Source organism: Oncorhynchus keta, chromosome 23, assembly GCF_023373465.1.
Source record: "Oncorhynchus keta strain PuntledgeMale-10-30-2019 chromosome 23, Oket_V2, whole genome shotgun sequence".
NCBI classification, from domain to species: Eukaryota; Metazoa; Chordata; class Actinopteri; order Salmoniformes; family Salmonidae; genus Oncorhynchus; species Oncorhynchus keta.
This window is the reverse complement of record NC_068443.1, coordinates 48,506,169-48,650,347: the sequence shown is the minus strand read 5'-3', so window position 1 is coordinate 48,650,347 and position 144,179 is coordinate 48,506,169. Positions and strand designations below refer to the sequence as shown.

The following is a 144,179-nucleotide window of genomic DNA, read 5'->3' as shown; positions in this document are numbered from 1 at the left end:
GGTCAAATTCATCCCAAAACATCTCAATTGGGTTGAGGTCAGGTGATTGTGGAGGCCAGGTCATCTGACGCAGCACTCCATCACTCTCCTCCTTGGTCAAAATAGCCCGTACACAGCCTGGGCCATTGTCCTGTTGAAAAACAAATCATAGCCCTCTAAGCGCAGATGGGATGGCGTATCGCTGCAGAATGCTGTGGTAGCCATGCTGGGTAAGTGTGCTTTGAAATCTAAATAAAATCACTTACAGTATCGCTAGCAAAGAACCATCACACCTCCTCCTCCATGCTTCACGCTGGGAACCACAGATACAGAGATCATCTGTTCACCTACTCTGCGTCTCACAAAGACATGGCAGTTGGACTGCAGACCAAAGGACAGATTTCACGCGTCTAATTTACATTTGCTCATTTTTCTTGGCCCTTCTTATTGGTGTCCTTTAATACTGGTTTCTTTGCAGCAATTCGACCACAAAAGCCTGATTCACGCAGTCTCCCCTGAACAGTTGATGTTGAGATGTCTGTTACTTGAACTCTGTGAAGCATTTATTTTGGCTGCAATTTCTGAGGCTGGTAACGCTAATGAACTTATCCTCTGCAGCAGAGGTAACTGTCTTCCTTTCCTGTGGCGGTCTTCATGAGAGCCAGTTTCTTCATAGCGCATGAACTTTCAAAGTTCTTGACAATTTCTGATTTGACTGACCATCATGTCTCAAACTTCTCCTTGCTTATTTGAGCTGTTCTTGCCATAATATGGACCTTGTCACAACACAACTGATTGGCTCAAAAGCATTAAAAAGGAAAGAAATTCCACAAATAAACTTTTAACAAGGCACACCTGTTAATTGAAATGCATTCCAGGTGACTACCTCTAAAGCTTATAAACAGCGTTTCAAAACTGTTTTATAATATCTAGAAAAAATATAAACGCAACATGCAACAATTAAAATGATTTTACTGAGTTACAGTTCTTATGAGGAAATCAGTCAATTGAAATAAATTCATTAAGCCCTACTCTATCGATTTCACTTGAATAAGCCAGAGCATAGCCATGGATGGGCCTTGGAGGGCATAGGCCCACCCACTGGGGAGCAAGGCCCAGCCACTGGGGAGCCAGGCCCAGCCACTGGGGAGCCAGGCCCAGCCACTGGGGAGCCAGGCCCAGCCACTGTGGAGCCTGGCCCAGCCACTGTGGAGCCTGGCCCAGCCACTGGGGAGCCAGGCCCACCCACTGGGGAGCCAGGCCCAGCCACTGGGGAGCCAGGCCCAGCCACTGGGGAGCCAGGCCCACCCACTGGGGAGCCAGGCCCAGCCAATCAGAATGAGTTTTTCCCAACAAAATGGCTTTATTACAGACAGAAATTCTCCTCAGTTGTCTGGGTGGCTGGTCTCAGACAATCCTGCAGGTGAAGAAGCCCGGCTGTGGAGGTCCTGGGCTGGCGTGGTTACACGTGGTCTGCGGTTGTGAGGCCGGTTGGATGTAATACCAAATTCTCTAAAACGACATTGGAGGTAGCTTATGGTAGAGAAATGAACAATCTGGTGTACATCCCTGCAGTCAGAATGCCAGCCTTCCAAGAGAAAATACGCCTTTTGTGTGTATGGAACATTTCTGGGATCTTTTATTTCTGCCCTTGAAAAATCAATTATCTAAAATATTTGAGTTATTTTCACATACAGTTGCGGACAAATATATTGGAAACCTTGCATTTTTCTTAAATAAATTGAAATTTATAAAAACTTGCCCCCACACAGTATTAGATCTTCAACATTACAGAATTATTTAAAAATAAATTGTACTTAAGTTACCAAATGTTTAATTTGGAAAAGAAACAAAAATGGCATGCTCATAATTATTAACATGGACGTTAAAAGGTACATTTTTTTGTAATGTTTTTCAAAATTAACGAGAAAATATCAAATAGTTTGACAACCCTATGCAATCGTGCGGCATTACATGAAGGCCAATCATGGCTCAGCCTCTACCAAGAAATTCTGGGAAATGTAGAAAGTTTCTTTCCTCCAGAGGTGGCAATATGGTGAGGAAATTGTTAAGAGAGGCACTTTTGGATCGAATGCTTAGATTACATGGAGCCAAAATGTCTCCTTTCTTGGATCGAATGCTTAGATTTACATGGAGCCAAAATGTCTCCTTTCTTGGATCGAATGCTTAGATTACATGGAGCCAAAATGTCTGAATGAACCTTTTTTGTAAACACATTTTTCTTTGTTAGTTTATTTCTCTGTCTTTTGTTATTCAAGTTTAATGTATGTGTAGGAATTTTCAATCTTGAATAACCTTTGAGCACCTATCTCCTGAATGTTTTGTTATTCAGGTTCAAAAAGTCAATTACTGACTACTTTCTACCATGGACAAACATTTAATGGAAAGTTTCATTGAAAATCAAAAGGGGTGCAGTCAAAGTGATTGAATGAATATCAAACAACCCTAAATTATTTATATATAATTAATAATAATAATAATAATTAGAAAGACATTCTCACCTGCGTTGACTGTTCATGCTAGCAATACATGTCCAAGTATCCGTTTCTGGGTTATAGACCTCCACTGTGCTTAGCCGTGATTGTCCATCATATCCACCGATTGCGTAAAGTAACCCATTGACAACTGCCACACCCACTCGACTTCGAGCTGTACTCATTGGCTGACAGCGTTCCCAGCAATTTCCAATTGGGTCAAATACTTCAACTACAGTCAATGAGTCACCTGGATGATTAAAACAAAAAAAAAACATGCACAACATTTAAACAAAAATAAACAAGTTAGGGTGTAACGATTAACTTAGTCCATGATTTGATTTGAACCTCAGTTTTCGGGTCACGGTTTCAATAACTTCCAATGGCTTGTGTACTGATATTTGGGTCATTCCACAAAGAGTGCCTTTTGAGTCCCTTTGATATTTTAAGTAGAAATTGTGCACCAACATTACATTTTAAAAGACTTTCAAAGTTCACCAGTAAACAAAGTTTTTGTAACTTAAGGATTTTATGTTATTTATAAGAAGACATCTAGTAGCCCTTTTGAATACCTTAGATTATCAGAGATGTCTGTAATTATCTAATCTAGTAGCCCTTAGATTATCACAGATGTCTTATCTCTGGCCCTCTGTGTGGCCTTAACACATGTAAAATATATATATTTTTAAATAAAAAATAGAATGACAGCTGTAAAACATGATCCTAAATATAAACCAACTTAGCGAATACCACAGATGTTTAATATGAGGGTTTCAGCTTGAAATATCTTTTATACACACATGTTTTTACTATGTATTTCTTGTACATTTTTTGGAACCAAACTGGTGGTAGTTGTGAAAAAAGTCTATAGTCGGAAGAGTTTATTGAAAAAGAATGCCAATGTTGATTTTCTCTCTCCATTAACTTAGCCTATTTTCTCTTTAACCATACAGTCAATCCACTAGAAAGTCATGGACAATATAACACACATACATAGAGTCGGAAGTTTACATACACTTAGGTCGGAGTCATTAAACCTCGTTTTTCAACCACTCCACAAATGTATTGTTAAACTATAGTTTTGGCAAGTCGGTTATGACATCTACTTTGTGCATGACAAGTCATTTTTCAAACAATTATATCACAATTCCAGTGGGTCAGAAGTTTACATACACTAAGTTCACTGACTTTAAACAGCTTGGAAAATCCAGAAAATTATGTCACGGCTTTAGAAGCTTCTGATAGGCTAATTGACATAATTTGAGTCAATTGGAGGTGTACCTGTGGATGCATTTCAAGGCCTACCTTCAAACTCAGTGCCTCTTTGCTTGGCATCATGGGAAAATCAAAAGAAATCAGCCAAGACATCAAAAAAAAAAATTGGAGAACTCCACAAGTCTGGTTCATCCTTGGGAGCAATGAAGGTACCACGTTCATCCGTACAAACAATAGTACGTAAGTATAAACACCATGGGACCACGCAGCCATCATACCGCTCAGGAAGGAGACACGTTCTGTCTCCTAGAGATGAGCGTACTTTAGTGCGAAAAGTGCAAATTATTCCCAGAACAACAGCAAAGGACCTTGTGAAGATGCTGGAGGAAACAGGTACAAAAGTATCTATATCTACAGTAAAACGAGACCTATATCGACATAACCTGAAAGGCCGCTCAGCAAGGAAGACGCCACTGCTCCAAAACCGCCATCAAAAAGCCAGACTACAGTTTGCAACTGCACATGGGGACAAAGATTGTACTGTTCGGAGAAATGTCCTCTGATGAAACAAAAATAGAACTGTTTGGCCATAATGAACATCGTTATGTTTGGAAGAAAAAGGGGAAGCTTGCAAGCTGAAGAACACCATCGCAACCGTGAATCACAGGGGTAGAATGTATGCACACATGACTGTAAGTCGCTTTGGATAAAAGCGTCTGCTAAATGGCATATATTATTATTATTATATTATCATGTTGTGGGGGTGCTTTGCTGCAGGAGGGACTGGTGCACTTCACAAAATAGATGGCATCATGAGGAAGGGAAATTATGTGGATATATTGTAGTAACATCTCAAGACATCAGTCAGGAAGTTAAAGCTTGGTTGCAAATGGGTCTTCAAAATGGACAATGACCCCAAGCATACTTCCAAAGTTGTGCCAAAATTGCTTAAGGACACCAAAGTCAAGGTATTGGAGTGGGCATCACAAGGCCCTGACCTCAATCCTATAGAAAATGTGTGGGCAGAACTGAAAAAGCGTGTGCGAGCAAGGAGGCCTATAAACCTGACTCAGTTACACCGGCTCTGTCAGGAGGAATGGGCCAAAACTCACCCAACTTATTGTGGGAAGCTTGTGGAAGGCTACCCGAAACATTTGACCCAAGTTAAACAGTTTAAAAGGCAATGCTACCAAATATTAATTGAGTGTATGTAAACCTCTGTCCCACTGGGAATGTAATGAAAGAAATAAAAGCTGAAATAAATAAGAAGTTTACATAACCTTAAGGTTATATATATATATCTATCTATCCTAACCCTAAGGATATATATATTAATATATATATATATATTAATATATATATTAATATTAATATATATATATTAATATTAATATATACATATATATACTTAGGGTTAGGATAGAGATATATATCTAAGGATAGATAGATAGATATATATCCTTAGGATAGAGATATCTATATATCTATATCTCTATCCTATCTATCTATCCTTAGGATAGAGATATATCTATCCATCTAAGGATATAGATATAGATATCTCTATCCTAAGGAGATATATATCTATCTATCTATCTATCCATCTAAGAATAGAGATATAGATATATATCCTTAGGATAGAGATATCTATATCTATATATATCTATCTATATCTATATATATATATCTATCTATCTATCTATCTATATATCTATATCTATGTATATCTATATCTATATATCTATATATATATCTATATCTATGTTTGTTTTCCTCAGACATTGCACAGGCGTTAGAACAGCAGAATATGGCAGTGGCAGTGTTTCCGCGGATTAGATCTTTACATCTCATTAAGGTATTTAAGGACATCTCACAGACCCTCTGGCAATTTCATTGTAAAAGAGTAAATTCACAATTTTTTTTAACCTCATTATCTCCAGCACCACACCATAAAAGGCACATTTATACTTTCCGTAATTAAATAGATTAAAAGAAAAAGGTCCTTTGAAAGTGCCAGCTGATGTCATCAAAAAACACAGTCACCTTCAACATCTGCAATGAGTTTCCGGCAAAACTGCAAATTTCGTTGTCGGAGAAAATCACTGTTGAAAAAAAAAAAGGGTGGCACTTCCTTAGGACCTTTTTAAGTAGAGAATGGAGAAACGATTGTGTTCGCATATGTTGACACTGATATTGTGCTGGAGATACTGGATATGAGGTGGAAAAAGTTGTGGATGTGTACCAACATTTTTTAAACTATTGGGACAAATAGAGGCGATGTTAAAAGGGTACCTGCACTATTTAGTCCACCGACCGCATATATTAGCCCTGCGATTGAAGTACAGCATCTTTGTCGAGTCTTAAAAGCGGGCAGGTGAGGACGGCGCTCTGGCATGAGGTGGAAATCCTTCGCTTCATCAACAAGATCCCTGTTGGAAGGAACACACAACTCAAAAGGTTGGCAACGTATGACAGTAATATTACATGATAGCTACTTGGCCTCCAAAAGTAGCAGATATATACACATTTATCCAAACATAGATGAACTATTTCGCAATAACCATTTTAGATACAGATGCCAGATATACAGTTGTGGCCAAATATATTGGCACCCTTGCACTTACCTTAAATATTTCACAATTTCTTCTAAAAAACTGTCTCCACACCTAGTTATTGGATGTTCAAAAGTTTATAATTTTAGTATATGGTTGCACAGCTTTTAGCCAAGATAACTACCGACAAATGCTTCTTGTAGCCAATTACGATGTGGGCCCTATTACTGGCAATAAGGGGGCCCATGTCGTTTGACCTTCTCAAGTTGGTTGTGTTGGTGGACTGTGAGACCTGGGTGCCAGACCAGAGCGCTGTACTCGAGCACGGGTTGGAGAAAGTCTCGAGCCTTCGGTAATGTCAGAGATGTGCAAGTCCCATTTTAGGTTGGCTTGGAATGTCACGCCAAGTGCTTTGGAGCTGGACACCACCTGAAGTGTGTGGCCGGAGAACCAATCAGAAGGAAGAGGGGTCATGCTGTGGCAGTACATACAGTAGGCCTATGCTATGCTTATTGGAAAAATGACTTAAAAGACATACCATGACCTCTCTGCTTTTGAGTATCCTTTTTGCTTTTGGTAATGTTCTGTCGCATGCAGTGAGTGGGCTTCTCAGGTTTAGAATCGGGGGTTCAGTCTCATGAGCCGTCTGTCGAAGCATGACTTGTTGCAGAAAGTAACATTTAAAACAGGCTAGAGTCTACTTTCATTTAATTACATTTTTTGTATCGGGTGTATTTATAGACGGCCTGTATGAGTCCGGAAAAATATATCCGTTAATTTTGTATTTTTACTCCGCCTATAAATTGCACGTGGCACACTCGTCTACAGTGTGCAGTTGGTACTAACATCTCTATTTACTTCACAACTTTGGAAGTCACTTTTACTGAAGCTTTACTGGACTTTCTAACTTTAAGAAAGGCTAGCATGCCTTGTTTTTAGCCAAATGGCTAATGGCAATTGCCAAATGGCTACCAACAGCCAACCATTGAATCTCCACTGCAGCCTCTGTGAAATGTTACCTGAACTATAGGATGAGGTGGAAAACCGAAATCACCTGGGGCAGGGATTTGTCTGTAAAAAAGTGCTTTGTGTGACCGGATGATCAAAATCAAAATCCATTTTTTTTTAATATATATAGCCCTTCGTACATCAGCTGATATCTCAAAGTGCTGTACAGAAACCCAGCCTAAAACCCCAAACAGCAAGCAATGCAGGTGTAGAAGCACAGTGGCTAGGAAAAACTCCCTAGAAAGGCCAAAATCTAGGAAGAAACCTAGAGAGGAACCAGGCTGTGGGGTGACCAGTCCTCGTCTGGCTGTGCCGGGTAGAGATTATAACAGAACATGGCCAAGATGTTCAAATGTTCATAAATTACCAGCATGGTCCAATAATAATAAGGCAGAACAGTTGAAACTGGAGCAGCAGCACAGCCAGGTGGACTGGGGACATGATGGATGACATCGTGGAGCTAAAGCAAAAGGAGAGCCTCGTCACCAAGTTCACTGATGTTGCCACAGCCCACCAAGTTCACAGCACATCTTGGTGCTAAATCTCTCTATCGGCCATAGGAGAGGCAAGCTGGGAGATACCGACCGGTTCCACTCCTTGGTGCTTTCCTGGAGTGAAAATCCATGACATTCTAGTGATGCTTCCCACAATCAAGCAGCAGCTACCTAAGGCTGACTCTCTGGTAATACATGTGGGTTCGATTGACATTAACCTCTTGGCACACAGATCTCTTTCGCGGGATCATTTTCGTCAACATCCGGTGCTGCACTTTATATTGATCAGTCGAAAGCATTTGATATGGTTGATCATGCACTCCTGCTGTGGAGGCAATCTGAAATTGGTCTAAACCAGGCAGCCTTTCGGCTGGTTGAAAAACTACCTGCACAACAGAAGTCAAAGTATGGCTGCTGATGGAGCTCAGTCTAATGTTATTAACATAACAAAAAGGAGCCTGCCTTGCACTGCTTGTATAAACTGCTAAAACCAAAGCCAACCTATTCTGTTGGCTTTCACTACACAGCAGCAGAAATTGGTTTGGCCTGACGAGGCAGCTTGTACACAACCCAAAGCCCGTTTGGTCTCATGAGACTAATCTATCACCAGAAAGACAAAAGGCCAGGGGAAAGGACTAACAAATCAACTCCTAAATCTCCAGAAACAAAAAATGGTGGATGGTTGGCCATGGGACTAGCAACCCCATCCCGTAAAAACTTTGTGCTACAAGAACAGCGACAAATGTCAATTCTACAGGTGGATGCGAGGATCTCCCAGAGTCCCAGACTTGTATGACCACCATCAGTGAAAGCCTACGGGAATCTGGTGACATGAAGACAGGAGCTGAAGACACTTTACACCAAAAACAAACTGCCTGTTGGCTCATTGAATGTTCAAACAATGTTTGAGTGTAAAATCAGGTTACCAACAAAATGAGGAGATCCCAAGCTACAGATCCTGGGGGTGAGGGAAGCCAGTTGGGACTAGCTCTGGAGCCATGAGAACCAGCGCTGGAGAAACGGTACTACACTCTGGACGGCAGGACAGACAACATCGTCAAGGTCTCACCCTCATCCAACAGAATGGTGTTGAGAAAACCCTGATGGAATGGAAACCAATCAGCAGCAGAATGATAAAAGCCAGCCGCGACGGACAACATATGAAATAATAATAATAATAATAATAATAATAATCCAATGTTATGCTCTCACAAATGATGAAGATGAAGATGAAGAAAAATACCTGTTCTATAACACCCTCCAATCTGACAGAGACCTGAATTCTTCTCTGGAACATCATTGAGCAATGTAAACTGGCAACAAAAACTCTACATCAACTGTATTGACTGCCAGAAGACTTTTGACAGCATCCTATGGAAGATCTTAGGAATTTATGGAATCCCCACATGTTATCATAAAACAGTTCTACAGCAACTTTTCATGCACTGTGGGAACGAGCAACATGAGCTTTGCTGTGATGTCTGGAGTTTGACACGGTTGTGTGATGTCAGCCGTACTTCTTCAACCTGGCAATAGACTGGGTCATGCAGCGAACAACAGAAGACCAGGTAAGAGTGACAACTGTGATTTAAAATAAAATAAAATAAATTTTAAAAAAATGATCTAGGCAAGTCAGTTAAGAACAAATTCTTATTTACAATGACGGCCTACCCCGGCCAAACCACTTTGAGCCAGGATAGATTGACATGTATATCATTAATATTATCTTTCTGTGTACATCCAAGGACCCGCCGTGCTGCCCTGTTCTGAGACAATTGCAATTTTCCTAAGTCCTTTTTTGTGGCACCTGACCACACGACTGAACAGAAGTCAAGGTTGGACAAAACTAGGGCCTGCAGGACCTGCCTTGTTGATAGTGTTGTTAAGAAAGCAGAGCAGTGCTTTATTATAGACACACTTCTTCCCATTTTAGCTACTGGATCAACATGTTTTGACCATGACAGTTTACAATATAGGGTTACTCCAAGCAGTTTAGTCACCTCAACTTGCTCAATTTCCACATTATTCATTACGAGATATAGTTGAGGTTTAGGGCTTAGTGAGTGTTTAGTTCCAAATACAATGCTTTTAGTTTTAGAAATATTTAGGGCTAACTTATTCCTTGCCACCCACTAACTGCAGCTCTTTGTTGAGTGTTGCAGTCATTTCAGTCGCTGTAGTAGCTGATGCGTATAGTGTTGAGTCATCCACATACATAGAAACTCTGGCTTTACTCAGTCAGTGGCATGTCGTTAGTAAAAACTGAAAAAAGCAAGGGGCCTAAACAGCTACCCCAGGGAATTCTTGATTCTAAATGGATTATACTTGAGAGGCTTCTTGGAACTCTGGGGGCGGTATTTCATTATTGGATACAAAAACGTTCCCGTTTTAAGCGCAATATTTTGTCACGAAAAGATGTTCGACTATGCATATAATTGACAGCTTTGGAAATAAAACACTCTGACGTTTCCAAAACTGCAAAGATATTGTCTGTGAGTGCCACAGAACTGATGCTACAGGCGAAACCAAGATGGAATTTCAAACAGGAAGTGCCCCAGATTTTGAAGGCGCTGTGTTTCAATGACTCCTTATATGGCTGTGAATGGGCCACGAATGAGCTTACACTTTCCGTCGTATCCCCAAGGTGTCTGCAGCATTGTGACGTATTTGTAGGCATACTCTTACACAAATGCTTGTGTAGCTATGGTTGAAAAGCATATTTTGAAAATCGGAGATGACAGTGTTTTTAACAAAAGGCTAAGCTTGTGAGTGAATATATTTTTCATTTAATTTGCGATTTTCATGAATAGTTAACGTTGCGTTATGGTAATGAGCTTGAGGCTATGATTACACTCCCGGATACGGGATTGCTCGTCGCAAGAAGTTAAAGAACTCCCTATGTGCATCTGTTGTAGGTCGGAAGTCTTCCAGCAGGACAACGACCCCAAACATCAAAAGCAACCTGGAATGGTTCGAGAAGAAAACTCTGGAATGGCCAGTGAAGAGTCGAGATCTGAATCACATCCATAACTATGGCAAGAGCTGGAAACAGCCGTTGGTGGAAGGCACCCCGCAAACATTGAAGTATTAGAGCATTGTGCTACTAAAGAGTGGGCCAAATTGCCAGTTAGAAAGTGTTGCAAATTATTTTGTCTGCAGTTATCTTGGCCAAAGGCTGTGCAAACAAGTACTAGCTCCGGGGTGCCAATCATTTTGTCCATTTGTTTTTATTAAAGTAGACCTAAAAAAAATTGGTTCTGCTAGTACAGTGCCTTCAGAAGGTATTCATACCCCTCGACTTATTTCACATTTTGTGCTACAGCCTGAATAAAAAGTTTGAAATATATTTTTGTCTCACCCATCTACACACAATACCCCATAACGACAAAGTGAAAACATGTTTTTAGAAATTGTTGCAAATGTATTTAAAATGAAACACAGAAATATCTCATTTAAATAAGTATTTGAACCCCTGAGTCAATACACCCGGCACAGCCAGAAGAGGACTGGCCACCCCACATAGCCTGGTTCCTATCTAGGTTTCTTCCTAAGTTTTGGCCTTTCTTGGGAGTTTTTCCTAGCCACCGTGCTTCTACACCTGCATTGCTTGCCGTTTGGGGTTTTAGGCTGGGTTTCTGTACAGCACTTTGAGATATAAGCTGATGTACGAAGGGCCTGTATAAATACATTTACCTGTGAGTCTAAGAGCTTTGCACACCTGGATTGTACAATATCTATTATACATTTTGTTTTAATTCTTCAAGCTCTGTCAAGGTGGTTGTTGATCATTGCGAGACAACCCTTTTCAAGTCTTGCCATACATTTTCAAGTAAATTTAAGTCAAAACTGTAACTTGGCCACTCAGGAACATTCATGTCTTCTTGGTAAGCAACTCCAGTGAAGATTTGGCCTTGTGTCTTCGGTTATTGTCCTGCTAAAAGGTGAATTCATCTCCTAGTGTCTGGTGGAAAGCAGACAACCAGGTTTCCTCTAGGATTTTGCCTTTGCTTAGCTCCATTCCATTTCTTTTCTAGTCTTACTCCCCAGTCCTTAACGATTACAAGCATACCCATAACATGATGAGATATGCCACTATGCTTGAAAATATGGAGAGTGGTACTCAGTTATGTGTTGTATCAGATTTGCTCCAGACACAAGACTTTGGACAAAAAGTTAATTGTTTTGCCACATTTATTTGCATTATTACTTTAGTGCCTTGTTGCAAACAAGCATGTTTTCGAATATTTGTATTCTGTACAGGCTTCCTTCTTTTCACTCTGTCATTTAGGTTAGTAATTGTGGAGTAACTACAATGTTGTTGATCCATCTTCAGTTTTCTCCTATCACAGCCATTCAACTCTAACTGTTTGAAAGTCACCTTTGGCCTCATGTTGAAATCACTGAGCAGTTTCCTTCCTCTCCGGCAACTGAGTTAGGAAGGACGCCTGTATCTTTGTAGTGACTGGGTGTATTGATACTCCATCCAAAGTACTTACCATGCTCAAAGGGATGTTCAATGTCTGCTTTTTCTTTTTTTCTTTTTACATTTACCTATCAACCTATCGATGGCCCTTTTTCGAGGGACTGGAAACCTCCCTTGTCTTTGTGGTTGAATCTGTGTCTGAAATTCACTACTCGACTGATGGACATTACAGATAATTGTTTGTGTGGGGTACAGAGATTAAGTAGTCATTCAGAAAGTATATTAAACACTATTATTGCACACAGAGTGAGTCCATGCAACATATTACGTGACTTGTTAAGCAAATGTTTACTCCTGAACTTATTTAAGCTTACCATAAGAAAGGGTTTGAATACTTAATGACTCAAGACATTTCAACTTTTCATTTTATAATAATTTGTAAACATTTCGAAAAACAATTCCACTTTGACATTATGGGGTATTGTTTATAGGCCAGGGACATTTTTTCTCTCCCAATTGAATCCATTTCAAAATGTGGAAATGTCAAGAGGTGTGAATACTTTCTGAAGCAACCATACATTAAAACATGAAAGATAATGAAAATAGATGCAACAAACAAGAGTCAGTCACCTGCATTTGTGGCAAAAGCGCACCAGTTCATCCTGTTGAACGCGGTCTGCCAAGAACTGGGGTCGACAAAGGGGCAGACGGGTCTTGGAGAGTAACTCAGGGAGCCGAGGTTCCCGCTCCTCACGTTCATGCCGCACCCACGCCAGAACTGCTTCAAACACCTAGAATGAGGGGACACAGAATGTCAGAGGGATTAGGAGAAAGCTTAGGAATTCAAATCCAGCCATGTTAGACGTTGTTTACCACAGCACAGTTTTATCACAGGCGAACGATTTTGAATTCATCACTGCATTCTCTATCAGAAAGTGGGCTGGCCCTCATTGATATCGCGTAGGTCAAAACATTGGTCTGATCATTTATAAAGCTCTTGCGCAAAAACTCCTGCATTACCTTAAATCATTACTAACCTATACAAGTACGAGATACCATACCCGCTCACAGGGATGGCTTTTTGTTTCTTTGCATATCACTTTTGGAACAATCTTCAGAATACCCTACAGTTCGATGCATTGGTGCCTTTCGGGCAGTTCAGAGACTTAGTCGAAATCCTCTTTTGAGAGGAATGTGCATGTTTTTTCACAAGGTTTTTGCATTTTGGAGTTTCCTGTGCTCCCGCCTTGAAGGATCTAACTTTAAATTAGTAATTGTTGCTGGTCTTGTGATGCAGGGCTCCATTGCAAAAGAGACCTTTGTCTCAATGGGACTCCCTTAAATAAAAGGTTACAGTGGGGCAAAAAAGTATTTTGCCACTGCCGAGAAGCATTCATCCCACTAAACCCAAACCAGATGGGATGGCGTATCACCGCAGAATGCTGTGGAAGCCATGCTGGTAAAGTGGGTCTTGGAACTCTAAATAAATCACTGACCGTGTCACCAGCAAAGCACCCCAACACCACTTCCTCCATGCTTAACGTGGGGAACCACACATTCGGATCTCATCCGTCCACCTACTCTGCGTCTCACAAAGACACGGCAGTTGGAACAAAAAATCTCAAAAGGACATATTTCCATGAAGGCCTGAGACACACAGTCTCCTCTGAACAGTTGATGTTGAGATGTGTCCGTCACAAACTCTGAAGCATTTATTTGGGCTACAATTTCTGAGGCTGGTAACTCGATTGAACTTACCCTCTGCAGCAAAGGTAACTCTGGGTCTTCCTTTCCTGTGGCGGTGCTCATGAGAGACATCATAGCGCTTGATCAAAACGCTTGATCGTTTTTGCAACTGCACTTGAAACTTTCAAAGACCTTGACATTTTACAGATTGACTGGCCTTCATGTCTTAAAATAATGGACTGTCATTTAATTTTGCTTATTTGAGCTGGCCTTCTACCAAAAGGGGCTATATTCTGTTTCTTGTCACAACACAACTTATTGGCTCAAACACATTAAACAGTAAAGAAATTCCACAAATTAACTTTTAACAAGGCACACCTGTTAATTTAAATGCAGTCCAGATGACTACCTTATGAAGCTGCTTGAGAGAATGCCAAGAGTGTGCAAAGCTGTCAAAGGCAAATGGTGGCTACTTTGAAGAACCTCAAATAAAAAAATATTGATATTTGACACTTTTTTTTGGTTACTACATGATTATTTCATAGTTTTGATGTCTTCACTATTATTCTACAATGTAGAAAATAGTCCAAATAAAGAAAAATCCTTGAATGAGTAGGTGTGTCCAAACTTTTGACTGGTACTGTAGGTGTGGGAGACGTAGAATACCCGGGATCGAGTTTGGAGGCAGCGCGTCTGATCAGTTTGAAGAAGGGGAGATCAGCCATTGACTCCTGCCCTCCCTTCTCAGTTTGGCTGGGCAGCATAAGCCGAGCAGAGGAGATGAACTCTTCCTCAGGGGTATAATACCTCCCATGGTCAGAGAGGGCGCTGCCTGATGCAGCAAGAGACATGCCGTCATCCTCACTTCGTGATTCATCTTTAAGGTCCGCCCCCCCGGGACAGATAGGCGTCCTCCGAATATGCTGGGAGCTAGAGGTGAAGATGGCTGTCCCTCTTCTGAGATTTTGTTTGCAACGTCTTCCTCGAGCAAGAACGAGTCCTACCATGCTCTACACCGGGTCCCAGCTGAACGCAATGTGAATCAGACTGGGACACGAAATGGCCGCAACTGCAGGGGAAAGCCTTGCTAGGCTTCCGCTGCTTTCCCTCCCCCTGCCATGACGGCTAGCTACTCCACACTGCTACTCAACGGGGAGGCAGGGCGAGATACGGGGTGACGCTAGCTGGAAGCCAGGTAATCAGACATAGGTCAGGTAAGCAGAAATAGCTTAAGCTACATTATTTCTCTCATTACCGCGTCCCCTATTTGAAGAATGGTCGAATGACCGCAGCAGCAGGGTTTGTGACGTTATGGGAATATTTTGGGAAAAGTGAGAGAAAACCGCTCCGACTTTGTTTGAATGGATTTGTGCATCGCAATAGAAACTGTTTTTTTTTTTTTTTTAAATGCAGAAAAGTCAACAGACAAGGTAGACACTGACTCCATTAATGTGCCAATCCAAAAAATGTGACAGATCCTCTCCGATCTGGCATTTCATAATTTGTTGATTAATATTTAAGTAATAACCTGAATAATAATAATGAAATGCTATGATAAAGAAGTGTAATGGTTTCAAATAGTTTTTATTAAGAAGCATATCCATGTAAACACGTGTACAAACAGAATTGTGATCGCCCCCGGTTATATATCAAGTTATCGCATTGGGACAAGTAGACTAGAGGATATTCTAGGTTTCCTTTCCTCTCCCCCGGTTATATATCAAGTTATCGCATTGGGACAAGTAGACCACAGGATATTCTAGGTTTCCTTTCCTCTCCCCCGGTTATATATCAAGTTATCGCATTGGGACAAGTAGACTACAGGATATTCTAGGTTTCCTTTTCTCTCCCCCGGTTATATATCAAGTTATCGCATTGGGACAAGTAGACCACAGGATATTCTAGGTTTCCTTTCCTCTCCCCCGGTTATATATCAAGTTATCGCATTGGGACAAGTAGACCACAGGATATCCTAGGTTTCCTTTCCTCTCCCCTGGTTATATATCAAGTTATCGCATTGGGACAAGTAGACTACAGGATATTCTAGGTTTCCTTTACTAGGATGTTGGGGCTTGCCAGACAGTGATGATAAATTGAGTGACTTGTCTTGTCAGTCAGTCAGTGCAGCCTGCCGAATCGCATCGCTGAGAAAGCCATTCATTTGGCTCCCTAATTTACAGAGGCTACTGGTAGGCCTAGGCTTATTGATGCTTATCTGCAGATAAACTATACAAAAAATCTATGAAGATGGCGAATCATCACTGCAAGAACAATAGGTTATGAGAGCCTCATTCTGGTCCAAAAATGATCATTAGGGCCATCACAGAATCCAGGCATTAACATCGCATTCAACAATATTCAAAAAATGTATTGATCTTAGCAGGGAATCAACTAAATGTGTGTGTGCCTCCTCCACTTATTGGGTAATGCTGTAATGAATTAGTTGTACTCTTGGATTGAGCAGACCTTCCCGTACAATTCTGATAACTCCATGAAGGACATAACTCTACCATTCTAATGTACAATATAATTTAGGAATAAAATACATTTTCAAACACCTTTCCCATAAATACAGATTGAGATTGAGATTTACCCGGACATTATTTCCAGACGTACCCCTATAGAATACACATCGCCTCGTGATCAATTTGAACGCTTATTAACATTTACTAATACCTAAAGTTGCATTACAAAAGTATTTCGAAGTGTTTTGTGAAAGTTTATCGTCGACTTTTTTAATTTAAAAAAATGACGTTACAAGACGCAATTTTTTTCCGTTTATCACACAGTCTTCATAGATCGATATCTAGGCTATATATGGACCGATTTAATCGAAAAAAAAGACCCAATAGTGATTATGGGACATCTAGGAGTGCCAACAAAGAAGATGGTCAAAGGTAATGAATGTTTTATATTTTATTTGTGCGGTTTGTGTAGTGCCGACTATGCTAATTATTTTGTTTACGTCCCCTGCGGGTCTTTTGGGGTGTTACATGCTATCAGATAATAGCTTCTCATGCTTTCGCCGAAAAGCATTTTAAAAATCTGACTTGTTGCCTGGATTCACAACGAGTGTAGCTTTAATTCAATACCCTGCATGTGTATTTTAATGAACGTTTGAGTTTTAACTAGTACTATTAGCATTTAGCGTAGCGCATTTGCATTTCCAGATGTCACGCCTGCGTGTCAGGTAGGAGCAAGAGGTTAAGTGTTCCCTTTATTTTTTTGAGCAGTAGATAGATAGATAGATAGATAGATAGATAGATAGATAGATAGATAGATAGATAGATAGATAGATAGATATTTTTTGCCAAAAATTTGCCAAAAAAATCTAAAAACGTGTTTTTGCTTAGTCATTATGGGGTATGGTGTTTAGATTGCTGAGAAAAAAAAGTATATTTAATCAGTTTTAGAATAAGGCTGTAAAGTAACAATGTGGAAAAAGTCAAGGGGTCTGAATACGTTCTGAAGGCACTGTATACAGATTTCGAGTGATAAAAATGTTCAAGTGTTGCTCACAAAAGTCAAAATGAAGGAAAATTCATCATGGCAAATATTCTTGAGAAGTTGGAGAAATTATTTTTCAAATGTGTGACCATCTCAAAACAGGGTGCGGGGTTTGAGCTTTCCAAATTTGAAAACAAAGACCCTTGGTATAGCGTAACCATGTTTCACTGCTTGAACCCCTAACGACAATAAAAGCCACAGACCTGCTCCTCCGCTTTGATGTTGAGTTCGTCACAACCCACCAGCTCCAGTACTTCCTCTGGCCTGAGACTGAGGAACTCCTCAGACACGGACACCTCCACAAAGTGCTGGTGGACAAAACTGTTGGCCGCGTCGTACAGTGTTGTGCACATCATGGTCTCTGCAAACTGTCGCACGCCCAGACAGTTCTTAGGGTGAAGTCTGGGGTGAAATAGAGGTGGTGTGGGGGGGAGAAAAAAATAAATAAATAAAAGAGAAAGAGAGAGCAAAAGTTAAAATTAGTTATTCACAACTTCCAGTTACTTTTAAATTACATGGTTATTTTGCTCACGCAAAATGTCACCCTACGTGTGCAATGTTATAAAATAATTTGGCTTTAGCTCCAAGGACTTTAGGGAGTTTTATAAATGCTCCAGTGTTGAGAATATTATTGGCATATAAAGAGACAAAAGATTAACAAAAAAAAACTTTTTGATTTGCAGAAATGAGCAATCAAATGATTAAATTGTCAATGATTGACCACCCACAAGGTTTGGTGCTGCTAGTAATAGGGTTCTCCCCAGGGATGTTAAACAAGGTGGTGCTGCTAGTAATAGGGTTCTCCCCAGGAATGTTAAACAAGGTGGTGCTGCTAGTAATAGGGTTCTCCCCAGGAATGTTAAACAAGGGTTGGTGCTGCTAGTAATAGGGTTCTCCCCAGGAATGTTAAACAAGGTGGTGCTGCTAGTAATAGGGTTCTCCCCAGGAATGTTAAACAAGGTGGTGCTGCTCGTAATAGGGTTCTCCCCAGGAATGTTAAACAAGGGTTGGTGCTGCTAGTAATAGGGTTCTCCCCAGGAATGTTAAACAAGGTGGTGCTGCTAGTAATAGGGTTCTCCCCAGGGATGTTAAACAAGGTGGTGCTGCTAGTAATAGGGTTCTCCCCAGGAATGTTAAACAAGGTGGTGCTGCTAGTAATAGGGTTCTCCCCAGGGATGTTAAACAAGGTGGTGCTGCTAGTAATAGGGTTCTCCCCAGGAATGTTAAACAAGGGTTGGTGCTGCTAGTAATAGGGTTCTCCCCAGGAATGTTAAACAAGGGTTGGTGCTGCTAGTAATAGGGTTCTCCCCAGGAATGTTAAACAAGGTGGTGCTGCTAGTAATAGGGTTCTCCCCAGGAATGTTAAACAAGGTGGTGCTGCTAGTAATAGGGTTCTCCCCAGGAATGTTAAACAAGGTGGTGCTGCTAGTAATAGGGTTCTCCCCAGGAATGTTAAACAAGGTGGTGCTGCTAGTAATAGGGTTCTCCCCAGGAATGTTAAACAAGGTGGTGCTGCTAGTAATAGGGTTCTCCCCAGGAATGTTAAACAAGGTGGTGCTGCTAGTAATAGGGTTCTCCCCAGGAATGTTAAACAAGGTGGTGCTGCTAGTAATAGGGTTCTCCCCAGGAATGTTAAACAAGGTGGTGCTGCTAGTAATAGGGTTCTCCCCAGGAATGTTAAACAAGGTGGTGCTGCTAGTAATAGGGTTCTCCCCAGGAATGTTAAACAAGGTGGTGCTGCTAGTAATAGGGTTCTCCCCAGGAATGTTAAACAAGCTGGTGCTGCTAGTAATAGGGTTCTCCCCAGGAATGTTAAACAAGGTGGTGCTGCTAGTAATATGGTTCTCCCCAGGAATGTTAAACAAGGTGGTGCTGCTAGTAATAGGGTTCTCCCCAGGGATGTTAAACAAGGTGGTGCTGCTAGTAATAGGGTTCTCCCCAGGAATGTTAAACAAGCTGGTGCTGCTAGTAATAGGGTTCTCCCCAGGAATGTTAAACAAGGTGGTGCTGCTAGTAATAGGGTTCTCCCCAGGAATGTTAAACACGGTGGTGCTGCTAGTAATAGGGTTCTCCCCAGGAATGTTAAACAAGGTGGTGCTGCTAGTAATAGGGTTCTCCCCAGGAATGTTAAACAAGGTGGTGCTGCTAGTAATAGGGTTCTCCCCAGGAATGTTAAACAAGGTGGTGCTGCTAGTAATAGGGTTCTCCCTAGGAATGTTAAGCAAGGTGGTGCTGCTAGTAATAGGGTTCTCCCCAGGGATGTTAAACAAGGTGGTGCTGCTAGTAATAGGGTTCTCCCTAGGAATGTTAAACAAGCTGGTGCTGCTAGTAATAGGGTTCTCCCCAGGAATGTTAAACAAGGTGGTGCTGCTCGTAATAGGGTTCTCCCCAGGAATGTTAAACAAGGGTTGGTGCTGCTAGTAATAGGGTTCTCCCCAGGAATGTTAAACAAGGTGGTGCTGCTAGTAATAGGGTTCTCCCCAGGGATGTTAAACAAGGTGGTGCTGCTAGTAATAGGGTTCTCCCCAGGAATGTTAAACAAGGTGGTGCTGCTAGTAATAGGGTTCTCCCCAGGGATGTTAAACAAGGTGGTGCTGCTAGTAATAGGGTTCTCCCCAGGAATGTTAAACAAGGGTTGGTGCTGCTAGTAATAGGGTTCTCCCCAGGAATGTTAAACAAGGGTTGGTGCTGCTAGTAATAGGGTTCTCCCCAGGAATGTTAAACAAGGTGGTGCTGCTAGTAATAGGGTTCTCCCCAGGAATGTTAAACAAGGTGGTGCTGCTAGTAATAGGGTTCTCCCCAGGAATGTTAAACAAGGTGGTGCTGCTAGTAATAGGGTTCTCCCCAGGAATGTTAAACAAGGTGGTGCTGCTAGTAATAGGGTTCTCCCCAGGAATGTTAAACAAGGTGGTGCTGCTAGTAATAGGGTTCTCCCCAGGAATGTTAAACAAGGTGGTGCTGCTAGTAATAGGGTTCTCCCCAGGAATGTTAAACAAGGTGGTGCTGCTAGTAATAGGGTTCTCCCCAGGAATGTTAAACAAGGTGGTGCTGCTAGTAATAGGGTTCTCCCCAGGAATGTTAAACAAGGTGGTGCTGCTAGTAATAGGGTTCTCCCCAGGAATGTTAAACAAGGTGGTGCTGCTAGTAATAGGGTTCTCCCCAGGAATGTTAAACAAGGTGGTGCTGCTAGTAATAGGGTTCTCCCCAGGAATGTTAAACAAGCTGGTGCTGCTAGTAATAGGGTTCTCCCCAGGAATGTTAAACAAGGTGGTGCTGCTAGTAATAGGGTTCTCCCCAGGAATGTTAAACAAGGTGGTGCTGCTAGTAATATGGTTCTCCCCAGGAATGTTAAACAAGGTGGTGCTGCTAGTAATAGGGTTCTCCCCAGGGATGTTAAACAAGGTGGTGCTGCTAGTAATAGGGTTCTCCCCAGGAATGTTAAACAAGCTGGTGCTGCTAGTAATAGGGTTCTCCCCAGGAATGTTAAACAAGGTGGTGCTGCTAGTAATAGGGTTCTCCCCAGGAATGTTAAACACGGTGGTGCTGCTAGTAATAGGGTTCTCCCCAGGAATGTTAAACAAGGTGGTGCTGCTAGTAATAGGGTTCTCCCCAGGAATGTTAAACAAGGTGGTGCTGCTAGTAATAGGGTTCTCCCCAGGAATGTTAAACAAGGTGGTGCTGCTAGTAATAGGGTTCTCCCTAGGAATGTTAAGCAAGGTGGTGCTGCTAGTAATAGGGTTCTCCCCAGGGATGTTAAACAAGGTGGTGCTGCTAGTAATAGGGTTCTCCCTAGGAATGTTAAACAAGCTGGTGCTGCTAGTAATAGGGTTCTCCCCAGGGATGTTAAACAAGGTGGTGCTGCTAGTAATAGGGTTCTCCCTAGGAATGTTAAACAAGGTGGTGCTGCTAGTAATAGGGTTCTCCCCAGGGATGTTAAACAAGGTGGTGCTGCTAGTAATAGGGTTCTCCCCGGGGATGTTAAACAAGGTGGTGCTGCTAGTAATAGGGTTCTCCCCAGGAATGTTAAACAAGGTGGTGCTGCTAGTAATAGGGTTCTCCCCAGGGATGTTAAACAAGGTGGTGCTGCTAGTAATAGGGTTCTCCCCGGGGATGTTAAACAAGGTGGTGCTGCTAGTAATAGGGTTCTCCCTAGGAATGTTAAACAAGGTGGTGCTGCCGAGTACAGCACTGCCCCTCTTTGGACATAATTATTTATTACATTTGAAAATGTTTATTACAAAAATGATCTCAAAGTACATCAAAATGAGAAAAGTAACTGTCAGTGTCTGGCGTGGCCTCCAGCTGCATTAAGTACTGCAGTGCATCTCCTCCGCATGGACTTGCACCAGATTTTCCAGTTCTTGCTGTGAGATGTTACCCCCCTCTTCCACCAAAGCACCTGCTAGTTCCCGGACATTTCTGGGGCGGGGGGGAGACAGCCCCGATCAAACAGGCCCAGATGTGCTCAATGGGATTGAGTTCCGGGCTCTTCGCTGGCCATGGAAGAACACTGACATTCCTGTCTTGCAGGAAATCGTGCACGGAACAAGCAGGCTGGTGGCATTGTCATGCTGGAGGGTCATGTCAGGATGAGCCTGCAGGAAGGGTACCACACGAGGAAGGAGGATGTCTTCCCTGTAACGCACTGAGTTGAGATTGCCTGCAGTGACAACAAGCTCAGTCCGATGATGCTGTGACACCGCCCCAGACAACAACGGACCCTCCACCTCGATCCCGCTCCAGAGTACAGGCCTCGGTGTAACGCTCACTCCTTCAACGATCATCACCCCTGGTGAGACAAAACCGCGACTCGTCCGTGAACAGCACTTTCTGCCAGTCCTGTCTGGTCCAGCGAAGGTGAGTTTGTGCCCATAGGCGACGTTGTTGCCAGTGATGTCTGGTGAGGACCTGCCTTACAACAGGCCTACAAGCCCTATTGCGGACAGTCTGAGCACTGATGGAAGGGACTGTGCATTCCTGGTGTAACTCGGTAGTTGTTGTTGCCATCCTGTACCTGTCCCGTAGGTGTGATGTTCGGATGGACCGGTCCTGTGCAGGTGTTATACATGGTCTGCCATGGTGAGGACGATCAGCTGTCCGTCCTGTCTCCCTGTAGCGCTGTCTTAGGCGACTCACAATACGGACACTGCAATTTATCGCCCTGGCCACATCTGCAGTCCTCATGCCTCCTTGCAGCATGCCTATGGCACATTCACGTAGATGAGCAGGGACCCGTGGCATCTTTCTTTTGGTGTTTTTCCAGAGTCAGTAGAAAGGACTCTTTAATGTCCTAAGTTTTCATAACTGTGACCTTAATTGCACATACATACATACATACATACATACATACATACATACATACATACATACATACTGCTCAAAAAAATAAAGGGAACACTTAAACAACACAATGTAACTCCAAGTCAATCACACTTCTGTGAAATCAAACTGTCCACTTAGGAAGCAACACTGATTGACAATAATTTTCACATGCTGTTGTGCAAATGGAATAGACAACAGGTGGAAATTATAGGCAATTAGCAAGACACCCCCAATAAAGGAGTGGTTCTGCAGATGGTGACCACAGACCACTTCTCAGTTCCTATGCTTCCTGGCTGATGTTTTGGTCACTTTAGAATGCTGGTGGTACTTTCACTCTAGTGGTAGCATGAGACGGAGTTTACAACCCACACAAGTGGCTCAGGTTGTGCAGCTCATCCAGGATGGCACATCAATGCGAGCTGTGGCAAGGTTTGCTGTGTCTATCAGCGTAGTGTCCAGAGCATGGAGGCGCTACCAGGAGACAGGCCAGTACATCAGGAGACGTGGAGGAGGCCGTAGGAGGGCAACAACCCAGCAGCAGGACCGCTACCTCCGCCTTTGTGCAAGGAGGAGCAGGAGTAGAATGCCAGAGCCCTGCAAAATGACCTCCAGCACGCCACAAATGTACATGTGTCTGCTCAAACGGTCAGAAACAGACTCCATGAGGGTGGTATGAGGGCCCGACGTCATCAGGTGGGGGTTGTGCTTATAGTCCAACACCGTGCAGGACATTTGGCATTTGCCAGAGAACACCAAGATTGGCGAATTTGCCACTGGCGCCATGTGCTCTTCACAGATGAAAGCAGGTTCACACTGAGCACATGTGACAGTCTGGATACGCCGTGGAGAACGTTCTGCTGCCTGCAACATCCTCCAGCATCACCGGTTTGGCGGTGGGTCAGTCATGGTGTGGGGTGGCATTTCTTTGGGGGGCCGCACAGCCCTCCATGTGCTCGCCAGAGGTAGCCTGACTGCCATTAGGAACCGAGATGAGATCCTCAGACCCCTTGTGAGACCATATGCTGGTGCGGTTGGCCCTGGGTTCCTCCTAATGCAAGACAATGCTAGACCTCATGTGGCTGGAGTGTGTCAGCAGTTCCTGCAAGAGGAAGGCATTGATGCTATGGACTGGCCCGCCCGTTCCCCAGACCTAAATCCAATTGAGCACATCTGGGACATCATGTCTCGCTCCATCCACCAACGCCACGTTGCACCACAGACTGTCCAGGAATTGGCGGATGCTTTAGTCCAGGTCTGGGAGGAGATCCCTCAGGAGACCATCCGCCACCTCATCAGGAGCATGCCCAGGCGTTGTAGGGAGGTCATACAGGCACGTGGAGGACACACACACTACTGAGCCTCATTTTGACTTGTTTTAAGGACATTACATCGAAGTTGGATCAGCCTGTAGTGTGGTTTTCCACTTTAATTTTGAGTATGACTCCAAATCCAGACCTCCATGGGTTGATAAATTTGATTTCAATTGATCATTTGTGTGATTTTGTTGTCAGCACATTCAACTATGTAAAGAAAAAAGTATTGAAGAATATTTCATTCATTCAGATCTAGGATGTGTTATTTTAGTGTTCCCTTTATTTTTTGAGCAGTGCACACACACACACGAGTTGAATTTAGACACAAATACAATATTTTTTGTATTACAATTTGTAATAAGTATTGGAAGAAAATATGCAAATGACATGTGCCTTTACTGCCAATCCACTTTTCTGGACACTGGATGAAGTCAGTGGTGGGCTTTCAATTGGAAAAGACACTTCAGGACTATTCAGAGATTGATGATAAGCACGCTTTTCATCTTTCCATCTAAAAATAAAATACTGCATTTCAGCATATTTTTTCCCAAGAGTATCTTAGCTTGAACACATACTGAAGCAATTGTTGATATCTTGAAGAAGAAAGTCTGAAGAACAAGCACAACATGTGGTGAATGCACAAGCTTCTGAAGCTAAGATACTATGGATGTTATAATGCTGAAAAAGGATACTGACAATGAAAAGAGAGAAACCAATTATATAGTCCATATAAAACGTTGACAAAGGTTAGCGTTCCAGATTCAGTTTCAATGTATGGTGTATGTTTAAATAAAATATATATATTGTATTATTATTTTAAAAATGTAAACGTGTGGGAGACTAATCCGGACTGTTATAAGAAATCCCGCTATGCCCTTCGACGAACCATCAAACAAGCAAAGAGTCAATACAGGACTAAGATCAAATCCTACTACACTGGCTCCGACGCTCGTGGCAGAGTTTGCAAATTATCACGGATTACAAAGGTAATCACAGCCGCAACCTGCCCAGTGACGTGAGCCTACCAGATGAGCTGGCAAGTGTCTTCACTGACATTTTCAAACTCTCTTTGACCCAGTCTGTAATACCTACATGTTTCAAGCAGAACACCAAGGGAACAGATACTCCCTTTCCCACCTGGACAAGAGGAACACCTATGTGAGAATGCTGTTCATTGACTACAGCTCAGCATTCAACACCATAGTGCCCCCAAGCTCATAACTAAGCTAAGGACTCTGGGACTGAACACCTCTCTCTGTAACTGGTTCCTGGACTTCCTGATGGGCCGCCCCCTGGTGGTGAGTGTAGGTAACACATCCACCACGCTGACCAAGACGTGGGCCCCTCAGGATTGCATGCTGAGTCCCCCTCCTGTACTCCCTGTTCACCCATAAATCCTACACTACATTTACATAAATCCTACATGCATTACATTTGCAGATGACAAGACAGTGGTAGGCCTGATCACCGACGACAATGAGACAGCCTATAGGGAGGATGTCAGAGACCTGGTAGTGTGGTGCCAGGACAACATCCTCTCCCTCAGTGATAAAGACAAAGGAGCTGATCGTGGACTACAGGAATCTGAGGGCCGAGCACGCCTCCATTCCCATCGGCGTGGCTGTAGTGGAACAGGTTGAGAGTTTCAAGTTCCTCTATGTCCACATCACTAAGGATCTATCATGGGGTTCACACAAACCAACACAGTAGTGAAGAGGGCATGACAACATCTCTTCCCCCTCAAGAGGCTGAAAAGATTAAGGGATTCTTTACCTGTTACACAAAAAAATGTGACATATCTGATCAAGTGTATTTGTGGTCTATGCTATGTAGGAAAAACTAAACGAGCTCTGAAAAGAAGAATAGCAGAACACAGGAGTAATATCAGGATTCTTGACCAGAGAAACCCTGTGGCTGCGCATTTCATGGAGGCTCGTCAAAACATCAGCTCTCTAAGATACAAGATCCAGATAATATTTTATTAAGAGAACTTCATTGGATTCACCGTTTATGTACCATGTCTCCTAAAGATCTGAACCAAGAGTTTTATATCAGACCATTTCGTACATGAATGTTATTTTCCCTGCCTTCCAGGTCTCCTACTTGGTTATTTTGTTCATATACACTACTGTTCAAAAGTATGGGGTCACTTAGAAATGTCATTGTTTTTGAAAGAAAAGCACATTTTTTGTCCATTTTATCCATTAAAATAAACATTTCTAATTGACTTACAGTCACGGCATCACAAGTCCCTCTAATTACAAGCGCCATGCTTCAATTAACATCAAATTGATCAGACGGCTCACAAAATTGGCAGCTTCCTAGTCAGTCTCAACGTCAACAGTGAAAATGCGACTCCGGGATGCTGGCCTTCTAGGCAGAGTTCCTCTGTCCAGTGTCTGTTCTTTTGACCATCCTCATCTTTTATTGGCCAGTCTGAGATATGGCTTTTTCTTTGCAACTCTGCCTAGAAGGCCAGCATCCCGGAGGCGCCTTTTCACTGTTGACGTTGAGACTAGGGTTTTGCGGGGGGGTTCTCAAGCTGGACACTAATGTACTTGTCGTCTTGCTCAGTTGTGCACCAGGGCCTCCCCACTCCTCTTTCTATTCTGGCTAGAGCCAGTCTGCGCTGTTCTGTGAAGGGAGTAGTAGACGGTTTCTTGGCAATTTCTCGCATGGAATAGCCTTCATTTCCCAGAACAAGAATAGACTGACGAGTTTCAGAAGAAAGTACTTTGTTTCTGGCCATTTTGAGCCTGTAATCGAACCCAAATGCTGATGCTCCAGGTACTCAACAAAGTCTAAAGGCAGACAGTGTTATTGCTTCTTTAAATCAGCATAACAGTTTTCAGCTATGCTAAAATTAGTTGCAAAAGGGTTTTCTAATGATCAATTAACCTTGGATTAGCTAACACAAAGTACCACTGGCACACAGGAGTGATGGTTGCTGATAATGGGCCTCTGTACGCCCAGGTAGATATTCCAATAAAAATTATTATTTTTAAAATCAGCCGTTTCCAGCTACAATAGTCATTTACAATATTAACGTCTAGACTGAATTTCTGGCCCTAAAAATTGTCAAAGACTCCAGCCACCGTAGTCATAGACTGTTCTCTCTGCTACCGCACGAGAAGCGGTACCGGAGTGCCAAGTCTAGGTCCTAGAGGTTTCTAAACAGCTAATACCCCAAATCAAATTTATTTATATAGCCCTTCGTACATCAGCTGATATCTCAAAGTGCTGTACAGAAACCCAGCCTAAAACCCCAAACAGCAAGCAATGCAGGTGTAGAAGCACAGTGGCTAGGAAAAACTCCCTAGAAAGGCCAAAACCTCAGAAGAAACCTAGAGAGGAACCAGGCCATAAGACTCGCTATTGTTATTTAACTGCTGCTCTTTAATTACTGCGTTGTTGGTTAGGGGATCGTAAGAAAGCATTTCACTGTAAGGTCTACTACACCTGTTGTATTCGATGCATGTAATTAATAACATTTGAAAAATGTAATGTTATTTTAATGGACCAAAAAATTAGCTTTCTTTAAAAAACAAGGCCATTTCTAAGTGACAAACTTTTGAACGGTAGCATACAGTTGAAGTCGGAAGTTTACATACACCTTATCCAAATACATTTAAACTCAAATTTTCACAACTCCTGATATTTAATCCTAGTAAAAATACCCAGTTTTAGGTCAGTTAGGATCACCATTTTATTTTAAGAATGTCAAATGTCAGAATAATAGTTGAGTCAATGATTTATTTCAGCTTTTATTTCTTTCATCACATTCCCAGTGGGTCAGAAGTTAACATACACTTAATTAGTATTTGGTAGCATTGCCTTTAAATTGTTTAACTTGGGTGAAACGTTCTGGTTAGCCTTCCACAAGCTTCCCACAATAAGTTGGGTGAATTTTGGCCCATTCCTCCTGACAGAGCTGGTGTAACTGAGTCAGGTTTATAGGCCTCCTTGCTCGCACACGCTTTTTCAGTTCTGCCCACACATTTTCTATGGGATTGAGGTCAGGGCTTTGTGATGGCCACTACAATACCTGGACTTTGTTGTCCATAAGCCAATTTGCCACAACTTTGGGAGTATGCTTGGGGTCATTGTCCATTTGGAAGACCCAATTGCAACCAAGCTTTAACTTCCTGACCGATTTCTTGAGATGTTGCTTCAATATATCCACATACTTATCCTACCTCATGATGCCATCTATTTTGTGAAGTGCACCAGTCCCTACTGCAGCAAAGCACCCCACAACATGATGCTGCCACCCCTGTGCTTCACGGTTGGGATGGTGTTCTTCGGCTTGCAAGCCTCCCCCTTTTTCCTCCAAACATAACAATGGTCATTATGGCCAAACAGTTCTATTTTTGTTTCATCAGACCAGAGGAAATGTCTCCAAAAAGTATGATCTTTGTCCCCATGTGCAGTTGCAAACCGTAACACAACTTCAAAATTTGCTACCTAAGACTGAATCAAGGCGGTCGGTCGGTCACATGTGGGAACTCCTTCAAGACAGTTGGAAAAGCATTCCTCATCAAGATGTATATCAAATATATATCTGTAGGCTAAATAAAGCCAAATTATTTTGTCCGGGAACATTGGGTGCAGTAAACAAAAAGACAAAACACAGCAGATTATGAAGTGGCCAGCCGACGTAAGAGGACGACGCACTTCTTTTGAGCCCAAAAACTGGCGCAAAAATTGTAGGAGGGAGCAAATCCCTCCACAGCTTAGAATGTTTAGTGTTATATATATATATATATAAAAACACAACAATCAAATATAAGAGGAAGGGCAGGCCAGCTGATAGAGTCTTAAGGCCTGCTTTTACCTCTTGGTGACTGGGGGGCAGTATTGAGTAGCTTGGATGAATAAGGTGCCTAGAGTAAACTGCCTGCTATTATGGATATAATTGGTATATTTGGATAGAAAACACTGAAGTTTATAAAACTGTTTGAATGATGTCTGAGTATATCAGAACTCATATGGCAGGCGAAAACCTGAGAAAAATCCAACCAGGAAGTGGGAAATCTGAGGTTTGTAGTTTTTCAACTCATTGCCATTCCAATTTTCAATGTCTGTGGAGTCATTTTGCACTTCCTAAGGCTTCCACTAGAATGAGAGGGGATGGGCTTGTGTTCATGTGAGAGTTACCTCGTGTTCCATTGCTTTTCTACAGACAAAGAAATTCTCCGGTTGAAACATTACTGAAGATTTATAATAAAAACATCCTAAAGATTGATTCTATACTTCGTTTGTTTCTACGGACTGTAACGGAACTTTTTGGACTTTTCGTCCGACCTTTCCGCTGGACGCACGCGCGTCGTGAGTTTGGACGCACTAACAAAAGGTGTTTGGACATAAATTATGAACTTTATGGAACAAATCAAACATTTATTGTCGAACGGGGATTCCTGGGAGTGCATTCTGATGAAGATTATCAAAGGCAAGTGAATATTTATGATGCTATTTCTGACTAATGTTGACTACACATGGCGGATATCTTTATGGCTTGTTTGGGCTCTGAGCGCTGTACTCAGATTATTGCATGGTATGCTTTTTCCGTAAAGTTGTTTTTAAATCTGACACAGTGGTTGCATTAAGGAGAAGTTTATCTAAAGTTATATAATTGTTGTATCTCTTATCAATGTTTATTTTGAGTATTTCTTCAAATTGATGTGGCTCTCTGAAAAATCCCTGCATGTTTTGGAACTACTGAACATAACACGCCAATGTAAAATGAGATTTTTGGATATAAATATGCACTTTATCGAAGAAAACATACATGTATTGTGTAAGATGAAGTCCTATGAGTGTCATCTGATGAAGATCAAAGGTTAGTGATTCATTTTATCTATATTTCTGCTTTTTGTGACTCCTCTCTTTGGCTGGGAAAATGGCTGTGTTTTTCTGTGACTTGGTGGTGACCTAACAGAATCGTATGTGGTGCTTTTGCTGTAAAGGATTTTTTAAATCAGATACTGTGGCTGGGTTAACGAGAATTTAATCTTTAAAATGGTGTAAAATACTTGCATGCTTGAGAAATTTTAATTGTGTGATTTTTGTTGTTTTGAATTTGGCGCCCTGCACTTTTGGCGGGGTGGGACGCTACCATCCCACATTTCCCAGAGAGATTAAATGCCTCAGTGGTTTGAACAGCCCAAACGTGAAGTGAGGGAGAAAAAAGTTAAACAAGGTTCTCTCTTGATCAATCAATATAAAATCAGCCAACACATGGCACATGCATTTACATTTTTCAAGGACCAATTAAATATGTGTGTGCGTGTATAATGCGTATGTGAGAACACACCTTTCCTGGAGGAAGGAGCAGCAGGCATCCTTGACATTCTGCAGCTGCAAAAAGCTGGCTCCAATCAGCAGGGACTGGACGTTCTGCTGGTCGATGGCCACATGGCCATTATACGCAAAATTGATCAAAGCTTCAAGTGCACTGCCAAGGGGGAAAAAGAAACAACACCTGACGTAAGGGAGCAGCACTGTGGCCCAGTACAGAAACACCCCCCGAATAGTTACTTTGGTAACACTTTACTTGACACCGTGTCATAACTGGCATAACCATGTCATAACAGCTGACATTACATGTCATTAGCTGTTATATGGTCATAACATTGTCTTGACATATTTAGACTTGTGACATATATTGCGTTAATTTATGGCTGGTTATGATACCTATATTAGAATGCCGAAACCTACCACACAAGGCAACACATTCCATTACACCATTGCTTGCGTGTCAACAGTATGTTTATATTATACACTGCTCAAAAAAATTAAGGGAACACTAAAATAACACATCCTAGATCTGAATGAAATATTCTTATTAAATAAATACAAATCTTTACATAGTTGAATGTGCTGACAACAAAATCTGTGTGGCCCCCCCAAAGAAATGCCACCCCACACCATGACTGACCCACCGCCAAACCGGTCAAGCTGGAGGATGTTGCAGGCAGCAGAACGTTCTCCACGGCATCTCCAGACTGTCACATCTATCACATGTGCTCAGTGTGAACCTGCTTTCATCTGCGAAGAGCACAAGGCGCCAGTGGCGAATTTGCCAATCTTGGTGTTCTCTGGCAAATGCCAAACGTCCTGCACGGTGTTGGGCTGTAAGCACAACCCCCAGCTGTGGACGTCGGGCCCTCATACCACCCCCATGGAGTCTGTTTCTGACCGTTTGAGCAGACACATGCACATTTTTGGCCTGCTGGAGGTCATTTTGCAGGGCTCTGGCAGTGCTTCTCCTGCTCCTCCTTGCACAAAGGAGGAGGTAGCGGTCCAGCTGCTGGGTTGTTGCCCTCCTACGGCCTCCTCCACGTCTCCTGATGTACTGGCCTGTCTCCTGGTAGCGCCTCCATGCTCTGGACACTACGCTGACAGACACAGCAAACCTTCTTGCCACAGCTCGCATTGATGTACCATCCTGGATGAGCTGCACTACCTGAGCCACTTGTGAGGGTTGTAGACTCCGTCTCATGCTACCACTAGAGTGAAAGCACCGCCAGCATTCAAAAGTGACCAAAACATCAGCCAGGAAGCATGGGAACTGAGAAGTGGTCTGTGGTCACCACCTGCAGAACCACTCCTTTATTGGGGGTGTCTTGCTAATTGCCTATAATTTCCACCTGTTGTCTATTCCATTTGAACAACAGCATGTGAAATTTATTGTCAATCAGTGTTGCTTCCTAAGTGGACAGTTTGATTTCACAGAAGTGTGATGGACTTGGAGTTACATTGTGTTGTTTAAGTGTTCCCTTTATTTTTTTGAGCAGTGTATATAATCTTCATATGTCATTATAATTGCACACACATTGATGTCAGACATGCCCCGACCCCAATGTTCTGTTGCTGATGACTGGGCTGAACGCAGCAGCAGATTTCAGGAGCAGGACAAGACACCCTCTTTTTGATTGATATAAGGTTTGTATGTTCTAGGCCTATCTGGCTTACATGGTCATAATACTTCTTGACAGTGTCATAAAGTGTATTTTCTTAGTCCAGGTAAAGTGACAGGATGGTGACAGTGCTTTATGAAAGTGTCAAAGTGTATTTAACAAGTTATTTCAAATATTGATGAAAAATAACATGAAATCATTACAACAATAAAAAAGGATTTAAGAAACAAACTTTCAAAACGAAAGGACATTTCTTGGCAAGGAAAAAACGAATTTGAATAAATGTGGGTTGACACTTATGTAGGTGTCACAAGCAGCCATAGAATAACGAAGTGATAATGCCAAAAGCCGGTGTTTGGAGGATATATTGGCAAGAGTGTTATGCTCGAGACGATGTCAAGGGCCGACGTACTGTGCCAAAATATCCTCCAAACACCAGCTTTGAAGGCATTATCAATTTTATACAACAGGTTACTAATACAATTTCTTCCTTCCAGAAGAAACAGTCCCGACACAAATCAAGGGTTGCTTCCAAAGTCGGCTAGTCGTTCGTTCTATTGGTTCGGTTGCCGAAGATGCAACCAGGTTGTTCAGTCTTTTTGATCTGTATCTATGGACGCAACCAAGTCGTTTGTTCTAAATATTCCATTGCCATACTGGCTGGCAACATTCTTATCCCTCGATTGCTAGCGAGCCAACTACAGCTAACTGACAATTACGTCAAACAGTGCAGTCAGAATAACAACAAAGTAGCTGCATTGGCATTTGTTTTCTAATGATATTTGGATACATCCATAACAATGAGCTAATGAGGCGTGATTTCACCTGGTGTAGAAAATGTGCTCTCGTCAGGACACTGCTGTTCGAGAGCTAGCCAACAAAACAACTTCAAACTGAAGCTGGAAAGACACTAGCTGCACTGTTTTGTTTTACCTGTTGTTTTCTATTGATCATTTTGCACAATAATTTATATATACAGTTGAAGTCGGAAGTTTACATACAACTTCGCAAAATCTATTTAAACTCAGTTTTTCACAACTCCTGATATTTAATCCTAGTACAAATTCCCTGTCTTAGGTCAGTTCGGATCACCACGTTATTTTAAGAATGTGAAATGTCAGAATAATAGTAGAGAGAATGATTTATTTTCATCACGTTCCCACTGGGTCAGAAGTTAACATACAACCACTTAGTATTTGGTAGCACTGCCTTTAAATTGTTTAACTCGGGTTAAACGTTTTGGGTAGCCTTCCACAAGCTTCCCACAATAAGTTGGGTGAATTTTGGCCTATTCCTCCTGGCAGAGCTGGTGTAAGTCAGGTTTGTGGGCCTCCTTGCTCAGACCAGCTTTTTCAGTTCTGCCAACAAATTTTCCATGGGATTGAGGTCAGGGCTTTGTGATGGCCACTCCAATACCGTGACTCGGTTGTCCTTAAGCCATTTTGCCACAACTTTGGAAGTATACTTGGGGTCATTGTCCAATTGGAAGAACCATTTGCGACCAAGCTTTAACTTCCTGACTGATGGTCTTGAGAATTTGCGTCAATATATCCACATACTTACCTCATGATGCCATCTATTTTGTGAAGTACACCAGTCCCACCTGCAGCAAAGCACCCCCACAACATGATGCTGCCACCCCTGTGCTTCACGGCTTGCAAGCCTCCCCCATTTTATTCCAAACATAATGATGGTCATTATGGACAAACAGTTCTATTTTTGTTTCATCAGACCAGAGGACATTTCTCCAAAAAGTACCATCTTTGTCCCCATGTGCAGTTGCAAACCGTAGTCTGGCTTTTTTATGCCGGTTTTGGAGCAGTGGCCTCTTCCTTGCTGAGCGGTCAGGTTGTGTCGATATAGGACTCGTTTTACTGTGGATACAGATACTTTTGTACCGGTTTCCTCCAGCATCTTCACAAGGGTCCTTTGCTGTTGTTCAGGGATTGCGTTGCACTTTTTGCACAAAGGTACGTTCATCTCTAGGAGACAGTACGAGTCTCCTTCCAGAGCGATATGACGGCTGCATGCTCCTATGGTGTTTATACTTGTGTACTATTGTTTGTACAGATGAACGTGGTACCTTCAGGCGTTTGGAAATTGCTCCCAAGGATGAACCAGACTTGTGGAGGTCTACAATAGTTTTTATGAAGTCTTGGCTGATTTTTTAAACATTTTCCCATGATGTCAAGCACTGAGTTTGAAGGTAGGCCTTGAAATACATTCACAGGTACACCTCCAATTGACTCCAATGATGTCAATTAGTCTATCAGAACTTCTAATGCCATGACATCATTTTCTGGAATTTTCCAAGCTGTTTCAAGGCACAGTCAACTTAGTGTATGTAAACTTCTGACCCACTGGAATTATGATACAGTGAATTCTAAGTGAAATAATCTGTCTGTAAACAATTGTTGGAAAAATGACTTGTGCCATGCACAAAGTAGATGTCCTACCCGACTTGCCAAAACTATAGTTTGTTAACAAGAAATGTGTGCAGTGGTTGAAAATCGAATTTTAATGACTCCAACCTAAGTGTATGTCAACTTCCGACTTCAACCATGTATAACCATAAAAATTTGACTGATTCATGATTTTGATGGGCTGAGAAAAGCTGCCTTCCTGTCAGTCTCATCCCAACTCCCAGGGCACGTTCATTACTATGGAATGGAATTTGAATATTGAAACAATGTTTCAATTGTCGGAGAGACAGACAGCAGGGTTTATACATATCTCCGCTGTTGAAAACTAAATATTAGTTTAAAAGAAATGTGAGATAATGTCTGCTTTTTATAGTGGAGATCAAGTTTCTAAATTGCCTAGCTGGGCTTATTAGACAGTGGATTGAGCAGTCAGATGAAAGAGTAAATAAGCATGTTTTTGTTGTTGTTGTCTTTTACCCGCCTTTTCTCTCGTCGCTGCAACTTCCCTCCGGGCTCCGGAGAGGTGAAGGTGGAGTCATGCGTCCTCTGAAACATGAACCTTCAAACCTCCTTTAACACCCACCAGCTTAACCAGGAAGCCAGCGGCACCAATGTGTCAGAGGAAACACTTTTCAACTCGTGACGGGAGCTAGATGAGCCAAGTAAAGCCCCACCGGCCAAACCCCTAATTTACAGCTGCACTGCTGTAAATAAAGTAAATACCTAATATCTATAAAATGGTCATTTTTGAAGTTCATTCCCTCTTCGATGCACCTGCAAAGCTATCTGGAAGCCCAATGACTACAATTGTGTGAAACAGAGCTGGGCGATATGGCCAAAATATATCACGGTATTTTCCAAATTTGTTACAGTACGGGCGGTATTTGACAATATTTTATGTTTTTGATTAAAAGTACACAATTAGATTTATGAGTAGTGCGTGACCCTAGCGAGGCAACACATATATTGTAAGTGATTTCAATGAGTCTTTCTCCATTCTGATTGTTTTATACTGTTCAATTCAACTTCAAACAAAAATCATTTCCTGCATTTCTGCACTCATTTGAGAATATCTACACTGCTACGTAGGGTTGCACAATATGGGTAAAAAAAAAGGCCTTATTTTTAACCAAATGTTGAACTTGCAATTTGACTTGCGATTTATATCAAAACACTTGGGTGAACTGTTGGAATCATGGAAATGGAATGTTATTCTAATTCTATAGTACATCATGGAATCATGGAAATGGAATGTTATTCTAATTCTATAGTACACTCGTAAATACGTAAATGATATAATACGTAAAAGAATATAAATAATAGTGGGTAAGTGTAGACCATACCATAAAATGCTTACTTTCAAGCACTTAACCACCAGCGCAGTTCAAGAAGAGTAAGGGTGCAAAGGGTCGGAAACCTGCCGGTAAATTTCCTCAAATTTACCTCAAATTTTCCATGGGAAGTTAAGCCCGGGAATTTTGCTTAAATTCATCAAAAAGTTAGCTTATAACAGTGAACCTTTTTTTGTGGGATACACAAGGCAATTCTAGGTCTTGTGGCATATTTTAGTTAAACAATCCCCAATTCAATGGAATTGCAACCCTCTGCATGCACAGTACATTCTTCCATCACACGCACAGCTGATTCTCAAGATCTTGCACACTAATGAGATGCTATTGAGCCCACACTACTACACTGTCTGAGCCAAGGACTACATGCTTTCTGGTAAGTTTTGGTTACAATACAGGGTGGGGTGAATATATTTGATATGACATACATGATTTTTTGTTAACCTCTTGGTGATAGGGGGCAGTATTTTCATTTTTGGAGAAAAAACGTTCCCGTTTTAAATGGGATATTTTGTCAGGAAAAGATGCTAGAATATGCATATAATTGACAGATTTGGATAGAAAACACACTAACATTTCCAAAACTGTAAAGATATTGTTTGTGAGTATAACAAAACTGATGTTGCAGACGAAAGCCTGAGAAAAATCCAATAAATACAGAGGTAGCCATTACTCCAATCGGTCAGAGTGAAAAATGAATTGTCCCGACTGATATATTATCGAATAGATATTAGAAAAACACCTTGAGGATGGATTCTAAACAACGTTTGCCATGTTTGTCGATATTATGGAGCTAATTTGGAATATTTTTCGGCGTTGTGGTGACCACAATTTCCAGGCGATTTCTCAGCCAAACGTGAAAAACAAACGGAGCTATTTCACCTACAAAAATAATATTTTTGGGAAAAATGAAATTTGGCTGTCTACCTGGGAGTCTCGTGAGTGAAAACATCCGAAGTTCAAAGGTAAACGATTTAATTTGAATGGTCCCGTTCGCGGGCTGGGCGTCACTACAGGTTAACTAGTAAATAGTAGCCTACAGTAAAGTGTGTTTAAATCATTTCTAACTTGTTACCAATTTCTGCTAGTTGTTTTTTGCAACCATGTGGGTTTTAGCTTGCTTGAGCCTGCAAACTGAGGAGTGTTAATTCACCTGTTTCCATACATGTTTCATTTTTTAAAATGTATCTTACAAAGTAGTTGTTTAATCTAACTGCTTAACTATATATCTGTACATGGAATTTATATTTTTTTCTTCTAATCTTTACAGGAAAATGCCACAGGCACCATCTGATGTGTGGAGACATTGCACTGCAGCTAATGTAGAAGGAAAAGCTGTGTACATTTGCAAATATTGTGCCAAATCATATGTGAAGAATGCAACAAAGATGCAGAATCATCTAGCCAAGTGCATAAAGTTTCCTCAGCGCTCACGTAGTCAGAGAAATGCTGATGGTCTTGCTCGAGCTGTGTATGCAACTGGTTCAACTCTGATGCTCACAGACAATGTGTATTGGAAGAGATTTCTGAATGTTCTTCGCCTAGCATACACCCCTCCAACCAGACATGCTTTATTTACTAATTTGCTGGATGAAGAGTTCAACAATCAATCAAATGTATTTATAAAGCCCTTCTTACATCAGCTGATGTCACAAAATGCTGTACAGAAACCCAGCCTAAAACCCCAAACAGCAAGCAAAGAAAAGCAAAGAAAGAAGCACAGTGGCTAGGAGAAACTCCCTAGAAAGGCCGGATCCTAGGAAGAAACCAAGAGAGGAAGCAGGCTATGAGGGGTGGCCAGTCCTGTTCTAGCTGTGCGGGGTAGAGATTATAACAGAACATTAACAAGATGTTCAAATGTTCATAGATGACCAGCATGGTCAAACAATAATGATCACAGTGGTTGTAGAGGGTGCAACAGGTCACCCGTTGGAGTGGTGTTGTCATCATGTTTGACAGTCTCCTGGAGGGGGAGGAGTCATGGCCATATCACAGTCTGCCGATATGGACAGCCCCATCAAGAGGATCCTCCTGGAAGATGTATTTTGGGAGAGAGTGGTAAGCAGCTTAAAACTTCTGAAATCCACAGCAGTAGCCATTGCACGGATTGAGGGAGACAATGCCATCCTGTATTAAGTTCAGACTCTGCTTGCAGATGTAAGAGAATAAATCCATACTGCCCTGCCCACTTCACTGTTACTCCAAGCAGAGGAAACAGCAGTTCTGAAATACATCAAAAAGTGTGAAGACTTCTGCCTGAAGCCCATACATGCCACAGCGTACATGTTGGACCCCAAGTATGCTGGCAAGAGCATCATGTCTGGTGCAGAGATCAACAAGGCCTATGGTGTCATCAATACCGTGTCTCACCACCTTGGTCTCGATGAGGGCAAGGTTCTTGGCAGTCTGGCGATGTACACTTCCAAGCAAGGGATTTGGAGATGCAATATAGCAGTAATGCCAACATATCTCATCAGCCACCTGGTGGAAGGGACTTTGTGGAGCTGAGGTTCTTTCCCCTGTTGCCTCCATCATCCTCCAAATCACACCAACATGAGCCGCCTCAGAGTGCAACCGGTCCTTGTTTGGGAACACACACACCAAAGCGCGCAACAGGCTGACCAATAAAGGTTGAAAGATTGGTGGCCATCCAGGCAAATTTGAGCCTGACAACAAGCCATCCAGGTTGGAAAGTGACAGTAAAGATGAGGCCTCAGAGTCTGATGTTCAAGAAGTGAACATTGAGGAGGTCCAGGGAGAAGACACGGAAGCCTGAAGACAAACAAAGCTATAGTTTCTCGACTATTATTTTACAGATGTATGTTGAAAATGTTTTTGGGAGATGCGATGAATCAATGGGGATCATTCAATATTCCTTTTCTTTTGTTGTTCAGTGAAATCATCTCAGGTGAAAGTCAATTCATGTAATTCAAGTTAAATTCATAACTAAATCTTTTTTTTTATTTCTATTGGAAGGATTTAATCACTTGTAATTATGTCTACTCATGATAAGGTAAAAGGTTTATGTTTGTCTCCATATGATATTGTAAATCTATCCAATGCAAAAAACATCGACATTTAAATGGTATTAATAGTTTCCACCTCGGAATATTCCCCAAAATGTGCAACCCTAAAGAAGAGTTAAGAAAATATTAACCAAATAAACTATATATACAGGGAGTACTGGTACCGAGTCAGTGTGCGGGGGTATGAATCCAGAGACTTAATAAATGGATTGTAATAATTATAAATGGTGCTGTTTTACAGGCCCTTGACCAACTCTGCTATTTTGTTTGTTTTTTCGCAATTTTTAAAACTAATTTGTACATAATGTTGCTGCTACCATCTCTTATGACCGAAAAGAGCTTGTGGACATCAAAGCAGCGATTACTCGCATCGAACTGGTAAAGATATTTTATTTAATGAGTCCGAAGGATATACTGCTTCCTGGAGACAAGGCCCAAATCACCGTCATTCACGTGAAGAAAATATGGAAATACAGGGGGCGGGGGTCTGGGTGCCTTGTGAGAAATAGTCAGCGAGTGAGTAAACCACCACTACCCTCTGTATTATTGGCCAACGTGCAGTCATTGGAAAACAAACTGGACGATGTACAACCAAGTCTATCCTACCAACGGGATATTAACGGTAATATCTTATGTTCCACCGAGACTTGGCTGAATAACGACACAGATAATATAGAGTTGGCTGGCTTCTCCATTTTTTGGCACGACAGAGCAGCTACGTCTGGTAAGACGAGGGGTGGGGGTGTGTGTCTATTTGTCAATAACTGCTGGTGCGCAAGGCCTAATATTAATGAAGTCTCGAGGTATTGACCGCCTGAGATAGAATAACTCATGATAAGCTGTAGACCAATCTACCATGAGAGTTCACATAGGTATTATTCATAGCTGTCTATTTACCACCACAGTCCACAATAGTTTTCAAGCCCAGTCACATACGACGAGCGTCAAAGCTGGTGCCGTAGGATTTAAGACCGCACTCAACGAGCTGTATACGGGCATAAGCAAACAAGAACATGTTGATCCAGAAGCGGCTCTCCTAGTGGCAGGCAACCAAATCCGTTTGACCTAAATTCTACCAGCATGTCACATGTGCAACCAGAGAGAGAGAAAAAATAAAATAAAATACTCTAGACCACCTTTACTCCACACAGAGACACATACAAAGCCATCCCTCGCCCTCCATTTTGAAAATCTGACCATAATTATATCCTTCTGATTCCTGCTTACAAGAAAAACTAAAGCAGGAAGTACCAGTGACTCAATACAGAAGTGGTCAGATGACGTGAACGCGAAGCTACAGGACTGTTTTGCTCGCACAGACTGGAATATGTTCCAGGATTCATCCAATGGCATTGAGGAGTCACCGGCTTCATCAATAAATGCATCGACGACGACGTCGTCCCCACAGTGACTGTACGTACATACCCCAACCAGAAGCCATGGATTACAGACAAGATCCGCACCGAGCTAAAGGCTAGAGTTTCGGCTTTCAAGGAGCGGGACACGAATGCGGACACCTATAAGAAATCCCGCTATGCCCTCAGACGAACCCTCACAGGCAAAGCGTCAATACAGGACTAAGGTTGAATCCTACTACACCGGCTCTGATGCTCGTCGGATGTGGCTGGACTTGAAAACTATTACAGACTAGAAAGGGAAACACAGTCACGAGCTGCCCAGTGACGCGAGCCTACCGGACGAGCTAATTCCCTTGTATTCTCGCTTTGAGGCAAGCTGATTCTCAACACTGGGGCCCCTCAGGGGTGCGTGCTTAGTCCCCTCCTGTACTCCATGTTCACTTACGACTGGTTGGCCAAGCACAACTCCAACACCATCATTAAATTTGCTGACGACACAACAATGGTAGGCCTGATCACCGACAATGATGAGCCTATTCCCCCTCAGGAAACTGAAAAGATTTGGCATGGGTCCCCCGAAGTTCTACAGCTGCACCATCGAGAGCTTCCTGACCGGTTGCATTACCGCATGGTATGGTAACTGCTCGGCATCTGACCGGAAGGCAATACAGAGGGTAGTGCCCAGTACATCACTGGGGACAAGCTTCCTGACATCCAAGACCTAAAAATTGTCAAAGACTCCAGTCACCCAAGTCATAGACTGTTCTCTCTGCTACCGCACGGCAAGTGACACCAGAGCACCAAGTCTAGGACCAAAAGGCTCCTTAACAGCTTCTTCCCCAAATCCATAAGAGTGCTGAACAACTAAACAAATCAAATGGCCACACGGACTATTTACATTGAACCCCCCGCCCCCTTTGTTTTTACACTGCTGCTACTCGCTGTATATTATCTATGCATAGTCACTTTACAAATGACCTTGTACCCTGGCACATTGACTCGGTACCGGTACCCACTGTATATAGCCTCGTTATTGTTATGTAAATGTCATGTTACTTTTTGATAGATCTGATTTTTTTTCTTTAGCATATTTAGTTAATATTTTCTAAACTCTATTTATTGAACTGCATTGTTGGTTAAGGGCTTGTAAGTAAGCATTTCACTGGTGACAAATACCATTTTATTTATTGTTTCATACAGGTACGCATGCATTTTCATTGGGTTGCAGGTGCTTCGCGGAGCGAATCAACTTAATGCTGCAATATGTAACTTTTGGGTGACCCGACCAAATTTAAAGTTAGATTTGTCGTTCTCATTGAAAGCAAGTTTAAAAAGTGGTTTGTATGTTCTATGTGTGCTATTTCTATGCTTCCAGGTCTTCCTTTTAGTTTTTGCATCTTTTACTTTCGGTTTTGAACACCAGCTTCAAACAGCTGAAAACACAATATTCAGCTGAAAACACAATATTCAGCTGAAAACACAATATTCAGCTGAAAACACAATATTTCACAGCGGTTTAGATTGTGCAATGATTCTCTACATTAAACTAGCTTGTTTTGTCACTGACTGAAATTAGGTGAACTATTAGAATTTTTGCAACCAGGAAATGGCGGAGCAATTTCTGCATAGTGCATCTTTAAAACAGGTCCATTTTACAGAAAAAGCACTGAGCCTACTTTGTTGAACATGGTTTGCATTGTTAGGTGATCAGCAGAAAATGTGTCAATTGTCAAAATAACGATAATAACGTTGTAACCAATTTTAAACGTGTTATTAGAATGATTAATATTGGCTAAGGTGATGGGTTGTTTCTGGTCCAGCCAATACACCTGCCCCTCGAACATCTCTTTCCAAATGGGCATTAATATGGAGATGTTTCACCTTTGCTGCTATAACAGCCTCCACTCTGTGCTGCTGAGTGAGTAGGCTATAGAGGCCTTACCTAGGGTCCATCCCTTGCATTACAATCTCATCTTGCTTGCACTCTACCATGTCATTTGTAAACATGGCATGGAAGTAAGGGATGGAGGCAGCCAGAACAATCCTGTGGGCGCTGAACTTGTGGTCTCCAACCTGTAAGGGCGATACAAGCAAGTGATTTAGTCCAGACATGGCTCAAATACATGTTCCATACGGTAGAATGGAACAAACAGAATAGCATCAAAAGGGTGCATACTCCGAGCTAAATCAAGCCCACCTGAAGTGCATTAATTTCAGAGAATTGTAATACAGTTGAAGTCGGAAGTTTACATACACTTATGGAGTCATTAAAACTAATTTTTCAACCACTCCACAAATTTCGTGTTGACAAACTATAGTTTCGGCAAGTTGATTAGGACATCTACTTTGTGCATGACAAGTAATTTTTCTAACAATTGTTTACAGACAGATTATTTAACTTACAATTAACTGTATAACAATTCCAGTTGGTCAGAAGTTTACATACACTAAATTGACTGTGCCTTGAAACAGCTTGGAAAATTCCAGAAAATGATGTCACGGCTTTAGAAGTTCTGATAGACGAATTGACATCATTGGAGTCAATTGGAGGTGTACCTGTGTATGTATTTCAAGGCCTACCTTCAAACTCAGTGCTTGACATCATGGGAAAATCAAAAGAAATCAGCCAAGACCTCAGAAAAAAAATTATAGACCTCCACAAGTCTGGTTCATCCTTGGGAGCAAGGAGGCCTACACAAAAGACTCCGTTACACTAACTTATTGTGGAAGCTTGTGGAAGGCTACCTGAAATGTTTGACCCAAGTTAAACCATTTAAAGGCAATGCTACCAAATACTAATTGAGTGTATGTAAACTTCCAACTTCAACTGTAATCAGAACTTAATGTCACCTTTAACCATTGCTTTCCTCTTGCGACACTAACATAAGACTATAGCCTATTGTATTCATTATCAGTGGTGTGAAGTACTTAAGTAAAAATACTTTAAAGTACTACTTAAGTAATTTGTTGTGGTATCTGTACTATACTATTTATATGTTTCAACTTTTACTTCACTACATTCCTAAAGGAAATAATGTACTTTTTACTCCATACATTTTGCGTGACACCTAAAAATACTCGCTACATTGTGAATGCTTAGCAGGACAGGAAAATGGTCCAATTCGCGCACTTATCAAGACAACATATGGTTATCCCTTCTGCCTCTGATCTGGCGGACTCACTAAACACAAATGCACCTTGTGTAAATGATGTCTGAGTGTTGGAGAGTGCCCCTGGCTATCCATACATTTTAAAAACAAGAAAATGGTGCCGCCTGCTTTCGTTAATAGAAGGAATTTGAAATGATTTACACTTTTACGAAATGTTTGCAATTACATTTACTTTTGATACTTAAGTATATTTAGAACCAAATACTTTTAGACTTTTACTTAAGTAGTATTTTACTGAGTGACTTACTTTAGTAACTTTGTATTAAGGTGTATATATACTTTTACTCAAGTATGACAATTGGGTACTTTTCCTACCACTGTTCATTGGGCTACTTATTTGAGAAATGTGTGTTTATTTTATATGAAAAACTATAAAATCAAAAGAGACATCTTGCATGAGGTGGGTTCACTGACTGTTATGCCTAACCAATACCAAGGTCGAGGCATGAAGTCCCCTTCATGTAGGGCATGCAGTGCAGGTCTTGTTAAAGAGAAAGTGCACTAATGGAAGCCAGAGTGAAGGCTCGCTGGAGGTGATGTGTTACAGATAAAGATGAAATTCCCAAGGGCTTCAGAATATGGTCCAGTAGATATCTAGGCTACAGGACAGTACACAGCAGCTTATCATAATGATGGTGCTTATTAATAGGGCAGGTGCATCACGTGGGAGAGCCTGAAGAGCGAATATATAACTGCTGTTTCCATGTTCCCTGACAACGGTCCAACTGACCACATGCAATGTGAACGTTTAGGTGATGCTGCAGGTGTTAAAGCCACAGATTTTAGGACAATTAACAGTCAACTCGAGGTTTGTGAAGATGCGGGCAATGGCTGGTTAGTCATGTTAATTTGATTCAAGAATACCGCAATCTGAGATAACAATGGTCAGTAAGTCCATAGTTGTCTGAAAACAAGGCATACTTGACTAGCTACGTTATATTATTCTAATTCAGCAGGGATGTGTATTGTATACGTTAGTAAGCAGTTGGCCAAGTCTTGCTTGAGAGGCCATTACTATAGCTCGCTTAGGCACCAGGGGTGAGTTTCCCAAAAAACAAACAGTCAAGTGAAGATGACCTTTACGTTTTTAGGTAAACGTACACCCAATTAGTGTGCTGCTTCGCCATCACAGCAACAAACAAAGAAAAAAAATGTTTAACTTGCAGCATTGGCAGTAACGTTAACGTAGACTTCAAGTAGGTAGTAGTTCTCTCTACAACCCAATAACTAACGAAGTAAAACTCCCTCTGGCTAAAGCTTGTATTGGTTCTTCCGGACGTAGGGTGAGTCTGCTAGCAAGCTGGGCGGCCAAATCGTGGATAAAACTACTATGACATGTGAAAGGGAAGGGCTAAATGTGTTAGATAACTAACGTTACTCAATTGGCACGATAATCGCGATGTATACATTCATATATTTACAGTCAGTAGCTACAGTAGCTAGCTATGCTGCTTAGCCAATAACTTACCTAGGCTAGAGCTTTATATATGTACAAATAGAAGCCTCTGCAGCTAGCTAGCTAAAGTTATTTAGCTAGCTTGCCTCAATTCTATTGATAGCTAGTTAGCCGGCTGGCTATTTTCTCAATTTAAGTTACTGTAGTGCGCCTGGCGAGCTACTAGGCTAACTCCACACATACCTTCAGGGTGACATCGCAGAGTTTCCCTTGCCTTCTGATCTCCTCCATAACAGCATATCCACGACCTGGTAAATCGTGGACTGAAAAATGCATCAAATCCTCCAGTTCTTCATATATCATATCACCCATCGTCATTGAGGAAAAGGGAAATAATGAAAACGCCTAACAATGGCGAACTGACCGACTCGAGACACCGTAGTAGGAATATTCTCCAATCCACTAGTATTCTGCCAGCAACGCATATTATGACGTGTAGTTGTATGGTAATAAGGAAACCTTCAAAATAAAAGCCTACATTTCAAAACTGCCATGTGAATTTCATTCAACGTTAATGTATGTGTCTTCTGCATTTAATCCAAAACCCTCTGAATCTGAGAGGTGCAGGGGGCCGCCTTAATTGTATGGGGGTTAACTGCCTTACTTAAGGGCAGATCGACAGATTTTTACCTTGTCTGTTCAGGGATTCAACCCAGCAAATTTTCAGCCCAAATGCAATACACTGTAATAGACTGTACATGGGATACAGATTGGGTTGTAGAGAGATCTATTCTACCTGGAAAAACTCAGTAGATTGTGGTCAATAAACCCATATAATATGGTGTTAGGTAATTGCGTAACTGCTGTTATAATAACGTTTATACAAATCTATTAGCAAGTACAAATTGAAAATCTTAACTAGATTAACTAAATTGTTGGCAAAGTATTTTTAATCATTATTTTGTTGCAATGTTTTCATAAACCATTTACACTATTTGATTGACAATAAAGAGCCTTATGTTGATATTGGTCATGTTGCTGCTAACTAATGTGATCTTGTCATGCAGTGAACACTGTGCAGTTTCAAAATAATCCAAAGGATGGCAGCCTAGACCACATGTATTCTGGGTAGTGCAATATAGTAGGATTGGGATTTTAGGCTACCATCCTTTTGGATTATGTTGGAACTGCGTAAACTCTAATTAGCAGTAAACATGTATTATGACTGTAGAGTAGGGGGACACACTTTTGCTGATATGTAAATGTAACAGATGTATATAATGTACTCTCCATGCGTTGTGTTTTCTCAAAATAAATCACTTCGGCAAGTGGGTCCCAGTTGAGCATTTATTTCTGTTGTTCAATGGGAAACAGCACGTTAGTTGTGCAGTGCTGAACGGTATTGATGGCTGTCGATGGCAAAATCTGTAGCATGAAGACAACTGTGTTAGCAGTGGTTTATGTGACCGTTACATCGGTGTATGCTAGCTAACACACTTATTTACAGCAATCATATGCCAAAGCACATCCCAGAAAGCCCCTCCATCCCTAACAGGTACCATATACCCACACATGTATAAATCAGTAACGTACAGCAAACTTGTACACATTGTAAAATAGAAAATAGAAAACAGTATTCAGAACGTGACCTACCCCTTGCATCACATTTTCATACTGGCGTTCACGATCTCCCCCTATCTGCAAGCGGGGCCAATCACAACACACCTTATTGTCAGAGTTGAACTAACCAATAAGAATGCTTGAACATTAAATAAACATTTCTTTAGAGGCAAGTGGAAACATAACCAACCCTGTTACATTCTCCCCTGCTGAATTACACTTGTATACTATAAAGAAACAAAATGAGGTATGCAATACCTTGCAATACATATGCCACTAAACATTCCAGTGCAAAGACTATTCTCTAAAGAGAATTAGGGGAATTCAAAGACCCCGTAGGAAAACATGCCTGTTACATGTTCAGTACACTCAGTGACAATAAGAACCTCAGACAGAAAAACCTTGGCCTACATGACCTCTGACCCATTACCTCAATGGGGTCTCTTGAAAGTTAAGTTTTAAAAAATGTTGGGGGGGGCTACAGACTTGGATTCTAATCCTACACCCACACCGGTACTGTAATGAATTCTGTATGAAAAACGCTCTGTGTCTGCAGAGTCTCAATGAGTCTCACTGGGCGTTTCCTAACCCGACCAGCCCCTGACCTGACAGTCCTAACAGAGTTATCATTATGTTTAACCTGTTCAACTACAACCAACATTGGTGGGTCACTATCCACAGTCGAAGGGTAGTCAAGGTCAAGGGTTCTGTGACTGTTGCTGGAACTTGTGCCACCAGCGGCATCTTCAGAATGCCTTTCTTCCTCAGAGAGTTTCGGACATTTCTTCTCCAAAGGTTAGCTCTGACATGCTTGTGCCACCAGTGGCACCCTCAGAATGTGGTGAGTTCTGAGGGTCCCTCGCCAGTGGCCCATCTTCCAGCACATCTGGGGTCTCTTTTTCAGAGGGCTCCGACTGTGTTTCCTCCGAGGTCTGTTCTGATACCCACACACTAGTCCTCTCACCGATGTCCATTTCTGGTATATCGTTCATGGATGAGTCCTCCATCTCCTCACTCTGATCCTCAAGGTCTCCTGTATTCGGTGTCTCCAAGGCAGTGTCAGGGAAAGGCAAGAAGTTTACAGGCATTATCAGATTACGGTGGACCGTTTCCCCCTGGCCAGTCGACATGTTCTGGATCTTGAAGATGTGGATGTCGCTATTCTTCTCCGTAACAATATAGAGGTTGTTCTCCCAACGATCCGCCAGCTTCCTCTTTCCACATTCACCCTTATTCGCCAGTAGCACCCAATCACCGACCTCCACTGGAGCTCCTCTGATCTTCCTGTTGTAGAGGCCCGCATGCCTCTTCAGCTGTTTGGTTGCCGACACCTGTACCGTCTCCATGGCCTCCCTCAGGTCTCTCGTCAGGGACTTGATGTACTCGTCATAGTCTACAACATCTGAGTCTTGTAGCACCGTACCAAACATCATGTCGACAGGCAGACGTGGGGTTCTCCCAAACATCAACTGGAAAGGGGCGTGGCCCGTGGTTTCATGGACTGTACAGTTGTAGGCGAAGGTCAACGACTTCAGCTTCTGGGGCCACCTGTGCTTCGCTCTCGTAGGGAAAGCCCTGATCATGTTTCCCAGCGTTCTATTGAACCTTTCGACTCCCCCGTTCCCCATCGGATGGTAGGGAGTTGTGTGCGACTTCTGGACTCGTGCAGCACTCAACAACTCAGCAATCAATTTACTTTCAAAGTTTTCCCCTTGGTCAGAGTGGATACGACGAGGTAAACCATACACACAGAAGATGTTGTTCCACAGCTGAAGGGCCACTGCTATAGCTGATTGGTTCGGACACAAGAAGGCAGGGGCCATCTTAGTCAAATGATCAGTGACGACCAGAACATCCAAGGACTTGTTGTTGGAGTCTTCAGCAGACCAGAAGTCCACACACACCAACTCGAGGGGCTCAGTCGTGATGATGTTCTCCAGTGGAGCTCTGGCCTCTGGCTCGGGGGCCTTACTGAACACACACCTCTTGCAGGTCTTGACTTACTCTCTCACATCCGACTCCAGATCATGCCAGAAGAACCTCTGTCTTGTCAAGTACAACGTCCACTGTTGCCCCTGATGACCGGCTTCATCGTGGTCACCCTTCAAAACTGTCGCCCTCATGGAGGTGGGAACTACATACTGGTACGTCTTCTTCTTTGACAGCAAACTTTTGGTAACGCGATATAGTACACCCATTTTCAGAGTGAGCTTCTCCCAGGTCTTCAGAATCCGCAGAGCCTCAATTGGTTCATGGCCACGTTCCTTCCTAGAAGGTCTACGTCCCCTTTCCACGTAGAAGACAACTCTGGCGAGTGCATCATCCTGGCGCTACTTTGATATCAGGTCGTCACGGGACAGCACTCTCACATCTGACATCTCAGATGGCACCAGTGACTGAGTGAGCTGAGGCAGTAGCAGCGCACAGTTCCGTAGACCAGCCTCTTCTTGCGACCTCAGGCCTGCTGACACCGCTTCCTTTGACAGAGAACCAGGAGAAGGATAGGAGGTAGTTTGGCAGTCCATGACAATTTCACAGGCATCTGCCTCAATTGACGGTGATCAGCTTTCGAGGTTGAATGGGTGTGTTACGAATCCCTTTTGGCCCGACAGTCTAGGGGGGATGGTAATGAGACTCGTAACATAACTCAAGCAAATGTGGAAGGACCACCAGAGGGCAGGCTGGGCTCATGGATAGTAGCCCAACAAGGCATGGGAGACAAGGTAACCAGAGGCAATTAAGCACAGCTGACTGTACTAATGACATACTCTCCTTCCCCTATAAGAGAGAGAATGGAACCAGCAGAGAGGGGAAACTATCTCTGGAAGATGGCCACCGAGAGAGAGGAGCTATCCCTGGAAGATGGCCACCGAGAGAGAGGAGCTATCCAGGAAGAACCACTAAGACGGTGACAATCCCGTGACTTTTTGTTGTAGCTTAAAGATAATCCTATTGTGTTCCTGTTGCATCTGGAGAAGATGTATGTTTTTTTCCTTGGAAGATTTTCATTGATTATGTTGAAATGTTTTTGTTGACCAAATGCCCTCAATAGAGAACTGTGTTCAATCAAGAAAACCTACTCCTGACTCGTTTATTCCACCTTCCCGCTTTAGAGTGACGGCCAATTACTTGGTCCGCTCACACAAATTATAATAGTGACAAAGTAAAAGTGTGAACGAAATAACCAGGACAACTGAAATCTACCGTCAATCTCAAGGTTTATTTGAAAACACACGGTAATGGGGGGAGCAGGAAAAGGGGCTGAGCTGGACCCAAGGAAAGAAGCAATAAGTATTCGAAAACACCCCTAAGCTAGACTAGCCTACTTTAACAACAACTAACTAACTAACCAAAAATACAGTGGGTGGTCCGCCCAGTTCTAACTAGTGTATTCAACAAAGTCTACCTACGGGTAGTGTATGCCCATGGGCGACTTGTCTTGGTTTCCCCTTTTCCCACCAGAAAACAAACAAACACCATAACCAAAAACAATACTCACAGGGGATGACAAAGTGATATGGAGGTGCTCAAACAAAAGAGAGGTTAATACACAAAGAGAGAGTGAAACAGAGAGACCTACAGACATGGCATTTACAGAGTGATTGACTGATTGGGGAGTGATGATTTTCACCTGTGAGGGGAGAAGGAGAGAAAAGAAACACACACACACACAGGATACACACACAGGATACTTGTATCTGTAACAGGGTGGTTCGACCAGCGGACCACATCTTGCACCTTCTCAGCACGTACTCCCGCAGCTTCTTCCAGCAAGGCATTGTATGGAACCCTTGTGATACGGTGGAGAGAGCTCGGCTGCACAAATGGCTGTCTACTGAGTGCATCAGCAATGACATTTTTGGGACCGGGTATGTACTTTATGTCAAACTCGAATGGAGCAAGTTTAGCAACCCATCTCTGTTCACAGGCGTATAATTTGGGCTTGGACAGAATGTACGTTAATGGGTTGTTGTCTGTCCATACAGTAAAAGGCTTGCCCCTTAGCCAATGACTAAAACTTCTCACAGACGGCCCAGCGTAAAGCAAAACAACTCTAACCTATGGGCAGGATACTTTGACTGTGCATAAGTAAGAGATTTGCTAGCGAATGCTACGGGCCTGGCTGCAGACCCATCCTTTGGCACTTGGGAGAGGACAGCACCTAATCCATTACTAGATGCGTCTACAGACAGCAAGAAAGGTCTACTAAAATCAGGGTGGGCTAGCATGACCTGATCGAGGAGAGCTTGTTTCAACTGACTAAAGGCATGTTTGCAGTCACCAGTCCAGTCTGCTGCTGTGAGTTTTCTATGTATTCCTCTTTTCCTCTTGCCTTTCCCATGGCGTGGTGCCTTCGTCCCAGTTGTCAGCCCATGCAGTGGCTTAGCGATGATGGAGCACCCCTCAATGAACTGCTGGTAATAAACTATCATTCCGAGAAAAGACCGAATCTTCCCCTGGGAGGGCACGTCCCTGTTATCCTCCATGAGATCCTTCTCTGTCATCCCTGCAATAGCCTTCACTTTTTCTGGGTCTGTGGCCACACCTCCTTCACTGATGACATGCTCCAAGAACCGCACTGACCTCTTCATGAAATGGCATTTCTTTGGAGATAGTTTCAGATTATGGGCCTTGAGACGCTCAAAAACTGACTCCAAGCGTTGCAATCCAAGTTCTTCAGTCGGGGCAAAAACCAGCACATCGTCCAGGTAGCATAGACAATGCATAGGTCTTGAGCGTGCCCTCGTAGGCTCAATAACGACTGCACTGCCCGCGGATACATTTTGAGGCGTACACAACCGGCCCCAGACTAAATGTTCCTGCATGGGCTCCATCTCTCTACATTAGAGATGTTTGGCCCTGTCCGGGGGTGTCCTCGGATGGGGCCACAGTGTCTCCTGTCCCCTCCTGTCTCAGCCTCCAGTATTTATGCTGCAGTAGTTTGTGTCGGGGGGCTAGGGTCACTTTGTTATATCTGGAGTACTTCTCCTGTCCTATTCAGTGTCCTGTGTGAATCTAACCCCCCCGACACAGACTACTGCAGCATAAATACTGGAGGCTGAGACAGGAGGGGTCAGGAGACACTGTGGCCCCATCCGAGGACACCCCCGGACAGGGCCAAACAGGACGGATATAACCCCACCCACTCAGCCAAAGCACAGTCCCCACACCACTAGAGGGATATCTTCAACCACCAACTTACCATCCTGAGACAAGGCTGAGTATAGCCCACAAAGATCTCCGCCATGGCACAACCCAAGGGGGGGCGCCAACCCAGACAGGATGACCACATCAGTGAATCAACCCACTCAGGTGACGCACCCCTTCCAGGGACGGCATGAGAGAGCCCCAGTAAGCCAGTGACTCAGCCCCTGTAATAGGGTTAGAGGCAGAGAATCCCAGTGGAAAGAGGGGAACCGGATAGGCAGAGACAGCAAGGGCGGTTCGTTGCTCCAGAGCCTTTCCGTTCACCTTCACACTCCTGGGCCAGACTACACTCAATCATATGACCCACTGAAGAGATGAATCTTCAGTAAAGACTTGAAGGTTGATACCAAGTCTGCGTCTCTCACACGGGTAGACAGACCATTCCATAAAAATGGAGCTCTATAGGAGAAAGCCCAGCTGTTTGTTTAGAAATTCCACGGACAATTAGGAGGCCTGCGTCTTGCGACTGTAGCGTGCGTACGTGTTGGTATGTATGGCAGGACCAAATCAGAGAGATAGGTAGGAGCAAGCCCATGTAATGCTTTGTAGGTTAGCAGTAAAACCTTGAAATCAGCCCTTGCCTTAACAGGAAGCCAGTGTAGGGAGGCTAGCACTGGAGTAATATGTTACATTTTTTGGGTTCTAGTCAGGATTCTAGCAGCCATATTTAGCACTAACTGAAGTTTATTTAGTGCTTTATCCGGGTAGCCGGAAAGTAGAGCATTGCAGTAGTCTAACATAGAAGTAACAAAAGCATGGATTCATTTTTCTGCATCATTTTTGGACAGAAAGTTTCAGATTTTTGCAATGTTACGTAGATGGAAAAAAGCTGTCCTTGAAACAGTCTTGATATGTTTGTCAAAAGAGAGATCAGGGTCCAGAGTAACGCCGAGGTCCTTCACAGTTTTATTTGAGACGACTGTACAACCATTAAGATTAATTGTCAGATTCAACATAAGATCTCTTTGTTTCTTGGGACCTAGAACAAGCATCTCTGTTTGCTCTGAGTTTAAACGTAGAAAGTTTGCTGCCATCCACTTCCTTATGTCTGAAACACAGGCTTCTAGGCGAGGGCAATTTTGGGGCTTCACCATGTTTCATTGAAATGTACAGCTGTGTGTCATCTGCATAGCAGTGATAGTTAACATTATGTTTTCGAATGACATCCCCAAGAGGTAAAATATATAGTGAAAACAATAGTGGTCCTAAAACGGAACCTTGAGGAACACCAACATGTACAGTTGATTTGTCAGAGGACAAACCATTGACAGATACAAACTGATATCTTTCCGACAGATAAGATCTAAATCAGGCCAGAACTTGTCCGTTTAGACCAATTTGGGTTTCCAATCTCTCCAAAAGAATGTGGTGATTGATGGTATCAAAAGCAGCACTAAGGTCTAGAAGCACGAGGACACATGCAGAGCCTCGGTCTGATGCCATTAAAAAGTAATATACCACCTTCACAAGTGCAGTCTCAGTGCTATGATGGGGTCTAAAACATAACTCAAGCATTTCGTATACATTGTTTCTCTTCAGGAAGGCAGAGATTTGCTGCGCAACAGCTTTTTCTAAAATGTTTGAGAGGAATAGAAGATTCTATATAGTCCGATAGTTTTTTATATTTTCTGGGTCAAGGTTTGGCTTTTTCAAGAGAGGCTTTATTACGGCCACTTTTAGTGAGTTTGGTACACATCCGGTGGATAGAGAGCCGTTTATTATGTTCAACATAGGAAGCACAGGAAGCAGCTCTTTCAGTAGTTTAGTTGGAATAGGGTCCAGTATGCAGCTTGAAGGTTTAGAGGCCATGATTATTTTCATCATCGTGTCAAGAGATATAGTACTAAAACACTTGAGTGTCTCTCTTGATCCTAGATCCTGGCAGAGTTGTTCAGACTCAGGACAACTGAGCTTTGAAGGAATACGCAGATTTAAAGAGGAGTCCGTAATTGGCTTTCTAATAATCATGATCTTTTCCTCAAAGAAGTTCATGAATTTATTACTGCTGAAGTGAAGTTCATCCTCACTTGGGGAATGCTGCTTTTTAGTTTGCTTTGCGAAAGTATCAAACAGCATTCAGATTGTTCTTATTTTTTTTCAATTAAGTTGGAAAAATAGGAAGACCGAGCAGCAGTGAGGGCTCTTTGATACTGCACGGTACTCTCTTTCCAAGCTTTCGGAAGACTTCCAGTTTGGTGTGGCGCCATTTCCGTTCCAATTTTACATTTACATTTACATTTAAGTCATTTAGCAGACGCTCTTATCCAGAGCGACTTACAAATTGGTGCATACACCTTATGACATCCAGTGGAACAGCCACTTTACAATAGTGCATCTAAATCTTTTTAGGGGGGGGGGGGTAAGAAGGATTACTTACCCTATCCTAGGTACTCCTTGAAGAGGTGGGGTTTCAGGTGTCTCCGGAAGGTGGTGATTGACTCCGCTGTCCTGGCGTCGTGAGGGAGTTTGTTCCACCATTGGGGAGCCAGAGCAGCGAACAGTTTTGACTGGGCTGAGCGGGAAGCTTGCTTCAGAGCTCGGGTATTTTCTGTGTACCAGGGAGCTAGTTTCTTATGAGAAATGTTTTTAGTTTTTAGGGGTGCAACTGAATCTAGGGTATTGCGCAAGGTTAAAGTGAGTTCCTCAGTTAGGCGGTTAACTGATTTTTGTACTCTGACATCCTTGGGTAGGCAGAGGGAGTCTGGAAGGGCATCAAGGAATCTTCGTGTTTTCTGTGAATTTATAGCATGACTTTTGATGCTCCTTGGTTGGGGTCTGAGCAGATTATTTGTTGCAAATGCAAGCGTAATAAAATGGTGGTCCGATAGTCCAGGATTATGAGGAAAAACATTAAGATCCACAACATTTATTCCACGGGACAAAACTAGGTCCAGAGTATGACTGTGACAGTGAGTAGGTCCAGAGACATGTTGGACAAAACCCACTGAGTCGATGATGGCTCTGAAAGCCTTTTGGAGTGGGTCTCCAAAAATTAGAATATTATCTGCTATGACAACAAGTTCCGATAGGAATTCAGGGAACTCAATGAGGAATATGGCCCAGGAGGCCTGCAAACAGTAGCTATAAAAAGTGATTAAGTAGGCTGCATCGATTTCATGACTAGAAGCTCAGAAGACATACGTCTTTTTTTTTTTGTAAATTGAAATTTGCTATCGTAAATGTTAGCAACACCTCTGCCTTTGCGGGATGCACGGGGGATATGGTCACTAGTGTAACCAGTAGTTGAGGCCTCATTTAACACGGTAAATTCATCAGGCTTAAGCCATGTTTCAGTCAGGCCAATCACATCAAGATTATGATCAGTGATTAGTTCATTGACTATAACTGCCTTTGAAGTAAGGGATCTAACATTAAGTAGCCCTATTTCGAGATGCGAGGTATCACAATCTCTTTCAATAATGTCAGGAATGGAGGAGGTCTTTATCCTAGTGAGATTGCTAAGCCGAACACCACCATGTTTAGTTTTGCCCAACCTAGGTCGAGGCACAGACACGGTCTCAATGGGGATAGCTGAGCTGACATCACTGACTGTGCTAGTGGCAGACTCCACTAAGCTGGCAGGCTGGCTAACAGTCTGCCAGCTAGGATGGAGTCCGTCACTCCTCAACAGGCCAGGCTTGGTCCTGTTTGTGGGTGAATCCCAGAAAGAGGGCCAATTTTCTACATATTCTATCTTTTAGGAGGGGCAATTACTCGATGCCGACACATCTTTCTAGCTGATTTACACGCTGAAGCTATGTTGAGCTTGGTGACCTCTGACTGTTTCATCCTAACATCGTTGGTGCCGATGTGGATAACAATATCTCTATACTCTCTACACTCGCCAGTTTTAGCTTTAGCCAGCACCATCTTCAGATTAGCCTTAATTAACGTCGGTAGCCCTGCCCCCTGGTAAACAGTGTATGATCGCTGGATGATTCGTTTTAAGTCTAATACTGCGGGTAATGGAGTCGCCAATGACTAGGGTTTTCAATTTGTCAGCGCTGATGGTGGGAAGCGTCGGCGTCTCAGACCCGTAACGGGAGGAGTAGAGACCAGAGAAGACTCGACCTCTGACTCCGACTCGCTGCTTAATGGGGTAAACCGGTTGAAAGTTTCTGTCGGCTGAATGAGCAACACCGGTTGAGCATTCCTACAGCATTTCCCTCCAGAAGCCATAAGAAAGTTGTCCGGCAGCGGGGACCGTGCGAGGGGATTTATACTAACGTTACTATCTGTACTTACTGGTGGTTACTGGTGGTCATCCTTTCCTACACTGAAATGACCCTTGCCTAACGATTGCGTCTGAAGCTGGGCTTGCAACACAGCTATCCTCGCCGTAAGGCGATCGTTCTCCTGTATATTATGAGTACAGCGACTGCAATTAGAAGGCATCATGTTAATGTTACTACTTAGCTTTGGCTGTTGGAGAATCCACGTCCAGATAAAGCGTCCAGAGTGAAAAAGTTGAATGAAAAAATGTTGAGTGAGGGAAAACTAAAAATATAAACTGTAATTAAAAAGTAAAAACCGTAAAGTTGTCAGGTAGCAAAGTAAGGTTGGCAACAAAACGCACAAAACGCAATTAAGTCTGGCTGCACAACCGATTGGAAAACGTACTGCTATTGAGAAATCATGTGACTAAACTGAATTGAATTGTGACTAAAATATTTAGAAACAAGTATTGTTTTCTATCGACAATGACAAGCCACCGGGGTCTGACAATCTGGATGGAAAATTACTGAGGATAATTGTGCTGCCATCCTGTTAGAAGGTAACAGATTATTTTATTACAATGGTAAAATTGGATTTTCATTGTGTTCAATGGTGTTATTTGCCCCCTAGTGGAGCTTTCTGGTACTTAGAAAGACTACGCAAACAGGAAGTACAGAATTTGTTCTGCACGCATAGAAGCAGCTACAAACAACGCTACGGTGCAGGTCTTTCAATGTAGTTATTTCTTGTCACGCTTCAGCCTTGGCAAATATTTGTTTGTGAGTTCGATTCAAGCATTTAGCTAATGATGATAATCTTGTTATTGATAGAGTTGCTTACATATCAATGTTGGATGCATTTACTCACAAATTGCAATGCCTTTAATGTATGTCGTTAGCTGTATTACTTTGCTCATGCGTCATGCAAATGAATTGTAAAATATACAATAATGTAGTTTTGTTACTGTTTCTAGTGTAATATGCTTTGCTATTCTACATAGATGGTAGAATAGTAAAGCCCCTTTTACTGGCTCAAATAGCTGACCAATCAGCCTGTTACCAACCCTTAGTAAACTTGTGTTTGACCAGATACAATGCTATTTCACAGTAAACAAACTGACAACAGACTTTCAGCAAGCATATAGGGAAGGTCACTCAACAAGCACGACACTTACACAAATGACTGATGATTGGCTGAGAGAAATTGATGATAAAATGATTGTGGGGCTGGCTTGTCAGACTTCAGTGCAGCTTTTGACATGATCAATCATAGCCTGCTGCTGGAAAAATGTATGTGTTATGGCTTTACACCCCCTGCTATAATGTGGATGAAGAGTTACATGTCTGACAGAACAGAGGGTGTTCTTTGATGGAAGCCTCTCAAACAGTCCAGGTAGCAGGAATTCCCCAGGGTAGCCATTTAGGCTCCATGCTTTTTTCAATATTTACTAACAACATGTAAGGCCAGTGTGTCTATGTATGCGGATGACTCAACACTATACACGTCAACTACTACAGCGACTGAAATGACTGCAACACTCAAAGAGCTGCAGTTAGTTTTGGAATGGGTAGCAAGGAATAAGTTAGTCCTAAATATGAACTAAAATCATTGTATTTGGGACAAATCATTCACTAAACCCTAAACCTCAACTACATCTCGTAATGAATAATGTGGAAATTGAGCAAGTTGAGATGACTAAACTGCTTGGGGTAACCCTAGATTGTAAACTGTCATGGTCAAAACATACTGAAACAACAGTAGCTAAGATTGGGAGAAGTCTGTCCATAATAAAGCGCTGCTCTGCCTTCTTAACAACACTAACAACACCATTGAGAGCATCTTGACTGGTTGCATCACTACCTGGTATGGCAATTACTCAGCCTCCGACCACAAAGCACTACAGAGGGTAATGCATACGGCCCAGTACATCACTGGGGCAAAGCTTCCTGCCATCCAGGACCTCTATACCAAGAGGTGTCAGAGGAAGGCCCTACAAATTGTCAAAGACCCCAGCCACCCCAGTCATAGACTGTTCTCTCTACTACTGCATGGCAAGCGATACCGAAGTGCCAAGTCTAGGACAAAAAGGCTTCTCAACAGCTTCTACCCCCAAGCCATAAGACTCCTGAACAGCTAATCAAATGTCTAGCCAGACTATTTGCATTGCCCCTCCCCCTACACACAAAGAGACCCACATTTTTCTTAGAACTTGGTGAGAATGTGGTTGTCCTATGGTTATTTTGCATAAAACCTTCCACAACTTTCTGGGAATGGTGCAGGACAGTTGCTTGGCTTTGGAACATTCTCAGCACATTTGTGACTCACCACCCGGATTCGGTCTTATGTAGCGACATTTGAAATGGTGTTTTACATTGGATAAAATTAGAGACTCAGAGCTACAAAATTGTATATCATACACTGCATCTTTGAGGAACAATGGGAAAGTAATTCTGCTTTGAAAGTTGATAAACTTGTCAACTCACTTTTGAGAAAATGTTTTGGTATCTAGTGAAGAGCTCTTCTTTGTCTACACCCATTCAGCATCGTTCACACCCTCTTAAGCTTTAGCTCCACCCATTCAGCATCGTTCACACCCTCTTAAGCTTTAGCTCCACCCATTCAGCATCGTTCACACCCTCCTAAGCTTTAGCCCCACCCATTCAGCATCGTTCACACCCTCTTAAGCTTTAGCCCCACCCATTCAGCATCGTTCACACCCTCTTAAGCTTTAGCCCCACCCATTCAGCATCGTTCACACCCTCTTAAGCTTTAGCCCCGCCCATCTCTTGAATTAATTTCTCGTTTCGCTCTCGGAGTACACACTTGACACTTTAGCTTGAAATGAAATCTACTTTGTCAAAATTAGAAACATGTAATATCCTAAAATGTAGCTAGCCAACGCTAGACAATCTTACCTGTATACATCATCACGCATGATTGACACATGGAGAAAATACCTGTCTCCGGATTACATCTTCAAACTAAGGGCAAACGTGGCATGGCATCCGTGACAGGAAGCTGTCACAGATGCCATGCCACGGTTGCCCTTAAATTTGAAGATGTAATCTGGAGACAGGTGTTTTCTCCATCTCTTTAGCTATCATACTCTAATTCCACTGATTTAAAAACTTGATCCTCCAGAAAGTGGAGAGCAAAATGTATGCAACTCCACGATACATAAAAAAAAAGCTCAGTTCGACAGGATTACCAACTCAGACTGACCAGCTCAAATAGAAAGAAGTCTTCTGGCAGACCAATCCTCTCTCCCCTACAACTTTCCTCATAGTTCTATTTAAAGTAATGTTCTCAAATTGTTCTAAGAATGCTAAGAAACAATGTTCGTCTGTGGGAATGTCAGTACTTCAACATAACGTTTCCTACAGGTTTCTTCATGGTTCTATTTAAAGTCATTTTCTCAAATAGTTCAGAGATCGTTAAGAAAAATGTCCATAAAAACCACACAAAAACTTTAGTAAGATTCAGATAATGTTATTTATTTAAAAATACATACTGTTTTCAGCATCAACAGAACTCTCTCTATCCTCCATTTAATTTCTAATGGCGCTGGAGGAGATGGCTGACGTTTTACGGTCCCCAAACCAATTTTGCTATTGTGTGTTTTTTCGCGTTATTTGTAACTTATTTTGAATGTTTCTGTCACCGTCTCGTATGGCCAGAAAGAGCTTCTAGAGCTTCTAGATATCAGAACAGCGATTACTCACCTCGGAATGGAATTAGATTTTTTTTCTTTAACGAGTCGGACGTGAAGGATTTATTTCAGACACCCGACAAGGCCCTCATCCCCATCATTCGCAGGAGAGAGAGACTGGGGGACGTAGGTCAGGGTGCCTTGTTAGGATCCGATGGCGTCGGTTCCATCGGTTCTATTAGCTAACGTACAATTATTGGATAATAATTAGATGAACTACGATCACGTATGTTCTACCAACGGGATATTAAAAACTGTAATATCTTATGTTTCACCGAGTTGTGGATGAACAACGACATGAATAACATACAGCCGGCGGGTTTTACGCATTTTCAGCAGGATAGTACAGCAGCCTCTGGTAAGACAAGGGTTGGTGGTCTATGTATATTTGTAAACAACAGCTGGTGCACGAAATCTAAGGACGTCTCTAAGTTTTGCTCGCCTGAGGATGAGTATCTCATGAAAAGCTGTAGACCACCATTTTTTAAAATGTTTATTTAAAAAATAATAATATTGAACCCTTATTTAACTAGGCAAGTCAGACAAATATTTATTTACAATGACGAACCAGGAACTGTAGTGACCCCTCACTAATCAACAAGAGAAAGATAGAGGAGGTAGGCTAATGACATTAGTGGAACTTATGAAAGGTAGACCTATATACTTTGTGTCAGCTTACTAATTATACAAGGCCTTTTTATATTTAAATCAAATTTGCTAGCCTATTACCTGTAACTTTGTAGGGAGCATGTGCTGAAACAGAATTGCATGTTCTCTCTCTCGCTTTTTTGAGGTTTGAATGAGGTGTGTAATTTCAGTCCATATGATACAGTAATACAGTTCACACTCAAAAATATTAGCCTACTGGAGCTAGTTTAATCTATTTACTTAAGAGAGCATATAGCTAGGTACATCTATAGAATGTTATGTTTTTCTGTTGTGTGTAATGTGCAGTAGACTATATTTCATATATCAAAACCAATTGTATTTGTCACATGCACTGAATACAACTGGTGTAGACCTTACAGTGAAATGCTTACGTTACAAGCCCTTAACCAACAATGCAGTTAACAAAATACCCCCCAAAAAGTAAGCGATAAGAATAACAAATAATTAAAGAGCAGCAGTAAAATAACAATAGCGGGGCTATATACAGGGGGTACTGGTACAGAGTCAATGTGCGGGGGCACCGCTGTTCAGGGAATTGAAGTAATATGTACATATAAGGTTGAGTTATTAAAGTGACTATGCATTGATAATAACAGAGATTAGCAGCAGTGTACAAAAAGGGGTGGCAAATTCTCTGGTAGCCATTTGATTAGATATTCAGGAGTCTTATGGCTTGGGGTTAGAAGCTGTTTAGAAGCCACTAGGACCTAGACTTGGCGCTCCGATACCGCTTGCCATGTGGTAGAAGAGAGAATTGTATATGACTCGGGTGGCTGGTATCTGACCATTTTAAAGGCCTTCCTCTGACACCGCCTGGTATAGAGGTCCTGGATGGCAGGAATCTTTGCCCCAGTGATGTACTGGGCCGTACGCAATACCCTCTGTAGTGCCTTGCGGTCGGAGCCCGAGCAGTTGCCATACCAGGCAGTGATGCAACCCGTCAGGATGCTCTTGATGGTGCAGCTGTAGATCCTTTTGAGGATCTGAGGTCCCATGCCAAATATTTTCATTCTCCTGAGGGGCAATAGGTTTTGTCGTGCACTCTTCACGACTGTCTTGGTGTGCTTGGACCATGTTAGTTTGCACATCACCAGCAAACTAACATGGTCCAAGCACACCCGCTCCAGAGTAGAGACCTCGGTGTAACGCTCATTCCTTCGACGATAAATGCTAATCCTACCATCACCCCTGGTGAGACAAAACCCTGACTCGTCAGTTAAGAGCACTTTTTCAGTAGAAAGGAGAGTCAGTAGAAAGGCCTCTTTAGTGTCCTAAGTTTTCAGAACTGCGACCTTTTACCTCTGGTTGCACATTTAACATGCTGCTAGAAATGTATTTAAGTTTCCCTGCATTAAAGTCCCCGGCCACTAGGAGTTCCGCCTCTGGATGAGCATTTTTCTGTTTGCTTATGGCCGTACACAGCTCATTGATTGCGGTCTTAGTACCAGCATCGGTCTGTGGTGGTATGTAGACAGCAATGAAAAATACAGCCTATTGGATAACGGTACAATCTTCTGGGCTTTTTTGGCTCATAAAAAGTTAATGTATGGCTCATCAGATTCAGGTAGCATCACGGTTGAATTTTCAATCAAAACTCCAATCAAATTCAGACAAAGACTTTTGAATGACACTTCCAGTTTTGGCGGGACATACCGGGTAACCCAGGAGAAAATAGATTTATTCTTGGGATGGAACATTGGTAAAATACCGGGAAAATATTCAACCCACCATCAAGGCTTATTATAAAAGCAGGTGACAGCACGCCTTAATTGGCAATGGTCTTGGTAAGTGGAGTGTGCCAATATATTTTGCATAATGCTTTCTTGACTAGACGGGAAAAAAAGCAAGTAGGCTATGAGGATACATTTATATTTGTAGCTACATCCAATGTAACAAGGCTGTGGATTTTAATCCCACATGGGGTGGATATATATTTTTCTTCAAATGCTTTATTTACAATATTCATCCCGTGCCCACACCCAATTCTGAAAAGTGAACGTATACCTGTGAGAGTGGTCACCCTGGTAGTAGATGTAGGTTTTCATACAGTACCCAAGACCTACCGATTGTCTCATTCACCCCGAAACTATTCCCCAGGTCGTTGCTGTAAATGAGAACGTGTTCTCAGTCAATTTACCTGATTGAAAAAGGGTTAAATAGAAATAAAATACCAATCTTGTGAATTAATTTGACCATTGGAAAAGGAGCTACTGCGTAAATACTGCAATGTGGGCAGGATGCACAATTGAGAGGATCCTGTTGGGGCTGTATCACCGCCTGGTACGGCAACTGCACCGCCCACAACCGCAGGGCTCTCCAGAGGGTGGTGCGGTCTGCACAACGCATCACCGGGGGCAAACTACCTGCCCTCCTAGACTCCTAAGGCACCCAATGCCACAGGAAGGCCAAAAAGATAAATCAAGGACAACCACCCGAGCCACTGCCTGTTCACCCCGCTATCATCCAGAAGGCGAGGTCAGTACAGGTGCATCAAAGCTGGGACCGAGAGACTGAAAAACAGCCTCTATCTCAAGGCCATCAGACTATTAAACAGCCATCACTAGCATTGAGTGGCTGCTGGACACTGGACACTTTAATAAATGGATCACTTGGCACTTTATACAATGCACTCTAAATGATGCCACTTTAATAATGTTTACATATCTTACATTACTCATATCACATGTATATACTGTATTTTATACCATCTATTGCACCTTGCCTGTGCCGCTCGTCCATCGCTCATCCATATACTTACATGCACATATTCTCCTTCACCTTCATATGTGTGTATTAGGTTAAAAAGAAAACATATGCTACCAAGGAACCAAATGTTCTAGCTGGGCTTGGTGCTGGTGTTACTGTAGAATGGAACGTAGCAACCCCTGGGCATATTGGTTTATTTGTCTTGTCTGCTTCACTAGCAAGAAGGCTCTGTGTTCTGGCGGTGATAACGTTAGCAAGATCAATTTAGCCATCTATGTGTCTGTCTATATCGATCTCTCTCTCGATCTATATACCTATCTGTGTGTCTGTCTATTCATTTGCAATTTTGCAGTGCTGAAATTATCTAGTTGACTACACACTGCTATTCCTTTAGCTACATTTGTTATAACGAATGGATGGCTGTACGTTTCAGTAAGCAACCATTTGATACATGCCTTCAATTGCATTAGCCTATTATTGAAATACTTGTCATTCAGTGATATTTATTGGCACAGTAATTCTTTAGGATCCATTAAATGTTTGTTAAGAAAACGTGCGTAGTGGTGGGTGTTGTGAAGAGATGTGCAAAGTGACATCACAGTTTAGAACTTCCACAAGGATGGCAACAGCTTAGTAACAGGCGCTGCCTAGCAACCATCATCAGGCGAATTGCTTACGCCGGACTTCGCTTCGAGTTATTTTGTTTGGTGCAACAGGTGTAAATTCTGATCACAAAGTTGGACATAACTATGTCTGACCTCGCATTTAAAACCAACTAACCGACCCCTGCTAGACTAACCGACCCCTGCTCCCTGTAGTTTCTTTCTGGATTAATATCAATAATCAAAACATCAAACCACTTTATGAATTCATCAGGAATTTATTGTTTTGGGCAATTAATACCAAGAGCTATATAACAAGAGGACCTTTGTAGAATTGACTTAATCAAAAAAGGTGTAACCGAAATAAAACTAAAATCAGGGAAATGAAACTGAAAACAATACCAAAACAAATATCCAGCCCTTCACAGTAGGCCACAATAATAATTAAAAAATCCATTAGCGTCTCCTTGCTTTGTCGGTGTCCCCAAACAGGAGCATTAATAATATTAATATCAACATTGATAAAAAAAATAAAAAAAACAGGTTAAAAAGAGGCCAGCATCACCTACAGTGGTGCATGGCAGCCTTGTCTGTGTAAGTGTGTGTGCATGTGTGTGAGGGAGAGAAACACCAGAGGTTGTGGTCGTAGTAGTAGAGATCTTTCAGAAAGGTCAGAACGTCTTATGCAGATAAGTCGCTGTTGTCAAAGCGCTCCTGGTCGTACACCTCAGCAATGACCTTGCGACCTCCAAACCAGCGATTATTGAGTGCCTGGATGGCCTTGTTCATCTCTGCCGCCATGGAGAACTCCACAAAGATCTTGACAATAACCTCCGCATCATCCTCCTCGCCCTGCTTTTCCTGGTAGATGATGACACGGTTGACAGCACCAAACTTGCCGCACTCCTCAGTCACCTCACCCTCCAGGTCATCGTCGATGTCCTCTGGTCCTACCATGTTCCGCAGCACCATCACCGTCGACTGGGCACAGTGGAAGAAAAGCATTATTATTGTACAATGTATTATTAAAACACAAATATGTGTGCTACCAGTTACTTTCTTGATCAGAGAAAACACTGACGGTACAGTTAGTTACCCACACGTTGCGACTATTAATGTTGTGGAAACTTTTCAGAGAATGCAACTGGAGCCCTTGTGGCTAAACGGCACACTTTCAACCCCAACCAGGGCTCCAGACGTGACCACTCAGTAAAATTGTGCGACCCTTTTACTTGGCTGCACAACTTACTTGATCACCTCAGTTAAAACTTTGGGAGGCTAAAACCATGACTTGGTGCACTATCCTCATGTCGGGCTGACCCCATTTAGTAGACTGGTCAAATATTTTGGTCGACCAAGATTTTGTGGGGTTCAGCAGTTGTAAATATATACAGTACCAGTCAGAAGTTTGGACGTGCCTACTCATTCCAGGGTTTTTCTAAACGTTTTACTATTTTCTACATTGTAGAATAATAGTGAAGACATCAACACTATGAAATAAACACATATGGAATCATGGGGTAAACAAAAATATATCAAATATATTTTAGATTCTTTAAAGTAGCCACCCGTTGCCTAGATGACAGCTTTGGACACTCTTGGCAACCAGCCAAGGTAGTCACCTGGAATACATTTCAATTAACAGGTGTGCCTTCCTAGAAGTTAATTTGTTGAATTTCTTTCCTTCTTGATGCGTTTGAGCCAATCAGTTGTGTTGACACATGGTAGGGGTGTTATACAGAAGAGAGCCCTACTTAGTAAAAGACCAAGTCCAAATTATGGCAAGAACAGCTCAAATAAGCAAAGAGAAATGACAGTCCATCATTACTTTAAGACATGAAGGTCAGTCAATGCGGAACATTTCAAGAACTTTGAAAGTTTCTTCAAGTGCAGTCGGAAAAACCATCAAGAGCTATGACGAAACTGGCTCTCATGAGAACCGCCACAGGAAAGGAAGACCCAGAGTTACCTCTGCTGCAGAGGACAAGTACATTACAGTTAACTGCACCTCTGATTGCAGCCCAGATAAATGGTACAGAGTTCAAGTAACAAACACATCTCAACATCAGTGTGAATCAGGCCTTCATGGTTGATTGCTGCAAAGAAACCACTACTTAAGGACACCAATAAGAAGAAGAGACTTGCTTGGGCCAAGAAACACAAGCAATGGACATTAGACCGCTGGAAATCTGTCCTTTGGTCTGGAGTCCAAATTTGAGATTTCTGGTTCAAACGCCTTGTCTTTGTGAGACGCAGAGTAGGTGAACGGATGATCTCTGCATGTGTGGTTCCCACTGTGAAGCATGGAGGTGGTGGTGTGATGGTGCTTTGTTGGTGACACTGTCTGTGATTGATTTAGAATTCAAGGCACACTTAACCAGCATGGCTACCACAGCATTCTGCAGCGATACACCATCCCATCTGGTTTTCGCCTAGTGGGACTATCATTTATTTTTCAACAGGACAATGAACCAACACACCTCCAGGCTGTGCAAGGCCTATTTGACCAAGAAGGAGAGCGATGGAGTGCTGCATCAGATGACCTGGCCTCCACAATCAACCAACCTCAACCAAGTTGAGATGGTTTGGGATGAGTGAAGGAAAAGCAGCCAACAAGTGCTCAGCAAATGTGAGAACTCCTTCAAGACTGTTGGAAAAAAGCATTCCAGATGAAGCTGATTGAGAGAATGCCAAAGCAAAGCTTTCATGAAGGCAAAGGGTGGCTACTTTGAAGAACCTAAAATATATTTTTATTTGTTTTACAATTTTTGGGTTACATATGTGTTATTTCATAGTGTTGATGTCGTCACTATTATTCGACAATGTAGAAAATAGTAAAAATTAAGAAAAACCCTATGTCCAAACTTTTGACTGGTACTGTATATTTTTCATGACATCTGTCTAAATCATGTCTGTCTCAGTGGACTAATCCATTGTGCAGGCCGCTGGGATGGCACACCAGCATCACCAGTAGTACATTTGCCTTTAATTCTGATAATGTCTAATCTACAATGTTTGTTTGGTTACGGTATTTTCTGGTAATGCATTAATAATAATATATTCAGTATTTTACAGTTCTCATTGTGGGAGTGGACACGTTTACGGACCGCACAACCTAGGCTACACTTGTGAGGAAGACGTTTTGGCAATATATTCATTGTCTTTTGTTTGTGGCTCTCCTGTCAATGTTGAGTTAGGATGCGCATCTGACTATGCATAGAAGTAGGCCTAGGTTACCTGGCCTGCGTGCAAATGTAGGCCTATAAATGTGCACATTTGGAGATCTGATAGCATTTCTGAACTCACCACCACTGTGGAGCTTCTCAAAGTAATGTTTTCTCCACCTCAAACAGCAAGTAAAGAGAGAATGACAATAGTTCCTTAACCTTTTTGGGATAGGGGGCAGCATTTTCACTTAGCGTGCCCAGAGTGAACTGCCTCCTACTCTGTCCCAGATGCTAATATATGTATATTATTATTAGTATTGGATAGAAAACACTGAAGTTTCTAAAACTGTTTGAATGATGTCTGTGAGTATAACAGAACTAATATGGCAGGCGAAAAGCTGAGAAAAATCCAACCTGGAAGTGGGAAATCTGAGGTTTATAGTTTTTCAAAGCTTGGCCTACCGAATACACAGTGTCTATGGAGTTAAATTGCACTTCCTATGGCTTCCACTAGATGTCAACCATCTTTAGAAACTGGTTTGAGGATTCTACAATAAAGGACGGGCTCATCAGACCCGTTTGAGTCAGTGGTCTGGCAGTGTCTCAGGCTAGTGACGCGCGCTCCTGACAGAGTTAGCTCTTGTTCCAGTACTTTTTTCAGACAATGAAATTCTCCAGTTGGAAGCTTATTTTCGTTTTATGTTAAAAACATCCGAAAGATTGATTCCATACATCGTTTGACTGGTTTCTATGACCTGTAACGGAACTTTTTGAGTTTTTGTCTGGACGAAGTGCTCGCCCCTCATGAAAATGGATTACTGGGCTGAACAGGCTACCAACAAGTGGCTATTTGGACATAAATTATGGACTTTATGGAACAAATCAGTCATTTATTGTCGAACTGGAATTCCTGAGAGTGCCTTCTGATGAAGATCATCAAAGATAAGTGAATATTTAGTGTTATTTCTAACTTCTGTTGGATATTTCTCTGTCTGGATTGGGCTCTGAGCGCTGTTCTCAGATTATGTTTAAAAAAATATTTCGAGCTCTCTTTCGATAACCACTCGGCGTGAAAGGATTTTTAAAATGTTTTAAACCCTCTGATCCGGTGGAATTGTCATAAAATAGGCCTACTTCTTATCCCTTGTGCAAATAGCCTACAGCTGTCTGTGTCTGTCTGTCCAGAGCTCACTGGCATAGGAAAGTGAGGGCCCAGAATATTTTAGAAAATGTTGCAAGATTGATAGTGCTAGCTTCAGGCCGGACCCAAGTTAACAGTTGATATAATGTTTCATATTCCTTGCAGACAGGCCATGCATAGCCAATGTGAATTATAGGATATTTATTTTTAACAGGATATTTTCTACCTGCAATGTTTTTATTTATTAGCTACTTTTTCCACATTTTGTAACGTTACAGCTTTACAGCTTTGGATCACTCAAGGACATTCAGAGACTTGTCCCGAAGCCACTCCTGCGTTGTGTTGACTGTGTACTTCGGGTAGTTGTCCTGTTGGAAGGTGAAACTTTGCCCCAGTCTGAGGTCCTGAGCGCTCTGGAGCATGTTTTCAACAAGGATCTCTCGGTACTTTACTCCATCAATCTTTCCCTCAATCCTGACTAGTCTCCCAGTACCTGTCACTGAAAATCACTCAGAGCATGATGCTGCCACCATGCTTCACCGTAGGGATGGTTTCCTCCAGTCGTGACACTGGGCTTTCAGGCCAAAGAGTTCAATCTTGGTTTCATCAGACCAGAGAATCTGGTTTCTCATGGTCAGAGTCTTCGGGTGCCTTTTGGCAAATTCCAAGCGGGCTGTCATGTGAGATGGTTGTCCTTCTGGAAGGTTTTCCTATCTCCACTGAGGAACTCTGGGAGGCTCGGTCAGTGTGACCATCGCGTGCTTTGTCACATCCCTGACCAATGCCCTTCTCCCCAGATTGCTCAGTCTGGCCAGGCAGCCAGCTCTCGGATTAGTCTTGGTGGTTCGAAACTTCTTCCATTGAAGAATGATGGAGGCCACTGTATTTTTGGGGACCTTCACTGGTGAAGACATTTCTTGGTACCCTTCCCCAGAGCTGTGCCGAGACACAATTCTTCTCTCTACGGACAATTCCTTCAAACTCAAGGTTTTTTTTTTCTCTGACACACACTGTCAACTGTGGGACCTTATATAGAGGCATGACTCTCCTGGGGGAGGGTCCAAGGCTCAGATCAGCGTGGCAATGGCTGACGATAGCCAGACCCCCTCTCACCCACAGAAGAGGAGGAGGGCGCTGTGCCGGTTTTGACACCTTAACAATCAGTCATGAATTTGGCAGTATTACTAAAGGAATGCCCTTTCTCAACAGAATACTTTTACCGCCAAAACGATGACATCCAAAAAAGTTAATATTGGAACAATATTTCTAATATAGGAATGTTAAGAATGGTCAGTGGGGATCTAAAGAACAATCATGTCACATTGTTTATTATTTTGTGATGTCATTAAGAATTGCATCAAGAAAATACTGTATCTCGAAAGTGTACACATTGTCAAGTTTACATCCAAATTATGTATAAAATATATGATTAAGGATGATAGTATTTCTGTTAAGATAGGAATGTGATTTGAGTTTTCAATTATTATTTTTTTTCCATATAAATTGTGACTAGACCTTGCACAGTGACTAGACACACCCTGAATGAGGTCAGAGAGCTTGTCAGTGTGATGGGGCTGCCTTTTCGACCAGAGTGCTTGAAAGTACTGGCTAAGAATTAACATATCATACCAGAAGACGTGAGGCCGTGATCCACACGTTGAAATGTTTTGAAACTCTCAACCTCAACACTAGATGAGAAGATAACCTCACCTACCAGACCAGAAAGAGTGGAGCGTTAGCTACATGTTTGAAATGGTTAAATCTTTAAAACCTTGACACAAGGTGAAGAAGAAGATAACCTCACCTACCAGACTAGTAAGACCGTCAGTCTGTAGCTGAGAGTGATAGTGATTTGGAAGTTTGACTATTTCTTTAACATTTTTATTTCACCTTTAGAAATATATTTAGAAATAATATATGTTATTCAATTATTGCACCTACACTGCTCGCGCTCGCCAACAAGTGTCTGCGTTGCCAAGGGCTAAAAAAGAAATCAGTTCTATTTCTGACGCAGATCACGCTGCAAGTCCTGCCTCTCCCCTGTCCTCATTGGTTTATAGAAGCAGGAACCCACGTGCCACCATCTCATTGGTTATACCCACGTGGGTGACTGAAGACGAATGAGGTCAGTGGCAATGCACCTAATTTATGAAAGTTGCCAATCGAAATATAAAGCCAAGAGAAGAAAAGGCCTGGAAGGCAGAGAGATCACTAGAAATTATTCGGTTGACCGTTTTATGTGTGGATTAATTATCCGAGTAGAGGACCTTGGGCATTTCAGGTAAAATAACAACTCAATGTTTATATCCCAGGGCAAATTAGCTAGCAACAGCAAGCTAGCTAAATAGGACAAATTAGCTAGCAAGTGCCGGCTAGCTCGCTAGATTGCCATAAACGTTTAAAGCTTTAAGACCCCAAATTAATGTAATTGGTTCAGAGTTTGTTTTGATATTTTAACATGCATGTCGTGATCGCGTTTGGTGTGGGACGACAAAATAAATGTCTGCATGATGGCACATGCGCGCAGCCGGTTTGGGTTCAGTGTAAGGCAATAAATAGGCCATAGTGGGGAAGTAATTACAATTTAGCAATTAACACTGGAGTGATAGATGCGCAGAATAGGATGTGCAAGTAGAAATACCGGTGTGCAAAAGAGCAGAAAAACAAATATGGGGATGAGGTAGGAAGTTGGTTGGGATAATTACAGATGGGCTATGTTCAGCTGCAGCGATCGGTAAGATGCTCTGACAGCTGATGCTTAAAGTTAGTGAGGAAGACATAAGTCAACAACGTCAGTGATTTTTGCAATTTGTTCCAGTCATTGGCAGCAGAGAACTGGAAGGAAAGGCAGCCAAAAGAGGTGTTGGCTTTGGGGAAGACCAGTGAAATATACCGGCTGGAGCGCGTGCTACGGGTGGGTGTTGCTATGGTGACCAGTGAGCTGAGAATGGGAGGAGCTTAACCTTGCAAAGACTTACAGATGACCTGGAGCCAGTGGGTTTGGCGACGAATATGTAGCGAGGACCAGCCAACGAGAGCATACAGGTCGCAGTGGTGGGTAGTATACAGGGCTTTGGTGACAAAACGGATGGCACTGTGATAGACTGCATCCAATTTGCTGAGTAGAGTGTTGGAGGCAATTTTGTAAATGATAACGCCGAAGTCAAGGATTGGTAGGATAGTCAGTTTTACGAGGGTATGTTTGGCAGCATGAGTGAGTGAGGCTTTGTTGCGAAATAGAACGGCGATTCTAGATTTAATTTTGAATTGGAGGGTCTGCTGTCAGGACCTCTGGCAGTCTCTATGGGGGTGCCACAGGGTTCAATTCTTGGACAGACTCTCTTCTCTGTATACATCAATGAGGTCGCTCTTGCTGCTGGTGAGTCCCTGATCCACCTCTACGCAGACCAGACGACACCATTCTGTATACTTCCGGCCCTTCTTTGGACACTGTGTTAACAACCCTCCAGGCAAGCTTCAATGCCATACAACTCTCCTTCCGTGGTCTCCAATTGCTCTTAAATACAAGTAAAACTAAATGCATGCTCTTCAACCGATCGCTACCTGCACCTACCCGCCTGTCCAACATCACTACTCTGGACGGCTCTGACTTAGAATACATGGACAACTACAAATACTTAGGTGTCTGGTTAGACTGTAAACTCTCCTTCCAGACCCATATCAAACATCTCCAATCCAAAGTTAAATCTAGAATTGGCTTCCTATTTCGCAACAAAGCATCCTTCACTCATGCTGCCAAACATACCCTTGTAAAACTGACCATCCTACCAATCCTCGACTTTGGAGATGTCATTTACAAAATAGCCTCCAATACCCTACTCAACAAATTGGATGCAGTCTATCACAGTGCAATCCGTTTTGTCACCAAAGCCCCATATACTACCCACCATTGCGACCTGTACGCTCTTGTTAGCTGGCCCTCGCTTCATACTCGTCGCCAAACCCACTGGCTCCATGTCATCTACAAGACCCTGCTAGGTAAAGTCCCCCCTTATCTCAGCTCGCTGGTCACCATAGCATCTCCCACCTGTAGCACACGCTCCAGCAGGTATATCTCTCTAGTCACCCCCAAAACCAATTCTTTCTTTGGCCGCCTCTCCTTCCAGTTCTCTGCTGCCAATGACTGGAACGAACTACAAAAATCTCTGAAACTGGAAACACTTATCTCCCTCACTAGCTTTAAGCACCAACTGTCAGAGCATCTTACAGATTACTGCACCTGTACATAGCCCACCTATAATTTAGCCCAAACAACTACCTCTTTCCCAACTGCATTTAATTTATTTATTTATTTTGCTCCTTTGCACCCCATTATTTTTATTTCTACTTTGCACATTCTTCCATTGCAAAACTACCATTCCAGTGTTTTACTTGCTATATTGTATTTACTTTGCCACCATGGCCTTTTTTGCCTTTACCTCCCTTCTCACCTAATTTGCTCACATTGTATATAGACTTGTTTATACTGTATTATTGACTGTATGTTTGTTTTACTCCATGTGTAACTCTGTGTCGTTGTATCTGTCGAACTGCTTTGCTTTATCTTGGCCAGGGCGCAATTGTAAATGAGAACTTGTTCTCAACTTGCCTACCTGGTTAAATAAAGGTGAAATAAATAAAATAAAATAAATATGAGTCTGGAAGGAGAGTTTACAGTCTAGCAGACACCTAGGTATTTATAGGTGTCCACATACTCTAAGTCAAAACTGTCCAGAGTAGTGACGCTAGTCAGTCGGGCAGGTGCGGGCAGTGATCGGTTGAAGAGCATGCATTTAGTTTTTCTAGCATTTAAGAGCAGTTGGAGGCCACGGAAGGAGTGTCGAATGGCATTGAATCTCGTCTGGAGGTTAGTTAACACAGTGTCCAAAGAAAGGCCAGATGTATACAGAATGCTGTCGTCTGCGTAGAGGTGGATCAAAGAATCACCCGCATCAAGAGCGATATTGATATATACAGAGAAAAGAGTCGTCCTGAGAATTGAACCCTGTGGCACCCCCATAGAGACTGCCAGAGGTCCGGACAACAGGCCCTCCGATTTGACACACTGAACCCTGTCTGCGAAGTAGTTGGTGAACCAGGCAAGGCAGTCATTAGCGAAACCAAGGCTGTTGAGTCTGCCGATAAGAATATGGTGATTGACAGAGTCGAAAGCCTGGGCCAGGTCGATGAAGACGGCTGCACAGTACGGCCTTTTATCGATGGCGGTTATGATATCGTTTAGGACCTTGAGCGTGGCTGAGGTGCACCCGTGACAAGCACGGAAACCGGATTGCATAGCGGAGAAGGTACGGTGGGATTCGAAATGGTTGGTCATCTGTTTTTATTTTTTGGGAGGGTGGATCAGCTTAATATTGCGGAAAGAATGTTGCTTCCAATGTAATTGTCTGCATAATTTCCAATCCCCCATATTTTTGGGGTAAATATATATATCCATACACACATGCATATATATATATATATATATATATATATATATATATATATATACACATACCTATATAGACATACATACTTTTTTAAAGAATATACCTTTATTATTATTCCCCGCAAACCCTTCCGCCGATCCCCCAATTGGAGTAAACTAATAAACACTTCTGCTTCTACCTTCAATCCATACATCTTATACACACTCTACAGACACAGTCTACTTTACAATAGTTATCTCTTGTTTGTTCTTAGTCCTTCCTCTATTTCTGATGTCCATCCAGTTTGATTTCTATTTGTAACTATGCTACTTCACAAAAGCTCCGGACCTATATACATTCTACAGATCCCTTATCCCCTACATTGTTTATCTTGTTATTAGTCCCACCCTTCAGCTCCACTCAACCCCTCCCATCTGTCTCTCAACATCATCCATTTAGAATTTCTACTTGCCATATATTTTTCAACTGCGCTGTGATGCTTCACAAAATAATTGAACCTTGCTATTCTCATAGCTTCTACAGATTGTAAATTAAAAATAAACATTTTTGCTAAAATAATTATTATATTATTGATTGATTGACTGACTACGGCTTTTCAAATCACCCAGTATTGCTACTTTCTAGTGTTAGTTCTAGGCAAATGTTGCAATTCTTCAGCCATACCTGGACCTGTGACCAAAAATGAGCTACATATGGACAATACCAAAATAAATTATCTAATGACTCTGCCTCCTCACAGCAGAATCTGCAGAGCGGGAAGATTGTATCCCCCATATATATAACATTATATTAGTTGCAAGAATTTTGTATAGTAATTTATATTGAAAAATGTGAAGTTTTGAATCCGGCGTTGTTTTGCGTATCAATTCATAAACCATGTGCCATGGAATGGGTACATCGAAAATCTCTTCCCAACTATTTAGCAATTTATATGGCACAGCTGTCAGTTTTTTGGTCCTTAAATGAAATTGGTATATGTTTTTATTTATCACACTTTTCTTTAACCATTTATGATCTTTAATACAGGGCCGACATTCAAGTTCCTTACTTTTTCCCCTTCTACTTGCCTCTTCCATTTTTGTGGTAATGCTATAATTAATTAATTGGTTGTAATTTTGGGTAGAGCAGACATTTCCATATGTCTGTGTTAGCTGCATGTGTGACATAACTCCACCAGTCCCATTTATGACATCATTCACCAAATTTATACCTTTGGTCGGTCATCTGTTTGTTCACTTGGCTTTCGAAGACTTTAGAAAGGCAGGGCAGGATGGATATAGGTCTGTAACAGTTTGGGTCTTGAGTGTCTCCCCTTTTGAAGAGGGGGATGACCGCGGCCGCTTTCCAATCTTTAGGAATCTCAGATGATACGAAAGAGAGGTTGAACAGACTCGTAATAGGCGTGGCAACAATGGTGGCGGCTAATTTTAGGAAGAGAGGGTCCAGATTGTCGAGCCCAGCTGATTTGTAGGGTTCCTGATTTTGCAGCTCTTTCAGAACATCAGCTGTCTGGATTTGGGTTAAGGAGAAGCAGGGGGGGCTTGGGCCAGCTTCTGTGGGGGTGCCGAGCTGTTGGCCGAGGTTTGGATAGCCAGGTGGAAGGCATGGTCAGCCGTAGAGAAATGCTTATTGAAATTCTCAATTATCGTGGATTTATCGGTGGTGACACTCAGAGGAGGTGAGAGGAGCTGAGAGGCGGTGCTCTTATTATCCATGGACATTAGTGTCCCAAATTTTGGGGGAATTAGTGCTGCAGGATGCACATTTCTGTTTGAAAAAGCTAACCTTTGCTTTCCTAACTGACTGTGTCTACTGGTTCTTGACCTCCCTGAAAAGTTGCATATTGCGGGAACTATTCAATACCAGTGCAGTACGCCACAGGATGTTTATGTGCTGGTCAAGGGCAGTCAAGTCTGGAGTGAACCAAGGGCTATATCTGTTCTTAGTTCTACATTTTTTGAAAGGGGCATGCTTATTTAAGATGGTGAGGAAAGCACTTTTAAAGAACAACCAGGCAACCTCACGGGATAAGGTCAATACCCGGGCCAGGTTGATTAGAAAGGCCTACTTTGCTATGACCTAACAAAATCATATGTTGTGCTTTCGCTGTAAACCATTTTAGAAATCGGACATGATGGGTAGATTAACAAGATGTTTATCTTTCATTTGCTGTATTGGACTTTGTTAATTGGTGAAAGTTACATATTTCAAAAAAATATTTTTGAATTTCGCACGGACTTTTCAGCGGAATGTTGTCGAGGAGTTCCGCTAGCGGAACGCCTGCCCTAGAAAGGTTAGCTCTCCAGTTGGTACCAAACACTCAAGGGCCATTTTCACTAAAATGATGTTACAAGTTAATCAACTTTTTATTCAATTTAAATTACTTTCCCATTGTTCCTCAACTATGACGTACCATTTTGTAGCTCTAAGTCTCTACTTTTATCCAAAATAATAAACACAATTTTAAATTTTGCTACATAAGATCAAATTGAGCCAGTCGGTCACAAATATGGGGCTAGTGCCACAAGGGGAAAGGGTTAGACCACTGCTAACTCATCCACTGTGTTCAAGAAGAAGAAGAACGAAAAAAAACAGGAACATTTCAACCCACCTCTTGCTTGCGGAGCAACTTCTGCATGACCATGTGTCTGGCGCTGCTCCCGGAGATGCTCATGTGCTCCTGCTCACTCAGCGGCTCCTGGCCCGTCCCGTCCTGCAAGGCCTCCTCCTCCACTTCCTTCTTCTTGGCCTCCTGGGCTGCCACCAGAGAGGTGACCAGCACCGGTGGTAAGGCCAGCACTGGGTTGACCAGGCCCACCTGAGGTAGCACAGGCAAAGCGGGCCGCACTGGGGTTACCCCTGTAAGAGAACGGAAGGAGGCAGCACAAAAAGGTCAAACCCCCCCAAGGTTGGACAGCCAACAGAGGAGCCTCCCCAAGCCCTAAGCCAGTGGCAATGGTGGGAAAACCCCTCAGGGGCTTTTCCCAAGATAACTGGCTGGGTTGGCTCCTGTCTAGCAATGTTTAATTGTGACACGACAGCTCGCTGTCAAGTAAAAGGGTGCTATCGAACTGGAGCTAGCAATCATGGTATTGGAATGTTGTGTCCACTAGCAGGCTGTGACTGGACTGACCACATTTGTTCTGCTGCATAAGGAACATTTCCACGTGATGTTTGGGGTTGGCAAAAGTTAGATGGCAAAGAAACTCTATAGCAAAGCCTTCCAAACCCCTTCTAAAGCTCTACCATCTATTCCAGGTAAATATGGTTTTCCTAGTCCATTAATCTTTGTCAAGTAAGTGTTAAAGCGGCAATCAGCAGTTGAATCAATAAATAAGCGTCCTCCTCTCCCTGATTCGGTAAAAAGCTGAGGGAGGGGGCTGGAGAAATATAACTACACTCGTGAATAGACAGAGCTATGGATGCAAAGACTGACCATCCGGGATATGAAAAATATCGTTTTAACCAGTGTTTGTTTACATTTACTTTGATTCCAAACATTGGAGTAAAACAAGCTTATATACTTTGGGTTCTGGTGGAGAACATCAGTTGAACTAAGCTCAGGAGGCATTTATAAGTTAGTGCCTTCAGAAAGTATTCATACCCCTTGACTTATTCCACATTGTGTTGTGTTACAACCTGAATTCCAAATGGATTAAATTTTTTTTTTTTCTCTCACCCATCTACAAACACCCCGTAATGACAAAGTTAAAATGTTTTTAGAGTTTATTGAAAATGAAATGCATACATTTCTAATTTCCATAAGTATTCACAGCCCTGAGTCAATAGTTTGTAGAAGCACCTTTGGCAGTGATTACAGCTGTGAGTCTTTCTGGGTAAGTTTCTAAGAGCTTTGCACACCTAGATTGTGTAGCATTTGCCCATTATTCTTTTCAAAACCTTCAATCAAATTGGTTGTTGATCACTGCTAGACAACCATTTTCAGGCCTTGCCATAGATTTTTTCATATAGATTTAAGTCAAAACTGTAACTCGGCCAATAAGGAACATTCACTGTCTTCTTGGTTAGGTTATTTTCATGCTGAAAGTTTGCTACAAATAGAATGCATTTAAAAATATTTGTATGTTCTGTAAAGGCGTCCTTTTCCTCTGTCATTTAGGATCGAATTATGGAGTAACTACAAAGTTGATCCCATCCTCAGTTATCACAGCCATTAAACTCTAACTGTTTTAAAGTCAACATTGGCCACATGGTGAATCCCTGAGCGATTTACTTCCATTCCGGCAACGGAGTTAGAAAGGACACCTGTATCTTTGTAGTGACTGCTTGTATTGATACACTATGTGTGGGGTTGAATACTTATTGACATTTCAACTTTTCCTTTTTAATCATTTGTAAAAAATAATGAATAACATAATTCCACTGACATTATGGGGTATTGTGTGTAGGTCAGTGACTAAAAAAACAAAATGTAATCAATTTTAAATTCAGGCTGTAAAACAGTCAAATCTGGCAAAAGTCAAGGGGTGTGAATACTTTCTTAATGCAATATATATTCTTCAAGAATCAATGGGTACATCATTAATTCACAATCCAAAAATGGATGTAGCAACTGCAGACTGCCCCTTTAAAGGGGAAAGGGAGGAGGGGCATGGGATGCAAACTAAACACTCCTTACAATAAAATGAATGTATTAAAATGAATCCCCCCCACCCTCTAACCACCCTGGTTGTAGCTTCTTAATGGTCATATTGATGCATACCAAAAGTAAACTCCACAAAACACACAGGATCTGAGACTCACTGGCCAATAGGAATGAGGGGCTATGTTTATGAGGGGAGGGGCTAGAAACAGTCCTCTTCACACTTGGTTGGTCAGTGTGCAGCAAAGGGGAGGGATTAAGTGGCCACTGTCGGTGCGATTGTGGAGTCAAGAGAGGGAGGGGAAGAAAGGAGAGAGAAAAAAGAGAGAGACAAGGAGAGAAGAGACAATAAAAGAGAATCTATTAGTGGAGTGGTCCTCCGACAGGCTATGTACAACTAACACACTGTAGGAGACAACAGCAGCCTGAAAAAAGTACAGAGGCAATTCCACTTCAGACAAAAAAATATCTATATGCACCGGTTTAATTCCTCATCTCGTTCTGGTTCCACCATATAACATTATAGGGTGTTAACAGATGGCATCACTAAGTGTAGCGCTACACCAGCGGAGTACAACTCATTTTACCCCGGGTGCCGCTGTCGTTCTTCATTGAGGTCCGGAGGGCTGCACTGAAAACTGGTTATACTTCCTTGCCAACAAAGTTAACAAAAAAATTGTCCTCTATCCATCATTTTTTACATTTTCTATGCTCGCTGACACTTCTAGCGAGCTGGACAGTCAAGAAACTATGAATATGGGTCCATTATTTCTACACAGTTTTGGTTTGTTTCTAGTCATTTTAAAGCATATTGAGTTCGTTTCCCCCCCATAAAATATATTTTTTTCTATAATTTTTTAGTCAAACCAACCCGCGGGCTGGATTGGACCCCCCCACTGGCCAGATCTGGCGTGAGGGCCATATGTTTGACACCCCTACTCTACACAGAACTGTCTCTCTCTTCTTACTGAACTCAAAACAAAGTGAAAGGCATTGAGATGCTAATTGTTAGTCATTTTGGGAGAATGGTTAAAACCCTAATGAATGCCATCTTTAATAAGAGTTTGTCAACAACCTGTAGTTGTTAATATAGGCAAAACACATTACTGCATGTTTGGTCCCAAATATGTCAACTGAACAGCCCCTCTATTTGACTTAAAAAGACTGCTACAAAATTGCACGTTTACAGCGTTGTTTTGGGAAATGGCCTCTAAATGACCACATAACACAGCTAACATAAATCTTATAATATATGTTGCATAAGCTTGTCTGTTGCCAGTACCTGGATTTGTCCAATTCATTCCCAATGACCCTACAACTGTCCAATTCTGCACTTACCTGGGCATCTGGCCTCTTTTCATACACACCAACTCACTGTCTCACTCTGGATAGCCCATGCAGTGAAAGGCATGCTAATAAATGCACACATTTCCCTCGCCAGCCAATGAGAGGCACATTGTTCAACGGTGGTGCAAAGAGGGTGTTTAAAAGTAACACTTGTTTTCTTTCTGATTCAAGGCCAAACAAAAGGCCGAGTGTGAAAGCTGCCATCACCCAGCACCTGCTCAACTCAATTTCTTTACTGTCCAATCTTCCATCTTCCCATTTCAACTCAGTCCACAAAAGCTAGCCTGGTGGAACAAGCCTGATTGCTGCGTTCATCATTCTATTTCACTTCACATATTAGCCTGGCATTCGTCCTCATTGAAACTGTTTGAGCCATTGTCTGTTATGAGGGAATTATACATAACTAAATTGGCAGTGATTGAATCACCTTTAACCAATCAGAGGACAGACGGGCATATTCAAAGCACTATATTTGGCCACAGGGTTTTTGACATAAACCCAGCCATTGTTTCTATTTGGAGCAGCCATTTTCTGGCATATTCCAAACACACAACTGTTGAAGAAAGGCCAGAGTGATAACAGCAGTAAAACAGAATCAGGCTGTTTACAGCAGCGATCAGATTCCTCTACCACCCCCCATGATGTCCTTTCAAATCGGTGAGGTTACCAGGAATTAAGAGTTCCTCGTTCCACATCCCCTTTAATCTTTTGCTAAATCCCAAATGAACCCCCCACAGAACTTCTTCATGGCCAGTAAAATGATTCTCTACACAATGACTGCTTGTTTTGCCACATAAACTGAAATTAGGAAAACTATTTGAATTTTGCAAACAGGAAAAGGCAGAGGTATTTCTGCATATTGCACCTTTCATTTGGCTCTATACTCCAGCGTTTTGGATTTGAGATCAAACGTATCATATGAGACGACAGTACAGAATGTTAACTTTTATTTGAGGGTATTTTCAGACATACATTACCATTTAGAAATGAATGCACTTAATGTATCTGTAGCCAGGTGTACACATTTTCATTTGTGTATTAAAGTAGTCAAAAGTTGACAAGTTGGTCTCATATTCGTAGCACGTGTCGCCACAAACCTGTTGGATGCATTTGCAGTTAGTTTTGGTTGTGTTTTGGGACATTCTTTGCCCATTAGGAACTGAATGGTGAATGGAGCAATTTTATTTCTAAGTGAAATGTTTCTGAACACTTTGAAATTTATCCTGATAGCATGATTAAGAAAAATCATGAATAAATCATTATTAATCACCAATACCAATAGGAGGGGCAATCTAACGTTCTCACTCCTTATCATTAAAATTGTATTTATGATTATCCATAACCTTGGTAGCATCCGCATTAATATAGAAGTGTTCAGAAACATCTATTTTTACTTTCAATAAAAGTGACTTCAAAATGACAATACATTATTCACCATTCAGTTCCTATTTATGTAAAATATAATCCGAAACACGAACAAAACAAACTGCAAGTACATCCAACAAATTTGTAGTCACATGCTTGATGTAGTCATTGGGTGCAAGGAAAATGGGACCAAATACTACATTTTTGACTACTTTAATACACTATAAAACTATATGAATTTGTCAAGATACGTTCAAATGGCGAGACTAGATACTAGTGCTGAGCAATTAGTGTTTTTATGGTCGGTTCGGTTTTGATATTAAACAAATAAAAAATGCATTATGTGGGTTGAATGCTACACAGAATAAAACAATTGATGGTATAACTGTCCACTACTATCACTTATTAGGCCCAAACCTTCATTTATTCACACTACTTAAATATATATGTATATTTGTTTTTGGTACGATGATGACTATTATTGAATTAATGATGATGGTAGAAACGGCCTATTACTGCGTATCACTTATTGATAAACTATCCTTTAGTCACATAACTTTACCCCCTGTAGGTCTAAGCCCTTACAGCTCGATATCTACTAAGCTAACATACGGAATTGTTTTAAGATGGTCTTAAAATGGATCATTTACCCACTTGATTTTGAATGAGGCACACACTACCAGTCAAAAGTTGTAGAACACCTACTCACGCAAGGGTTTTTCTTTATTTTGACTATTTTCTACATTGTAGAATAGTAGGGAAGACCTCAAAACTATGAAATAAAACATATGGAATCATGTTTGGCTTGTAGACAGCTTTGCACACTCTTGGCATTCTCTAAACCAGCTTCATGAGGTAGTCACTTGGAATGCATTTCAGTTAACAGGTGTGCCTTCCTAAAAGTTCATTTGTGGAATTTCTTTCCTTCATAATGCGTTTGAGCCAATCAGTTGTGTTGTGACAAGGTAGGGGGGTATACAGAAGATAGCCCTATTTGGTTAAAGACCAAGTCCAAATTATGTCAAGAACAGCTCAAATAAGCAAAGAGAAACGACAGACCATCATTACTTACTTGAAGGTCAGTCCATATGGAAAATATCAAGAACTTTGAAAGTTTCTTCCAAGTGCTGTCGCAAAAACCATCAAGCGCTATGATGAAACTGGCTCATGAGGACGGCCACAGGAATGGAAGACCCAGAGTCACCTCTGCTGCAGAGGATATGTTCATTAGAGTTACCAGAAATTGCAGCCCAAATAAATGCTTCAGAGTTCAAGTCACAGACACATCTCAACATCAACTGTTCAGAGGAGACTGTGTGAATCAGGCCTTCATGGAACCACTACTAAAGGACACCAATAAGAAGCAGAGACTTTCTTGGACCAAGAAACACGAGCAATGGGCATTAGACCGGTGGAAATCTGTCCTTTGGTCTGGTGAGTCCAAATTTGATATTTTTGGTTCCAACCGCCGTGTCTTTGTGAGATGCAGTGTGGGACCACAGAGTGAAGGAAAAGCAGCCAACAAGTGTTCAGCATATGTGGGAACTCCTTCAAGACTGTTGGAAAAGCATTCCAGATGAAGCTGGTTGAGAGAATATCAAGAGTGTGTAAAGCTGTCATCAAGCCAAAGGGTGGCTATTTGAAGAATATAAAATATATTTTGATTTGTATAACACTACATGATTCCATATGTGCTATTTCGCACAAGGTTGTGCGTTTAACTTGACAAACTTAACAAAGATTTTTTATTTTCTCCAATTGATTTCCCAAACCCCAAACCCCTGTCTGGTCTGTCGAGTCTGCTTCGCGAAGCATTCCCAGAAGTATCGGGATGTTTGGTCTCTGGGTTTAGAAACTCTGCGATTAGATTTTTCTCTGGAGAAACGGTGTGTTGCGCTCACAGAAAAAAAACGAACTAAATGGAATTCAAATAAGTGAAGTTATTTCAAAACCGTAAATAAACCAAAATTTCGGGCTAATCACTCAGCACTAGTAGATACATAAAGTGCTTTAATTTCTAAATGGTAAAACAGATACAGTATGAAAATAGCCTCAAATAAATAATATATTCTGTACTGTTGACTCAAACATTTGATCTCAAATCCAAGATGCTGGAGTATAGAGAGAAATATTTTTGTTTTGCTTTACTGTCCAAATACATGGCGTTGACTGTATATACTTTACTAACGACTCTACTCCAAACCCCTCCCAACTGCACAGGCATGGCCAAGGTCCTTAGGAGTAGAAACATTAAGCTTTTAAACAGTATACTTTATTCCCATTTGGAATTGTTGGTAGCCTGCAACCATGGAGGCCTGTTGGATGTGCATACACTTTTCTTTAAACACACGTGTGTGTGTGTGTGTGTGTGTGTGTGTGTGTGGGGCTGGGGGTTGAGGTGCTTGGCTTACCTGTGATGACCCCCGGGGCCTGGGCTGCCATGACGGCTTGGGGCAGGCCACCCAACTGTTGAGAGAGGAGGGCGGGTCCAGCCAGCACCGATGACCCAACCGTCTCCTGGAAGAACAAAGCCAGACATGAGGGTACACCACCTGGACTGTGCCAGTGACGACAAGGACAGAAAATGAGAAAGGCAAAAAAAATTGAGTCGGGATAGTCTGTCCTGGAAGACCAAGGTGTGCATTGTTTTTAGTTTTCTCCTCCAGCACATTAGTGCATTTTATATGGAGCACATCAGTCATGCGCGCATTCACGTGCGTACTTAAATTTGAAATATAATATATTGAAGTGGACACACGTAAAAAAGTGAGGAGTCGGGATCTGGGGCTCACTGGGGACACCCTCTCCCAAAGGAAGGGGGTAATGCAGCGAACTTAAAGCATCTGTCCAGTGTTCCAGATTTCAATTAAATATGACCTAAAATGTATTACAATATGTAATAAATAGATGTCCTTTCCAATTTTTTTAATTAAGGATGTTAAAAAGCAGTTTCTCTGTGCCCTGGTTTGGGTGCATAACAGGAAAAAAAAGAAGGAAAAAAAACAGCTGATTTGCCTGCTCAGCCAATTAGATGAACATACACTTGGATGTTCAAATGAGCTCCAACGTGGGGTCAGAACTACCCCGGCAGGCTTGCCCTTTGCTCATGCTGCAGCAAACCAAGTGAAATAGTATGGATGGATTCAGTATTTGGAAACATATGCTGTATTCCCTGCCAAATAATAGGTTTTGTGCCATTCCCAGAGCTACGCATCCCCTGATTGAGGCTATTCCCCCACATGCACAACCAGACATTGATTGATTGGTTACCGCTTGTGTCAATTAAAGACAATTTCCTCTGATTTTCTACCTGCAGCAACACAAGTTGATAATGCTGGATATACCAGTAAAATCAAAGTGCCTCAAAAAAGTACCTAAAATGCATGGCCCTAGTTATGTATTGCCTGTGTTTGTTTCCAAAAAGGTCAAACTGTCACCCTGTCAGTTTAATATTTCATATACACAAATGACAGCTAATATTAATTGGGACTTACTGAGTCTGGCTTTATGAAACGATACATAACTCAAAGAATATGTCAGAGCTTGAATTGAAATTGAATCTCGAGCCAAAGTAAATTCAATTTGCAACTGACCCCAACAGTGGAACATAGTGTCTACTAAAACGAGGGCACAGACAGTACTGACCTGGGCAGTGATTTTGGCTGTGGCAGCTGCAGCCGCCACAGCTGCAGCAGGGGGGAGTCCGCCAGGTGTGGTCGGAGTGAGCAGGGGCATGGGGGGGGTGACCGCTTTGCCCACACGCAGGTATTGACCCCCTAGGTCAAAGAGGTTCATGGAGGAAACTGCATCCTGGGAGGACTGAGCCTTGTCGTACTCTAACGGGTGGCAGATGGGAAACCAAAGAGATTCAATTAGGGCTGGAACAATTACATATAAATGTGTAACCAACTGTTATGGATGAATACCGCCATGAAAATAAAATAACCGTCATAACTGTAAAAAAAAAAAAAAGTTGGGAATTTGTGCGTTTGAGTCCGTTTCTGCTGTAACATGGACTCTACACGGTGATGAAACTTTGTTGCTCCTTGCTAAAACAAGAAAGGTGTTGTAGCAAACAAGTCTTTGGTTGCCTAGGCAGCGCCCCCCTTACTGCAGCAGCAGCACATGCAGTTAGGAGTGGAAAAGAGGAGAAAATGTGCAGCATGACTGTCACAGCCCTAGATTCAATACCTGATTGTCTTATTAGGGAGGCATGTTTAACAGATGCATAATATAGTACTGGCATGAATATTATTATAACATGATTGCTATTACCTGATTATCACCCAAAGTTATGATACATTAACTAAACTGGCCACCCCACATAGCCTGGTTCCTCTCTAGGTTTCTTCCTAGGTTTTGGCCTTTCTAGGGAGTTTTTCCTAGCCACCGTGCTTCTACACCTGCATTGCTTGCTGTTTGGGGTTTTAGGCTGGGTTTCTGTACAGCACTTTGAGATATCAGCTGATGTACGAAGGACTATATAAATAAAATTTGAACTCAGCAAAAGAAGAAATGTCCTCTCACTGTCAACTGCGTTTATTTTCAGCAAACTTAACATGTTCAAATATTTGTATGAACATAACAAGATTCAACAACTGAAATATAATTCATGCTAGCTAGCTGAATGGAACTGTTTTGATTTGAATGCCACAACACCGGAGAAGCCTGAAGTGAGAAGACTGCCCGAATGGAAATGACTTGAAATAGTGAAGATTTTCTACTCTGGGCCTACGCGCCATTGGTGGCATCACCCAAGTGGGTGCTACACAAGTATTAGTGGAAGAGTAGCTAGCTATCTACAAAGCCCAAATGCACAGAGTTCTCAGTCAGTCTCTGACTTTTAGATGAACTGTCTTCAAAGTAATGACTCGGGATGTCGGGGTTTGATACGAAAGCTTCTTTTAGTAATAATACTTGTTCACGTTACATTTAACAACTTTAGATTCTACAGAGCAATGCAGGTAAGATGCTATCGGAAAGTCAGCTTAATCACCTTGCACCTGCACATATTTGGCGCGTTATCTCTCTCATTCCTGTCGCAAGGCATTCTGGAACTTGCAGTCAAAAGCTGGGGCGGCGGGGTAGCCTAGTGGTTAGAGCGTAACCGGAAGGTTGCGAGTTCAAACCCCCGAGCTGACAAGGTACAAATCTGTCGTTCTACCCCTGAACAGGCAGTTAACCCGCTGTTCCTAGGCCGTCATTGAAAATAAGAATTTGTTCTTAACTGACTTGCCTGGTTAAATAAAGGTAAAAAAATAAATAAATCAATACTAACCAATACAATTACATATGTAAATAACTGTAAAGAAATATCTTTAGATACAGCTCCATGAATTAACATTAACTCTGTAACACATTAAAGTTACAACATCCCCCCCCCGATGAACAACTGTGTTCATCTAGATCTCTAGGCAGTATATCAACTAAATAGGTCTCCTCAACAAAGTCCCTGAAGCAGTACGAACTGAACATGATCTAACTAAGCCATCTCGGCCTGGAAACAGTTCCTCAATCTTTCCTAGTTTCCAGGTTTGTCTGGGTGTGTTATCTTCTCCAATGAGTACAACGTCACCCGCTTTCAGTGGGGTGGGCTGTGGTGTGTCACAGCAGTGTGCTGACTTTAGATCCAGCAAGTAGTCTCTTCGCCAACTGTTCCAGAAACTGGTCACAAGTCTCTGCCTGTACTTCCATCTGCGTGTCATTTCCCCCTTGTTTAACGTTGGGTGCTGAGTGTCAGCTGGAAATGGCTTTGGAGGCAAAGAGGTTAGTCTTTTGCCCACCAGGAAGTGTGCTGGGGTCAGGGGTTGTGGTTCATAAACCTCATTGTGCACAAAGGTCAGAGGCCTAGAATTTAGGATAGCTTCAACCTCTGTCAGGACTGTGCACATCTCTTCAAAATTAAGTGAAGCTCTCCCAAGAACCTTTCGCATGTTTTTACTGACCTGACGAGTCTTTCGCAGAATCCGCCCCACCAGGCTGCTCGCTCTGCGATGAACCTCCAGGTGATGCCCCTTTCTGAGAAGAACGCCAAGAGTTTGGGCTCTTCGATTGCCTTCCACAGCTCTTTCAAGTCCTGATCAGCTCTCATGAACGTTTTTGCATTGTCTGAGTAGATTACCTTGCATAATCCTCTCCTTGAGATGAATCTTTTTAGAGCGAACAGGAATGTCTCTGTTGACTGATCTGAGACCAGTTCCAAATGCACTGCTCTGGTTACAGCACAAGTGAACAGTGCAATGTATGTCTTCTTCACAGAACCATTTTCTTTCACATAGAGCGGTCCTGCAAAATCCACACCTGTGACTTCGATTGCCTTCCACAGCTCTTTCAAGTCCTGATCAGCTCTCATGAACGTTTTTGCATTGTCTGAGTAGATTACCTTGCATAATCCTCTCCTTGAGATGAATCTTTTTAGAGCGAACAGGAATGTCTCTGTTGACTGATCTGAGACCAGTTCCAAATGCACTGCTCTGGTTACAGCACAAGTGAACAGTGCAATGTATGTCTTCTTCACAGAACCATTTTCTTTCACATAGAGCGGTCCTGCAAAATCCACACCTGTGACTTCGAATGGTGGGGATTCAGTTATTATGTATTTTGGTAAAGGCGCAGTGACCTGCTGTCTGGCCCTTGCCTTGAATCTCTTGCACACTATACATCTTGCCACTGTGCTCTTGACTAGCTGCCTAGCACTCAAGATCTAGTATCGCTCTCTGATTTGTACTAGAGTGTCTCTTGCTCCAGAATGCATCACCTTCTCATGGTGGTACTGTATCAGCATTTCTGAGTATCTGGACTTATTGGGCAGAAACCATGGGTGCTGCTCTCTGAATGTGAAGTTGGACTGTTGCAGTCTTCCTCCTACACTGAGTAGTTCGTGTTTGTCCAGGAAAGGTTTCAGTTCTCTGATTTTACAGTCATTGTTTAGGCTTTTTCCTGCCGTCAGTAGTTTGATCTCCAGTCCAAAACTCTGTTGTTGTGTTACCTTAATCCAGTACTTTTCTGCATTGAACAGTTTATCAGCAGTCAGTTCACCTTGCATCTTTATGGTTGTATGAGCATTGGCTATGAATCTCTTTATCCAGGCGGTGACTCTGAACACTCTTTTCAGTTTGCTGTACCTTTCAAACTCCAACACAGGTTCAGTGCTGTCTGTGCTGCTTGCTGCGAGTTGTACAGTAACCTGGCAACTGGACTTCAGTTCTATATTCACCTCTTCCGGAACCTTGTTATCATCAGTCTCTTCGGACTGATTGGGTGATGTCAGAATTCTGGGTCCATTCCACCATAGCTCGCTCTGTGTCAAGTTTCGAACAGTTTGTCCTCTTGTAGGGAGGTCAGCTGGATTCGTTTTCCCTTCAATATGTGACCATGACTCTGGATTGGTCAAGGACTGGATCTCCGTCACTCTGTTCGCAACAAACTGTCTCCATTTCTGAACTGAGCTGCAAATCCAATGCAGCACGATCATCGAGTCTGTCCACATTTTGATCTGTTTTTCTTCCATTTTCAGTGTGGTCATCAAGTTGTTTGCTAGTTTCGCTCCAATCACAGCTCCCATGAGCTCCAGGCGTGGCAGTGTCATTTTCTTAAGTGGGGCTACCCTGGACTTGGATGCGACTAGACTTGTTGTTTCCCTGTCTTGTGACTCACCTTGCAGGTCAGCTACTGCACTGTAAGCCCTTTCACTTGTATCACAGAACACGTGTAGTTTCAGGGTGTGGTTATTCTGTGGCCGCATGTCTGTTCTGTACCACCTTGGTATGGTGAGCTGGTGTAACTGGGGTAGTTCTGAACACCACTGTTGCCATTCTCGTGTCAGATCAGGTGGTAATTCTTCGTCCCAGCTGAGTCCCCTCTGCCACATTTGCAGAGGTCCATGCCTGCAATCGACAGCATTCGCTTTGCAGTTGTTGTCACAAGGTAAGCCTCTTCAACATTGCGTGAACTTGCAATGAAGTCATCTACATAGAGTTCATCAAGTGGGATGAACATGCAGGTCGCCTCGGCGACACTTGACATGGACACGGGTCCCTGCACCGACCATCCAAAGGTGGTCTCTAAAGCAACTAGCGTCTCCGTCAGTCGCTCTACTCTGCCTGATACTATCTGCCAGTAGTAGTCTGCTCCTATCAGGACAGAGAGTTCAGGATCATTGTCATCTCCTGGAAAGTCTGCGAGCTGCAGTCCCCTTTTACTGAGCTCATGCTGAATCCGTTCACCAGGAACCTTCATCACAGCTGTGCACACTTGTGGGGTTTCAATTGCCTCTCTCTCTATTCTCTGCTGTTTGTCCCAGACATTCTCCAAGATGAATTTCACTGTGTTGCGTTGGGATGTTGCTGGGGCAGAGGAGTGTGAAGAGTGAGGGCCTCTTGTCTGATTACTGGTAGCTTCAAGCCCTTCGCAAGGTTTTAATGTATGAAGCTTGTCTGACTGCCTCCATCTATAAGCAACGATTTATTTCCTGCCCAATGGGCCTTCTAACCATGCCTTTGCCATTTGTAGCAACACAGTGTTCTGTCCATCTGGTTTCATCCTCACTGAATGGGGAATAACTGAGGAAACTACAGCATCTACAGAAACAGTAGGGGGTTGCACCTCACTGCTCTTACTGGTACACACAGCAATGTGATGTCTGCTTCCACATGTTGCACATGACACATCTTTGACCGTACAGAATTTTGCTATGTGTCTCTGTCCTAAACATACAAAGCATCTTCCCATGTTCTTTAGTTTTTCTTTGCGTGTAGCAATATTGTAGTCAGTGCAGTTTTCTGATTTGTGGTCTGCACTGTCACAAAATAGACTGTTTTGTTCCTTCTGACTGGCTGTATGCAGTGCTGCAGCAGAGGGCATGTTGGGTATTTTTGTTTTCATTTCATTGGAGAAGCATGACCTGTTCCATGGTTTGCTCTCTTTGTTGGTTGCATGATCTTGTCATTTGTAGCGCTCTCTCCCTGCTCTGAACCTCTTTCTGTTCCATTCATCATCTACTCCCCTCTGACGACTATAGTCAAGAGCTATGTCCTCTGGAATCATCTGTAGTAAGATTGGGCATAGTAGGCTTCCATAGGTTTCTGACACTACACCCAGTGATTCCAGGCTCTTAATCTGAATTTCACATTCATCATATAGCTGCTTCAATGCATTTAGATCAGAGGATTTCTCCACAGGTGTGAGATTCAGCAGCTTTGACATATGAGCACTAATCACAAGATCTTTCCTTCCAAATCTGCTCGAGTAGAGCGATTGCATCATCATAGTTACTGTCTGTTAACATCAGTCCTGCTACTGCCTTTGCAGCTGGTCCAGTGAGATATGTTTTCAGATAGATAAACTTCTCAGTGAATCATTGTTGTGAATAGCAGTCTCATACGGGCTCCAAAACTCCTGCCACATACTGACATCTCCATAGAATTTCTCAATAATCAACTTTGGTAGCCTTACTGATTGTCGCTGTGATCTCTTTGAGTTAGCGTCACTCACCCGTGCTGGTAGTGGATTGTTTCTTCGTTATCACTCGTTGTGCACGGCTCTTCAGCATGATAATGCGCTCTTTGTAATCCTCCGTGCATGCAATCTCTGCCTCCAATCCGTCCAATGGCGTTAACTGTTCAATTCCACGATCAAGTTCAAACAAACTGTCCTCCTTAGTTGAAAACAATTCCAACAATGTACTCAAGTGATCGGTATCCGGATTTGACTGGGATATTTCCACGTCAATCTGATTCAAAATCCGTGTTGTTGTTGCGCCTCGAATGGTACCCCGCTTTTGACTCATTCTTTCTGCTTCATGCCGACGTTCCTCCTCAGCCATTTCAGCCACTTCTTCGTCGCAGCTCATCTCCCGGGTTTCGGCACCAAATTTTAGATTAACTGTCTTCATAGTAATGACTCGGGACGTCGGGTTTGATATGAAAGCTTCTTTTCGTAATAATACTGGCTCACGTTACACTGACCAGCTATTCCCCTTGGCTGGGTTCGAGATGCTCCCCTCCTCCAGACCATCGATACATTCTCCACTAAAACCATCCAAAATACTTCAACAACTGCCTGATGACTTAAATTTCTTAATAAACCTGTATCACATTTATTGATTTATATTGGTTTTCTAGAATTTTCTGTTGTATACACAACTGAACTTGTAGCTGCCATGTACAGTGCATTCGGAAAGTATTCAGACTCAGTGACTTTGCCCACAATTTGTTTCATTACAGACTTATTCTAATATGGATTAAATTGTATGTTTTCCCTTATCAATCTTCGCACAATACCCCATAATGACAAAGCAAGTTTCCATAATGACAAAGCAAAATAAGTTTATAGAAAATCTTGCTAATTTATTCAGAATAAAAAATTTGCAATAAATGTATTTACTTACAGTAACAGTCAAAAGGTTTGGACACCTACTTATTCAAGAGTTTTTCTTTATTTTTACTGAGGTCTACATTGTAGATTCATCAAAGTAGCCACCCATTGCCATGATGACAGCTTTGCACACTCTTGGCATTCTCTCAACCGGCTTCACCTGGAATGCTTTTCCAACAGTCTTGAAGGAGTTGCCACATATGCGGAGCACTTGTTGGCTGCTTTTCCTTCACTCTGTGGTCCGACTCATCCCAAACCATCTCAATTGTGGAGGCCAGGTCATCTGATGTAGCACTCTCCTTCTTGGTCAAATAGCCCTTACACAGCCTGAAGGTGTGTTGGGTCATTTTCTTGTTGAAAAATAATTGATAGTCCCACTAAACCCAAACCAGATAGGATGGCGTATCGCTGCAGAATGCTGTGGTAGCCATGCTGGTTAAGTATCCCTGAATTCTAAATAAATCGCAGACAATGTCACCAGCAAAGCACCCCCATACCATCACACCTCCTCCTCCATGCGTCACGGTGGGAACCACACATGCAGAGATCATCCATTCACCTACTCCGCATCTCACAAAGACACGGCGGTTGGAACCAAAAATCACAAATTTGGACTCATCAGACCAAAGGACAGATTTCCACCGGTCTCCTTGCCTTAATGGTGTATTTTAGTAGTGGAGGATTTAAACCACGAAGGCCTTATTCATACGGTCTCCTCTGAACAGGCAATGTTGAAATGTGTCTGTTACTTGAACTCTGTGAAGCAATTTCTGCGGCTAGTAACTCTAATGAACTTATCCTCTGCAGTAGAGGTAACTCTGGGTCTTCCTATCCTGTAGCGGTCCTCATGAGAGCCAGTTTCATCATAACGCTTGATGGTTTTTGCGACTGCATTTGAAGGAACTTTCAAAGTTCTTGATATTTTCCGGATTGACTGACCTTCATGTCTTAAAGTGACGATGGACTGTTGTTTGTCTTTGCTTATTTGAGCTGTTCTTGCCAAGATATGGACTTAGACCTATTTGGTGAAAGACCAACTTCTGTATACCACCCTACGTTGTCACAACACAAATTATTGGCTCAAACGCTTTAAGGAAATACATTCCACAAATTAACTCCTAACAAGGCACACCTGTTAATTGAAATACATTCCAGGTGACTACCTCCTGAAGCTGGTTGAGAGAATGCAAAGGGTGGCTACTTTGAAGAATCTAAAATATATTTTGATTCGTTTAACACTTCGCTGGTGACTACATGTATCCATATGTGTTGTTTCAAAGTTTCGATGTCTTCACCGTTATTCTACAATGTAGACAATAGTCAAAATAAAGAAAAACCCTTGAATGAGTAGGTGGGTCCACATTTTTGACTGATACTGTAAGTATTCAGACCCTTTGATGGGACTCAGAATTGAGCTCAGGTGGATTCTGTTTCCATTAATCATCGTTGAGATGTTTCTACAACTTCATTGGAGTGCACCTGTGGTAAATTCAATTGATTGGACATGTTTTTGGAAAGGCACACACATGCCTATATAAAGGTCCCACACAGTTGACAGTGCATGTCAGAGCAAAAACCAACCCATGAAGTCGAAGGAATTGTCCGTAGAGCTCAGAGACAGGATTGTGTTGAGGCACAGATCTGGGGAAGGGTACCAACAAATGTATGGAAGCAGCATTGAAAGTCCCCAAGAACACAGTAGCCTCCATCCTTCTTAAATGGAATACGTGTGGAACCACCAAGACTTCTCCTAGAACTGGCCGCCCAGCCAAACTGAGCAAATGGGGGAGATGGGCCTTGGACAGGGAGGTAACCAAGAACGTGATGGTCACTCTGTCAGAGTTCCAGAGAGCCACTCCTCATTAAAAAGCAAAATGACAGCCCGAAGCGGACCCTTTGTTCGGACCACCATCCAGGACATTGGATCTAATCCCAGAGGCCAACCCAAAACAACGTCGCCGCAGCAGAGGTAGACGGAGCTGTGTCCTGGTCAGACTTCGAAGGTGTGCACACCACCCACCGCTTCCGAACATATTTACTCGCCAATGTCAATTTTCTAGACAACAAGGTAGATTAAATTAGGGCAAGGGTTGCCTTCCAGAGAGACAGAGATTGTAACATACTCTGTTTCACAGAAACATGGCTCTCTCTGGATATGTTGTAAGAGTCGGTACAGCCACCCGGGTTTCGTCATGTGTAGCGGCGAAAGAAACAAACATCACTCTGGTAAGAAGGGCAGGGGTGTATGCCTCATGATTAACAACTCATGGTGTAATCATAACAACATACAGGAACTCAAGTCCTTTTGTTCACCTGACCTAGAATTCCTTAAAATCAAATGCCGACCACATTATCTCCCAAGAGAATTCTCATTGATTACAGTCACAACTGTGTATATCACCCCCAGCAGATACCTCGACGGCCCTCAAGGAACTTCACTGGACTACGCAAACTAGAAACCAAATATCCTGAAGCTGCATTTATTGTAGCTGGGGATTTTAACAATGCTAATTTCAGAACAAGGCTACCTAAATTCTACCAGCACATTGACGAAAGCACATTGACTGGAGCACCGCAGGCAATACACTGGAACACTGCTACTCTAACTTCCACGATACATACAAGGCCCTACCCCGCCCTCCCTTCCTCAAATCCGACCACGAGTCTATCTTGCTCCTACTGTCTTATAGGCAGAAGCTCAAACAGGATTTACCTGTGACTAGAACCATTCAACGCTGGTCTGACCAAATGGAATCCACTCTTCAAGATTGTTTCGATCACGAGGACTGGGAAATGTTCTGGGAAGCCTCAGAGAATAACATTGATTTTTATGCTGACTCGGTGAGTGACTTTATAAGGAAGTGCATTGGACATGTTGTACCCACTGTGACTATTAAAACCTACCCTAACCAGAAACCGTGGAGGGATAGCGGCATTCGCAAGTGCGAACCACCGCAATCAACCATGGAAAGATGTCGGGGAATATGGTCAAATATAAACAGTGTACAGTGGTTCCTCCTTTAAAAGTTGCGGCACACCTTGCGGGCTGCTGCAGCATTCTGTGGCACGTCATTTAATTCAGAGCCATTTTTTTCTGTTATTGCTAGTTTGACCACCAGAGGGCATCTTTGAGAAGCATTTGATAGTATTCCGTATTGGCATTACCAGACAATTTAAAACCTTTTTTGTAATATAGGATTTGATTTTAAGAAATTTGGCTTCATTAATTTGATTAATATTATGGTGTTTCTAATCATAGAAAAAAATGAAAAACGAAACCCTATGGCGCTGTACAATGTGACGGTCGGGAGTAGGCTACAGGATTGGAAGATTCTAAATGGTTTGCCTTCATTAAAAAACGTTGTTCCAATATTTCTGTAAATCAGTGATATTTATTCCCATAGTATGTTATGGATATATATCTAAATCAACATTTGCATTTTGAAAGTGGATTTTTTAACATTATTTTATTTTTATAAAATATACAAATCCTGGAATGAGTAGGTGTGTCCAAACTTTTGACAAGGTACTTGCTGGAACGGAAAATGACGGTCGGCAGTACAGTACTGGGCTATTTACGAGGAAGGAGTAGGCTGTCCTTGTAAATTAGAATTTGTTCTTAACTGATTTGCCTAGTTAAATAAAGGTTACACTTAGGGTGCATAACATTTCTGCACCCTAATTGTCTAATTCTTGTCTAAACAATACTCAAATGGAGATTAAGTGAAAATAAAAATCTCACTGATTTATCAAGACCAGTCCCCATGCTTGCCTAAGAGTAGCACGAAACGGTGCTAAAATAGTTGTAGGCTTTTGCTTCTAACTTTTATATGCTCTTTAAATAAATAAGACCTACACCATTTTTACTCAACACTAGTAAGACTCATTTCGCCTATAGTAGGCCTACAGTATATCGAAAATATTTTTTTCAATGACGTGGCTCTCTACCAATAATTACATTGAGGATTGGAGGCCTCTAAATTAATATCTAAGGAGCATTTTCCGCTAGGATCTGTGAGAATATCTAAGGGGCTTTAATATAATTATAAATTAATTAATAATAAATCGCTTTGTTTAAAAAGTAACAGTATTTTGGAGATTTCGTTTTCATTTAACGTAGAGTGAGCGAGAAAAAGGCTATTCTTGAACATGGTGTGAGACATTCTCACTAATTTGTAAATAAAGAAAGTTATTTAAAATGATTTATTTCTGGAGAAACCTAACTTGATTATTTAGCAGACATCACTTGCTTATATTTAGTCAACAAATATCTTAAGAATATCATGGAATATTTGAACATTTTCGTTTCTCCATGCTTGAGGAAGCAACACTGATTGACAATACATTTCACATGCTGTTTTGCAAATGGAATAGACAACAGGTGGAAATTATAGGCAATTAGCAAGGAGTGGTTCTGCAGGTGGTGACCACAGACCACTTCTCAGTTCCTATGTTCCCTGGCTGATGTTTTGGTCACTTTTGAATGCTGGCGGTGCTTTCACGCTAGTGGAAGCATGAGACGGAGTCTACAACCCACACAAGTGGCTCAGGTAGTGCAGCTCATCCAGGATGGTACATCAATGCGAGCTGTGGCAAGAAGGTTTGCTGTGTCTGTCAGCGTAGTGTCCAGAGCATGGAGGCGCTACCAGGAGACAGGCCAGTACATCAGGAGACGTGGAGGAGGCCGTAGGAGGGCAACAACCCAGCAGCAGGACCGCTACCTCCACCTTTGTGCAAGGAAGAGCAGGAGGAGCACTGCCAGAGCCCTGCAAAATGACCTCCAACAGGCCACAAATGTGCATGTGTCTGCTCAAACGGTCAGAAACAGACTCCATGAGGGTGGTATGAGGGCCCGACGTCCACAGGTGGGGGTTGTGCTTACAGCCCAAGACCGTGCAGGACGTTTGGCATTTGTCAGAAAACACCAAGATTGGCAAATTCGCCACTGGCGCCCTGTGCTCTACACAGATGAAAGCAGGTTCACACTGAGCACGTGACAGACGTGACAGTCTGGAGACGCCGTGGAGAACGTTCTGCTGCCTGCAACATCCTCCAGCATGACTGGTTTGGCGGTGGGTCAGTCATGGTGTGGGGTGGCATTTCTATGGGGGGGCCGCACAACCCTCCGTGTGCTCGCCAGAGGTAGCCTGACTGCCATTAGGTACCGAGATGAGATCCTCAGACCCCTTGTGAGACCATATGCTGGTGCGGTTGGCCCTGGGTTCCTCCTAATGAAAGACAATGCTCGACCTCATGTGGCTGGAGTGTGTCAGCAGTTCCTGCAAGAGGAAGGCATTGATGCTATGAACTGGCCCGCCCGTTCCCCAGACCTGAATCCAATTGAGCACATCTGGGACATCATGTCTCGCTCCATCCACCACAGACTGTCCAGGAGTTGGCGGATGCTTTAGTCCAGGTCTGGGAGGAGATTCCTCAGGAGACCATCCGCCACCTCATCAGGAGCATGCCCAGGCGTTGTAGGGAGGTCATACAGGCACACTACTGAGCCTCATTTTGACTTGTTAAGGACATTACATCAAAGTTGGATCAGCCTATAGTGTGGTTTTCCACTTTAATTTTGAGTGTGACTCCAAATCCAGACCTCTATGGGTTGATACATTTGAATTCCATTGATCATTTTTGTGTGATTTTGTTGTCAGCACATTAAACTATGTAAAGAAAAAAGTATTTAATAAGAATATTTCATTCATTCAGATCTTGGATATGTTATTTTAGTTATTTAGTCAGCCACCAATTGTGCAAGGTCTCCCACTTAAAAAGATGAGAGGCCTGTAATTTTCATCATAGGTACACTTCAACTATGACAGAATTTTTTTTTTTTTTTAAATCCAGAAAATCACATTGTAGGATTTTTAATTTATTTATTTGCAAATTATGGTGGAAAATAAGTATTTGGTCACCTACAAACAAGCAAGATTTCTGGTTCTCACAGACCTGTAACTTCTTTAAGAGGCTCCTCTGTCCTCCACTCGTTACCTGTATTAATGGCACCTGTTTGAACTTGTTATCAGTATAAAAGACACCTGTCCACAACCTCAAACAGTCACAATCCAAACTCCACTATGGCCAAGACCAAAGAGCTGTCAAAGGACACCAGAAACAAAATTGTAGACCTGCACCAGGCTGGGAAGACTGAATCTGCAATAGGTAAGCAGCTTGGTTTGAAGAAATCAACTGTGGGAGCAATTGTTAGGAAATGGAAGACATACAAGACCACTGATAATCTCCTCGATCTGGGGCTCCACGCAAGATCTCACCCCGTGGGGTCAAAATGATCACAAGAACGGTGAGCAAAAATCCCAGAACCACACGGGGGGACCTAGTGAATGACCTGCAGAGAGCTGGGACCAAAGTAACAAAGCCTACCATCAGTAACACACTACGCCGCCTGCAGTGCCAGACGTGTCCCCTGCTTAAGCCAGTACATGTCCAGGCCCGTCTGAAGTTTGCTAGAGAGCATTTGGTTGATCCAGAAGAAGATTGGGAGAATGTCATATGGTCAGATGAAACCAAAATATAACTCTTTGTTAAAAACTCAACTCGTCGTGTTTGGAGGACAAAGAATGCTGAGTTGCATCCAAAGAACACCATACCTACTGTGAAGCATGGGGGTGGAAACATCATGCTTTGGGGAAGTTTTTCTGCAAAGGGACCAGGACGACTGATCCGTGTAAAGGAAAGAATGAATGGGGCCATGTATCGTGAGATTTTGAGTGAAAACCTCCTTCCATCAGCAAGGGCATTGAAGATGAAACGTGGCTGGGTCTTTCAGCATGACAATGATCCCAAACACACTGCCCAGGCAACAAAGGAGTGGCTTCATAAGAAGCATTTCAAGGTCCTGGAGTGGCCTAGCCAGTCTCCAGATCTCAACCCCATAGAAAATCTTTGGAGGGAGTCGAAAGTCCGTGTTGCCCAGCAACAGGCCCAAAACATCACTGTTCTAGAGGAGATCTGCATGGAGGAATGGGCCAAAATACCAGCAACAGTGTGTGAAAACCTTGTGAAGACTTACAGAAAACGTTTGACCTCTGTCATTGCCAACAAAGGGTATATAACAAAGTATTGAGATAAACATTTGTTATTGACCAAATACTTATTTTCCACCATAATTTTCAAATACATTCCTTAAAAATCCTACAATGTGATTTTCTGGATTTTTTTTCTAATTTTGCCTGTCATAGTTGAAGTGTACCTATGATGAAAATTACAGGCCTCTCTCATCTCTTTAAGTGGGAGAACTTGCACAATTGGTGGCTGACTAAATACTTTTTTGACCCCCTGTAGCTCAAGTTGGGAGGGTTCACACCTAGTTCGGCTATTAGACAATTATTTAGTAAAGGTTGACTAGTCTATTGTTCAGCTAATAGCCCATCCTGCTACTCGTGTGAAAAACTAATAATAATACTTTTCCCCTTTCGACATGTTAAAGATTCCAATTGATAGTGTTTTAACCACAATCAGACCCAACCCCAATTAATACATTTGGGCACAGTCGATAGCGTACTGGACTTCGGGCTAGATTGTTGAGGGTGCGAAACCGGCTCCCTGCTTGTTTCATTATATTATTACGCTGGTCTAAGACAAATAGCCTGGATTGTTACTCCCATCTCATTCCCCACCCTCTTCCACGCGTCATTCAGCACGCTTGTGGGTGTGCTGGCAGGATGTACTGTTTTTTATTCTGTATAAATGAATTACAAATCAGCCTTTACTTAAATAGTTACAATGTGTAATCATTGATGTCTCAGGAGCGGTAAACACTGTTGAAGTGTATAATGAATGAGTTTGATACACCTGGTATTGGATATGGCTGAATTTTGTTTCGCTAAATAGCGATTTTCGTAAATTAACTTTTTGACAAAAAAATAGGCACAATTGTTTGTCTCTACATTAACTAACACATTCCTCTCAATTGTGAATGTTTTGCTTGACTCATTATAACTACTTACATCTGCTTCCCCCGTAATGTTTTGTCAGCCATCTTTGCTGAAGTCACCAGGAACGGGTGGCCCGTGTCAAATTCGTCATTGGAACCACTCGATATGATGGCAATATAAAAACCTTGGGACCCAAATGCATAATGAGTGCTATTACTCCCCTTTGTGGTGGTCTGGAGCAATGAAGCCGGGACGCTGGGTACCTCTAAGTCCTGCGGGGTAAACTTGCAACATTTTAAAGGAGAAACCACTGTATTTATTCCCTCGGCAAGGCAATCAAACAAGTGAAATGCCTGTAAAGGGACTAAGTAGAGTCGCAATTCAACGGCTCAGACACGAGACGGTGGCAGGGTCTACAGGCACTGCAAAAAGAAAACCAGCAACATCACGTACACCGACGTCTTGCATCCTGGTCTTTCTGACAGGCCGCCCCCAGGTGGTGTAGGTAGGAAACAACACCTACACTTCACTGACCCTCAACGCTGAGTCCTCACAAGGGTGTGTGCTCAGTCCCCTCCTGTACTCTCTGTTCACCCATGACTACGTGGCCATGCACGCTCCAACTCAATCATCAAGTTTTGCAGAAGACACAACAGTAGTGGGCTTGATAACCAACATCGATGAGACAGGGAGGAGGTGAGGGCCCTCGGAGTGTGGTGTCAGGAAAACAAGCTCTCACTCAACGTCAACAAAACAAAGGAGATGATTGTGGACTTCAGGAAACAGCAAAGGTAGCACCCCCCTATCCACATCGACGGGACAGTAGTGGAGAAGGTGGAAAGTTTTAAGTTCCTTGGCGTACACATCACAGACAAACTGGAATGATCCACTCACACAGACAGACTCGTGAAGAATGCGCAACAGCGCCTCTTCAACCTCAGGAGGCTGAAGGAATTTGGCCTGTCACCAAAAACCTTCAAACTTTTACAGACGCTCAATTGAGAGCATCCTGACAGGCTCAATCACCGCCTGGTACGGCAACTGCCACCACCCATCAACCGCAAAGCTCTCCAGAGGGTGGTGCGGTCTGTACAACGCATCACCGGGTGCAAACTACCTACACTCCTAGACTCCAAAAGGCACCCGATGTCACAGGAATGCCAAAAAGATCATAAAGGACATCCAGAATGCGAGGTCAGTACAGGTGCATCAAAGCTGGGAACGAGAGACTGAAAAACAGCTTCTATCTCAAGGCCATACAGCCATCACTAACACAGAGAGGCTGCTGCCTACATAGACTCAAATCATTGGCCACTTTAAATAATGGCACTTTAATAATGTCTACATATCTTACATTACTCATCTCAAATGTATATAGTGTATTTTATAGCATCTTGCCTATGCTGCTCAGCCATCGTTCATCCATCTATTTATATGTACATATTCTTATACCATCCCAATAAATTTGTGGGTATAATGTAGTTGTTGTGGAATTGTTAGATATTATGGAACTGTCGGAACAAGAAGCTCCAGCATTTCGCTATTACCATCTGCTAACCATGTGTATGTGACCAATGACATTTGATTTGGATTTAATTTGAGAGATCCTTGATGAAAACCTGTTCCAGGGTGCTCAGAACCTCAGACTGGGGAAAAGGTTAACCTTCCAACAGGACAACGACCCTAAGCATACAGCCAGGACAACGCATGAGTGGCTTCGGGATAAGTCTCTCAATGTCCTTGGGTGGCCCTGCCAGAGCCCGGACTTGATCCCAATCAAACATCTCTGGAGAGACCTGAAAATAGCTGTGCAGTAATGCTCCCCATCCAACCTGACAGAACTTGAGAGGATCTGCAGAGAAGAATGGGTGAAACTCCCCAAATACAGGTGTGCCAAGCTTGTAGCGTCATACCCAAGAAGACTTGAGGCTGTAATCGCTGCCAGTGGTACTTCAAAGTACTGAGTAAAGAAAGGGTCTGAATACTTATGTAAATGTTTTATCAAATTATTATTATTTTTTTTAAAATACATTTACAAAAATGTTCTAAAAACCTGTTTTTGCTTTATCATTATGGGGAATTGTGTGTAGATTGAAGCTGTAGCTTAACAAAATGTGGAAAAGATCAGAGGACCAAACACACTGAAATAATACTAAACCAAAAAAATATATATATCTTTGTTGATTTAACTGCATTATTTAATTTGTTTCAAGGGGGTTAGTTTGCAACCAATTTAACGTCGCAGTCTGGAGATGTTTTCCTCACCAATAAAGCCGAAGCTCTTGTGTTTCCCTGTAGTGGGGTCTCTCGCTAGAGTGCATGACTTGATCCGGCCGAACGCCTCAAACACACTCTTGATGTCCTCGTCCGAGAGGTCGGGGTGCACAGACGCCACATATATTCGGTTGAAGGCGCGTGCCTCTTCTGCCAGCTGGTCAATGATCGGCTGGGCCTGTCCGATGTTGCTCGGTCGTCCCACCTTAAAGTGTGATGCGTTAAAATAGTGTAGTCATGGCATTGAGCAAAGAAAAATCAAGTTACTCTTTAAAAATTGACAGCAGAGCTCACCTTAATGTTTCTCCCTCCCAGCATAACGGAGTTCATCTGCTCAAGGGATAGCTGGGCTGCCTCAGGCACCTCATACTCCACAAACGCAAAACCCTGAGGGACAGGGGAACAACAAAAAAGTCAGGCTTCAACCTGAAGCAGGGAGACTGGTCTTTGCAAAGGGGATTTACCTGTTTGGGAAACAATGGCTATACGCTCTGAAGAAACTTCAAACTAAAATTAAAATACATTTGTTAGGGTTTATTTATTTGAACCTTTTTGGGATAGGGGGCAGCATTTTACTTTTGGATGAATAGCGTGCCCAGAGTGAACTGCCTTCTACTCTGTCCCAGATGCTAATATATGCATAGTAGTATTAGTATTGGATAGAAAACACTGAAGTTTCTAAAACTGTTTGAATGATGTCTGTGAGTGTAACAGCACTCATATGGCAGGCGAAAACCTGAGAAAAATCCAACCACGAAGTGGGAAATATGAGGTTTGTAGTTTTTCAAAGCTTGGCCTACCGAATACAGTGTCTATGGGGTCAAGTTGCACTTCCTAAGGCTTCCACTAGATGTCAATCGCCTTTAGAAACTTGTTTCAGGCTTCTGCTATGAAGGAGGGGGTAATGGGAGCTGAATGAGTCATGGGTCTGGCAGAGTGTCTCAGGCTCGTGATGCGCGCTCCTGACAGAGTTAGGTCTCGTTCCAGTGCTTTACTTCAGACAATGAAATACTCCGGTAGGAACCGTATTGATGATTTATGTTAAAAACATCCTAAAGATTGATTCCATACATCGTTTGACTTGTTTCTACGACCTGTAATGGAACTTTGAGTTTTTGTCTGGACGAAGAGCTCGCGCCTCATGAAGATGGATTACTGGGCTGAACACACTAACAACAAGTGGCTATTTGGACATAAATGGACTTTATGGAACAAATCAGTAATTTATTGTCGAACTGGGATTCCTAGGAGTGCCTTCTGATGAATATCATCAAAGGTAAGTGAATATTTATAGTGTTATTTCTAACTTCTGTTGACTCTAACATGGCGGATATCTCTCTGGCTCGATTGGGCTCTCAGCACCGTTCTCAGATTATGCTTTTTCCATAAAGTTTTTTTGAAATCTGACACAGCGGTTGCATTAAGGAGAAGTCCATCTTTAATTCTGTGAATAACACTTGTATCTTTTATCAATGTTTATTATGAGTATTTCTACAAAATCACCAGATGTTTTGGAAGCAGAACATTACTGCACGTAACGCGCCAATGTAAACTGAGATTGTTGGATATAAATATGCACATTATCGAACAAAACATACATGTATTGTGTAACATGATGTCCTATGAGTGTCATGTGATGAAGATCATCAAAGGTTAGTGATGAAGATCATCTAAGGTTAGTGATTAATTTTATCTATATTTCTGCTTTTTGTGACTCCTATCTTTGGCTGGAAAAATGGCTGTGTTTTTTTGACTTGGCTATGACCTAACAATCATATGTTGTGCTTTCACTGTAAAGCATTTTTGAAATTGGACACGATGGGTAGATTAACAAGAAGTTCCTTTCATTTGCTGTATTGGACTTGTTATTGTGTGAAAGTTACATATTTCCCCACAATATTTTTGAATTTTGCACCCTGCCTTTTCAGCGGAATGTTGTCAAGGGGTTCCGCTAGCGGAACGCCTGCCCTAGAAAGGTTTTAAGAGGTATGGTAGCTGCAACTACCATCAATACTCATGGTTAATAACTTACTCCTAATTACAAGAGATTGCTTACAATTATATTGCAGGGCAGGATAGTTGCAAAAATATTGATGACTGTAACACACTGCACCAACAACTTAAAGGGGAATTCCACCGCTTTTCAACCAAATTTTCATTATCTCCAGCACAATACCAGTGTCTACATACACTGAGTGTACACAACATTATGAGCAACTGTTATTGAGAGAATGATCAGATGAAAGCTATGATGTCACTAAGCTTATTGATGTCACTTGTTAAATCCAATTTGATCCGTGTAGATGAAGGGGAGGAGACAGGTTAAAGGATTTTTAAGCCTTGGACTGTGTATGTGTGCCATTCAGAGGGTGAATGGGCAAGACAAAATATGGTAGTAGGCGCCAGGCGCACCAGTTTGTGTCAAGAACTGCAACGCTGCTACAGTTCCCTGTGTGTAGCAGGAATGGTCCACCACTCAAAGGACATCCAGCCAACTTGACACAACTGTGGGAAGCATCGGCATCAACGTGGGCCAGCATCCCTGTGGAACGCTTGAAACCTTGGAGTCCATTCCCCGACAAATTGAGGCTCTGCTGAGGGCAAAAGGGTATGCAACTCAATATTAGGAAGGGGGTCCTAATGTTTTGTACACTCAGTGTATGTGAAAGCAGCGCATTTCAAGTTTTGTCTAACAAATTTCTAAAGTTAAAAGGTTCTACCCAATGACATCATCAAAAGTTAAACCCTTTTAAAAACAATGATTTTCAAACACTGAGATTCGCGGTGACGGTAAGTTCAGATAAAAAAAAATAAAAAGACAATAAATATACATTTGCAAAATACCAGTAAAGTAATACTTGTCATAACACATTACGACACAGTAATAACAGCTGACATAACTTGTCATACATAACCTGTTATAATATAATCATAACACTGTCATGATATATTTAGACCTGTTGTGACATATATTGCGTTATTTTATGGCTGTTATGACACCTAAATAAGTGTCAAAACCTACCACACGAGGCAAGGCATTACATTACACCATAGCCTACATGTCAACTGTATGTTTTATTTATATAATTCTTCTTTAAATTGACCATGTTAAATTATCATTGTAATTGCACACACCTACCCCAATATTCTGTTGCTGATGACTGGGCTGAATGCAGGAGCAGATTTCAGGAGCAGGACGAGACACCCTCTTTTTGATTGATATAAGGGCATGATGACGGTAATAATGCTTTTTGTTAGTGTCATAAAGTGTATTTTCTTATTCCACGTAAAGTGACACAGTATGGTCATAACGAGTCATGAGAGTGTCATAAAATGTTTTATCTACATGTTATTTAAAATATGATGGGGAAAAAAACAACTAAAGAATGAATTTATGAGAAACTTTCAAACAAAAGGAAACTTATTGGTAGGGAAAAAAATAATTTGAATAAATATGTATATTGAAACTCTTATGTAGGTGTCATAGCCAGCCATAAAAATAGCGCAATATTTATCACAACAAGTGTAAATATATGGGTCGTGACAGTGTTATGCAATGTCAGGTTATGACAAGTTATGTCAACTGTTATGACATGGTTATGACACGGTGTCAGGTAAAGTGTTACCCAAAATAATGCTTTTTATTCATTGATGGAAATACCAGTCGATGTGCTCCAACTTCAAAGGCAAATACACTTCATAGGCTAATAAAGCCCCAAGCTGCTTGGAAATTAGTGTGGTGTGTGTGTCTTTCATGCAAAACATAAGGGACTTCAGCTAGAGTAAGTGTACCCCGACTCAAAATCGGCGAAAATCGTGTTCATTATCCTTGTTTCTAGTGTGCCTGTGAGAGGTGATTCTTTCTCCAAAACAGTAAATACGGCCGGAAGATCACATCCTTCCTGAGGACAAAGTAACGAGGCTGATGTGCATCAAGCTGCTCCAAGGAGTTCGAAGGTTTTGACTTCCCAACAAGAGCAGCTCACTTTGAGCAGGCCAAGGTTGGCCACAAACGCAAGTAAATTAGAGGCAAATTATTGTGTTAGTCAGGCCCGGTCCTAGCAGTTCTGCTGCTACCCTAGGCAAGATCAACATATGCATCATGTATAGTATAAAGATTTTAAATGGATTGATAGACTAGAGTAATGATGTGTATCGTGAGCAATTGGTGCATATCAGTTGAGGTTATTCAGTAGCACTTCGAAACGAAACATCGTTGTCAACTATTCAGATTGGAGAGTTACAATGTTGTCATCACCAGGCAGCCAACTACCTATAGTAGGAAACAGTTGTATCAATAAGTCATGTATAATCACACGACTCGAGTCACGTGACACGAGTCTAACAAACATTTATAGCCTAATTTCTATTCTGTTATGTTTTAGGACCGTATCTTTTTAATCACTGATTAAGCACAGCGCTGTTTTCACATAAGACTCTAGTTTGGTGCTGAAGATGATGAATGAGGTTGAAAAGTGGTGGAATTGCCCATTAATATGGTCAAATCAGAGCCCAACCAATATATGGACATTGGCCTGTTAACTATATATCAGCTAATAATATCAGTCAACATCCACTCCCTTATTCTACTGTATTTTCTAATCTGAGCTTCTGGTGAGTCAGTTTTACAACCAAACAACAAAAAAAACTGACATATTCATGTGTAGTTGTAGCATGAGGTGTAGATCTGTGGTTATGCATCATGTAAAAAAGACTGTTGTTTAGTCATTTTAATGAATATACATAGCTCTACTCTTGTACTTCCAATATAAAGAATTTTCATGAAGCACTTGCTGTTCTGCCACAAGTGTCATCAGATGCTGCTGCTGCCGCTCTTGCATTCAACCCAACATTACAAAGTAGCGATTGGCTACACTGCTCAGTCTGATCCAACGTTAAGAGCCAATTTCTGAAAACAATTCCTTTTTGGTAGCCTGGTCCTCCTGGCTTCAGAGTCTGGGAGGCCATTTTGATGCTAGTCGGCATGATGAGTCGATAATGAAGTGCTTTTACTGGTTAGCTCTCCTCTGTGTCGTTCTCACTCAAAAACCCACATGTAGGGCCCTATTAAATCCACCATGCGGAGAACGCGGACAGAATCACGGTCCAGATGTTCAAATGGAATTAAACAATATTTTAAAATGTGTTGACGTTAGTAGAAGATCAATAAATTGTATTAAACTTAGTCGAAAAAGTATTGATTCGCATGATTTTCTCTCAAGACATGAACAAAAATGGATCAAGGATTAACATTTCCTACAATGTTCTGAAGAAGCAATGGCATGTTAATTCCCCTGTCTGTGTAGTGCTCACTTTTCTCTCTCACTTTGTGTAGCCAGTTAGCAATGCTAATGACAAACGTCTTGTGGGTAGAGAGGAAGGCCTTCAACAAAACCTTCTGAATTAAATGTGAACTGCAAAGTAGGCCTACCGGGCAGAATGATATCATGATTATTTGTATCAATCGCGTGGGCATTTTTTTGCAAACTATGCCATCACATGTGCAGTACAGAAACATAGTTAGCCAAACATTCCTCTTGTTAAATGCACAATTAAAGGGGAATTACAATTTTTTTTTTTTGTGATTTATGCTTTGTTATGGACTCATCCAGTTGTAATTTTGAGTCACAAAATAAAAAAGATTTAAGAAATCCTAAACCAGGAAAACTAAAACCGGGAAAACCGAATTTGGGAAAACACAAAGATGTTATAGGGCCCTGCAAATGCAGTCACACACAGCGCCCAAACGGCAACCCCTTCAATTACAACGATTACAAAATCCAATCAAAACAGCGAGAGGTCTCAACCCCTCAATAAATGCATGCACTTTTTGAGAGTAGAATATGGATTAATAAGGAAAGGGTGTCCAGACCATCGGGGCACAGCTCCTCTCGCTGTGTCACGTGGTCTGTGCGTCAGCCAGGCTACCTGTTTGGTGCAGCAGTCTACAAATACAGTGCAGTGAAAATGTTTTTGCCCCCTTTTTGATTTTCTCTATTTTTTCATACTGAATGTTATCAGATACTCATTTACATTACATTTAAGTCATTTAGCAGACGCTCTTATCCAGAGCGACTTACAAATTGGTGCATTCACCTTATGACATCCACCAAAACTTAATATTAGATAAAGGGAACCTGAGTTTACAAATATGTATATATATATATATTTTATATAATTTGATTTATTTAATTAACAAAGTTATGCAACACCCAATTCCCCTGTGTGAAAAAGTTATTGCCCCCTTACACTCAATAACTGGTGGTGCCACCTTTAGCTGCAATGACTGCAACCTCAGACAGATGGCCTGGCATTCTCCTGTAGAATTCTCTGATAAAGAGCAGAATTCATGGTTCCTTCTATTAAGGCAAGTCGCCCAGGTCCTGAGGCAGCAAATGCATCGCACTACCACCACCATGCTTGACCGTTGGTAGGAGGTTCTTAATGTGGAATGCAGTGTTTGGTTTTCACAAAACATAATGGAGGCCGTCTAAAAAAAAAAGTCTACATGAAAATGGATAAAGCAACAAATTTGAAGTTTTGTCAAAGTCCAGACCTAATCCCAATTAAGATGTTGTGGCAGGACTTGAAATGAGCAGTTCATGCTTGAAAGCAGTTGTGCATGGATGAGTGGGCCACAAAATTCCTCCACAGATGCGCGAGACTGTTAAACAACTACATGAAGCGTGTGGTTGCAGTCATTGCAGCTAAAGGTGGCACAACCAGTTATTGAGTGTAAGGGGGCAATTACTTTTTCAACACAGGGGCATTGGGTGTCGCATACCTTTGTTTATGAAATCAATTAAATAAGTAATAAATATGTAACTGTTGTGTTATTTGTTCACTCGGGTTCCCTTTATTTAATATTATGTTCGGGTTGAAGATCTTATAGCATTCAGTAAATATGCAAAAGTAGAGAAAATTAGAAGGGGGGGGGCAAATACTTTTTCACAGCACTATACATCAACAAGCTGCAAAAGTAGCTTTCAACAGGTTTAAACATTTAGAGACAAGCTTGCTTACCTAGTATTTCAGCAAGCTAGCTAGCAACAAGTTCAATCAGCTGATCAAGTCAGTGGCGAACGATATGCTTTCAGATCATTTTTGCAGGAGGTAGAGCCGCTTTGAATACATTTTCTAACAATTGCAAATCTTTGAATCACTGTCAAAATGTGTGTATAATAATTAAGCTAATTCTGCCTGTGTCAGAGATTCATGCGAGACCTCAGTAATTCCAGAAATTAGGAACTATATGTTTTCATTTTCTGTGGCGGATGCTTAAAATATAACAATTTTTATTCCACGACCTACAAGACAGGTCGGTTGAGGGACGAGCGTTGCACAGGAGTGGCACCACCTGACGGAAGACAATGATATTGGTCGGGCTATAGTTTAAATTATACACAAAATGCAATAATAATAAATATCCTTACAACATTGTGGGTAGATACAAAGACCGTACAGTAAAGGAATCCCTCATTCAACAGCTGAGTTCAGCTGAGGAAAACAAGTCTGGGATGTTCTAATGTTCCGTTGTGAAATCTCACCTTGTGTTTCATTGTAACAGAGTCCCAGGACATGTCGATGCTCTTGATGGGGCCGAACGGGGCAAAGGCCTGCCGGACCGTGTCCTCTCCCAGCTCGTAGTAAATGGAGCCCACGTACACTCGGCACATGATGGCTAATGCTCGCTGTCTCTGAGCCGCTACCTACAATAGGAGGAAACTGCTTGAATATAGCACTGACTTGCTGTTCCACTGTATATTACAAATACAAACACTGACCAAAGACACACAAGAATTGGAGATCGGTGGAATTGCTTCAGTTATTGACATTCCATACTGCATGGACTTCACTCCATTGATTACAGGGAAAATCATGCAAAGATTCTCTATTTTGACACTTTGGTTTAACAACAAGACATACATAAAAATAACATGGAGTTTTTAACATAATAAATTATATAACAGCTTACCGATTGTAAAGGTGAGAGGGGGTCGCCAAAGCCCATTGTCAGCGATGCCATCTAAGAGAAAAAGTATACATTTACATTTAATATACAAAAATATTTTAAAAAATGGCACACATTTGTTTACATTTCTCCTTTGCCAAGAAAATCCATCCACCTGAGAGCTGTGGCATATCAAGAAGCTGATTAAATAGCATGATCATTACACAGGTATACCTTGTGGTGGGGACAATAAAAAGGCCATCCTAAAATGTGCAGTTTTGTCACACAACACAATACCACAGATGTCTCCGGTTTTTGAGGGAGCGTGCAATTGGCATGCTGACTGCAGGAATGTCCACCAGAGCTATTGCCAGAGAATTGAATGTTAACTTCTCATACTCCCCAGTGGGTGGGCATCAATACTCATTTCAGGAAAGTAGATGTATGTCGCACGTCACTACTTCCCAGGAGCAGCCATTGAACGGAAACATTTATTTCTTATCAAAATGTGTTTTATGGCAGAAATTCCTTCTGGAACATGTGAACGTTCATATACCTTAATAACACACTCCATCCATATATATGAATACAATTTTTAAATTACGAGCATAGTTGGCTTAGCCACAGAATAAGTCAGGAACCTTCCCACAAGCCATGATTGGCTGAGATAATGAGTGGGCTGGTCCTGCCAGGGGGTGAGTTTGGATTGGTCTGCCATGTAGCATGCTTCCGTCTATAACATGAACTGTTCAGTATGTGTTGACAGTCCTTTGTACCCTGACTTTCTGAAAGATATCACGTTAGCCATTGAGAACTACAAAAGTTTAGCTACTTTTCTCAACAACATTGATTCCCTGAATTTAGCAGCCGCTATCGACAAATCAGTTGGAAAAGTGATGTGCTTCTCTCTGCACACGCCACGGTCAGTGTGAATAGGAGAGAATTCCTTGACACAACGCTGGCCAAAAACAAGATGTAGCCACAAACAAAACAGAGTTAAATATTTCCAGTCTGCTGTGAAGTGTTAATCCATGTATACAGACGGTTAAGAGTCTAGCTACATTTTCAGATATAAAGTTTCTAATTTAGTCAGAAAGTATTTTTATTGCAAGTTAAAGTGTACTGTTAGTGAGCTAGCAAACGCTAGCTTGCTGGCTTGCTAGCTAACGTTATGTGTATAATCTATGTAGTAATATTATTTCAATCAGAAATCCATTTAATAGTAAATAACAGTAGTGAGGCTAAATGTACAGGGGGAACCGGTACAGAGTCAAAGTGCGCGGGCACAGATTAGTCGAGGTAATTGAGGCAATAAGTACATGTAGGTAGAGTTAAAGTGACTGTGCATAGATAATAAACAGAGAGTAGCAGCAGCATAAGAACAGGGGGAGGGACAATGTAAATTGTCTGGGTAGCCATTTGATTAGCTGTTCAGGAGTCTTGCTTGGGGTAGAAGCTGTTTAGAAGACTTTTGGAACTAGACGTGGCGCTGCGGTAGCGCTTGACCGTGCAGTAGCAGAGAGAACTGTCTATGACTAGGGTGGCTGGAGTCTGACCATTTTTAGGGCCTTCCTCTGACACCGCCTGGTATAGAGGTCCTGGATGGTAGGAAGCTTGTCGTGCCCTCTTCACGAGTGTCTTGGTGTGTTTGGACCATGATAGTTTGTTGGTGATTTGGACACCAAGGAACTTGAAACTCTCAACCTGCTCCCCTACAGCCCCGTCGATGAGAATGGGGGTATGCTCGGTCCTCCTTTTCCTATAGTCCACAATAATGGGATGTTTAAAGCTTGGGAAATCTTTTTGTACCCAAATCCGGCTTTAAACTTCTTCACAACAGTATCTCGGACATGCCTGGCGTGTTCCTTGTTCTTCATGATGCTCTCTGTGCTTTTAACGGACCTCTGAGACTATCACAGTGCAGGTGCATTTATACGGAGACATGATTACACACAGGTGGATTGTATTTATCATCATTAGTCATTTAGGTCAACATTGGATCATTCAGAGATCCTCACTGAACTTCTGGAGAGAGTTTGCTGCACTGAAAGTAAAGGGGCTGAATAATTTTGCACACCCAATTTTTCAGTTTTTGATTTGTTAAAAAAGTTTGAAATATCCAATAAATGTCGTTCCACTTCATGATTGTGTCCCACTTGTTGATTCTTCACAAAAAAATACAGTTTTATATCTTTATGTTTGAAGCCTGAAATGTGGCAAAAGGTCGCAAAGTTCAAGGGGGCCGAATACTTACTTTAATATATATATATATATATATATATATATATATATATATACACATACACACACACACAGTGGGGCAAAAAAGTATTAATGAATTTTCTCAGAGGATCCCGCAGGTGAAGAAGCCAGATGTGGAGGTCCTGGGCTGGAGTGGATTACACATTGTCTGCGGTTGTGAGGCAGGTTGAATGTACTGCCAAATGCTCTAAAATGACATTGGAGGTGGCTCATGGTAGAGAAATTAACATTAAATTCCCTGTCAACAGCTCGGTTGGACATTCCTGCAGTTAGCATGCCAATTGCACGTACCCTCAAAACTGTGTGGCATTCTGTTGTGTGACAAAAATGCACATTTTAGAGTGGAGCACCTGTGTAATGATCATGCTGTTTTAGCAGCTTCTTGATATGCCTTTCAGGTGGATGGATTATCTTGGCAATGGAGAAATGCTCACTAACAGGGATGTAAACCACGATGTGCACAAAATTTGAGAGAATACTTTTGTGCGTATGGAACATTTCTGGGATCTTTAATTTCTGCTCATGAAAAATGGGACCAACACTTTACATGTTGCGTTTATATTTTTTGTTCAGTATAGTTCATATAGTTTTGAAACCAAAATGCACTTTGGGGGTAATATTCAATATTATGTGTAGTTTTGAAAATGCCACGAGAGGGTATCAGAGTTTAACGAGTTAATACACTTCTAGAGAGCTGAAGCAAGAACAGACACTTTCTTTGGGAAATGTACCGTTACTAGTTTAGTGATATTTATCTTACCTTAGGCCAGTAATACAGCATCTACCATGAGCCCATGTTTACTTTTCAGGCTGACTAACATCTACAGAGTTGCAATGTTCCATAAATTGAATGACCAAATCATGAGAACATTATGTTTGCTAATATTCTGTATATTTTTTTTCGTTTAATGTCTACAATCCCATTTTATCTCCTAGCTTGCTATTAGATACCCATAGAGTCCCAGTCATTGCGCTAACGCTCGTTAGTACTACCGCACACTTCTTCCACACTGGACACACATACATACAATTGGTATCCACATGTTCATCTGACTTCATGGAAGTAGATAAAGGGCCTCATTGCCAACATATGGAATTGTTATAAGAAGGATAATTTTACTTTTGATTTTGAATTTTAGGACCCCTTGGGGGTCACTAAACTACTTCCGCTCATTTTTTAAACTGGTACCGGGCTACCTTCAGATGAGACATGTGGGCTTTCACCATGTACGTGTTCTTGAGAGTCTCACCTTTCCATAGACTGGTCATATTTTAGTTTTGTAGGCCAAACCGTTTGGACGCTACAGATGCTTTGTGAGAACCCCGATTTTCGGGATGACTCATGGTCCAGCAGCATACCACCCTGCATCCCACTGCTGGATTTCTTCTGAAGCTGAGCAGGGTTAGTCTCTGGATGGGAGACCAGATGCTGCTGGAAGTGGTTTTGGAGGGCCAGTACGAGGCACTCTTTCCTCTAGTCTAAAAAAAAACTATCCCAATGCCCCAGTGCAGTGATTGGGAACATTAAACGGGTGTCATGACTCTCTGTTGTCACTAAAGATCATACGGCACTTATTGTAGGGGTGTCAAAGTCGGTGTCCTGGCTAACTTCCCAATCTGGAACTCATACCAGCACGGCCACCTAATCATCCCCAGCTTGCAATTGGCTCATTCATCTCTCCCCTGTAACTATCCTCCAAGTTGTTGCTATAAATGAGAACGCATTCTCAATCAACTTACCTGGTAAAATAAGGGTTACGTAAATTAAGTCTGATAAACACAGCTGTAGATCGGCCACCTCCCACCACAGATGCAGGAGGTGAATGTGGTGGATTGAGACCCAGCAAAAAATGTATCTCTGTGTAATCAGACCGATTTTGATGGGGATTTCTGTATTATGCTAATTCAATTCACGCAGAGAGGTGCAGACATCTAGGTTGTTTGTTTTTTCAACAGTAAATAAACTTTGTATGGCCGTATTTGTTTCCCATGAAGTGGGTAGTACGTTGTGTAGAACATTTAGATACGTTAAATGTTCCAACGAAAATGTGAAGACTGCAGGGGTTCTCAGCACGGTGTGAGGACGGAAGCTTGGTGGACAGGGCTGACACCCCACAAATGAGGCCTGGTGCCGTGGTGCCAAGGTTCTCCTTACCTGTAAGTTGGTGAGCTGCTGCTGTTGATGAGCCAGGGTCTGTTTGACCAGCACACTTTTAATGCTTTGCTCCATGGCATACTTCTTCGCCTGCAGGCAAATGAAGGGAAAGAGAAGAGGTTGACATTTTCAACATCACACCACAGTGACATGATACCAGAAATGTGACCTTTGATACCAATACCAGCCTGCACACTTAGTATCAGAATACTTCATAGTCTATACCGCAACGAGAAAATGCCTCAGTTAAACTGTACTGTTACTGTATAAAACAAATGTAGCCAACTCTCCCATCTGGAGAGCTACTGGGGTGCAAAGCTATTTTCCCAGCCATGCTCAACACACTCAGCTCATCAGGGTCCTGTTGAGTATCTTATCAGTAGAAAATGGTGTGTTAGTGCAGGGCAAATATTGTCAAAATTATATTTAGCAATCGAATCACATTCAAATATCAATTTGTTTGCCACATTGGTCTAAGAAAAATAACTCTTCAGGTTTATCTCTAATTTGGTGTTGTCATAACTCTCCTGTGACGATCTGAAGGATCAGGTTACAGTGGGTCCGCTCTATAGCGTGTTCTCTCTCGAAGAGGGGGAGAGCAGTCGGCTGTTTTATGGTCGGTCATAAAATATGCTGCCTCTATGCTCTGTGGTGTTTGAGATTGGAATGTAAAACTGTGGAACACAGAGAGACACTTGGACAATTAAACATTTGAATAATTAAACAATATTTCTATTTTTGAGAATGTGGGAATTGTCCGTGGGTATTTTAAGAACAATCCTGTCAAAGTTGTTTCATTTGGTGACCTCATTACTGTATCTCTGTGTACACTTTTCAATGATCAGATTTACATCTAGATGTTGGATAAAATGAATGAGTAAATATGAAACTATTTGTGAAAAGATGTGATGTGTGCCTTCTAAATGAGAATTGTTATTTTTATAAAGTTTTTAACCAAGTCAGTGGCCATGTGGGCATAGACTTGGTCGGTATCATGGAATGCCCACTTCTTCCAGAGTATAAAACCCACTTCCTACAAAATGTACATTAAGTTAGACAACGCCGGGATGGAGTCCCCACGTTGGAATGGCTCCAATTCTATAGGCCATTAGACCAGACAGCGTGCAGGTGAGGCTCCACGGCTGACAAATGGTTAAGAACTACAACTCCATAGGCCGAGGAGAGCATAAAGCTAGAAATGGTTCAACTCTAAAACATTGATACAGAAGGAGCCAATCTTAGACAAGGCCTTTTCAGTCTGCAGCTGAAAATGTACCTAACCTAGGAAGAAGAATACCAACATTTGGGAAAAAACCTTTCTTGTCGACTCGGCAGATGGACCGGACCGGGTGACCACAGAGTGAGACAGCAAGACATACACTCGTAAATACGTAAATTGCTACACTCGTAAATACGTAAATTTGTTTTCGAATGAGTGGTTGTTCATACTCAAAGTATTAGCAATTTCTATGAGTGTAGTTATCAGCTATGAGTTTCCCCACTCTTGAGCGGTCCCCACCCCCTTTCCTTTGTTTACCTAGACGTCATATCGGTTTCATCGACTCAGGAGTTTTTTTGTATCATGTAGTACCCCTTGTATGAACTAATTGTGTGTGTTTATGCAATTCAGTGATTTATTTATTTACTAATGAACTTAATCATTGAGACTATTTGTATATCGCTGATTCATGATTCAGGCGAGGGTTCGTGCAGATATTCAAGGGTTTGCGACATTCAGTAATGAGACTGAAGAGGTAATAATAATACATTAATACAAGACTGTACTCGATAGGATATGAAAATATCTGAAGAGTTATAGTCGGGATTTGAAACTATAAACATTCCTGTGGTGCCCCGACTTCCAATTTAATTCAAGTTCCATGATTAGTTTTAATAGTGGAATTAAATTACTCAGAGAATTGATTTGATAAGATAGTCAACGACACAACATAATGATGCTCCCATGATAGGAATCTAAGATAAAATGAAGTATTTATTTTGATTCGGCCTATATAAAATTGGATGCAGATTGCATTACGCACCCATAATATATTAAACAATTTGGGAGTTGTAGACAGGATTTGTTGATGTGTGTTGCCATTTGAACAATACAAGGAGGTTCCCTCTGTCTTGTTTCTCTGACATAGTCGGTGTAGGGTTAAGATTACATTTATCGTGCTAATTATAGAAATCTGATAAATAGACGCGTTGGGCCAAAGTGCTATTTCTGTCTCTCGTGTTCAGAAGCGGGTAGACTCGGTCATTATTAATGTCAAGAGCAAGGACATAGGGCCAGCCGATTGAAATTTGAGGTCATATTACCTTGACCAATCGATAATTCTCTGTCCCCTACGTTTTCAGCAGCGTGAGGAGACCACGGTGTATTTCGTTGTTTTCTGCGCATTCTGGTTAAAACATCGCAAAACTTGCGCCGTAAAGGGTTTGAATGGAATGCGTTATTAGTAAAATCATTCCCTTGTTTAACTTGTTATGGCTGGGGGCAATATTGAGTAGCTTGGATGAATAAGGTGCCCAGAGTGAACTGTCTGCTACTCAGGCCCAGTTGCTAATATATTGCATATTATTAGTAGATTTGGATAGAAAACACTCTGAAGTTTCTAAAACTGTTTGAATGATGTCTGAGTATAACAGGACTCATATGGCAGGCAAAAACCTGATAAAAAAAATTCAACCAGGAAGTAGGAAATCTGAGTTTTGTAGTTTTTCAACTCTTGGCCTATCGAATAGACAGTGTCTATGGGGTCATATTGCACTTCCTACGGCTTTCACTAGATGTCAACAGTCTTTAGAACCTTGTTTGATCCTTCTACTGTGAAGTGAGGGCAAATGAGAGGGGAATGAGTCAGAGGTCTGCCAGAGAGGCATGAGCTGGCCACGCGCGCGTTCATGTGATAGTTAGCTTACGTTCCATTGCAATTCTACAGACAAAGGAATTCTTCAGTTGGAACATTATTGAAGATTTATGTTAAAAACATCCTAAAGATTGATTCTATACATCGTTTGACATGTTTCTACAGACTGTAACGGAACTTTTTGACTTTGTCTGCTCCTAGTGATCGCGCGTCATGAATTTGGATTACTGAACTGAATGCACTAACAAAAGGAGATATTTGGACATAAATGATGGACATTATCGGAAGAAGAAAAAAACATATTGTGGAACTGGGATTCCTGGGAGTGCATTCTGATGAAGATCAAAGGTAAGTGAATATTTATAATGCTATTTCTGACTTCTGTTGACTACACAACATGGCGCTGTACTCTGTGAGCGCTGTACTCAGATTATTGCATGGTGTGCTTTTTCGGTAAAGCCTTTTTGAAATCTGACACAGCGGTTGCATTAAGGAGAAGTGTATCTATAATTCCATGCATAATAGTTGTATCTTTTATCAATGTTTATTATGAGTATTTCTGTAAATTGATGTGGCTCTCTGCAAAATCACTGGATATTTTGGAACTACTGAACATAACGCGCCAATGTATACTGAGATTTTTTTATATAAATATGAACTTTATCGAACAAAACATACATGTATTGTGTAACATGAAGTCCTATGAGTGTCATCTGATGAAGATCAAAGGTTAGTGATTAATTTATCCCTTTTCTGCTTTTTGTGACTCCTCCCTTTGGCTGGAAAAAATGTTCCGTGACTAGGCACTCACCAAAAAATTGTTTGGTTTGCTTTCGCTGTAAAGACTTTTTGAAATCGGACACTGTGGTGGAATTAACAAGAAGTGTATCTTTAAAATGGTGTAACATACTTGTATGTTTGAGGAATTTTAAATATTGGGAATTCTGATGTTTTGAATTTGGCGCCTTGCACTTTCACTGGCTGTTGTCATATCGATCCCGTTAGCGGGATCTCTGCCCAAAGAGGTTTTAAGGGGATCCTATGTTATGCTTGAAAGTGTACAAAGTAGGATTAGCTTGCACGAGATGCTACAGCTAACAAAGGGAGAGCAACCATTTGGTTTTTCCTGTGTCACGTTGAAATTCCTCTGTCTTGGGCGACGGAAGTCCCGCCCTATGTACTTCGGTTTTATTTCAGCTTTCTGCAAATCAGTGAACCCTGGGGGTGAAGAAACGCCATAATTTAAAAAATAATAACTATATAAAATTAAATTAAAATAATTATTATTTATAACATCCAACGTGTATCACGTTTATATCAAGTGGTTACTTATGATATCCAGCCAATCTCAACGGATTGGATATCGTTATCTCATTTCAGTTAACTAAAAGGTAAAAAAATTGTCAGACTTACCTTTTTCAAATGGATATTTAAAATGATATCCAAAATGATTGCTTTCCACAAATGAGACAATTTAGACTTTTCCACATTAACCTTGATACAGCAACACTTTTGCATTATGCAATAGAAGTGCGCTGGATATCATGTGTTTTTTATGGGTTTTTTTAATTGAGAGATGAGCTTAAAGTTTTATTTACAGAACATAATTTTCAGAATTAATTTCTCACATGACTGGCGTATCTGGGTGATGTTTTTTCTCGCCGGAATGATCTGAATCTAGGACTACAGGGAATCTCCGCAGCTATATTCAATGTGCTATGATTAAGAAGTTGGAGCTCTTCTCTGTCTGCATTAACAAGGACAACACACAGGTCTTCCCTTCATTGTATGATTTTTTGTGTGCAAATTAACTCAAGCTTACGGACAATGTCATGTGATATAGTGAAGCACCTGAGTGAGCTGGGTGCGCAATTACGCAGGTATTTTCCCGAAACGGATGACACAAACAACTGGATTTGTTACCTCTTTCATGCCCTGCCTAATGTCCACTTGCCAATATTTGAACACGAGAGCCTCATCGAAATTGCGACAAGAGGTTCTGTGAAAATTGTATTTAATCAGAAGCCACTACCAGATTTCTGGATAGGGCTGCACCCAGAGTATCCTGCCTCGGGCAAATCGCACTGTTAAGACACTGATGCCCTTTGCAACCACATACCTAAGTGAGAGTGGATTCTTGGCCCTCACTAGCGTGAAAACGAAATACAGGCACAGATTGTGTGGAAAATTATTTAAGACCGAGACTCTCTCCAATACAACCCAACATTGCAGAGTTATTTTCATCCTTTCAAGCACACCCTTCTCATTAACCTGTGGTGAGTTATTCACCATTTTTTATGAACATAAGGTTTTATATGTAAGATGGCTAAATAAAGAACAAAATTATTGATTATTATTATTTGTGCCCTGGTCCTATAAGAGCTCTTTGTCATTTCCCACGAGCCGGGTTGTGACAAAAACTCACACTCATTCTTATGTTTAATAAATGTATCATAGTGTGTGTGGCAGGCTTACAATGAAGGCAAAAACAACATTTGAGAGTGCTCTGACCCTGGTGCTAGAGGGGGTACGCAGCTGGAGGTTGAATGTTTGAAGGGGTACAGGACTATAATAGTTTGGGAATCACTGGACTAGAGTAATGATTTGTATCGTGAGCAATTGATGCATATCAGTTGAGGTTATTCAGTAGCACTTGGAAACGAAACATCATTGCCAACTATTCAGATTGTAACTCTCCAATGTTGTCATCACTAGGCAGCCAACTACCTATAGTAGGAAACAGTTGTATCAATAAGCCCCGTATAAATCACACGACTCGAGCGACAACCCCACAATAGTTCAAATGACAATAAACATAACATTTATTAACATCATTCAGTAGAACTGTAAAAAGACATGATTTGAGCTTTGGAAACAAGTGTTTTCATAAATGCATGAAGCGGGCCTCGTTTCACAGAAGCATGGTAAAATAAGCTCTCTCTCAATGAACCAGCCGTAACTAATTTTGTTTATTTACATATCGAATTTGATTGTCCAACATCAATTTTATAGTTTGTCCATTTTGTGGCCACCTAGAGTGTCCTCTTTCCACTGCTGTGGTGCTAAATCACAATGAGAATGGGGAGTGGGACCGGCCGGCCCGGTCATGGCTAGAAGGGAGAGGCCCAATTCGGCAAAAAAATCTGTCTCCCTCCAGCAGGTGGAGTTTTTGCTTTGTTTAGACAGACAAACAAGGAGTTTTTACATCAAGGTCTATGAACGTCGAATTTGGTCAACAACAAAGAAATGTCTGGCTAATTTGCTACTTGAGGTTTATTTGATCTAATAAAAGTTTCATAATGCTTAAGTTGTTGCTGATATAAGTAGGACATGTGACCTCTCGGCAACTTTGGAAAAATAACTTTATATTGGAGTTGTCTCCAGATGGCTATTGATAGGAATGGATTTCTGAACTTTAAATGTTATTAATCATTAGAGACCTGAGGGGTGCCGTAGTCTAGGGTCTACACCAGAGGTTAATGGTTATCTGTAGGAAGAAGGTATATGGTGGGTGCAACTAAGCTTGAAATGTACTGAGTGTAGGGAAAGCGAATACATGTGGCAGGCATTGATGAGGGGAGAGCCATGGATTCGTGATGGAGGAGGTTGAGGTCAGGTCACGTTAAGGGAGAAGAAAAGTGTATTACCGTATCACTTTGTTTCCTACCTAGCAATAAAGATGCAATGTTTAGCGAGACTCCATCCAAAGTGGGTCAGATACAGTATAAAACAACTATTCTAACCATGTCTTTGTCTAATGCAACTGTATTGACCCTCAGGGAAGAAAAAAAAACTTGGTTTGAGCTTTCATAGTGTCCGTTGAGTTTTTACTCTGGGAATTAGAACCTAACACTACACATATTCATTGCATGACGCTAGCAGAATAGATTCTCTCTCCATTGAATACAGGCAGTTGAAGTCAACAACCCTTATCAAATATTCAAAAAACAATTACAATAATGAGGTGTATCCACCAATCCAAAGAAAGGAAGGCGGGAGCTAGACAGCCCTCTGTGCCGCTTTGTGGACAATGACTCCCATTGTTAGGGCGCAGAGACATGAATATTGTCAGTGTGTACATAATCTTTAATCCATCTTTTGTCAAACTAACATCAAAAGATACATTTTGCATTTATTTTAGCAATTTTGCTAACCCTAACCCTTTTCCTAACCTTAACCTAATTATCCTAACCTACTAGGAAAGGTCAAATTTGAAAAAAGCTGGGTCCCTTCTAACATGACCAGCCAGACAGCCATGTAGACAGAAATGTTATGTTAGTTATTGGCCTAATTAAAATGTTCATGCCTAGGCTAAATTACATTAGAGGGACCTAGGTTGTATTTGAAAACAGCCATGTTTTGTTATTTATTAACACATTTCATACAAATAGTCTACAGGACAGGTCGTTCGCAAATTACATTATACAAATATTATATTTTGAAGATGTTTAATTACCGTGAAGGCGACTTATTCTAGGCTAAAAGTTTTTTTTTTTTTTTTAATTATACTCTTAAGATTTATAGCAGGGATGAAGACCTCAGGCAATGTTTTCCTTTTCAATAAAACCTGTCATGCTGGTATAATTTATTAGAACTTTACAGGCTAATTTCTATTCTGATAAGATAAATGCCAATAATCTAAATGTGATTTTGAGAACAGTGGGTGGACGCCGTAATGCGGTACACACTAGAGGTCGACCAATTAATCGGAATGGCCGATTAATTAGGTCAGATTTCAAGTTTTCATAACAATCGGAAATCGGTATTTCTGGACGCCGATTTTGCCTATTTCTATTTTTTTTTACAACTTTATTTAATAACGAGGCAAGTCAGTTAAGAACACATTCTTATTTTCAATGACGGCCTAGGAACGGTGGGTTAACTGCCTTGTTCAGGGGCAGAACAACAGATTTTTACCTTGTCAGCTCAGGGATTCAATCTTGCAACCTTACGGTTAACTAGTCCAACGCTCTAATCACCTGCCTCACGAGGAGCCTGCCTGTTAGCCAAGGTAAGTTGCTAGCTAGCATTAAACTTATCTTATAAAAAACAATCAATAATAATCACTAGTTATAACTACACATGGTTGATGATATTACTAGTTTATCTAGCATGTCCTGCAATTTAATGTAATTGATGCGGTGCGCTTTGGCGAAAAAGGGCGGTCGTTGCTCCAACGTGTACCTAACCATAAACATCAATGCCTTAAAATCAATACACAGAAGTATATAATTTTAAACCTGCATATTTAGCTAAAAGAAAGGTTAGCAGGCAATATTAACCAGGTGAAATTGTGTCACTTCTCTTGCGTTCATTGCACACAGAGTCAGGGTATATGCAACAGTTTGGGCCGCCTGGCTCATTGCGAACTAATTTGCCAGAATTTTTTATAATTATGACATAACATTGAAGGTTGTACAATGTAACAGCAATATTTAGACTGATGGATGCCACCTGTTAGATAAAATACGGAAAGGTTCCGTATTTCACTGAAAGAATAAACATTTTGTTTTCGAAATGATAGGTCATTAATATGGTTGAATCCGTAAACTAAGGCCCGTATTTCTGTGTGTTATTATGTTATAATTAAGTCTATGATTTGATATTTGATAGAGCAGACTGACTGAGCGATGGTGGGCACCAGCAGGCTCGTAAGCATTCATTCAAACATCACTTTCGTGCGTTTTGAAAGCAGCTCTTCCCTGTGCTTCAAGCATTGAGCTGTTAATGACTTCAAGCCTATCAAATCCCGAGATTAGGCTGGTGTAACTGATGTGAAATGGCTAGCTAGTTAGTGGGGTGCGTGATAATAGCGTTTCAAACATCACTCGCTCTGAGACTTGGAGTAGTTTTTCCCCTTGCTCTGCATGGGTAACGTTGCTTCGAGGATGGCTGTTGTCGATGTGTTCCTGGTTCGAGCCCAGGTAGCGGCGAGGAGAGGGATGGAAGCTATACTGTTACACTGGCAATACTAAAGTGCCTATAAGAACATCCAATAGTCAAAGGCATATGAAATACAAATCGTATAGAGAAATAGTCCGATAATTCCTATAATAACGACAAACTAAAACTTCTTACCTGGGAATATTGAAGAGACTCATGTTAAAAGGAACCACCAGCTTTCACATGTTCTCATGCTCTGAGCAAGGAACTTAAACGTTAGCTTTCTTACATGGCACATATTGCACTTTTACTTTCTTCTCCAACACTTTGTTTTAGCATTATTTAAACCAAATTGAACATGGTTCATTATTGATTTGAGGCGAAATTTATTTTATTGATGTATTATATTAAGTTAAAATAAGTGTTCAATCAGTATTGTTGTAATTGTCATTATTACAAATAAATAAATACAAATCGGTATCGGCTTTTTTTGGTCCTCCAATAATCGGTATCGGTGTTGAAAAATCATACTCGGGTGTTTACTAGAGGTCGACCAGCGCATTTGGATGTCCGGTAAATTAAAAATCTTGCCGGTCACGTTGTCCGGCGCCAGATTTTGCTAACGGAAACCCTGATGTGGATATCTTTGGTTTGTCACTTTGATATTGATAGGCTGGGCTAACACGTTAAGCCAATGAGTCAAATATATATATATACATTTTTTACTGTGCTCTGAACAGAAATTATAAGTAATGTCATACAATGTGTGACACTGATCGACATCAATTGAGCTATTCACTTAACCAATTCAGTTGAAAACTGCACAAAAGCATCAAGCATGACTTTTTGTAATGATAGCCCCAGGTCTCCTAAATAAGATGCATAATTGATGGTTCATATAACATATTTATAAAGGGAAATAGTCTCCTAAATAAGATGTATAATTGATGGTTCATATATTTGTAAGGGAAATAATGTCAAGTTGAGGTTAGACTTCATTATTCCATTATTGTTATCATGAAATAGTCTACCATCCAAAAGATGTTGTCATGTTAAACTACAGACAAGTTTCCTGCTTTTATAGAGGGCACTGTCATTAAAGCACACTCTCTCCTCCATATTATTTCCCCGTTTCAGTTCAATCTAATTCACAAAAAAATATGTGAGGAGTGACTGCCCCACTCCTTCAGCAGAAAAAAAAAGAATACTGCAGTCTGTGACTATACCATGTCTGCACTGTTGGCCTCTCGCTTTTGTGAACATCTCAGGACTAAAACCGTTCTAGGGGGCCTTACCTTCTGCAGTGCCTCGTGCTGCTCAGGGGTGAGAGGCGGCAGGCCGAGCTTTGAGGCGGTGCTCTGTCCATTCTCCATCATCAGAGCCTCGCCTCCCTGCAGGCACACAAGTGTATGGTTATGATGACAGGGAGGAAACACCCACTACAAATCTCTGCCGGAAACACCCAAATCAAATCTCTGCAACTCTCTACTCAGAAAAGAACAACATGGTTGAACTAACAAGTTAACTACGTATGACCAACCCCTACCCCCAAACTCAAATATGATCCGCGAATCCCAAGTTTAAGGCTCAATAATGAATGCAGTAAACTTACAAGTTCTAATTATATCCACTATCTCCTACTGTGCTGGTTTTGTAACAATAGAATGCAAATTAAGCCTTTTGGACCATTTAGCATACATGACCTAGGTTTGAGAGACAAGTAGCCGTTTATCAGGTACAATTGAGAAGATGCGACTATTTTGAGCTTGCTCTGAAACAAAACGTGCTCATCATTACACTGTGGTGGTAAAATGACACAGAGGAACAGTAACATATTTGATATACAAAAATACAGACAATTTAGATAAACATGCAATGTGGTTTTGTAACGGGGGAAAAAATGCAGACTAAAATATTTGGTTCAGACATTTAGTGTAGTCTAAGAATAACAGGATTAAAAGAAATCATGATGTTAACAAAATATAACAATGTCTTCCAAAAGAAGGAGCGTGGCCACTTCTTTCAATAGCGTGGGGGACTGAGTGCCATCTCCCCAATAAGTGTGCATCCTTTTACAGTGCGTGCCTATTGACGACGACACAGAAGAAAAACTAACTTGGCATTTATGAACTCCAGAGGGATGCACCACAATGAGCAGTGAGTCAATGCACACTCGACGTTCTAACTGACACTCAATATTCCAAAATTCAAAAGCCATTCGCGAGCATCGTCTCTCGCAACCGGTCTTTTGCATGACTCACTCGCTACGAAACACGGGCACTGGGGAAAACACAGACGCATAATCTGACAGTGAGAAAGTTGTAAAAACAACTAATTCCACTAAAAGATTTGCAAGTACAGTGCATTGGGAAAGTATTCAGACCGCTTGACTTCATCCACATTTTGTTAAGTTACAGCCTTATTCTAAAATTGATTAAATATGATAACACAATAGACCATAATGAATTGTCTAGGGACAATTCCTTCGACATAATGGCTTGGTTTTTGCTGTGGTAAATTCAATTGATTGGACATGATTTTTTAAAAAAGGCACACACCTGTCTATATAAGGTCCACAGTTGACAATGCACGTCAGAGTAAAAACCAAGCCAAGTGGTCAAAGGAATTGTCCATAAAGCTCAAATACAGGATTGCAACTGGATCTCAGACTGGATCTGGGGAATGGTACCAAAACATTCCTGCACCATTGAAGGTCCCCCAGAACACATGGAAGTTTGGAACCACCAAGTCCTTGAGCTGGCTACCTGGCCAGACTGAGTAAATGGGGGAGAAGGGTCTTGGTCAGGGAGGTGACCAAAAACCCGATAGACGACTTCTGAAGCTCTGTCAGAGTGACTATGTGGATGGGAGAACCTTCCAGAAGGAAAACCATCTCTGCAGCACTCCACCAATCAGGCCTTTATGGTAGAGTGGCAACTCCTCAGTAAAAGGCACATGAAAGCCCGCTTGGAGTTTGCCAAAAGGCACACAAGGACTCTCAGACCATGAGAAACCAGATTCTCTGGTCTGATGAATCCAAGAATGAACTCTTGATGCCAAGCGGCACCATCCATATGTTGAAGCATGGTGGTGGCATCATCATGCTGTGGGGCTGTTTTTCAGCGGCAGGAACTGGGAGATTAGTCAGGAGCAAGGTACAGAGAGATCCTTGATGAAAACCTGCTTCAGAGCGCTCAGGACCTCAGACTGGGGCGAAGGTTCACCTTCCAACAGGACAACAACCCTAAGCATACAGGCAACACAACGCAGGAGTGGCTTCGGGACAAATCTCTGAATATCCTTGAGTGGCCCAGCCAGAGCCCTGACTTGAACCCAATCGAACATCTCTGGAGAGACCTGAAAATAGCTGTGCAGCAATGCTCCCCGTCCAACCTGACAGAGCTAGAGAGGATCTACAGAGAAGAATGGGAGAAACTCCCCAAATATAGGTGTGCCAAGCTTGTAGCGTCATACCCAAGAGTCAAGGTTGTAATCGCTACCAAAGGTGCTTCAACAAAGTACTGAGTAAAGAGTCTGAATACTTATGTAAATGTGATATTTCATTTTTCTAAAAACCTGTTTCTGCATTGTCATTATGGGGTATTGTGTGTAAATTGATGAGGGGGAGAAAACAATGTAATACATTTTAGAATAAGGCTGTAACATTACAAAATGGACTTTGGACTTTCCGAATTAACTATTTTGGTCGCCGGTGATTTCATCAGCCGATTTAGTTTGCTGTAGCCTGCTTGCTGCTAGCTAGCTTCACTGACAAACACAGGGATGTAATGTTAGCTAGCTAGCCAAGGTTGGGCACTGCACTGACAAAAAGCGTGTAGCTTATCACTTATTTACGACAGCAAGGCTTCACAGTCTGCGAACATTTTACTCAGATATGCGCCTAAATATTTAGCTGTGCGACCTGGAAGTTTTAATAAGAAGAACCATTGCGCCTAGAATTTTGGGGAATTCTATCTTTAATACCTCAAATATTTTTAATTGTGCTACTATATTTCTTTGTGTTCACCTACAACTTAGACGCGCACATGCTCCTTGCGAGAAAGGTAATAGAGCCCTGGATAGTTTGACAGCTTGTTGAAGAAGTTGTAGACATGTTCCCAGCAGTCAGTCCATACTTCAGCATGTCTCCAAAGCACCAATCGCTACTTTGTAATATTGGGTCAGCTAAAACAATGGTTCCCAACCAGGCGTGCTATATCCCTTGGGGGCACCTGGCCTATCAACGGGGTGTACTTAAAAAGACTCATAGGTCTACTGGTAAAATGCACATGGAGTATATCCTGGGGGACTCACGGCAGAGCAAAATTCAATTGGTGGTGCAGTAAACTAAAAAGGTTGGGAACCACTGAGTTAAAAGCACAGCAGCAGACTCGATAGGAGCAGAGCAGGCTGTTCGCGTCAGTCGCTTGCCTTTCTCTGCCATTTTTCCAACTTGACCTCTCTGCGCGCGCGGAACCCGATGGTGGGATGAAATTCGACAACATACGGTGATCGCTACATAAATAGTCATATTAAACATTCATGAAAATACAAGTGTCTCACGTGTTTCGAAAGCCTAGAATCTTGCTAATCTAACTGCGTTGTCAGATTTAAAAACGGATTTACTGCGAAAGAATATGATGCAATTATCTGGGGATAGAGCCCCATAAAAAAAAAAAAATTCAACCAGCACAGAAGTAACAAAATCAAACTGCAATAAAATAAATAGTTTACCTTTGACAATCTTCCTCTGTTTCCAATCCCAATGCTCCTTGTTACACAATTAATGTTTTTTTTGTTTGATGAAATCCATTTTTATAGCCTAACACTTAACATTTTTTGAACCGCTTGTGTCGTGAATTCCGTCTCATTCCATTTTCGACGACACATTCGAGGTTAATACACACACAGAACGTGACTTTCCCAGTCATGTTTGGTTTCATTGCAATCAACTGGTTTGTTTGGGTCATTTCGCGGGACGTATTGACTGAAAGAAACCGATTTGAAGACAACAAGTAATGACATCATTGTGCACCAATGATTTGCCCGTTGTTTCGTTGATTGACTATTTTAACCCAATGACCACTGATCGTCTTGAAATCTAGCTGGGTAGATAGCCAATGAGCTGAGGTAAACGGCAATATGTAATGTTTATGTGTTGGAAGACCAACCCATGGAGGAAACTCCGGCGTAAAGAGGTTCATTCGCCATTGACGATTCATACCGGAAGGAGCAACGCATGTTGCGCACAGCATTGTTTTGGTAAAGCGCATATTCAGCTGTTTATATATCAATCAGTATGGCAACTAAGTCAGGAAAAACTAGATATACAGATGTACACACAATTATAGAAGAAATTGATAGAGGACGATTCATTTTGCGATTCCCAAACGGAGGAATAGTTTTTGAACGGAGAGGACATAGTTTTGGACTGGTAAGTTCTTCTCATGCCAATGCCGTTGTTTGAAATTAATTTTAAAAAGTAGTATTTGTGAAATGAAATAGCCTATTTGAGGCTGTTGAGGGGAGGGGAGGGCAGGCCCACAACAATGGCCAAAGTGAAATGGAGACAGTAGATACAGCTGGTCTGTCATAATATAGAGACAGTAGATCTAACTGAAATGTCATAATATAAATGAGACAGTAGATCTAGCAGGTCTATAATAATATATTCAACCTTATGGTCCCTGTACTCTATATATATATATATCTGTTTATTATACCTGTTGATACAGGGCTCATATGTGAAACTATTCTAACTGAACATTTTCTTTCACAGTGACACCGACTCCAAATGGGAGCCCCCAGTGCCAAGGTGTCCATCCACCACTGAAGCTGGTTCATCCAGAATGAATTGAATAAATGAATAACTTCACCAATTTGGCCACTTGGGTACATTTGGGCTACTTGTGTGGGACACCTGGGTGACTTCATGATAAATGTCATGTAGCACACATTTTAGAAGTTATCATTCTGAAACTGAAGTCCTGTTGCCCTCATGTTTTTCACTGAAATTGTCCCCATCATCCTATCTGAATTTTTGTTTTATCTTGTTCATTTTAATGATGATACAACAAAAATAAAATAACAATTTTTCATTGTATTATCTAAACCAGATCTATTGTGTTATATTCTCCTACATTCAATTCACATTTACACAAACTTCAGAGTGTTTTCTTTCAAATGGTACCAAGAATATGCATATCCTTGCTTCTGTGCCTGAGCTACAGGCAGATAGATTTGGGTATGTCTTCAGGCGGAAATTGAAAAAAAGTAGGGGGGTAGTAGCTCTAAGAGGTTAATGACGTACGGAGCGCACTATAACCGTGGCAAATAATTGATCGATTCTACCCTGCTAGAGCCAGTCAACTGCAAGTGCTGTTATTTTGAAGTGGAAACATCTAGGAGCAACAGAGGCTCAGCCGCGAAGTGGTAGGCCACACAAGCACACAGAACGGGAGCACTCAGTGCTGAAGCGTGTAAAAATCGTCTGTCCTCGGTTGCAACGCTCACTACCAAGTTCCAAACTGCCTATGGAAGCAACGTCAGCACAAGAACTGTTTGTCGGGAGCTTCATGAAATGGGTTTCGATGACCGAGCAGCCACACACAAGTCTAAGATCACCATGCACAATACCAAGTGTCGGCTGGACTCTGAAGCAGTGGAAACACGTTCTCTGTAGTGATGAATCATAATTCACCATATGGCAGTCCAATGGACAAATCTGAGTTTGGCAGATGCCAGGATAACGCTACTTTCCCCAATCCATAGTGCCAACTGTAAAGTTTGGTGGAGAATATATGGTCTGGGGCTGTATTTCATGGTTCAGGCTAGGCCCCTTTGTTCCAGTGAAGAAGATCTTTACGCTTCAGCATAAAGTGACATTCTAGACGATTCTGTGCTTCCAACTTTGTGGCAACCGTTTGGGGAAGGCCCTTTCTTGTTTCAGCATGACAATGCCCCAGTGCACAAAGCGAGGTCCATACAGAAATGTTATGTCCATATCAGTGTTGAAGAACTTGATTGACCTGCACAGAGCCCTGACCTCAACCCCAGCGAACACTTGGGATGAATTGGAACACTGACTCCGAGCCAGGCCTAATCGCCCAACATCAGTGCCTGACCTCACTAATGCTCTTGTAGCTGAATGGAAGAAAATCCCTGCAGCAATGTGCCAACATCTAGTCGAAAGCCTTCCCAGAAGAGTGGAGGCTGTTACAGGAGCAAAGGGGACCAACTCCATACAGGCTTCAAACAGACAGTGGCAAGTCAAATTCAAGGACTTTCAAGTACTTTTTCAAGCACTAATATTTATTTAATAACCATTCATTTGTAATAGTTCCTATTATGTAATTGTTTCTAGTCGATAACAGATGGCAATATATCACCATAACTTCAAGGGGAGAAACACTGACTTACTATTCATCACTACCTTACAAGTTCTCCTCAATAATACATGTTTCACTCTTTATTTACTACATACATGAGTGGTAAGTCAGGACTGATGATGTTGACTGATTTCCTTATATGACCTGTAACTCAGCAAAATCTTTGAAATTGTTGCACGTTGCGTTCATATTTTTGTTCTGTGTGCATATTCAATTGTCTTTATACTGTATTTCACTCAATTTGTCATCCCTCTGGCTGCCACAACACAATTACATGAAAAACAATTCTGAAAGTGTAAACGGCCCTTAGTTGACTAAACTGTGTGTTTGATAAGATTAAAGACTCTCAGGGGACCCTATTAAAATTTTAGAGGACCTCACATGGGTCCCGGACCCCAGTTTTGGAACCAATGTACAACTAACTTCTCTCCCTGCTTGTTTCAATGCTTCCCCTCTCTGTGTATCTCCTTTGCCTCCATTGCAGCCTGACTCAACACTGTATGTCTCACTACTCTCTATAAAAAAAAAAGGTATTTTGATTATAGCTAACTTAATTTCAGTCATCATCCTTCTAGTCAGCTAGTTATAGCTAGTTACCTGGCTAAGAGCCAGAGCCCTTGAGCTACCTAGCTTGCTAGATATCCGACTGAAACATCAACACTCATTCTCCGAGAGTCAGGGGGGTTGTTTGGGGGAATGTCTGCTGACACCGCAGGAGTCAAGGGATGTTAAAAGAATTCCCACCGTCAACGGCGTCTTTGCGACTTGCCACTGTAGGTCTGGACTGAGGTAGCTCATTTCACCTCTCCGCCTATGTCGTGGGAGAAGTTTCCCATTGGACAGAGTGGTGAATGAATGCGCAGCTAACACGGCAAATCCGGAGGAACAGACGAACATAACGAGCACACACACACAAATCATTCACGATTCCACTTGTTCGCAGAGGCTGGCGCAATTAGAACTCAGATCAAGAAGCCTTCTGAGCATTGATCAAACGCTGGGAATGCAATAAGTGGGTAAACAATAATTAACAAAATAAAAGCGGTGCGTAAACAGCGTTTAAGTGTGTTTACCCTCCACTACCTCCCTGGTTGGGTCTGGCAAAACCCATTCATAAACCTCAATATCCTGCCAGGCAGGATTAAATCTACATTTTCCCTGTATTTTAGCTATCCATGTGACGTTTGGCAGTGCCTGATCAAACCGTTCTGTACCTGCCTGGCTGAGTGGCAGTGTGGGTGGAATGAGCGAGCTCGCCTTGTAGTCCGCCTGGAAATGTATTCACATGAGCAATACATTATTCTAATATTTTTCATATTTTATCATTTTCTGTTCTCTACTCATTTTATTTCAAACACTTTCAAGTACCAACTTGAGGAAATGTCTGATTTTCAAGGTGTTCCAGTACTTCAACTGGAATGAGATGTTCGATGAGCTGGTGTCCACATACTTTTGGTCATGTAGTGTATTTCCTTCATTTTTTTATATCTTAGATTTAGGACAGACACTTCAAAACCTTGTTTCTTAATATATATTTTTTTACTGCCCTTTTTGCCATTGATGAATGTGTTATTCAATGTGTTTCTATGGGCTATAGTAGTAAAGGCCAAATCAATATTCACTGCTCAAAAAATAAAGGGAACACTAAAATAACACATCCTAGATCTGAATGAATGAAATATTCCTATGAAATATTTTTTTCTTTACATAGTTGAATGTGCTGACAACAAAATCACACAAAAATGATCAATGGAATTCAAATGTATCAACCCATGGAGGTCTGGATTTGGAGTCACACTCAAAATTAAAGTGGAAAACCACACTACAGGCTGATCCAACTTTGATGTAATGTCCATAAAACAAGTCAAAATGAGGCTCAGTAGTGTGTGTGGCCTCCACGTGCCTGTATGACCTCCCTACAATGCCTGGGCATGCTCCTGATGAGGTGGCGGATGGTCTCCTGAGGGATCTCCTCCCAGACCTGGACTAAAGCATCCGCCAACTCCTGGACAGTCTGTGGTGCAACGTGGCATTGGTGGATGGAGTGAGACATGATATCTCAGATGTGCTCAATTGGATTCAGGTCTGGGGAACGGGCGGTCCATAGCATCAATGCCTTCCTCTTGCAGGAACTGCTGACACACTCCAGCCACATGAGGTCTAGCATTGTCTTGCATTAGAAGGAACCCAGGGCCAACCGCACCAGCATATGGTCTCACAAGGGGTCTGATGATCTCATCTCGGTACCTAATGGCAGTCAGGCTACCTCTGGCGAGCACACGGAGGGCTGTGCGGCCCAGAAAGAAATGTCACCCCACACCATGACTGACCCACTGCCAAACCGCTCATGCTGGAGGATGTTGCAGGCAGCAGAACGTTCTCCACGGCGTCTCCAGACTGTCACATGTGCTCAGTGTGAACCTGCTTTCATCTGTGAAGAGCACAGGGCGCCAGTGGCGAATTCGCCAATCTTGGTGTTCTCTGGCAAATGCCGGTGTAAGCACAACCTCCACCTGTGGACGTCAGGGCCTCATACCACCCTCATGGAGTCCGTTTCTGACCATTTGAGCAGACACATGCACATTTGTGGCCTGCTGGAGGTCATTTTGCAGGGCTCTGGCAGTGCTCCTCCTGCTCCTCCTTGCACAAAGGCAGAGGTAGCGGTCCTGCTGCCCTCCTACGGCCTCCTCCATGTCTCCTGATGTACTGGCCTGTCTCCTGATAGCATAGTGTCCAGAGCATGGAGACGCTGACAGACACAGCAAACCTTCTTGCTACAGCTCGTATTGATGTGCCATCCTGGATGAGCTGCACTACCTGAGCCAGTTGTGTGGGTTGTAGACTCACACAGACCGCCAGCATTCAAAAGTGACCAAAACATCAGCCAGGAAGCATAGGAACTGAGAAGTGGTCTGTGGTAACCACCTGCAGAACCACTCCTTCATTGGGGGTGTCTTGCTAATTGCCTATCATTTCCACCTGTTGTCTATTCCATTTGCACAACAGCATGTGAAATTTATTGTCAATCAGTGTTGCTTCCTCAAGCATGGAGAAACGAAAATGTTCAAATATTCCATGAGATTCTTAAGATATTTGTTGACTAAATATAAGCAAGTGATGTCTGTGGACAGTTTGATTTCACAGAAGTGTGATTGACTTGGAGTTACATTGTGTTGTTTAAGTGTTCCCTTTATTTTTTTGAGCAATATATATATATATATATATATTTTTTTTGATACCCTAAAATTCCAAATCAAACAGCTAAAGTATCCATAGTATGACCACCTTAAAAAAAGTCCATGTTTGCTCAGCAAAACTCCCCCTCCCCCAAAGTCTTAAACTTAGTGTTCAGAGAGTTCTGCATTTCTTAACACCTGTAAGTTCCATTTCCTGCGATCAACAACTAAAAAACACCCTTTAAGGTTGTGTTGCCTGGCTTTAAATAATAACAAATTAGTAAAAAATATATACAGAACCAGACAAAAGGTTGTACACACCTACACATTCAAGGGTTTTTCTTTATTTTTTACTAGTTTTCTACATTGTAGAATAATAGTGAAGACATCAAAACTATGAAATATCACATATGGAATCATGTAGTAACTTTAAAAAGTGTTCAATCAGATTCTTCAAAGTAGCCCTTTGCCTTGAGACCGCTTTGCACACTCTTGGCAATCTCAGCCAGCTTCACCTGCAATAATTCTCCAACAGTCTTGAAGGAGTTCCAATATATGCGGAGGTCATTGTCCTATTGTGAAACAAATGATGGTCCCACTAAGCGCAAACCAGATGGGATGGCTTATCGCTGCAGAATGCTGTGGTAACCATGCTGGTTAAGTGTGCCTTGGATTCTAAATAAATCACAGACAGTGTCACCGGCAAAGCACCCCCACACTATCACGGTGGGAACCACATATGCGGAGATCATCCAATCACCTTCTCTGCATCTCACAAAGAAAGCAGTTGGAACCAAAAATCTCAGATTTGGACTCATCAGACCAAAGGACAGATTTCTACCGGTTTAATGTCCATTGCTCGAGTTTTCTGGCCCAAGCAAGTATCTTCTTCTTAGTGCCCTTTAGTAGAGGATTCTTTGCTGCAATTCAACCATGAAGGCCTGATTCACACAGTCTACTCTGAACAGTTGATGTTGAGATATGTCTGTTACTTGAACTCTGTGAAGCATTTATTTGGGCTGCAATTTCTGAGGCTGGTAACTCTAATGAACGTATCCTCTGCAGCAGAGGTAACTCTGCTGCAACTCTTTTCTTGTGGCGGTCCTGATGAGAGCGAGTTTCATCATAGCTCTTGTTGGTTTTTGCTACTGCAGTTGAATAAACTTTCAAAGTTCTTGATATTTTCCACATTGACTGACCTTCATGCTTTGAAGTGATGATGGTCTGTAATTTCTCTTTGCTTATTTGAGCTGTTCTTGCCATAATATGGACTTGGGTCTTTTACTAAGTAGGGTTATCTTCAGTATACCTGTGACAACACACATGATTTGTTCAAACGCATTAAGAAGGAAATAAATTCCACAAATGAACTTTTAACAAGGAACACCTGTTAATTGAAAAGCATTCCAGGTGACTACCTCATGAAGCTGGTTGAGAGAATGCCAAGAGTGCGCAAAGCAGTCATCAAGGCAAAGGATGCCAACTTTGAAGAATCTCAAATATATTGTCATTTGTTTAACACTTTTTTTGGTTACTACATGACTTCACGTGTTTTTCAATGTTCGTTTGAGATTGATGCAATTATCTGCTGCTAGGAAGACAACGCAGTACGGGATCATTTTAAATCACAGAGAAGTGAGTGCCCAAGTTACCACGGTAATGACCCATCCCTTAAAGGGATTCTTGATTGCACATGAATCACTCCCAAAAACTTTTCTTCATGAACTTTGTCATTGTTCTCCTAGTTGTATTTGCGTGCTCGTTTCTACTTAGGAGCACATCATGTCCCCTCCTTGTAAAAAACGCAAGCTCTGAACTAAAAAAAATAAATAAGCCGTATCACTCAGCATTTTGTGGCAGGCTATGCACTTTGTTGATTCCTGATGTTCAGTTGTAGAACTTATTCTGTTTTTATTATTGGATCTAAATGATTTATTTTAACATACATTGGTTAAAAGACGCCGGTCACAAATTAAACAATATAGCCCACTACTTCTTACTAGTAATACATTTATTGTTTTTGAAGAATTTGAAAGCATGCTCATGTTTTTTTGTGATTTTTGGTGTAATTATGGAGCAAATAATATTTTGTCTGGTAAAAAGTGACTGGTCGATTTCTTTTAATTTTTTTTTATCTACCTGCCACAGTGGCTGGTGGACCAAAAAGTTTTCCCAACCCTGGGTGTCACCATGGAAGGCAAAAACTTGAAGACAGTTAGTTTAAGAGCTGTGGTAGAAAACTAATTATGAATTATGAACACCAGTTTCTCCACAATACTAACCTAATTGACTGTGAAAAGAAGGAAGCCTGTACATAATTAAAATATTCCAAAACATGCTGCAAAAAAATTGGCAAAGCAATTAACTTTTTGTCCTGAATACAAAGTGTTATGTTTGGGGCAAATCCAATACAACACATTACCGAGTACCACTCTCCATATTTTCAAGCACAGTGGTGGCTACATTCTGTTATGGGTACGCTTGTAATCGTTAAGTACTAGGGAGTCTTTGAAGATAAGTAACGGCATGGAGCTAAGCAGAGGCAAAATCCTAGAGGAAAACCTGGGAGACAGCAAGACAATAACCTAAAACACAAAGCCAAATCTACACTGGAGATGCTTACCAAGAAGACAGTGAATGTTCCTGAGTGGCAAAGTTTAAAGTTTTTACTTAAATCCACTTGAAAGTCGATGGCAAGACCTGAAAATGGTTGTCTAACAATGATCAAGAACCAATTTGACAGAGCTTAAAGAACTTTGAATAGAATAATGGGCAACGGTTGCACAAACCATTTGTGGAAAGCGCTTAAGAGACTTACCCAGAAAGACTCACAGCTGTAATTGCTGCCAAAGGTGCTTCTAGACAGTATTGACTCAGGAGTGTGAATACTTGTGTAAATGATACATTTCTGTATTTAATACTAAAAACATGTTTTCACTTTGTCATTATGGGGTATTGCATGCAGATGGGTGAGAAAAAAATGTAATCCCTTTTAAATTTAGGCTGTAACAACAAAATGTGGAATAAATCAAAGGGTATGAATACTTTCTGAAGGCACTACCTTATGCTACTTTCCATGATGTGGACAGTATGTGTTACTACACTACACATGCTGACATTTTACACATCCTTTTAACCTCAGATCGGTAATGTTAGTATAGAAGTTTATGGTCAACACAACGACAAGATCAGCTGCTAAAAACAGATACATTTCTTTGGTTTTGTACTGTTAATTTTGCCACACACACACACTGGAGAACACAGCAATCATTTTCTTCTCAAAATGGCACAGATAATTCTGGGCGGTCTCTCTATAAAAGTCACTGACCGCACACCAATACTAACACTCAAGTAACAGCCAACCCTTGTCAGCGTTAATATCCAATACTAACACTCAAGTAACAGCCAACCCTTGTCAGGGTTAATATCCAATACTAACACTCAAGTAAAAGCCAACCCTTGTCAGCGTTAATATCCAATACTAACACTCAAGTAACAGCCAACCCTTGTCAGCGTTAATATCCAATACTAACACTCAAGTAACAGCCAACCCTTGTCAGCGTTAATATCCAATACTAACACTCAAGTAACAGCCAACCCTTGTCAGCGTTAATATCCAATACTAACACTCAAGTAACAGCCAACCCTTGTCAGCGTTAATATCCTATACTAACACTCAAGTAACAGCCAACCCTTGTCAGCGTTAATATCCTATGCCAGGTTCGTTGAAGTCCAAAACTGGAAAAAGTGGTTTGTTCCCATTTCCGTATTGGCAGCTCCCGAAATCGCCATCCAACATTCCAACATATAGATAGCAGCCTTCTACCAATCCTCATCTGACCAACCATATATAGATTATTACAAGTTTCCGTGCTGTCTTGGTATAATGTTAGTTTTAACAGCGCATACAACTAAGGTGACCACATTTAAAATACCCAAATACGGGACAAAGGGATGATTTTGCAGGACAGTGTAGCCTTCACGAATAAAACACTTTGGCAGCAACAACACGATAACCTTTCCGTATTGGTAACCCCCTTGAAACAAAATGCAACCATCCAAAATGTAGCTGGTGGTCTTCTACAAGTCCTAAATCAATGAGATATAGATATATAATTCCCAGATTGCCTGTGGTTTTTCAGTAATGTAACTTTGAACAGGACGTGCAACCTGACTTCCCCCCCTCTTGTTCTATTGATTTCAACATTATATCGATGTGTGATTTAGGGCTGGGCAGTATACTGTATTTTATGATATACCGGTATTGATTCAGGGATTGGTTTGGGTTTTTACTTTACCTTCTATACCGGGATTTGAATGTTTGGTTTGTTAAATGTGATACGCCATGTGTAATGTCAATTTTTATAGTTTAATTCGCTACTTGAGTCATCTCTCTCCGCGCCACTTTCCACACAGACCTAGCCACGCCCCCTGTCACTCAAGGAGCACATTTGACGTTCCTCAACCACGAGACACTTGCGTTCAGTCTGCACGGTCAATGCAGCACATGCAACAATGTTGGTGACAAGTGTTGTTTTCACTTTGCTTCTTAATATAAAACCAGTAGCTTTCTATAATGACACCATTCGTTTGTGTTTCTTACATCAGCAAACAGCTAGTTAGTCTTTTCTTAGCAAGTTGCCCTAAATCTTGTGAGCCGCTAATGCTAACAGCTAGCTAGCTAATAAATGTACTGAGTAAGAGCAAACATAGATAGCTATTACAGCCTGATAATACCAGTGATGGTGTAGACCTAAATCAGCATGTTGTTTGTGCAACAGTATCTTCTAAATCAATGAGGAATATGCAAAGCATAGAATATGCAAAGCAAGAATATGTTAGCTACATGAAGTATCTAAGAAAAAACATGCAATGAAGCCAAAAGCTTATAAGGTCCCCTCGGAAACACTTAGCAACACTTTAGTTCCTACCCTGTCACAATAACTCCTCCCTGGCATTTTAATTTGTTGTCATCTCAAACACTGTATTCTAACTACAGAATTAGAATAGTCATTCTACTTCTATGATTCCAACAGTTTTGCTGTAATTCACAAGTCAAATTGCAATTGCAACATTTGGTTAAAAATAAGTCCTAGATTATTTGCCCGTATCGTGCAGCCCTATTTCTATTTCTGTCGTTTTGTTTCATAGCTGGTAAATTAATTGCACAAAGTCAAAGAACGATGAATCCTATATAGCCTATTCCACCTCGCGCTGCAACACTGCCTGGCTGGGGGCTGTGTGCATGTGAAGAGCTGAGAGAAAGTTTCATTTTTAGAAGCGCACAGGTATAAAAGTTGGTCTAATTTACTTGAAAGGAAAGTCTACTGAAGTGAGACTTTGTCCTTGTGTTTCTCAGCTATTTACATAGAAAAATGATCTTGCTTGTGAAAACAAAACTGTTTGAGTTTCAACTGCTCACAAAGAGAAGACAACGCAGACTCAATCTCACAGCCACAAACATGACGAGTAAGGTTACCGCAATAACATTGCACCCTTAAAGGGGCAGGCAAACATGTGTCTCATCTGTGATATTTTGGTTGAAAGACTCAGGTCACAAAAAATGCAATTAAACAATATACCACATTACTTCTTACTAGTAATACATGTATTGTTTTAGAAACATTACAAAACATTGCTCATCTTTTTTTGTTGGGGTAATTTGAGCAGGGAAAATATATATTTTGGCTGGTAAAAAATCTGAGTGACTTGTAGACTTTAAAATGTAACTGCCAGTGACTGGTGGACCAAAAAGTCAATTTGCCCTGTTCTACTGTAATCAATAGCGAATGCAAATGAATCACTCTCATTGATATTGAAATCATTCGCACTCTTCGAACACAGCATCTCCCAAACGTGATCCTGGGCCCACAACACAGCTGATTTAAATGACCAACTCTTCATCTAGCTCTAATCATTTGAAATCAGCTGTGTAGTGCTAGGGGGGGAAAAAACATCTGGGGGGGTGCCCAGGACAAGTTTGGGAAGCGATGTTCTAACAAACCTCAATGAACTTGGACACACTACATGTGTGTTGATAAATGACAACCTGTTGTAGTATGTAGCCATTTATCAACTTATATCTGTGAGAAAAGGAAACCTTACACCAGTTTCTAAATAGCGACCACGGTTGCATTTCCTTTGAATGATAGTTTAACAGTCAAATTCATGAGGCCAGAGATTTACGGGAGGAGCGGCCGATTTTATTTCCTAGCCACAGTGGTCTGAAAATGACAGTTACGTGAAGTCCCACTACAGACTGGCGCGTATGACAAAAACACTGGAACTAAAACCAAAGTTATTGATCCGTTTTAAGCAATGGCATTTTGAGCTCGTTATGACTATAAACGTGATACTAGCATCACCCATCGGAAGTACAAATGTGTATTTCCTGTTCTTGTGTGTTGATAACGTCAGTCAAACGTAGTAACACTTCCTGTCCACCGTAGGGACACTAGCGTAATTATAATGAAATATGTCATAGCAACTCAACACATCTTTCTACCTCCTTTAACCACGGAGTAAGGCTCATAAACACGATTTAACCAGGAGCTCTGTGTCAGAGCGTCAGTCGCCAGGGTAACAGGCTGATCGTTCGACCTCCCGAGCTACTAACGTTACTCGTTCACCTCAGCAAATGACAGACTGTATTGACTAGTTTAGGTAGCTAGTTAACTACATCCAGCCGACTTGGAGAGCTAGCTAGTTGGCGGCTACCCAGTTTCGCGAGTGACGGTACTACGAGTAACTATCTAAACGTGAGTTAACTACTATTATCGAAAGATGCAAGTTCGTTGGTTAGTACCTAGCGAACGAACGTTAGCTTCATAGTTAGCTAGGTCTATAAATCCCGCTCTTTGCTATCTTGTTAACTAACGGTACTCAATTCACATTTACTCGATCGTAACGTTAGAGCTAAATAGCGTTTGGGTTTGTAATGGCTAACTAACGAGCCAGTGTCAGGCTGGGTTAACAAACTAACTAGCTAGCCATCTAACGTTAGCCAACTGAATAAGGGAACAGGATGAGTGCAGGACAAGCTTGTACTGTACGCATTCAACGATGAGCTGTTCAAAATATGGTCAATAATCCCTTTTTAACCATCAGAGTTTGACCATTGGTGTAAAATATAATCGAAAAACAATGCTATTCGATTTATTTACCGCAGAAACTGCCACCGCCATGAAGCACACCTTTCAGCACAGGGCGACGCCAATGAGGAATTCTTCTTCTATGAAGTTTATTGGCTCCTAGCAACCAACTTCAAAGGTGCATTACCGCCACCTACTGGACTGTAGGAATCAGGTCCGGTTGCATCAGCAACACGTAAAGGCGTCCTCGTGTATTTATTTGTATTTAATTTTTTATCATCATCAGGCAAGTCAGTTAAAAAAAACGATTCTTAATTACAATGACAGCCTATCAAAAGGCAAAAAGGCCTCCTTTTGGGATTGGGAATAAAAAATATATATATTGGACAAAGCACACATTGTTGTATTTATTTTTAATGACAACCTACCAAAATGTGATTAAAAATACAAATAAATTAAATAAAAATATAGGACAAACATCATGACAAGAGACAACACTACATAAAGAGAGACCGAAGGTAACGACACATCATGGCAACAACACATGACAACAACACAATATGGTAGCAGGACATAACATGGTAAAAACATTATTGGGCACAGACAACAGCACAAAGGGCAAGAAGATAGAGAAAACAATACATAACGTGAAGCAGCCATAAGTGTCAGTAAGACTGTCCATGATTGAGTCTTTGAATGAAGAGATGGAGATAAAACTGTCTAGTTTGAGTGTTGCGGCTCGTTCCAATCTCTACCTGAAAGGAACTGAAAAGAAGAGCGACCCAGTGATGTGTGTGCTTTGGGGACCTTTAACAGAATGTGAATGGCAGAATGGGTGTTGTATGTGGAGGATGAGGGTTGCAGTAGGTATCTCAGAGAGTGGGGAGTGAGCCCTACGGGGGTTTTATAGATAAGCATCAACCAGTGGGTCTTGCAACGGGAATACAGAGATGAGGAGTAGAGAGTGCAGTGATGTGTCCTAGAAGGAACAAGGGTGGCAGATCTGATGGCCGAATGGTAAAGAACACCTCGACGCTCGAGAGCACCCTGACCTGTCGATCTATAAATTAAGTCTCCATAGCATGGGTAGGATGGTCATCTGAATCAGGGTGCGTTTGACAGCTGGGGTGAAAGAGGAGCGATTATAATAGAAGAAACCAAGTCCAGACTTAACCTTAGCTTGCAGCTTGGATATGTGCTGAGAGAAGGACAGTGTACTGTCTCGCCTTACTCCCAAGTACTTGTATGAGGTGACTACCTCAAGCTGTAAACCCTCAGAGGTAATAATCACACCTGTGAGAGGGGCATTTTTCTTTCTGAACCACATGACCATAGTTTTGGAGTAGTTCAGAACAAGGTTAAGGGTAGAGAAACTTGTTGGACACCAAGAAAGCTTTGTTGTAGAGAGTTTAACACAAAATCTGAGGAGGGGTAAGTTGAGTATAAGACTGTATCATCTGCATATACAGTGGGGCAAAAAAGTATTTAGTCAGCCACCAATTGTGCAAGTTCTCCCACTTAAAAAGATGAGAGAGGCCTGTAATTTTCATCATAGGTACACTTCAACTATGACAGACAAAATTAGAAAAGAATCCAGAAAATCACATTGTAGGATTTTTTTTAATGAATTTATTTCCAAATTATGGTGGAAAATAAGTATTTGGAATGGTCTACCGTATCAAAAGCATTAGCCAAGTCAACAAAAATACCTGCAGAGAGAAACTTTGTAGCGGGGCAGGGGGAAAGGAGGGAGGAGCATTCGGGCTAGTCGCATTAGAAGGGGTGGGAGATGAGGAAATGTTGGACGGGCATGGAGGCATGGCTGAGTCAAATAGGAATCCTGACTTAATGAAGTGGTGATTAAAGAGTTCAGCCATGTGCTCCTTGTCAGTAACAACCACATCCTCAACATTAAGGGACATGGGCAGCTGTGAGGAGGGGGTTTATTTTCCAGGTCTTTAACCGTTTTCCAGAACTTCCTGGGGTTAGACCCACAGAGAGAGAACTGCTCCTTAAAGTAACTAACTATGGCCCTCTGGATATTCTGAGTGCACTTATTTCTCATTTGCCTGAATGAGAGCCAGTCAGCCTGAGTGTACGTGTGCTGAGCCTTTCACCAAATGGAATTCTTGAGGTGGTGTAACTCTGCCAGATCAAGGTCGAACCAGGGGCTGAACCTGTTTATCATTTTCATTTTCTTTATAGGGGTGTGTTTGTTTACAATACCACTGACAATATTAAAAAAGAAGGTCCAAGCGTCTTCAACAGAGGGGATCAAGCTGATTCTATACCAATTTACACAGGCCAGGTCATGAAGGAAGGCTTGCTCATTAAAGTTTTTTAGCAAGCGTCTATGACAAATCAGGACAGGTCGTTTAATTAACTGAGCAGCCATTACGAACACAGGCTGTAAAACAGTGATCACTGTCACAAATTCAGACTTAGTGTAAGGTGCCAGGAGAGAGCTTGGGGCAGGTAGGGTACAGGCCGGTGCTGATGGAGGATGATAACACCCAACAACAGTCAACAAAGCGAAATTTGAAAGTTTAATGCTTAAAACCAGCAAATCAAATTGTTTGGGGACATACTTGGTGGAGACAACCGAGCACTGAAGGTGATCCTTGGTAAAGATTGCCACTCCCCCACCTTTGGAAGATCTGTCTTGCTGAAAAAGGTTATAACCAGAAAGGTTAACATCATTATTCAAAACACTCTTTCTTAACCACGTCTCAGTAATGACCAACACATCTGGATTGGAGTTGTGAACCCACACTTTCAATTGATCAATTTTAGTTAATAAGCTTCTAGTGTTAATATAATGAAAACCCAGGCTTTTACGAGAGCAGAAATCAGTGAAGCATAAATCAGAGCACAAGTCAGAATGGGCCAGATATCATCAGCAGTCATTTGTCAGGGCATGGCAAAGGACAGGGATAGCTCTGCAGTGTTGATTTTGTATGCTATTTGAATGTGCATCAGGTGGTAACCAGATCATATTGTACAGCAGTTTCATTAGGCAATATGAATACAAAGCCAGTGAAAGGTGGTTAGAATAGGATGGGAGGTCAAAAGTCTGTGTAACCAATAGAGAGTCAGAGTCCTGAGTGTGGGGACAAACATAGTCTGTCCCACGGTTGGGTAAATTAGTGAGTTCATAGTCAACAAAGCACGCAAGAGTCACGGGGCAAATAGCATAGAGCGCAAGAAAAAAATGAAGTGACTTGGGGCTAGCCATTGTTCAAAGAGTTCAAAGAGTCACTCGCCCCAACAAGATAACTTGAGAGAGTAGCTCTCCCTGAGTCCTGTAGGCTATAAAACTTTGAGATAAAATAAATAAATAATAGTGTATGTGCATGTATGCTGGAGGCAAGCGAAGGCTCGTGAGAGGGGGTGTAGTGGGGGTACCTGTGGGGGTGTAGTGGGGGTACCTGTTTCAGACAGGGAACAGATCACCTGGTGGGATCAGCAGTGCAACAGGCAATGCCAGTAGGTGTCACACCTGCTTGGGGGAAGCTTTTTTCGGGAGGCCGAGTCGGAGATGAGGCATTCAAGTTTGCACGACTAAAGTCTCCTCGGCAAAAACGTCAATATTAATGTTTCTTGAGTTATGTTACATTCATTCTGACTGTTTTGAGGAAGTGCCTATTTGTGCATCTTTATTTTACCTTTATTTAACCAGGCGAGTCAGTTAAGAACAAATTCTTATTTTCAATGACGGCCTAGGAACAGTGGGTTAGCTGCCTGTTCAGGGGCAAAACTACAGATCTGTACCTTGTCAGCTCAGGGATTTGAGCTTGCAAACTTCTGGTTGCTAGTCCAATGCTCTAACCACTAGGCTACCCTGCCACCCCGGCAGAGATGCCGTAGCCAGTATACTGCCGGACAATAGTCAGAATTAATCTAAAATAACTAAAGAAATCTGTCATTAATTTGTATGGGTTTGCCGAGGAGATCTTAGTCGCACAATTTTACATCTAAATAACATGTTAGGTGCAGTATTTCTCAAGTGAAAACATGTGCATGAAAACAGAAGTTCAAAGACGACCTCTTCGAATACACCAGATTATGCAGTACCCCGATCGGCCTTCAATTTGCGTTGTTCAATGAGAGGAGGCAGCCTGCAACGTCACTTCCTGGAGTAGCTCAAAAGTTATTGCCTAATTTTATTTTATTCTACCTGTATTTAACTAGGCGAGTCAGTTAGGAACTAATTCTTATTTTCAATGACGGTCTAAGAACAGTGGGTTAACTGCCTGTTCAGGGGTAGAACGACAGATTTGTACCTTGTCAGCTCTGGGATTTAAACTTGCAACCTTCCGGTTACTCGTCCAACGCTCTAACCACTAGGCTACCCTGCCACCCCTTGAAGACAACTGGAAACTCGGACATCTCTGATTTCTGACTTCAGTGCGTTCAAGAC

The 144,179-nt window shown here is 41.8% G+C and overlaps 2 protein-coding genes across 2 annotated transcripts in view; both read right to left on the bottom strand.

The window, feature by feature from the left end:
• klhl18 (kelch-like family member 18) overlaps nucleotides 1-45,090 on the bottom strand; it is a 54,580-nt gene extending 9,490 nt beyond the window's left edge. Inside the window, exons 1-7 of the mRNA XM_035800584.2 lie at nucleotides 44,876-45,090; nucleotides 42,009-42,139; nucleotides 30,305-30,445; nucleotides 17,560-17,758; nucleotides 12,794-12,954; nucleotides 5,979-6,115; nucleotides 2,502-2,724 (exon numbers count right to left, since the gene is read on the bottom strand). Coding sequence (XP_035656477.1) covers nucleotides 2,502-2,724; nucleotides 5,979-6,115; nucleotides 12,794-12,954; nucleotides 17,560-17,758; nucleotides 30,305-30,445; nucleotides 42,009-42,139; nucleotides 44,876-45,010 — 1,127 coding nt within the window. The 5' untranslated portion in view covers nucleotides 45,011-45,090. The remainder of the gene's footprint in view (nucleotides 1-2,501; nucleotides 2,725-5,978; nucleotides 6,116-12,793; nucleotides 12,955-17,559; nucleotides 17,759-30,304; nucleotides 30,446-42,008; nucleotides 42,140-44,875) is intronic.
• Nucleotides 45,091-63,619: 18,529 nt separating this feature from the next.
• On the bottom strand, nucleotides 63,620-139,974 carry puf60a (poly-U binding splicing factor a). The gene is made up of 11 exons (XM_035800586.2): nucleotides 139,832-139,974; nucleotides 123,400-123,495; nucleotides 113,349-113,438; nucleotides 108,956-109,006; nucleotides 108,528-108,689; nucleotides 101,275-101,367; nucleotides 100,972-101,185; nucleotides 84,077-84,267; nucleotides 82,843-82,948; nucleotides 75,728-75,975; nucleotides 63,620-64,342 (listed from the first exon to the last, which is right to left on the bottom strand). The coding sequence occupies exons 1-11, from the start codon at nucleotides 139,850-139,852 to the stop codon at nucleotides 64,043-64,045; spliced, it is 1,572 nt and encodes a 523-aa protein (XP_035656479.1). The 5' UTR covers nucleotides 139,853-139,974; the 3' UTR covers nucleotides 63,620-64,042.
• Between the last annotated feature and the right edge of the window lie 4,205 nt (nucleotides 139,975-144,179).

Coding starts and splice junctions, on each gene's coding strand:
- puf60a (XM_035800586.2), bottom strand. CDS start 139,852: ATGGCGGTGGCAGTTTCTGCG. Junction 123,496..139,831: donor TGGCGGTGGCAGTTTCTGCG/GTAAATAAATCG, acceptor GTGTGCCTGCAG/GGAGGCGAGGCTCTGATGAT. Junction 75,976..82,842: donor GGCCCCGGGGGTCATCACAG/GTAAGCCAAGCA, acceptor GTTCTCTTACAG/GGGTAACCCCAGTGCGGCCC.